The 114,413-nt window shown below is 37.4% G+C and overlaps 3 protein-coding genes across 4 annotated transcripts in view; 1 reads left to right on the forward strand and 2 right to left on the reverse strand.

Annotated features, from left to right (window-relative positions):
• The window catches only part of PRRG4 (proline rich and Gla domain 4), a 12,928-nt gene extending 8,730 nt beyond the window's left edge, over positions 1 to 4,198 (reverse strand). Inside the window, exons 1-2 of the mRNA XM_042035549.1 lie at positions 4,127 to 4,198; positions 1 to 154 (exon numbers count right to left, since the gene is read on the reverse strand). The exon at positions 1 to 154 is cut by the window's left edge and continues 128 nt beyond it. Coding sequence (XP_041891483.1) covers positions 1 to 154; positions 4,127 to 4,198 — 226 coding nt within the window. The remainder of the gene's footprint in view (positions 155 to 4,126) is intronic.
• Positions 4,199 to 15,056: 10,858 nt separating this feature from the next.
• Positions 15,057 to 73,519, forward strand: CCDC73 (coiled-coil domain containing 73). Of its 2 annotated transcripts, none has more exons than XM_042035476.1 (20): positions 15,057 to 15,400; positions 18,755 to 18,801; positions 25,677 to 25,823; positions 32,419 to 32,490; positions 35,813 to 35,884; positions 36,638 to 36,673; positions 38,416 to 38,490; positions 40,289 to 40,327; positions 45,641 to 45,776; positions 47,219 to 47,298; positions 52,928 to 53,056; positions 53,415 to 53,474; positions 56,004 to 56,108; positions 59,827 to 59,937; positions 61,465 to 61,596; positions 63,905 to 63,940; positions 65,459 to 65,627; positions 65,980 to 67,512; positions 70,134 to 70,267; positions 73,066 to 73,519. In XM_042035476.1, the coding sequence occupies exons 2-20, from the start codon at positions 18,778 to 18,780 to the stop codon at positions 73,246 to 73,248; spliced, it is 3,273 nt and encodes a 1,090-aa protein (XP_041891410.1). In that variant the 5' UTR covers positions 15,057 to 15,400; positions 18,755 to 18,777; the 3' UTR covers positions 73,249 to 73,519. The 2 variants fall into 2 exon arrangements, with proteins under 2 accessions (XP_041891410.1, XP_041891409.1); XM_042035475.1 differs by having other exon boundaries at positions 15,058 to 15,400; positions 73,039 to 73,519.
• Positions 73,520 to 74,037: 518 nt separating this feature from the next.
• Positions 74,038 to 89,245, reverse strand: EIF3M (eukaryotic translation initiation factor 3 subunit M). Its single transcript, XM_042035478.1, has 11 exons — positions 89,139 to 89,245; positions 87,629 to 87,761; positions 86,568 to 86,706; positions 86,074 to 86,197; positions 85,010 to 85,104; positions 80,444 to 80,527; positions 79,051 to 79,150; positions 78,590 to 78,671; positions 75,375 to 75,518; positions 74,760 to 74,820; positions 74,038 to 74,332 (listed from the first exon to the last, which is right to left on the reverse strand). Exons 1-11 carry the CDS (start codon positions 89,178 to 89,180, stop codon positions 74,212 to 74,214), a joined length of 1,125 nt encoding a protein of 374 aa, XP_041891412.1. The 5' UTR covers positions 89,181 to 89,245; the 3' UTR covers positions 74,038 to 74,211.
• Between the last annotated feature and the right edge of the window lie 25,168 nt (positions 89,246 to 114,413).

Below are 114,413 nucleotides of genomic sequence, written 5' to 3' on the forward strand. Positions count from 1 at the left end.
TGGGACAGCCTCCCCGAGCGGCGCAGGAGCGGCGGCGCTGCCGGAAGGGCGCGGCGTACTCACGGGGCTGCACCCGGGCCGGCCCCGCCCCGCCCGCGCTGCCCGAGCCCCGGCTGGGGCGGCCTTGGGGCGGGGGCAGAAACGCCCCTGGAGTCTGGGGAAAGAGGGGTTGTGGGCAGTGCTGGGGCTGCCGGAGAGGCAGCTGGGATGGCGGGGCTAGGGCTTTCGCTCGGGCACTCCCCCTGAGCTTTGGTTCCAGACACCTGCCTGGCCTCTCGGCCCTCGCCCGGTGCAGCGTAGGCAGCAGGTCCTTTCTCCTTCTACTGTTAAACCTGACTTTTTGTGCCTTGGTTTAATCGCGGTGCTGAGAACCTGCTTTGGGTTTTGCTCCCCCCGAGGAAAGCGCAGGGTGTGCTGATGGCAGGCTGCCGGCTGAGCAGGAGCCGGGGCAGGGTGTGCCTCCCTGGCCGGGTAACCAAGCGCTTACCTAACAGAGCTATCGCTCTCTTACCTAACAGAGCTATCTTTTCTAACTATGTAACGTAAAATAAATGTATTTTCCTTTCTCATAAGCCATCTCAGCTATTCCTTATCCTGGCCAAGAGAATTTGATTGTCATGAGAGCTGTTGGTCAAGTTTTGGTGTGACCCTTTCTGGGATGTGAGCAACAGTTTTTACTGGAGCTCTTCAGAACAAAGCAATAGTCACTTACCTAACTATTAGAGAGCCTTGCCTCCACCAAGCGTTCCGAGCCAGGCAGCTAATCACGGCGGGGAAAGGACCAGCAGTAGTTTTACACACGTGAAAACAATTTTTTGATTTTTTTTTTTTTTTTTTGGTTTTGTTTTGGGTTTTTGGTTTGTTTGTGGGTTTTACTGTTTGAGATTTTTTTGTTTGGTTGGTTTTGGTCAGAACGTTAACCTTACAGGCTAGAAAGTGGCAGAAATGGTTCCCTGAAATCCATGAGGCTGATCTGCACCAGCACACACCTATTTCAGGGGCTCCCATCACTCTCCTTCCCAGAGCAGAGGAGCAGCCCTGTATAGAGGCCAGACTGAGCACATGGATCTGGGGCTCTTTTGGCTTCTCCAAAGGACAAGATAGAAGCAATTAAGTACTTCACATTTGCTGTAAGGATTTGTTTAATACTGCGTGCTGGGAACATTAACTATGTGAAAAATTTTGGGATAGGCTGGGTTGGGTTAAAAGCTGCACACCAAAGAAATTCTCGAGACACGTGAGTGGAATGATTTTGCTACCAGGAAATCCAGGGACTGACAGTGATTTGTGTCTGTGTTTGCATGTCTCCAGTAGTGGCTCTGGATTGTATTCTTTATTTAAGTGCTGGAGTGACTTGTATATACAGAAGCAGGAAAGAATAGAATGAGGGGGTATTGGATAACACTAGTGGAAGTGATCAGAAATTCCCTGGAGAAAACCAGAAACTTCTGATGTGTGAAATAAGGACAATTGTTTGGAGGAATGATGACTGTAGTTAAATATTTACTTTATGACATCAACACACTGCAGTTAAGAAGTACTTGATGAATATGTAACTTACAAGCTGGGATGGCTCTAATGGTTTTTAGCTGGTGGCGATCTCAACAGAATATTCTGTCTTTTGATTGTATATGTGCTTATAACACAGTGGAGAACTAAGATAACAATACTTTAGAAAAAACATTATAGATTGTTTATTATCTAGTTAATACTAAGGAGACAAGAACACTTAGCTGTTACACGTTAGCATACAGGAGAAACTACCATTACTTTGTAGAGGACCTAACAGCTTTGTCCCATGCCCCTCTATTCAACCCTCACCCTGAGCTCCTACCTGACTGTCTCAGAGAGGGTGGTGTCAGCTGTGAAATAGCTGCTGACAGCTCCAGTGCAAGGGCATGAATGTACAAGGACTCTGTGGTGCATTTAAGTGTAAATAAAATACCTGCATGCCAATGTGAGAACTTCTTATGTGTCATAACAACAACTTTGTATGAGGAAACTCTGCTGTACAAGTAGCAGGTAATCTCCATTGTGTTATGCCAGCATTGTGTATCACTGTTAATAGAGAGGGAAAAAGAATTTTGGAATGGCTTATGTATGCCTTCTGGGGAGTGGATGTGAGTCTATCCCCTGGCCCTGCCCATATCAGAAGAGAAGGGTCCAGGTGTGGACTGAGACTAATGGATCAGCCCCTTCCAAACTCTCCATTGGAACTCATCCCTGCTCTAAAGATGGAGGAGCAATGCAATAGAATTCTGGTGGGAGAGGCCCTCAGAGCTTTAACACTCACCAATGGTTACCCAAATGTTTCTGACTGTGCAGCTTTTAGCAAAAAATTTGTAAGGGTCTTTTGTCTCCGTGTGCATGAGTGCTCATGCAGGTGTGGTGGAGGTTTTTCAAAACCTTGTGACACGAAACATAAACAGTATAGCTTATTTATTCCTGAGACGTAACAAGGAAGTATTCAGTTGTTATACATTAGGAAAACAGCACAGCATAGTCTTTTGCTTTGGAATAGGCTGCAACTTTCTCCTGTGTGTCCCTCTGAGCTCAGTCTGTGTTTCCAGCTCTGTGATCTTGACGACTGGCAGTGAAATCTCCACTCAGGGAGGCTCTACAGGTAAATGGATGAGTTCTGGTTTCTTATGCAGATCATAGAAAAGGTAAAGATAAGTAAAAAAGGGTGCAGCAAGTGCTTAGGATAAATAGAATATTTCCCATGTATATGCAGTTTTTATCATGGCAGAGCAGTAAGTACCTTTTGCATGTAACTTTCCTACTTGTGAAGTATTTTTTCACGTAAAATAGCTTTGATTAACAAGCTGTGTGATGAAGATGCTCAGAAGGATGGAACCATCAATTAAGATGTTACTTTCATCAACCTTTTCAGATAAATATCAGTATACAGTATTGTAGATACATAATTAAAAATATTCTGAGAGTTGGGAAATAGGAAATGAATTTATATCGCTTTTAACATTGGGTGAATATATAATTCATATTTATAAATGTATCTCTAAATTATTGACCATACTAGCTAGTACACTTATTTACCTGTATTTTAGAACTTCACTTGTTGCTGTCATGTTTGGTAAAATATCATTGGAGAAATTAAATATGGTGCTGTTGAATTGAACCAGAACTGTGTATCCCCTCACAAAAGGAAGATGATACCAATCTAAGATGTTCATGCACTGATTATTTGATTTTGAATATACTGATTATTTTGATGCAAATAAATAGTGGTGTATTCATTTTTACTATTCAGGTATTCATTTCAGTATAGTAAAGAATAATAATGCTTTACTGATTTTTGATTTGGAGGACTTTGGCTCAGGAATGCATCTAATTCCTTGTGAAATGTGTCCAAATCAGGTTGAGGATTTTCTTTTGACTGTTGGATACAGAGTTATGAAAAGTAACACCCTCTATCTCACCCCAATATGCAAATATGTCCTACCATAATTCAAGTAATAAATTTCTTACTGTTCAGTTTCTCATGAAGTATTTATTAGTTGATCTGATAATGAAATTACATAAATGTGTAATTGAGAATGACCCCTCTCATCAAGTTTATTTGGAGCTGTGTACATCTGGTCTGTTCTTTGCAATGGTTTATTTGATGTCCTGAATCATATGGTATAGATTTGTCCTTTATACAAAGCTATTTGAAGTGCTTATCTTTGTTAACTAAATTTCTGACCAGGTAGCTTGATTTAGGAGTAATGTTTTTTTTACTTGAAGTAATTGAATGTAACGGATTTTAATTACTGGTTTTGTACAGTTAACATCAAAGGGCTTTGACTATCATATTCAGCAATAAACATGTCAACAAGCAAGTGAACCATATCAATATCTTGGAGAAACCTGGTATCCCATTCCACACAGTACATACATAGGGAAGGGTTTTTCTAGACCGGGCCATATCTGAAAAAGACAGTTTCTTTTTTCGGTACTCCCTGGTGTCCCTTACACCTTCCTATAGAAATGCCTGGTTTTTCAGTTCCATGGATTGGTCTAATAAAATACATAATAAGTTATGTTGGTCGACAAACATATCATCAAGTAAATCTTTACTTGGAATCAACATTACTATTTTAATGATGTTATAGTAGTATTTTACATGTGCCTCAATTTCAGATACACACAACACTTCATTTTTAGCTAAGGCTGTTGCTTCATCCCCATAAGACATGGTGGACTCTTTAAAGTGTTTATCATGAGATTCTTTACAATTAAAAAATTGAATTTTGCTGGTTAACTTCTGCTGAAGTTGTTGCTTTTCTCCTTCAGAAGACTGTTAATGATTTTTCCAATTGAAAAAATATTCTGACACAAATATCCTATGGCAGTGTAGGGGGAAAAGCAAGAAACATGAAAAAAAATAGGGCTTTAGTAGCAAAATAACTAGGATTTTAGGGACGGGTTGAAGGATCCATGTCAGTTGTTAATTTTCCGAATGAGGCATGATTTTTCAAAAATATTTTAAGAAAGCCTACACAAAATCTAAATATTTGGTTATTAACCACTAGGCTGTGAGATAATTTGTACTGGTCAGAAATAATCATAGACACTTGTATTAATGCATAAATAAAAAAAGTAATTGCATGCAATTAATAAACTTTGCTGCTGTCATAATATTCTAACCTTTATGGCAAAGTTATTCAACTAAAAATGCTTACAGAGGGTCAGTAAAAACCTTGCAGGGCTTAGCTTCTCATACAGTTGCCTTTGTATTTATTTGAGAGGAAATAGAAATGTCACCAGTGCTGAAGGGGACACAAACACCCACTCTGATTTCAGTAATGGGCCCAGGGCTGTCAGCTCCCACTGCAGGCACTGAGAATGCTGCTCATCTAAGGGGATTACAATTCTTCACTGTCAGTTGCTCAAAATTTTTTTAGATGCAGCAAGTTTAGTAAGACCAAACCTTTTTGCCATGGGAAAGACTAGTAAGTTGTGAGACTTCTACATCCATGTCCTGATGTGAGCATCCCACAAAATGGTTTCTGGAAAACTGTCAGCATAAGTTGGTTCATTTGAAACTGTGTGCTCCCATATTTACATAGGGTAAAAAAAATCACGTGATGAAGCATGATGAAGACCTGCTTCTGGCTTTTCTTGATACAGTTTTGTTGTGCTTTGGTGAGCTGTTTTGATTAGTGAAAGGAGCCTGTTTGGGCTTGGTATTTAAGGCCACTGGGCAAGGACAAAAGCTCTTCGCCTCAAGGGGTGGGACAGTCTCGTCGATGAGGCGAGGATGTAAAGGAGCTGGAGCCAGGCTCTCTGCGGTGGTGCCCAGTGACAGGACCAGGGGCAACTGGAACAAACTGAAACACAGGAGGTTCCTTCTGAACGAAAGGAAACTTTTTTCTTTTGCTGAGGAGGTGAGTGGGCACTGGTACAGATTTCCCAGAGAGGCTGTGCAGTCTCTGTTCATGGAGATACGCAAAGCTGGCAGTAGCGTCGCTGCTTGGGGATGAGATGGTGGACTCAGTGGCTGACCTCCTCCCAGCCTCAGCCATCCTCTGATTCTGTGATACTGTCTCCTAGCAGAGCCCAAGCCCTGATGTTTCCACTTTATCTCAACTTTCTGAGGTCTGGGGTTTCTACTTCTTTGCTATTTCTGTTGCATTCCCTTATTTGCCTCAGTAACCCATTTCTTTGTAGAGCTGAGGTCTTGGGCTTAACCAAATGCCTTTCCTGGCTCGCACTAGAGGGAGCTCTGTGGTGGCCTCTCAGCTTTGTCCTGCGATTCTGTCATTTAGAATTCGTAATGTTCCTGCTGAGGATCTGTTATCAAAGCAGAGAAGACAAAGCTCTGTCTCGGAAAGGTTTCATTTTCTAATGAATTCGAGCTTGTGAGTTGTTTGTAGGTGAAGTTGTGTAGAAGCAGACCGACAGCTTTGGCTGTGTTTTAATCCTGCTCAGCTGCAGCAGCGATGCAGGATTCTGATGTGCACTAATGCAAAAGATATTGATGTTTCTATTATGCTTGGCACTTATTTTGGTAGCTGTGGAGATGTATCTGTAAACTTTGTGTCTGTTGCTGTGATACAGGCAGTTTCTATTTGGTATGTATTTGGTTGATCCACAAGGAACTTGTTTGTGATTGCGGGAACGTTGCTTGAAGACTTTAGGTGAGAAAGGGATTTTTAAGTTTTCTTTAGACACGTAATCTTAAAAATTCAACTTATTTGCAGTGGTGAGTAGAAGCCAACTTTAACTGAGAGAGGTGCTTTTATCTAAGCAGATGTAATGGTTATTAGGGTTGATAACAGATCACATTTTTACTGTTTTTCATGTTTTAACCTGTATTTTTTTCCCGCATATTGTGCTGTTCTTTTTATATTGATCATATAAATATATATAATCAATATAAATAGATAAATTATATATATAAATTATATAAGCATATACATATATACATATTTTATATATAAAAATATATAAAATATAAAAATTATATATATAAATAATATATATAAATAATATATATAAAAATTATATATATTGATAACAGTTTCTGCCAAGGACATTACACCCATATAAAGAGCAAAGTGAACATTACTGATTTTGAAGAAGTAATCAAATGAAAGTTTTGGGGGTTTTAGTCCAAATGAGAGAATGCCACACATGTGAGGCAAAGCCAACACTGCTCTTTTGAGGACGCAGTCATTCTTTGCTGTGGTATAAAAGCTGGTTCTAAAAACACTTGTAGACTAGAAAGAAATTTTTCTGAAAAATGTTGTTAAGATCAGTGATGACAAGCTGCCTAAATAGTCTCTCTGCTTAAGAAAATATGCAGAAAATTTAGTGAAGCAGTCTCTCTAAAAAGAGTGTTCCAGCAAGGAGTCATGGTACAAATTCTGTCTCTTTTTGCTTTATGGATCTCCTGTTGTTTCCAACAGAATAGTTTTAGTGACTGCATCTCAGGTGTGTATACAATTCCTGACATTTCTATCAAAGGCAAAATATTTCACAGTGGATGGCAAACTCTAATGCTTAGTGAGCATTCCTTCTTGGGAACATAATCTGTATTACTCTGGGCAGGTAAGCAAGTAAGTAATTGACTCGTGCTTTAGGAGAGTCCCATGTCACATTCATGCAAAGCTATTGGTCTGTATTGGAGAAGGTTACTGAGCCCTGGCTCAAGATGGCTTGAGGCTGCTTTCTATAAAGTTTTTATTTCCTTTTTTTTCTTTTTTATCTGGATATGAAAAGTCTTCTGGAGTTTTCTTGCTTCTGGATCTTGGGGAGCAGGGTTTTTTTTAAATTTAAAAAGATGTCTTGGGAGAAGGGACTTAATGTGGTGGGTTTTGCCAAGACTGTGACAGAAGGAGTTTGTGCAACATGGAGGATTGCAGGGCCTTCAACAGCCTCCTCCACAAATGCATGAAGCAATTAAAACAGCAATAAACAATTGGAAGAGGCTCCAATCTTTCACATTGGAAGGCGCTTCCATGACAGAAGAGGCTGTTTTAATTGTGGTGTGGACCATAGATTTTCTTCTCTAAGGAACAGGGATTTTAGTGATGCTTTCTTTCATTAGTTCACCATGGACTCATTTCCTCAGGTAGCTGAGATCTTGTCTGCTACTTAATTTTTATCCAGACTTCCTTTTGTTCTGCTTCTTTATTCTCCCCTAAAGAGGAGCTAGAGTTGAAACTTTTTTTGACATCTCTATGCATTAATATTAAATTGTTTTTCTGGACAAAGATGTATGTCTTTGTAAATTATGATTAATGTATTAATGAAGATGCTCTGTGGACTCACTCAAATTCTTTTCTTAACAAGCTAATGATCAAGCAGTAAATTATGTAAACAAGTGAATAACTTGTTCTGCCTCTTTTTCTCAGGTGCATTTTGCAACTTTATGATTGGCATTCCAGTGAAATGGATTAAACAAGTGGGTTGAATCACGGTGTGTGAAGGTTTTTAGGACAATCTTGCTTTTGTTCAATGTAAATCTTGTGTATTTAATCCGTATACTCTTTGTGTCCATAATTGAGATGTTGTTTGTTTTACTAAACAAACAAGAGGTTCCTATGAACTTCTAGTAAGGAGATCAGCTGAATTTCCCCCCATTGTTTAATGACTTACTGTATCCTACTTTTTCTTCTCTTACCATGAGTTTGGGTCTATAGTAACTGCAGGGCAATTTTTGAAATAAAGGTCTTCTGATTTATATCTTAGATTTTTCTCTAAGAAAAGAATAATACAGTAAGTCATGTGAAAGATGATAGAAATTGAAAAGTCGTCCATTTGAGTTAAAAAAAAAAAGGAAATTTAAATAACCTGTGTCTCTATTTATATGGTTTGGGAAATCTTTATTAATTTGTGTAGGGAGACAGAAGCCCCATGAAATAGGATGGACTTTTAACTGTCATTGAACAAGGGATGAGAAATTCTGTTCTCTGTTTAATGTATTTGAGGCACACAAGTAAAATTAAGTTGTAGGATTCTGTTATGGATCTGTTATGAATCTTCTTACTCTTTTGAGCTTCTAGGCCAAGAATACATAAAGGATGTGATGGTTTTAAAGGACTGGCAAATTTGACTTTATAAGCTGTTGGATTCTGCTGTGGTGGAATCACTATTGCTATCAGTAGGGTTTTTTTTCCAATGCTGAAGTGTCCAGGTTCTCTAGAAAAATGCTTATTGTTTACTTCTTTTGTGTAAGAAAGGCGTTACAAAAATGATTATACCAGTCATGCAAGGGAAGGTTAAATAAAAATACTACTGGCATAAGGTCACTTTGAGGTGGCTGACTTTGCATAAAAGAGTACTGAAGAATAGAAATAAAAGATGTAGATGCCATGGTGTAAGTACACCACATGGAATACATTTACAATACAAACAGATATAAACACTGTGAGGGCATAGGAAGTAAAGTAACCAAATTTTGGATGCTCTGTAAATTCTGCCAAGAGCCAATACACACAAGAAAATACATAGGCACCTCAAGGTACTTTGCCTCAACTTCAAGCTAGATGGGTGATGCTTTTAAAAACTGTGGTTTCTTGTAAGAGCAATCAAAAAAAATTTTTATCCATATATCTATATACATGAAAGCATAGACGCTGAAGTGCATGGTGAAACCTGCAAGAACATAGGTACAAAAATAATACAGAGTAGGAAGCAAGGAAGATTAAACAATATGCTATTTAATGCTACGAAAATAACTCTATAAAGACTCTTTTCAGATGCTTTTTTTCTATAAACATTTTTATTTCATTGGTTGATCTGTTTTTTCAGGGTTTTTTATAACATTACAAAATGAAACAAACAAAAAAATAACCACGTGCTACCAAACTGCTACGAAAATGTCTGTTTAGGATTAATTTAGAGAATTCTTTCAACCAAAAAGTATGTGTATATATTTATCACTTTAATAAAGATATATTCAATTAATTTTGAAAACCAGAGTAGAAAATTAATTTCCCTCCCACAGTCTTAATGAAGAAATAAAGAAACTAATTTCCCATTGCTGTTAGAGGGGTAATCCACTCCTTCACATATTAAGAAATTAATGTAACGCATCCAGTCAGCCAAAGAGTCTCTGATTCTTCCCCTCCCCCTAATCTCTTACACCAGTTTATTTTGTGCAACACAATTATGAAAAACAAAATTGGAAGAGACTTAAGTCTTTTTAAGTCTTTCAGATTTCATTAAGTGCTAATTTTAGTGCTGTTGCTATTTCTGTATAATGTGTTGAATTTGATGGTGTTTGCTAGTTTTGGTTTTCTTTTAAGAGAAAAAGAAGAAATTTTATGTCTGTAGTAACACCATCAATATTATTATTATTATCCCACACATATTTTTAAAAAATGCCAGGAAAATGTTAAGGAAGAATTGTGACAGACTTTACATGCCTTTGTAGCATTTGTGGGGTTTTATGTGACTAAAAACTCATCCTTTTTATTTGAGCTAAATACAGAAGAAATGCATTTTCTTATGATTATTTAATTTTTTAAAAACCTGAAACCATTTTGTAATTCTAGGAATACATGTGAGCAGAGTTTTATAATTGAAAAACAGGTCAACATGTTATTTTAAGGTATTGAATGTGGATAGTTGAGAAATGTTCAGAATTATGTTCTTAAGACAGACTTTTTTGACTCACATAAGCAGCTTTATTTCTTTATTTATTAAATGATACTTCCTGCACAGGTGAGGCACTAGCTGAGAGTGTGAGTGCAGTTTATGCCCTTAATGTAAGAAAACCATGAGATTATGTAAATGTTCCTTTAAGGAGGCAGTTTACATTTAAAAATAACTTGTTCTGAAACTTGTCACTTGTAGCAGACATTTTGGGGGTTAATCTTTTTTGATGGTGAGTAGTGTTCAGTGAAGCAACTCATTGTGTACTTAGCTTGTGAATAGAATCATTGATAGCAAAAACCTACAGGGTAAGTGTACATTTAATTGATTTCTTGATCAGGAATGCTTCTGCAACAAGCAGAACAATGGAGCTTTATTACCCATCACTGCTTGGTTGGTTGATGTGAATGTGGCATAATTCAGAAAATGGGAGATGTCCAGAGCAGGAAGCATCTCTAAGGAGATCTAACACATGAAGCTTTTTGGAAAAAGCTGAGACTACAGAAGCTGAAAGGATTTATAAATCAAAGATAGGAGTCCATAAACATTTTTTTTGCAGGGATGATGGAAAGAAATTCACTTCTGTCCTTTGTGTCCCTTTTCTGGCACCTTGGTTTGCGCGAAAGTAACAAAAACAGTGTAGGAAGTCCTACAGACCCAATTAACATGGGAGGAAGAGATAAATCTCTCCATGAAAGGAATATTTTCTTTTATTTTTCTTCCAGATCATGTGCAACACAATGTCTCAGTAGTTATCGTTTATTATCCATAAGCACTGTAAAATCCAACAGGAGAGGAGCAGTGTGTCTTTCAGGACTGTATTCCTGGTTTTCCTCTGTTACCATTTTGATATTTGTAGGCAGCTGTGTTAATTATTTTCAAAAATGAATCCCAGTGATTAGTTCTTTTAATACTTCTGGTAGATCTCATTCACAGTATTTCAATTAGAAAGTGTTTCAATATTTTCTTCTATAGATATATCTATTGTAAACTCATTTTATTTAGTCCAAAATGATCACAAAAAGACTGATGCTGAATTAAGAAGCAACAGTCTAAATACAATAGTTAATAACTTGGAAGAACATAGCAAATATGTTTGAGGACAAGTGTTCTCTTGAGGTTCTGAGAGCTTGACACAAAAAAAGGTGAAAGGCTGAAGAACAGTCCACTTCTTGTAGTCCATGTGTAATGGAATTTTCCTTCCAGATGCCTGGTTTGATCATATTAAAGAGATACAGAAAAATTGTAATGAATGGAACAATAAAATGGAGTCTTGTAAATGCAGCTAAATAGGAGGACTGTTCCCATTTTCTCACTTGGACATCTTCACCATCTCTGAATCACTTGTATAACACATTAAGTCAAGCTCAGCATTAAATACCATCTCAGTATGGCTTTTTTTAGTTATATGGGAAACTCTTATGAGACCATAACTTCTAGAATGTGGAAATATTAATATATAAAGTTTGGAAGTGTATCTGGTTGTTACCCATTTTTAATCCTAAGAGTTATTGACATTTTCCTTTCACATTGAATTTGTCAGATCAGTAAGGATGGCATCTTATCAGAAGAGCAGTTGAGACTGTGTTGAATATAATCCCTGAATCATTATAGCCATATAACCAAAACTGGTGATGGACCAACCCCATTCTGTGCAGCATTGACATTGTCACTGAAGTTTCAGACAGAAAGTTCCTCTTTAAACTGTTGTTAGTGCCAATATGACTTTAAAAATAAACAGATTTTTCGTCTTGCCACAGAACACAAATATTCAAGTTGTTGCATAGTGGTTTACTATTTACTAGTACTATCTTTGTGCAAATACTCTTGGTTAGTGATCATATTAATAGAACTAAAAAAACACCAATTTTATTTTCTGTAAGGATTTGTGGTTTCATTGTCTAATTGTAAAATAACTTAAAGTGAAAATACAAAGTTAGTGTTTTCTTTGGCGTACTATGTTCAAATTACAGCAGAGGTACAAGGATACAAGGATAAGTTTGCACATAAGAAACTTTAAAGCAAACAAACAGGCAAACTCTACCAATGCAACATATACTGATATAACTGCAAGTATTACTTCCTAAAAATAGGATTTGATGGATTCCAAAATAATAAATAAATGTCACATTACTGTTGTATGAAATATCTCAAGTTAACAATGATACTGTCAGTTTTAAGTATAAATTAATTGAATTTGGGTTAAATTTAGTAATAACATCTGCTGAGAAAGAAAAGGCATTTATTGAAACAGCATTTGGTTGGTATGTTTGACTATCAAGTATAGATTGTGGTTAAAAAATGGGCACATGATCTAAAGCACATATTTACAGTAAAGTTGGATGCAGATTGAGATGACATCTGAAGACTTTAAAGTTAACTTGTTTCATTCTCAAAAAGGAATTTCTTTTCTTTTTAAGTATACATTTGCACAATTAAAACTCAGAATTCCTGGTGAAAACCATTAGAGGGATGATGAAGGTTTGCTTAGTATGCTGATCTACTTAGACTGCCAAGTGTATTTTGAAGATTGGAGTGCTGTGCTGAGTCACAAACATCACGATTTCCAGCAGCTGCTGGAGCCAATATGTACTAATTTGTTTTCCTTTGTCTATAGACTTCAGCCCTCTGCTCTGGTCGTTTCTTAGCTTCCAGCTGTGTCCTTGGCAGGAATAAGTCTCCTGTTACCAGTGAAAGTCCAAATTATGTCCTGTCTAGGAGATCCAGATCATCTATTTAAATACTTCTGCAGAGGAATGCTTTCTGACTTGTACTTTGGAAAATATTACATTTCCAGGTATCATTGTTTCAAATTAATATTTTAGGTTTTGCCAAGTAAATCACAGGATTTCAGAGGGGATAAAGGCAATCCATTCCACAGTGACTGTATTATCTTTCCATAAAGTGTGATTTATGTGTAACATGAAATATGCATAAGTATTTGCTATGGATATTACTGGAAGACACTCTGGAAGTTCATGCTGTTGCATGTTCATCCAGGTGAAATACAGTCTTGAGTAAAAAATATACAACTTCTTTGTACATTTATATTTGAATTTTAGCACAGAGAGGAAAATAAGTAAAAAGGTTTCCTATACTGCCTTCAAATTTGTGTTTTGTTTTCTTTAGGATATGTATTTCTGCAGATCCGTTCTATTCTCTATTGTCCAGGAAATGAAATAATTGCTGGAAATTTCTTTATTTCTCATGTTCTTCATCCCATTTATTTTTGCCTCTTTCAAGTTTGATCAAGCAAAATTAATTATCCTAACAGCCAGTTGTTAGATGACTTCACCTCACATTCCATGTTAAATATAAGCCCTTGATAAATAAGTTCCTGCATACCTTTTCAATATAGCACTCATTTTCACATTATACTTCTTCTCTTATGCCTTGCCTGACTGGTATGACTTTGTATCCCCTTTCTTCCTCCTGTGTCTAGGCCTTCTTCCATGCAGCATTGATTTATTAATGATATGTTGATAATTATACTAATGAATGTTAAGTTTGGCAGAGAACTACTGAGCTGGTGAAGTCATAAGCTGACACTATGGTTACTACATAAGTAACAACAGCACACAATTTTGAAACCGTTCGGAATGAAACTTTAAAATGTTATGGTGTTTCATTATGTAGTGCTGTTTAAAAAATTGCTGGATATAATACTTTCAGTTTTAATTCTCTTAGTGTTTTCTGTGAATGTTGCAAAGCAGAGTTCGACAAACCATTCTGTAATATCTGATCTTTAAATAATCCAATTTTATTTAACATGCTCTGCTTGTGTCATCTGGCTCTTTTCATCTTGAAATCAGTGGGAGAGCAGGATTGAGTTCTCTACATAAGATGCATAAGGTTCCATGGTTGAAGGTTGTCTCAGTTTGGGACAAAGGTCCAACCAGGTATTTGTGTAAATAAAAGGTTAATTTAATTGAAATTCACTGCCAGATCTTCCTGAACAGATCATATATTGCAGTTGTGTATTTCCACTAGGCATTCAGGAATACTCAAAGCAGCCAAGACCTATGGGGAAGATAGATTCTCAAGCAACTCACTGCTCCCTAGATGAAGCCTTGTGTGTGTTACTTGGGGATTTTTCTTGTAATAAATCTGTAGAGATCCATTTGTGATACATAAACCCCAGGATTCTGATCCATGAGTGGGACCACTGTTGCCTGCTGAGGTTAATGATGACTAAATTGATCACGTATTGGAAAGGAGATCCACCAATACACAGGCACAGGGACCATCCCAGAGGGTCGGTGTCACTTCAGGTTTCTGGCATTACTGGAACAAGCCTTCCTGAGAATATTCCTTTGGGATTCTGTGCTGATGATGCTCCCTAGCCAAGAAAACAAAGGTTTTGATGATAAATTATTTGGACAGAGTAAGAGTACAGTTCTGAACATCATTATCATTCTGCTTATCCTTTTAATAATGTTCTTTCAGGTAACCCATTAAAAATCTGTCTTTTATAACTTGAGTGCTTTGGAAATGTTGATTTTGTTACGAAGCATTTTCTTTACCACATGTGTTCCAGCAAAGTTGGACTGTGTACAGCCCAAAACTCAAATCACCTTCTCCTTAGTGTTGTGTGCATTTTAACCGGCCATAAAATCGAACAGTATTGTCATGGTTTAAACAAAGTCAAGTAGAAAAATCTAATTTATGTAAAAAAACCCTGAAACCAAATCAAAACAAACCCAAACAACAAAACAACAAATATCTGCGGAAAAATAACACAAACTTGGGGCAAAATTCTCGTCCACTCACAACTAGGTAGTGGGACATGTGAGATGAGAAAAAAAACAGTGTCTGGTATGTCTCGAAAAACAAATTGTCTTCTGGGTTCCGTACACTTTAAAATGAATTTACGTGGTGTCACCAGAGGGCAGAGTGAAGGATTTGGGGTATATCGACTGCATTGCCGTACTCTGATACTCTGTGAGCGTGCCCGGCACAAAGCCCTCACGGGGCGCCAGGGCGTGAGGGCGGCCGTCCTCGGGCCTGGAAAGGGGGCGGGGGCGTGGAAATACGGCTCTTTCCAGGGAGATTTGCGCTTAGACGGGGCAGGGTGAGGCGTCCTGCTCTAATTGTCCTGGAACAAGGTGAAATTAGCTGGCAGACACGGGCTGCCTCTGCCCGTGCCCCGCCGGACCCTGAGGGGAGCGGGGCCCGCTGCCGGGAAGGTTCGCGCTGCAGCAGCGGCTGCTGCCCGGAGTGCGGGGCAAGAGCTCGGTGCTGGTCCTGCTGGAGAATACCCTGCCTCTGCACCGGGGGAACTGGGAAAAATGAGGTGTGTGGAGTTTTATTTGTCTTTTTTGAAAAAAGCCGTTTTCCAGCTGGGCCTAGGTGGCCGCAGCACTGTTAACATCTTGGGCCTGCCCCGAAGCGAGCGGTTTCTTTACTTGTTTTTAATATGTTTGGCTGATTGTCTTGCTTTTTGTATGGATTGTTTATGCAATGCCCCGTCCAGAGTATGGAAATAGTAATTTAATTTAGCCAGGCTGCTTGCCTCTGGGCATATGAACAGTTTTGTCGTGCCACAGATCCGTGAGGAAAATATGTGAACACCCAGGACATCTCTCCTCTGTCAGTGTGTGGCAATATATGTTTTATCTGAAAAAAATGACTAACTGTGTAGGCAACAGTAGAGTGTTTTGAGCTGCAAAATTGGGGAAGTTTTAATTTGTCATTCAGTTAGGAATTAAAGCAAATACAGAAGACATCCAGATTTACTGAGGATTTCTAGTAAGTTCTCATTCATATCGCTCATAGTCATGGTGAAGGCTAACATGAAAAAGATGTCTAAAAGGTCCGTGTTCAGCATATTTATGTTGTCTTAAAAGTGTTGTTGTTTTTTGATTTCTTACGTCTTTTGCATTCAAGTTTTTATCACAATATAGTGTAATTATGGTCTTCTAAGGCACCTTTACAGAAAGCTCATGCATCCTGCCTTCTGTTCTGCAAAAATCCTGTACCTGTTGATCGTGTGTTAGGCTGGGTACCCAAAGAGGGAGGAGAGCTCCTGCCTGCTCTCTTCAGTCTCCGCTGTTCTGAGATTTTGGGGATGCTGTGTCATGGAGAGGAGCTATATAACCTTGTGTTCTGGTGCAAGGCTGCTCCTTGTCTTCTCCTGCCGTTCTTGGCCGTCTGTGGGAGCTGTTCCAAACCTGGTGCTGCAGAGACATCCTTACTCCAACCTATAGTGAGATGCAGATATAAAGAAGTAGGAAATTTTCCCTATTATGAGAGTGGATTTTTGTCACTAATATTGACATTATCTATGATACCTCAGGCAGCAAAGAAATAATTTCCATATATTATGCCCCATTGAGATGAAAATATAATTCCTTTTGAAGCTTTACCGTAGGGATACCAAATATTTAATAGCCATGTTAGTATAGGTTGTGTTGAGGAGTGGTTTGTGGAGGAAAAAATAATGCTTGTCAGACACATTTAAAGGAAGACAGAGAATAAAAAAATGGAACCAAACCAGCCAGTTCTTTCTGAATACAAAATAGATACCTCCAAACTGCTGGAAGGAGGTTAAATATCAGTAGTGCCAGAACTTGTTGACACAGCATAAATTTGTTTAACGTTAATATTATATTATTTTAGACTGATCCCCTACTTGGTGGCACTGAGTGTAATTATTTCCTTGTTTACTCTTGGTATAGGGATTTCACAACTATAACTATGACAAGTAACAGCTACCACATGGGAATTCTTCCTGAACACATCCACTCTTCTTGCAGTGAGTGACATGTTCCAACTGAGAGCTGCAGTTGTGCTTGCTTTGTGCTGGCAGGCCACTGCTGCTGGACAGGGAATTTAGATGGAGCTCTAAGTCCTTCTGGTAACTTAGTCTTGCACTAAGCTTTTTTGGAAAGCAGTTTGATTTTTTATTCCGTGGCTGTAGCTGTAATTGCAGTGCAGCCAGGAGAGCACAGTTCGGTTGGTTGTCGACTAGGTGGCAGCATGGTGTTTGAAATGGACACAAACTGCTTTTGGGTTCTCTAAAACACCTCTAGTTTTATTCTGTGCCTGTAAAATTTGGGTAAACCTGACTTCTGTTAATCCCTTGAACACTTAGTATCTCTATACTAATAGCTGGAAGGATGCTGACTAAATACTGAAAAATATTAGGATTGAAAGGCTAGGGAGAAGAACTTAATCCCTCATACAAACATGTTGTAAGGAGAAAACAGTTTACAGTCTTAATCAGAGTGTTGCTGTCTATGGTTTCCTCTTTTAATTTGAGCTGAAATGAGTTAAGGTATCTTTTTCTAGTTTATTAGTAATATTTTACTTGTGGTTGAAAAGATCTTAGTTATTATTTACGGTCTTACCATAGTATTGTCCTATGAAAGACAAATACAGTATAATATGTAATTATTTTTGATTACAGAAAGTAAGGATCCTGATAATAGATCTGTGTTAGCCCTACTAACCAACTTATATGATATAAAAATTTTAAACACCTGTTTTTGGAACATGCTGGCTAGCTTGTGTAAAATTATATGTTTTCATCAAAAGAATTCAGATTACTGAAGGAAACCTCTTGCACTGGGGTGGGAAAATGCAGATCTCAAGCAATGCAGTAATGGGGCAAGCAGGTCCAGTCTTTTTAATTTCATCCAGAATTCAACAGGTAGCTAATACAGACTTTGGAGTAACTGAAAAAAATTCTTTAAAAAGTCACCCTTCAAGTTACATTTGCTATAGCTCTGTACTTGGTGGGATTAATCTTTACTGCATTATGATCTCAGAAGCTGATTCGGAGCAGTGCAGTAATTGCTTGGAACCCCTATTATCGCATCAACATGAAGTATTGCAGACTGAATAAAAAAAGGCTCTCAGAGGGACTTTCCCATATGCTTTCTGGGTCATCAGTTTGGTCTTCTCAGGAATGTGTTGTTCAGCTTTCCTTTTTTGTTGTTTTTTTTTCATTCACATGTCAAAACAGAACTGGAAATGTGAAGAAGAAAAAAAAGGAAAATAAAAGTAAAAAATCCACTTAAAAGCTTCTAGGAAATTGCGAAAAGCAAAACAAGCAACCAAGACCCACTGCTTCTTGACAAAGAAAACCTAAGGGTTCTATCAGCTGAGAGTTCTTTGTTTAATGCTTTTTCCACAATTCTGTTAAAATCTGAGACTTTGGAAAGCATTATGTCATCAAGCAGATTGTTTCAGATTACTGCTATCAAATGATGGTTTTGTCAGCAAAGACTCTAAAGTAGGTTTTTAAGGACAATTGTTCTGCTCTCTTATGGGGGTAGTGTTGGTCTCCCACCCCAAAAGGACACAATACTTTTCTAGGCTTTGACAAAGGTAACTTCAGAACAAGTGTACAGCTTCCACACTTAAAATCTTTACACTTATCTAAAAGTTAAACAAATGCCATTGATTTTCGGTCAGAAACTGCTAGTACCAGAGATAAGGAGAGTTTGATGTGACTAGGACTGCTTTATCTTTGGAAAACAAGAAGCACTAGCATGTTCACAAATCTTTTCCTTGAGTAAGCTGTGCTGAATTGTAGGATATCTATTATACAGAATAAATCTGTTATTTTAAGCCTTCAGCTGCTAGAGTGGCAAAAAACCATAATCTTTACTTTCTTTACTAACAGCCTTTGACTCTGTTTCAGAATTTCTGTCATGAGTCCTCTGGATGTTTCTGTCCTGTGATGCTAAGGTAAGCTAATAAAAATCTAAACTCAAAATATAGGAAAGAACATGGAAAAGGGTAGATTGAGCAACTTACTGAGAGTAGGTACAGAAAAATATTATTAATCCACCAGTAAAAGTTTGGAGAACGTTCTCCAGAAAAGCCCTGAACAGTCTGGTTCCAGCACTCTCTGAAGGTGTATTGTCCACACTTAAATTGCACACTGGTGGTAATGTTGTACTTGACTCTTACAGGATAAAAAGCAACCCACAATCCAAATTTGTGCTCTGGGCTAATTTAAAAGTCCTCTAGTTGCAAGGTCAAGGAAGAGAATTACTGTTCACTTTAATTCACTAGAAGAGAGTTTTAACTGGATTCTTGTTTGTTGTTGATGAGACATTGAGGTAGAAGGACCTTTTGCACGACCTGGGACAGGTGTTCTTACGTTGTGTGGGCTTATATAACATATGAATAAAAGAAGACTCTATGGAACTTTGGTATAAAACAGTATTTTTAATAAAATGAGTATAAGGCAGTCCTTTAAAATAAGAACTTTCAATTGACAATGTTACCTGATTTACTGTAAAATTTTAAAAAATCCTATAATCTTCTGCATTCAAAAACCACAAGTCTGCCTCATCCCTCCTTCAAATGATTTTTGATTTTATATGATCTGACTACAAAAATACAAATATTAGATTTTTATTTTCTTCTGGTTTTGTGTCTTTTTAAAGAGTCCACATCTTGATGTTCTAGTTTAGGAAGACCATAATTGTTTGTAAATGAACACCACAACACCGGTGTATTGATCTTGGCTGTTAGAACAAACTGTCTTATAAGATTGGCAATCCATTTTTGAAAACTTGAGAAGTTTGGGGATTTTTTGAAAAGTGATTAACTTCTAAAGTTTTTGAGAACTGTGAAGGAAGTATTTTTTTTTGTCTTGTATGATGTTATAATGATTTGTAGATCATCATAATTGCAGATAAGTAAATACAGTGATATTTTTAATAAAAACCATAGAGCAGCATCTTTAAAATACAAGTTGCATGGCAGATGCCCTTTTAGGAAGGAAGAATTTTTGTTAAATAGCCCCCTGTTGTATACAGAGATTAATTTCTGGAATTACTAGAGGTATCGCTGCCTTTCCCAGCACCTGCATTCTTGTGAAGGGTTTAGATTGTTTGCTTTGATTTGTACGTGTGAATGGAGCCACTCTCAACTAAAACCTGAAAGAACTGGCCAAAGACACGACCTCAAAGGAAACAAAGCAGAGAATTAACTCAGCACAGCTCACTGAAGAGGGTGTGTTCCTCATTACACCACTTTTAGCCCTCTGGACCCTGAAAGCAGCTCCTGGCGTGGTGGCTCTTCCACAGCTCAGAAGAGTTGCACTTCTGGAGCTGTACAGATGGACAAATTTGGGTGGGCAAATCCAGTGAGCTGGTTGGGTTTGAGTGTTGTCTGGTGTGCACAAATTGCTGTTTTTCTATCAAAGATGGTATAATTCTTGTAGGACGATGTGGGATGGAGGAGAAAATGAAAAATAACATTTGTCTATAAATCCCTAAATTGAAAAATCAAGTAAGGCAAGATCAAACATATCTGCATACAGTATTTTTCAGCCTGTAAAAGTTTAAAGATAAATAACTCTACGTACAGAAAATCTCTGGATCTAAAGTAGAAAAAAACTCACCAATTGTGATAGGGATAAAGCTGCCTTTAAAAATTATTATTTTAAATCAAATTGAGCCCAAAAAATGAAAGACCTAGTAAAATACATGTTAAGCCACCTAAACCTTTACATACAGGTTCTTAGCAATGGTTCTTCAAAAATGTTATTCTGGACATCTTTTCTGTAGCTGTCTTTACAGAGGCCATGCACCCAGTTGTCTTACTGTCCACATTTTATGGCACTGTGTGCCAGTAGGTTTTCTTATTATTCAGGAATCCCACCTGGCTCATGTGAGACAAACATGATGCGTGGAATCTGGAAAATGATGAACATCTGATTTGTTTTCCTAGTGCTTTCAGGTGAGCTCTTCCTAGCAGAATCATGGAGTCTGGGCTTTTATGCTCCTTTTGTACAGCTGGCTACTTGTTTTCTAGTTCCTAAACTTACATGTGAGCTATAACTTCAGAAAATTATAACAGAACTTAAGGATTTGTCTAGTTTTTATTTTTTTGATATAACAATGGATTCTAGACCAATCTGCTTTTAGTTCTCTCCAATACACGAAGATGTTTGAACTGTATCAAAAAGACATTTCCTTGAAAAATGAAAATGTATGTAAGACTTACTATTTTGTATTTTATCAAACAGGCAGAGCCACTAAATGTATTTCAGTCTTTCATGATCATAAAGGGAACCTTATCCTGTGTAGGGGGATTATTTATTTATTTATAATACTTAGGATGTCTTGTATAAAATTCAGTCATACTGTGCCATTTTTGTGTATAAATATTTTAAAAATAATTTTACTTAAAAGCAAACAGTATTTTATAGTCTTCAGTTTAACATGACAAAAATCCAGAGCATACGTGTTATGCTGTAATCTGACTTGATGGTTCCACAGCAGCACTAACATCTTGACCATAGAGTAACTCAGCATATTTAGATTTAAATTCTGGCTCTTGACAGGACACAACTGTGTATGTGGGTGTATTGTGTGCCCTGTGTACCTGGATGAATTCATTTCAGTTGCTAAACTTTTGTACTGTTTTTCACAAATAGTCCTAGAAATTTTTCTTACAGCTAAAATGTCGGCTTTAGTGGGCTGCATCCAAAATTCAGAGGTGATAGTGTTGATTCTTACAACTTGTGTATCTGCCTCTGGTGGGGACAGGCACATTTTTATGGCCATCCCTTTGATAAGAAGTTACTAGACTTAAGCAGGTAAAGTTTGTCCATTAATATTTTCATTCCTGTGTTTCACTAAGCACAGAATTTAATACTTATGCTTCAGTGTAATTTTTCTGGAGGCAGCATTTGCAAACATCTTAGGCTATGTTGGGGCAGATGTTTTGTCTCCTTGTGTGTAGGTAAGTACTGATAAACAAATAAAATCAATTATTATTTATTAAGGTAGATACAGCCTTAAAAAGTGATCCAGCCTCTACTGAAATGCCATAAATTACCTTGTTTCTAAAAAGAAACTGAGGGTGTTGCAAAAATGTACCTGAAGGGGGTTTTGTAGAGAAATACTGTCAAATTCTGCACACATGCAATATTGGAATGTGTTAAGTTAAATAGTAGGGGGAAGATTTCCAAGCAGTTTTTGTAAGATATTGCTCTTGGTCGCACTTCTGGCGTTTGAATGTTTTAGTTAATATCAAACCCTGCAGTTGTTATTGTGGTAAAGTGATAGTGTGAAATTGATGCTGTTATACTATAACAATAAGGACGTGACTCATGTATTTTATGTACACATGCATTCAACTGTAGTGACAAATGGCTTCATGCTGTGTGATTAAATGCATATTAGCATTTGCCCTAGGCATTTGATTATTACCATCTTTACTTCATTACATTACCACACTGTATGGCCATATAATTTATAAGATAATACAGACATCACTTTGTTGCTGATAGGAATTATTCTGTTTTATGGATGGTGTCCTTTAATTTTGCCTTTCATGGATTATAAAATTGGTTAATATCTGCTGAAGTGAATCACTGGAGAAGCAAATAAAGATGTTGGCCTCAGGTCACAGTGTCATTTGTGATACTGGCAAAATCTTACAGCCTCATTTATCTCTGTACATGATTGATAACACCATGGGTTAAATGGAGAAAGCTTTGCTTCCATTAAAGGATCATCATGAATGAAGACCTCCCACTTAAAAGTCAGGCATGATGAGAAGACAAGAGACTATCTACAGGTCAAATTAAATAACTTAAATAATTTAAGTGGAATGACAGTGTAATTTGTTCATTCTGTGTTATTACCCTGACCCCTATCAGGCTTATAGGCTAACTTACTTTCTAGTGCAGGGTATTTAAGATGTAATTTTTAATAAGTGCTTTTCAAAGATATAAAGCCCTTTATGGCACTTAAAATTGTGTTAAAATGGATTTTTTAATGTGCTTTTTAAAAATCAATTTTTGTCCTTATTTTGTTAAATGTAAAGCGAGTGCGAGTAATAGGAAAGGAAACATAGTAAATGCTTCAAAATAAGAACTTCAATCTTTCACTTTTAAAATGTTATCACATGTATGCTTTAGATTTTTTAAGACGTATTTTCTAGGTATTCTGAGAAATATCCGTTGCTAAAGTAAAAATTCATCTATTTGGAAATACCTTTAATTACACAAGAATTTTTTTTGTATTTTCTGTGGTGAAGGGCATTTATTATGTATCTTTGCAGTAGCTCTAGATTGTTGTATTAATGTGTGATACCAAAAGTAGGTATTTTATTAATATGTAGATAATTTAAATTATTTTTAAACTTCATGATTATATTTTGTATATTTTTGTTTCTAGTCAAGCCCAGTGTAAACTCGTTGGAAGGTACTGAGTTTTTTCATCTCTCAGAGGTGGAAGAGACCGCCGGGGTGTGTGGCACTGAATTCTGAGGAGGGCAGGAGGAATGTGTGTAACACCCCCGAACCTTGCAGGTTTCAGCAGCAGGCTGTGAAGCATTTTGTGGCAGTCTTGGCAAAGCAGTCTTGAGTACGAATTGCCCATGAGAAAACAGTACTGTCACAATGAAGGGATGGGTGAAGACTCAATGAGATTCACTCACCAAAGCGTTTGTCTGTACTCACCGAATTAGGGAGGTGAACTCTTGTTTGTCAAGTGCTCCTGCTGAGATCACTGAGCTGAGAGAAAGCTGTGGATGCCTGAGGCTCCTCTTCTTCTGTTCCTTGGAGTATAGCATTAGTTTGAAAATATCCCCTTGAGAAAATAATTCTCAGATTGCTTCTGTGATGGAAAAGAAAATCACAAGCCCCAGTGTGTAGCAGTTAATGTACATTCTTCTACTGGTTGACCTGAACAGAAGTCATTTCATAACTGAAATGCACTTCTTTAAGTGCACCTGTCTTGTAGGATGAATCCTTTTTCTGAGTCAAGTTTTTCACAAGCACTCTTATTTTTTCCCTTACTAACACAAGCTTCCAGACTTCTTCATTTGATAACTGTACAGTCTTGTAGAAATTCATCACTGTAGGATTCCTCCAACTCCAAACCTGGAACGCTAGCTGACAGCAATAGAATTAGACCACGTGTCATGTTTTAACATTATGTTTGTAAAAATCCTACCCTTAGCATGATGAAAAGTGAAATCAAGTGGCTCTGTGCCTAATTTATTGTGCATAATATTGGAATTTTAGATTTTTAGTTATGGTCATCTCCCAATACTTGATATCAGATGTTTGTGGTAGTTCTTCATGTAGTGGTACAACAAGTATCAGTAAGGAAACAATTTTGAAAACCTGAGTGAAAGAAACAAAATATTTTAATGTGCTTTTGTGAGAATCGGACTTCATTTATTCTAAGTTCTTTGGCTAAAATATAAGTAGTGGGCTTTTATCCTAATGTACTACTTAAAAAAAAACCCAAACAGCTTCAGTCTAAAATGTCTGTAGGTTGCCGCACAATGCCTGATTCATGTTGGCACATTGACACAACGGATTTGTTGCCTGAAGTGCTACATGTTTGTACATGGTTCTTATTCCGGCTTTATTTGCTGCCTCTTCAGAAGTCCTTCAAACATACACATTTTGACACTGTCAAAGAATTTATATCCTTCATATTGAACAGCTCAGTATTAGTCATATGTTTTAAAATGAAAGACAAAAATGAGCCTGATTTTTTTGGTTTTAGCAAAAGCATTGTTTTACTAACAGATTAACTTTTGTGGTGGGGCAGCTAAGCAAGGAGTCAATCTATTATCCGTGACCAAGCAGCTTAAATGTGATCTGTGTTAGGGTTTTATTTAGACAACAGAAGAAAAAGTGGTGAGCCCTGATTTGTAGTTGTTATGGCCCCATGATACAGACCAGGTCTCTGCTCTTTCTGCAGGAATTCCTTCCTAGAGGTTCTGTGGCAGCAGCCAGGTCAGTCATAACTCCTGTGCTCTACCCCTGCCTCCGTAATTCTTAGCGCAGAAACACACGAGGGGTGTCTCTGGCAGGGATAGCATCGGGTGTTCTAGTGCACTGCTGAAAATTCAGTCTCAAGGATTAAAAAGATATAATTTGGGAAAAACAGATGAAACACGTACAGTTGTTATGTTTTTGTGAATAAAATGCTGAGTGTTGAAGTCACCTCTGGTGTTGCTAACAAACCTGCTTTGTCCGTACAGAGACACCTGGGTCTCTTGTTAGCATAACTCCTTGCTTGACAACAGTTGATGTAGCTAGCTTAGAGTACAACATCTTGATACAGGATCTTGTCGGAAGAGAATCAGAGTTTTCTTGTTAAAATTCAGAAGCAGACACTGCAAGAATTACCTTAAGTCCCTAATTTCAGTCTAAAGATGTCTTTTAAAATTGAGCCTGTCTTGTGATCTTTGACATCTTAAATGTCGACAGCAACTTTTTCATGGCACAATGTACTCATTGCAGCACCTTCATGTGAGTACAGGGCAGTAACTCTGGGAAAAAAACTCTGCTTCTGTAGAGCTTCTGTCTGCTCATCGAGCTTTTGCTTAAAATTAAAACCAGGCCAACAATAAAGAGGAGAAGCAAAGGAATATTGTGAATTACTGATATCTGTTTGGTTTTTTCTACAGTATTGCACATTACTTTAAAATGAAAATATTGGTAATTGCATAGTATCTATAAGTAGTAATTTCACTCTTTGCAAAAAGAATCTGCCTCCATATTTGCAGGTTTTGCAGTTTGAGTGTTCTCTTACAGATAAACTGGAGAGGAAATGCCTGTTTTTATTTTGCAGAAAGAAGCTCAAAGAATGGATGAAGACTTTAAAGCACAGGCACTTGGCTCTACTCTTCCAAGTCCCTCAGAGACTTTACTTTCCATTCGATTGTTAGACTTTAAAACAAGTTTATTGGAGGCAATAGAAGAACTTCGTATAAGAAGGGTAAATTTTTTTATATTGGATTTAGTCTTTGTCTTGTTTCTGTCTCTCTGTTGGTAATCATAGAAAATGCTGCATAAGTGTCGCTAAACCTCATGTTGAATTTTAAGTGATTCGCCAACCAGGGTTTTATTTAAAAATATAATGGGTTTAGGTATTGTGTGTATTACAAATTTCCCTGTAGAGAGCACAAAGGCTACAGGGTTGTATGGGAATGAATTTGGTTTTTCTGTAACAATGTAAGAAGTTGTTAGAGTTGATAATCAGACTATTGAGAAAATGATCTACATTAAATTATTGTCTTTCATTATTCTTTAAGAGCAGCCTTTGATACAAAATGAAAAGGAACAATCCAAATATGCCAAGTCCCTAAGTCTTTCTCATTTCATAATTGATTTGCCATTTGCCAGAAAAGTGGTGATTTTGGCTGTTAACTTCTGCTTTCAGAATCACCTATGAGGGCAAAGAGCTACAGTGATAACCAAATACACTTTATTTCACCATTTTTACATTGTTAAACTATTAAGCTAGAGCCCTACAACAATAGTGTATTGAGGATTGGGGGTGGGGGGGTTGTTTTTGAAATGAGTTGAATCATCTTGTAGTAGTACCAAGGTAAAATGGGTTCTGTGCTGGGAAAGGCAGCTCTGTTTTCTTGTGGTTAATTTTTCACTTGTATTTTTCTGTGGTTACTTTTTCAATTGTGTGTGTGTAAACATTTTTTTCTATTTCTCCCCTTAGTGTTTCAGAACTGTTGTGTATATTGAAAGACCTAAAGTGTATTTTTCTTCATCTGATGATTTTGACCTGTTCAAAAGATGTGTATTATTACTTTTAAAATATTAGTATTGATGACATGCTTGATTTATGCTTATTTTGATCTAAGTGAAATGCCATAATCCTCTCTTTAAAAGCCATAAACAAAAGAATGACTGCCATTAAAAAAAAAAAAAGAAGAGAAAGGCTGCATGATGGTACTTTATTGGTGCAGTACTGTTAAAGCCCCAATGGCGTGATCCCCAGACCTGTGTTACATATTTGTTCTAGTCAAAGTATTTCAGTATTAAAAGTAAAGACTGAATAATTTAACTTTTATTATAATAATCAGAGTGTACTTTTCTTTATAAGACCGCTTAGCTGAATTTACATTGTTAACCTATTATTGCACTTTTAATGCACTTGGTCAGAGCCTAAAGTGTTCATAGACTGCTATGGAATTTCATCTTTTGGCATTTTTCTTTGGGTTTTTATGCCTGTTTTGTGTCTGCTGTACTACAAGAGTTTGTGACTGTGATTTTGTAAAAGTTGCCTCAGAAGGTTGAGTAATTTTTTGCCTTAAAGTTCGTCTTAGTTTCAAAATTGATGCAAATGCTGAGAGCCAATTTCACAGTTAAGACATGGTCCTAAGTTTCTAAAATAGCTGTGCTTTCCTACCCTAAAAAAAAAAAAAAAATATATATATATATATATATATTTACGTGTTTAGTTAGAAATTTAGGTAAAAATGTAAGCATTTTACAGACAGCCAATTTGAAATCTTAGGGTGTCCTGGAATGTGTTTTTGATTTGTTTGATTTAATAATCAGTTCCGGGCTGCTTGCTTAGTATGTTTGAAGTTTGGAATATAAAACATTAGTATTTTGTAGAAGCAAGGGTTATTGATTAATATGGTTTATACCTAGTGCCATTCATTTTTATCTTCTTAAGTAGAACTTTGTATGGATGTTTTTGCTTTAAAATCCCCCTTAAAAACCCTCTCCCCATTTTAGCTGTGAATTTCTAACAAATTCAATCAACATGAGGTTATTCTGTAAATTTTTAATCAGCCCTGAGAGAAAGGTAGTGCACAGATTGAAATACAGGGATAACTTAGAGAATTACAGTGCTTGTCTTGCACCATGCAAATTTTTCTGTGGACAAGAATGAAACACACAAACTGTGTCATCTGCTCCATAAGAAAGTGGAGTAAAAGTAGAAATTCTGCAGGTTTCTTATTACTTTTCACACTTCCTTTCCAGGTTGCCTGTGAGGTTCAGTAGACTGATGATGGCCTGAGGGAGGCACTAGAGCCAGTACAGTGGATTTTACTCTCAATTTTGTCTTTGACCTCTGGCTTGACCTCAAATGAGATTATTTTACTTCTGTTTGCTTCTGTTTTTCTTCCCATTCTTGGTCTTGCTTGTCACTTCAACAGGAGACTCTTTGGGACAGGACCTGTTGTGTATTTTGAGTTTAATAAACTGCATGGAATGGTTGGTTAAGCTGCAGTATAAATTCAGATTAATAAAAATAAATTTGTGGATGAAATTATCTGTGTGAAGCTAGACAGATAAAAACCAAATTCTTAAATATGAAAATGTTTTGAGAGACTTGATACAATCCTTACTTAATGTCATCATTTCATAATTAAACTCTCAAAAATAGTTTAGAGGAGTTGCTGCTAGTAAGTGACTGTTCATCTGTTTCATCTTCCAGATGAAATCCCAGTCCTTCATAGCTGTGCAAGTTTGTTCCAAAGAATACATTGCTTAAATGATTCTACTTGATACAGCTTCACTTTATTCCTTTGGCTATTCACAGGGTCTTTGTTCTCCATAGAAATTGACATAATATGAATATGTAAGTAATTAAAATCTACAAAAAATCATGTTTCTCTTTCCCCTGCCCCACAGGGATTACTTCACACTCCAATAGTTAGATTGTCTTCTATTTTTTCCCGTTTAGCTTCCCCACTCATCAAGCACTGACCAGGCCAGGGATTCTTTTGTGCCAGATATCACCTTCACTTAGTTCCATGTCTGCCAGTCTTGCTCTGCAGTCAGCTGAATGCATTTTCTTCCTAACAGTCTTTTAACTGGATTTTATACCTAAGCATAAATGAGGCTATTTTTTTAGCAAAATCACAGAAACAAGGACAGCTGAATATTAGGAAAAGAAGTAAGTATGTGGATACAAGGGAATAAGCAGCACTGAAGTTCACAGATCTCATGACTGTGACATCCTGTGATACTGTTTTTCAAGTCAGCAAGGCATGCATTAGATGATAATTTCTGTGTTAGTAAATAATGTTGCTTTTGATTAGGAAGTGATTGCTTGCAGTTGGAGAGGAGAGTGTTGTAAGTATCCATGCAGGCATTTCCAGGAATATATTCTGATGGAAGAGATTTAGTTAAATATAAAGGAATTGTAACTTGTGCAGTGGAGTCAAGGACAGACCAATGAAAAATTTCCAAAGGAAAAACGGTGGTTGGTATACATTTCTGTGTGTCTGCTTCTGAAAAAGGAAAGTTTTTGAGAATAGATTCCAACTATATGGTTGCTGTTGTTGTTTGTTAACTGTAGTAACTATTAAAATCCTACAATCTTTTATCAGGAGCAAAAGTTAGAATAATGCTATGATAAATATCTTCTTTCCCTTTAATACTTGTCCTGGAAACAAAGCTTAAGAACAATATCCATGAGGTCTACTAAAAGTTGTACTGGTCTGCTTAGTTCATGAAGGAATTTCTAATTATAGTTTGAAACAATCAGAAAGTGTAGTTTCTGTGAGTACTATTTGACCTGCATGAGAATTGGATGTGCAATTTTGTAGGAGGGAGATTGTAAGTTCAAAAAAGATAATAAAAGTACCTAGCAGCAGTTTTGGCTGCTTGGACGTGAGCCAGCCGTACTCTGTTCCTAAATCTGTTCAGGGTCAAGAATCGAGGGGGCTTGACCAATCCACAGCCCATCTTGTAAAACTACAGCCTGAAGCAAACACTTTAAAGAAGGCTTGACACTTTCTAAAGGTTATAACGAGTAAATAAACCATCAAATTACTCCTCTTTTATTGTTATGGTCGTCTTGTTTTATAAAAACACTTAAATCCATGTAGTCCTAAGGCATCTAATAAAAAATGAACACTTTTAAGGTTTTGTGGATTTTTGATCCCTCATCAGAGTTATATACAATCTGGTTCTCCTAAGTATAACAAAAATGTTTTTGTCTTATTAAACAGCTGATAGAACTTCTAAAAAAAAAGTGTTTCCCACAAGTTTTAAAAGCTTTCAATTCAAAATGGGTAAACTATAAATGTCCTTTGAAAGATGTAAAAATGATGGATTAGGCTTATAACTGTTAGCGATTTCACATGAGAACATTTTTATCATGTAATTGTCATTCTCAGTTTAAGTATTTATGATGTTTATTTTTTCAACAGTAGTTACATACATACACATTTTTGATAGCTTCTAGGTACACCTTTATAATTTGAGAGTAAGTTGGAGGAGTGTTGTTCACTTAGAACTTTGGTTCTTATCCTCTTAAGTATTCACAGCAAAGGGCTCGCTTAAAATGGAATTTAATGCCAATTTCTTACAATTTTGAGCAATGCTTTTGCTAATAATATATAATTTTCATGGCATTTGTTACTTAATGGCAGAAATGGTTGAGGATTACACCTTTTTAAAAAGCTCCAAGTCAATCTCATTTGGTTTTATCACTCCAGGGATATCAGGGGAATGTATTTTCCTTCAGTACTTATAGAATAGTATCAGAAAAAAAGTCATTGCAACTCTGCAGTACTACTTGTTAAAGCAGAACTGGGAAGCATTGTTAATCTTTTAAGTTCTCTTTTTTTTTTTGTTTTTTACCATAAGTCATATGAAATAGGTCTCTTCTCCATCTATATTCCACCAGTACATAAGAGAGAAGCAAAAGCTAAAGAAGTTTTCTCTAGTTCTCTGTGAGCCAAATCTTAATTTTAAATGTATATTCAGTATTTTGTATGTAAAATTCACATGATTGCTGAGGCATGTATTTAGAACCTGCAAGAATCTTTTGAAATGCCTATGGGTAGCCTCCTGTGGAAAGAAGTGTGCTTCTCTCCACACGTGTGCCTGTAAACTGTCTTCTAATCAAGGAAGTCAGTTTTTGACCTAAAACCCTATAAAAGATGTCAATGTCAAAAAACTATTTTAAATCACTTGGGACATATTTTTCTCTTTTATTTCTATTGATAAATGGTGGGACTATGAATCAAATATTGTACTAAGTGAGAAAGGGTTGCAAAATCTACAAAACTCTTTTGCATCAACTGATGAAGTGTTGTAGATATCCTTGAATCAAAAACTTGGAACTCTTATTCATACTGGGCTGCAGAAAGAATTGCATTTCTTAAAGATGCAGTATATTTTATAGCCAAAAAATTTGTGTTATCTTCTTCACTTGGGAAGGAGAAAGAGCCTTCATTTGTTCTTTCAGTGTGTCAGGAAAGGTATTGCTTCATCCAGAGGTGATATCTTTTTTGTCTCATGGCAAGTTGTAGTTGTTCATGGTATTGCAATTCAGTAGAATTTTACTTAAACCCCAGTATTAAGAGAATGATCCTTTTGAGGCCTTCTTTTATTTTTCATTAAAGAGATTCATGGCCTTTTTTTCCCAAGTTGTGACTGTTTCCTAAAGTTTCTAACCAACTTTTGAGGTGTGAGTCACTTAAAGAGTACTTGAATTTTGAATTAAGATTGCAGGATTTAAACTGTAGTGAAGTTGAACTTAAAAGGGCATAAATTTGCGCATAATTTATCAAAATGCACAGTTCAAGTATTGGGAGTATTCTTTTACCCTCATACAGTCAGTTTGGGCCTTGTTGGAGTGTGTCCAGCACAAGACCTCAGTAAATGTTATTAGTGCAGCGATTCATCAAAGAGAAGTCAGGCTTACTTAATGCAGTCACTTTTTCAAGCTGGCCATCAGTGTGCAGAGCCAAGGCAGGAAAGCAGCTTTTGAAGCTCAGTGACTCATTAGTGTAGCTTTCCAGGTCTTTGAAGGATATTCATTATTTTGACTATGTGCAATAACAGGACAGTGGTGAGTTGCTTATGACAGGCATCAAAAGCTTGAACACTGTTCTTGCAAGAAGTCATGATTGTTCATAGGGGAACCTTTCGTTCTTCCTTTTTTTTGAGTATTGGATTTGTGAAGGAAGGCCGGAGCTCATAGAAATTGGACTCCAAAGGGAAGCTGATTCCTGTTAGGAAAATTTACTTTAATACCAGAATGTTTCAGGAAAGTTGTCATAAATATTTATTTAGCAACTGTGATTATCAGAAGGTAACTCTCATTTATTATCAAAAGTAATAGTTTGATTCTTGACTAAGTGCTTCTGCAAGAACTGGATTGGTAACAAACCTTCTTGCTATTAGTACCTTCTGTGGATCATGGAGGAAACTTTGGACTTCAGTAATGGTCTTCTCAGATTTACCTGTAGCTCATCTTATCAAAAATATGTGTCGATTACCCATGATTCTGTTTCAATTTTTTTATTTGGTAGGTCAGAAGGCTTTGTGGCACAGAAGATAATGATAAATATTTCACTTTTTCCATAAGAACAGAAGTAATTGCTGACACAAAGTTTTCAGTTGTCCTAGGAGATGTCAAAAAGAATAAAGATTCAAATACTTTGAGCTGAATATTTAAGCTGTCCCAAAGATTCTGAGTCATTAACTATGATTATCTGTATCATTGACTACAATGGATTCTTGAGGCCCTTTTGCGTCTTACTGAATTTCTCTTCATCTACGTGTTTTGACGTTTGCTTTTTATGTTTGTTTTTAACTAGGAAACAGAAACTAATTATGAAGACCAAATAAATAAAATTGTTACAGAGAAACAGGAACTTGAATGGCAGAAGGTAACTTTCCTACATGATTTTAGTGTTTTACCTGCTGAGATTTAATTTTAATATGTTAATATAAATTTTGATTTGTTACAATTCCTCTTTTTAGAGCTATTTCTATTTCTAGTAGTTGAATGTGCTAGCTTATAATTTAGTTATGAACATCTGTAGCTTTTATTTTGATTTGGATTGTGCCTAGCTTAGAAATGTGTTTAACAAGAGAATATAATAATATTTAGCATGACTTGGCAATCTTCCGTCAAAAGAGGTGGAAATATTGAAGCAATAAGACATTTAGCTGAATATGAGGCATATTGACACATCAGTGTGGGGGAAGCTGTGTAGCAGCTTCTCTGTATTATGTTTGGCTTTGGCAAGTGCAAATATCAGTGCAGCAAACCACTTCACTTGCAATCTTCTGGAAGTGGCAATTTTTCCAAAAAGTTGCTTTAAACATTAACTTGTATGTTCTCCACACTCAGAAGTAGTGTGTCAGCTTTTAAATGTTGAGAATGAAGTATTCAGTAACATAAGTCTAACATTCTTCTCAGAGTTAGGGCTCCTGAGGTTATGCTTTCCTAGGAAATGCATTCCCTTCTTTAATACAATCAAACCTATGACCCCTGTCACTAGGTCACAAGATAAAAGGCTTCACTCTGTATATTTTACGATCACAGAAAAAACAATAATTTCAGCTCTATCCTTGATCTTGGGATATTTAACATCTTAGTTGTAAAGGAAGACTATTTCATCTTGGAGTTCATCCTAACCATCTTAAATTAATAATCCTAACTCTGTGCTTTTCTTTCTTGAAAGATATATATGTGCACAGAAACAGGAAATATTTTATATTTGTAAAAGCAAGAGTGCTTTCAAGTTGTAACCCTTCTTTGCTTTTCTTAACGTAGCATTGCAGCTCTTAATATTCTGGGTTCAAAAGGGAGGATTTCCACCCATTCTAAGACCTTAACAGCGATTTAATTTACCGCTCATAAAAGGGTGGGACTTACAGGTAGTGAGGTGAACTCTATTCCTGTATTTTGCACTTAACATTGACACATAGCAAAGCTGATGTAAACAATGAGTGGTAGATTTTGGGAACTTCATGTGAGAAAATATTCTGGAAATTCAAAGGAACAAGCTAATGCAAATTTCCAGTCCTGGAGACTCTAGTAAGATGAAAATTCTAAGTATGACATTTAAATTGAATTTGTTACCTGATTGTTTCTGAATTCAGAATCATATTGATCACAATAGTAGTTCAATAAGTAGACATCTTCCTCTGGCTTGTCAAAGGTTCTGTTTTTCCATTTCTTTCATAGATTTCCCTTTAAGTCAACATTTCTGTCATTCATTTCATTTTACCATAAATTTAACAATATTGAAATAAAGACATGACTTCAGCTAAGTCATGTTACAGTATTACAATTTGCCTATATTTTATAAATATACTGCTGCTGCTCTTGAAAAAATACACTCAAGCAGGGAAAACTGAATAACCGGAGAATATATTCCTTAAAATCTAGGGAGTATACTCATTATGCTTGCAGAACATCACAATATCAAAGCTGATTTTGTTCATATTTTAAAAAAAACCCTGCTTTTTTCTTCAGTCTCCCTGCACCACACATACATGGCATATATGGAAAATTACTTCCAAGCCTGAATTTCTGACAGGAATAATATAATTATTTTATTTGATAGTCTTGCATGTGAGGCTTGTTAGAAAATGAGTATTTGTAGACACTCCCCAGTCTTTTTCAAAATAAAATACCTCACTGGAATATACAGTACAAGAAAGTGGTATGTTATAAAGACTTCAGCACTGGCATTTTTTTCCATTACATCTGTGATAAAATTGTATAAAGGATGACTGTTTTATGAAACCAGACTGATAGCTACATAATTTATTATATGATACTGGCTTGAATTCGTGTATTTTAAAGTCGTGCCATCTTAATTTGGCAGTACTATGGATATAAAATTTCATTTCTGTAGTGAGCAGGAATACTGCACTGGGAGTAGTTGGTTTGCTGTCCCTGCAGTACTGCCTCTGCCTTTCTAGGGTACTTCACATGCCTGTCACCCCCTGGAGAACCTGTGCCTTGAACACAGGGCTAAGGAACAACCTTACAAAAACCTTTCTCAAGACTTTTATGTAGTTCTGAATATTCATTTATGTAGTGTATATTGTTCGTTACACACAAATAAAAACTTTCTCTACTTATCTTAGGATGAGTTAATAAGTAAATGAGTATAGAACACCTTACTTCCATGGATTCTTGTCTTCTATCAAAAGGCAAGAGCTCTCGCTTGTACAATGTGAAATCAACACCAACTTGCTGGAGAAAACAGCAATTTTGGAATGGACTTCATGTTTAAAAAACTCTCAATTCCTATTAAGGCAGGAGAAGCAATTAGACTCCTTGTGTGTGAAACAGATTTTCGGTTTATTTTCTCCCATTCATTCTTTCTAATAGTCTCAATTTATATTTATTTTTGTGCAGTCATTACTGAATTGTTTCCTGCTTCACACTAATATTTCTAAGCTAAACACTCATATTTTGAGATAGCTATCCAAGGACAGTTGAGCCTCTTAACTACCTTTACCTAATATATTTCAGTGTTCAGAACTTAAAAAACCTGGTCTTCCATGCATACATTCCATGGTAGAGGTGAAATATCTTACAGAGAAGCACGATGCTTAAAGATGTTGGAGATTTCCAGCTTGCAGAGTGTAGTATTAGCCTATGAGATTATGATATGAAATAATAACTCAAAAAAGTACCTCTTCACTCGTTTTCTTGTCTTTATGGATGAGAGTAAAGCCAGGCAGGATGATGATAAAATCTCATACTATTGTCTTACACTTAGTCTTTTCTGCCCTCCTTCACCTCTTTCAGGTAGCTTGTTAAATGACCAAAATTTAACTATAAACAGAATAACAGTTATTTTAAAATGGGATTATATTTTTAATGGACAATAAAATTTTGTTGTAACTACCTGGAACTGTGTCAAGGTGCTGTCTTAAGATGGCAGTGGATGTGGATTGCTGCTGCAGGCTGATGGGGTGGGTAAGAGTTGCTTACAGAAGTTCTAGCAAAAGGTCTGTATTCCAGGGGTGAGAATTGTTTCCTCTTAAGAATTAAAGAGAAGCTCCTACCGAAAAGACAATTACCAGTTTAAAAAGGCATCTTTTTAGTCTTCAGGGCTTTTTAGTCAGTTGTGTCTTTCTAAAAATATTTAACAAGAAATCAGCATTTTTCTTGAAATACTTTATATATGATTTGCTCTAAGATAATACTTAACTGACACTGTTGTTATTTCACTTGAGCAGGAGGCTCTGCAGCATCAGGCTGGCACATTGCAACAACAAAATAAAGAAGCTATGGCAGCTTTTAAAAAACAGGTAACGAAATAAAGCCTTTGTCTTTGTGGGATTTTAAAATATGATGCATCATAGCAAGTTATCAGTTGGTATGAAAATATTTTTCTATTGCATATGAAATGTTAGAATATACAGCTCAAAAAAATCATGTCCTTTCTTCTGACCACAGCACAATGCTTGTATTTTGACAGTTCTTTCCAGATGCCGCCACTCCTGGCATTTTTCCTTTTTATATTTCAAAAACCTCCTAGAGAAGATAACGCTTCTTCTAATACTTTCCTTATTTTGTTTTGCTTTGTTTGGTTTTTCCCCTCTAAGTTAGCATGACCTCTGCAAGGGTAGATTCATAAACCATGGCAAAAGATCTGCCACACAAATTACCCGGCTCAACATTTGAAAGTGTGTTTCACTCTTGCGTTTTATTCTCCATGTTATAATGAGCAAACACAAGTGCTGAGAGACCTTGCAGAGAACATTCACAGGAACTGAAACTGCTGCCCACGGTGATGAAGAATTCGTCACTAATGCTGCATCACAATCATGTCACACAAAAAAGAAATTGACAAGCAGTTAGGTTTCTTCCTTGAAAAAATCATTCGACATTCACAAACTTCTTCTTGTGACTATAGTTCCTATAGTTTAAAAAAAAGCAGGAACGTCACTATGCAGGTCAATATAACTCCATGTCTTGTTAAATTGCGTGAATAATATTAATGCCATGTGCTGTTCTGATTTTTTTGTTTGTTCTGTGTTTTTATGTGACTGACAACCAAGTTACAGGCAAGGATGTTTGCCATGGAAGAAGAAAAGGTACTCTATAATTATTTGTTATTTGTCATCCAAAGAAGAGCATAAGCAAATGATAATGGCATAAAACTTATCAAACATGTCCTAAGTATAAACTTAATATTCTAAATTAAATTCTATTTCTTGCTACGGCCTTTGCAAAAGAAGTATCTTCATAACTTTGTTACTTCTAGTTTTTTGTTCATAACCTATAGAACTTCCCCTGTGAAGTGTCACTGCTTATGCTAAAAATCAGTTGGGGAAAGAGTGTTCTTTGATAGTTCCATATTGCAGCTTTACAAAATTTACTTCATTCTAGGGGCTTGGGATAAATGGGATAATTGACCTTTCCAAGTTGTAGTGAGAAATAACGTTTCTAACTGCCTTAGTGAAATCAGATTTTAATAGGGATTTTATTGATTTAGCTGAGCTGGATTCCTAAGGTACTTGACCTAAACAGTAAAAAGATAAATTTTAGCCTGAATTTATGTGGATTTTGTTAGCTACATAAGTTTTTATGCCAGGATGAATGCCCACTTCCTCCTCTGAAGGATTTACATTTGGTGTACAATGAACCTGTTTCAAAAAGTGAAGTCAGTGAATGTTCGCATGTGGCCTCTATTGTTTCATTTAAATTTCCTGGTGGTTTAGAGCAAATGAATATACTGCATGTGGCATAAGAACTGGCATAGAATTTTTCAAACTGGTTAAATGGCTTGAAAGGATATCAAAGTAAATCTTACGTTTGCTGCATTTATATTTATTTATATTTATTTTATATTTTCTGGTTGAGTAATTTTCTCATTGTATTTGGAGTTTTTTCTTGTTAAGACATTCCATTTGTCCATACATACCCACTTAGTAGTCTCTGATTTGTATTTTGAATGAAAGCTTCAGAATTAAATTGTATGCTGATTAATTTTTCCTTCTAAATATTTCCATTGAATTGAATAGTACTTTAAGTACTTTATACCAAAGTAACTGAATGAATAAATTAAGCTAGAGTTAAAAGACCAGTTTTTGCTCCATTTTAGAATATATGTACTATTAGTCATGAGGTAGTTTTGGAAGATTGCACAGCCAGCACTATGTTGGAATGACTGGAACGTGCAGGGGTGTTTGAATGGATGGATTTGTGTTCACTGGCATATTCTCTGATATTTAGATTCTGGTCTGCATTGGATTGACTGCAGCCAGAGATTCTTACCAGATTTAATTCTACTGAAGTCCTTTGAGTTTCTCATGTGCAAGTTCTGTATGTGTGTGTATATATGCATACCCATACACATATTTATATTTATATAAATATAAAATGTGCTTGCATGTATTTAGCGATTCTAGTGATAACAGATTACAGTTCAGTCTTTGTGGAGCGGAAAAGCTGAGCAAGTGTTTCTACGAAGGTCCTGCTACTGCAGACAAGAAAATGGATTTACCTGATACCTTTGGTTTTAAAACCTAGTACCTTTGTTAAGGTATAAATAATGTTTTAGTTCTGCCTTTTTCAGGCTTGTCTCTCCCAGAACAGACAATTTTAAGACTTGATGAATAGAGTCATAAGTGGTAAAAAGATATTATTTTGTTTTCACTTTTCTTTTTATAGCAAGATGTATCTACATTTTAAAATTATTTAACTGAATTTTTCCCCAATGAATTTTTCTGTCACAGCAGAGTAACACTTTGTTTTTGTAACATTCTTTTTGATAAATTCTTGTTGTAAATGTATTTATTCTGCCCAAATCCTGAAGTACAGCTTTTGTTGAAAGGGAAAATACCAGCTTGCTGTCGAAACAAAAGAAAAAGAAATCGATGGATTGAAAGAAACTTTAAGAGCATTACAGGTAAACTATTGTTTTTGTAAAATAACTTTTCTTGGAATGCAAGTGTTTCAGTTTTAGGTGTTTTACTATTAAGAAAATAGTTGCTTTTAAGAGGATCTTTAAAGCCTTCTTATTTAATCTCTCTGGGATGTGTACACCTCACTTTCTAACACTGAGTTTCTGTTCCAGTCTTCAGTGTCAAGACTACTTCAAGTTAACCTTCCGGCTAATGTTCTTTTCCTCCAGAAGACTCAAAAGTCCAAACAGTGTGTGAAATGTGCTTTCTTTTCATTTCCACAGCCTTCCTTTTTCTTCCCATTCTTGTCTTACTTCTCACCTGTCTGGGATCCCTGCTTTTGGACTCCTAAATAGAAATAAATATTCACACTGTGCCTGCAACTCGCAGTGTTCCCTGTGGTTTTGGGCGCTTTCCTTTGTCTCACTGGGAGGTTTCTGTATTTACACATCATCCGTGGCTTAAGACCAATGCAGATATATTGAAAATGGATTACTAGCATTGCCAGATTTCAGATGTTACCAGGAATTAATTATTTTTCTATCCAAAACTGTGTGGGATAAAAATTCTATTGAAAACAAAAGGGTTACAATGGATTATTACCATGATTTTGCAGCTTCTCTTGGTTCTTACTAACATTCTCTTATAATGGAATGCATTTACTTGGTATCAGACTGTTTGTTTAATCACTTAGTTAACACTAAATGTATTTTTGGGGCAAAAGAAATTAATTTCCATGTCTGGCCCTCTGTGCAATAACTGTAAGGATGTTTGCCTTGCTCAAACCTTGGCATAGCACAGATGATGTAGGATATCCATCCCTCCATGGTCTGCTGAACATAATATGTGGACGGCAAGAGTAATGAAAGATTCCAGTGGTCCTTCTTTTGTAAGGTAAACCACAAATAAAAAAAAAAATCTTAAATGTTTAATGTTCACAGATCAAGCATTTATATCCCCGCATAGTTCAGATCTAGGAAATTCTGCTGTGGCTTGAGGAAGCAGGAGGTCACAGTGGACACGTGGTCCGAGGGAAATTGTTTGGAAGTGAGCCTGATATAAGAGTGAAGAATTTTTTTATTCAGTTCTCTGTTTTTCTCTGTAGGGTCATAACCCTACCTTAAAATTATTGTTCTCTACGTTTTTCCTAGGAATAATATTTTCTGTATAAGATGTGCATACTCTGGGTTCTTTGACATTACTCTTTTTTTTCCCCTCTTATACTTAAGCATTATGCAAATCAAAATACTCTGTCAATGGGGTATTAAAATAGTGTTAATATCTCCTAATGTCAGCCTTATATTATTAAAGCATGTGAGATTGGTACATCATATCTTTATATGCTACCACTTAGAATATCTAATGAGATGTTATTGGGTTTTTTCCAACAGGGAACACCCTTCTCTTCCTGCAGGAGTTGAGGGAATACTTTCATTTCTATCTTTGTCTTCTTCTCTGTTTATTTCTGAGAGTCTAGTTTACAGGCTGTCGTCCATTTGCACATTGTTTTTATGATACCTGCCAGAAAACACAAGGATTTATGCATTTTTTCAAAACTCCTCTGGTAAAAAATCAGTGTACAGTGGTTTTGCATAATTCAAATATTGAAGTGACATTATGAAGTAATGTGAATCTAGTCATAAATGAAATTGTGCCATCATTAATTCAAAACCAGTATTACTGTATTGGATGGATTAATAACAAATGCAACTAAATCCTAGATATAACAATACTTAATTATGCAGGTTGTTGTCAGAAAAAATGTAAGTACCATTTAATTAATAACTCTCTGTTGTTTTACAGATTTCGAAATACACTTTACAAAAGAAATTGAATGAAATGGTAAGAAAATAATAGAAGCAAATGAAAAACCAAGGAAGAGCTTTAATGAAAAGAGTTTTCTTAGGGTATAATGCAATACTAACCAACTTTAATACTTAAATGATATATGATAATTATTACAAATAGCAGAAAGAGGTATCCGCTTCAAACCTGAAAATCTTACAGTAGGTTTTTTAGGTTTTTATAGTGTGATAGCTACTGATGACAGTGTGGTATTTTTTTTCTCACTGAATTAAAGTAGAATTGGTACGTTTGTTCTCTTTATAGATTAAAGACTTTTTTATAGACTGTCATTTGAATAATGTAATTATTTATTCTAACAGGATCTAGCATAAAAATCTCAAAAAGTAATACAGAATTCCTAGCAGTTCTTAGTTTTGTTTTCAAAAAAAAGGATGGTTTTCCTCTCACTCTTTTTTGCTCCTCAGAATTAGTTCTTAACATCAGTTTCCCTGAACAGTTTAGATTTCATCCCATTCAGCTTACTCCCTTTGACACAGGGAATAAATTTACCCAGAGTGACAGCATAGTGGCTCTGAACCCTGTTGTCTGTTTTAGGAAGTGAAAGAGTGAGCCACAGAAACATTGCTAGGCTTGATTGAATAAATGCTGTGAAAATTCTGCTGCTGCTCAACTGGAAAGAATAAAGATAATATTGTCAGACCATTACAAACTGTGATTTTAATTAAGAAGCTCAAAAAACTAGAGTCCAGTTTAGCTTTAAGTACCATGACATTTGTACTGAAAGTCATCTTCAACGCTACAGTGGTTTTACACAAAATATGGTGAAATTGAATAATGTGCCCTCTGACCTGGGAGATAAGGCTACAAGTTAAAGATCAAAGGCAACATAAAATGTGTTTTGTCTTACTTCACTTTTAACTTGTATTTATTCGTAAAATGCAGCTGATCTAAAAATGTGTTGAAAATATACTAAATTATTGGACTTACATTTAGGTAATTTTGCATATTATCTTTCTTTCATAACTTTCAAGCTCAGTCTTCCACGTGAATGAGAATGTTTAAAGGACAACACCTTTTCTGTAAGGAAATGCATCTAAGCTGCTTAAACAGATATATTTCTTACGTTTATAAACTTTTCATTTAATTGATCGTTTGAATATTTTGAGAACATTTGCTTTGATACAGAGTATGGTAATTAAAAATGATATTGAGTGGAGGCAAGGTGCTAGAAATCCTCTTTTGCATGTAGCACTAAACAGAACATTTACAGTTGGGACTTATTTATGGAAAACGCTCTGATATGAAATGATAAAAAAAACCCCCACAAGGTAAACAGAAGTGAATTCTTTCCTATAACCTTTTGCAGTAGTGGGCTAATACAGTTTTAGACCAGGTCAAATTCTACCAACTTTACTCCCTGAATGGTTGCACTGAAATAAGCGGTACATTCTAAGGATCAAAGTAGTAGTAGCCCATGTAGACTCTTGGTCATCACCAATGGCAAAGTGTTTAAAAGTAAAATGGATGAAATTCTGAACCAATCATTTTTCTGAGACCCATTTCTATTTCAATTTTGTTAAAGAAAGATTAGATGGTTCTCTGGTGTGTGTTTTGAGAGTAAGCAGATGTGCTGTTCAGCTTATATCTGGCACCTTAGAAACCCTGCCAGTCAGTGAAGGAACTTCTGTATGTGCTGGGGACTGAGTGTGCCCTGCTGATTAGGATTTCATTCTGGTTTTGTTCCTTTAATTCTGTTCTTTTAGAATAGTATACGTAATATTAATACTTGACGTAAACACCATGTTTTAGCATGCCATCCAGTTAAGTTTATGCAAAAATTGTAGTGCTGATATAATTCTTAGCATATATGCTATAATTTTGAAATAGTGGAAGGTTTTGTTTCATATTGAAAGACAGTAGGCAAAGAAATAAAGGATTTATTTGTCTTCTATTATTTTTTGTCTTTATTATTGTCTTTTTTCCCCACAATAAAAGTGCTGATTATTGCGCACGGTGCAGTTGTTTTGCACCTCGCTGCATATGGACAGCAGCATTCCTGCAGTCAGGAGGCTACAGGGGGATTACGACAAAGCCAGTTCACTTGGTAGAATACACTTGAGTGTGGGCTCTGCATTGTATTTGTTTTCCTGCAGCTGAAATAAGGAAATAACTGGAGGAAAATGGTCAGGTGTTTGTGTCCTGACAGATGATACACTGGAGAATGCCAGAACTCTCTGTGTGTAGCATCTGTTCTTGTCTTCCCTTACTGTTTTTATTGGGAATTAAATGTATGTGAAACCATTTAGTGAAGCTGCAGTCAAATGTTCTAGGTTGATTAAACCCTACCACTCTTGAGAAAAGAGGGAATTTGGATCCAAGTAACTTACATTGCTCCCAGCAGTCAGTCACCTGAACTGTGCCCAGGAACTGCTTACATGAGTCCTACTTGGTACAGGCCAAAATGTGTCAGAGATACTTTAACAGCAGTATAGGCATTTTCTGAGAACTTCCGTACCACCATTTAGTTTTCTAATACAGGTGTAGTTGCCAAATGAATGAAAAAGTAATTACTGCAAAATGTTAAAAACCAGAAACTTTAAAAGTTGGTTTGTTCTTAATAATCTTAGATAGGAGTGTTGTTTTTATTTCCTTTCTGCATCTTTTAGGAGCTTGCCTGTAATCATACTATGTTGTTTAAAAACACAACAAGGAGGCAGTGATACAGTATAAATTAAACCAAATTATTTTAAAGTATAAAAATGGTGAGAACTGGAGAAACTGTTGTGAAAAAATTCCTATTTCGAAGATTTACTGTTGGTATCCCTTTGCATAATTTTCACGTGATTTTGCCTTAGGTCCCCATGCCATTACACCTCCTTTGTTTCTCTGACACTTTCACCTCCCAATTACCACCTTCTGCTTCACTGAGTACCTCTGACTAGTGACTCAATTTCCAGAGTATCTTTGAGATATGAGCAATTCCCTCTTTGTGTTCCTCCAGTCACCTACTTGACCCTGAGCTATTTCTCGGGTCTAGTTCCACCAAGAAATCATTGTGCCTCAACAAGCCATATGGCCACAATCAATTCCACTCCCCATCCCAGCTTATCTTTATTACTGGTGGAGGGCAGGGCAATAATTCCTGTTCTTGCAGTATCGGACGTAAGGAAGAAGAACCAAGATTCTGTGGGTCTTACTCCAACTCCAGGGTCAGACACTCCCTATCCTGCAGTGTCTCCTGGTGTTTCTTGATTGTCTTCTATGGAAGGATGTTTTACAACCTTTTCACTGTGAGGAGACGAATCACATACTCAGGCTTTTATTTTTCTGTGCATTAAGCCTGGAGAGCAGCTTGCCATCAAAAATCATATTTAGGCAAGTGTCGAGCTCTTAATAAAACTTCTGTAGGTAGAGCAAGCCAGTTCCTTTTCTCCCTGGAAAGAACCCTGTAAAGTAGCAAAGCATATTTCAACTTTCTGAAAGAGGAGGAGGGACTAACACTGTCTTGTTGACTAAAGAAAGGAATTGGGATAACACTAAGAAAAAGTCCATATTAAAAACTGCAAAACCCCTCAGATCTTGCCACAAGCTGTTCAGATCTCAAATTAGGGCTGTCTCCCTGTTCATCTATCTCTTAGAATATATATACCTGAGGGAACTACCAGGAAAAACAAAGAAAATCTTTCCTTTTAATGTTTTTGTTACAAAATTCCCCTCCTAGCATTAGTTAAGATAGGACTGCTAATTAGCTTAATTAGTTAAACTATTAACTGCTTCAACAGTTAATTTATGATTAGGAAAAGGAGAAAGTATAAGAACATTTTCAACCTACATTCCTTGCAGTGATTTCTCTAAGTGGTGGTGTTTCTTTACCAGTGCTTCCATTATGACTTTCCATTTGCTGTAGTGTGTTTAATTTCATACCTTATAAAACATGAGAAATTTGTATTGTATATCCTGTTTTGCTAGTCTTATGGTGGTCATTTCTTTTGATTACTATCAGCTTTTATTATCCTCTGATGCCTGGACATGTATTGCATTTGTTACTGTGTGGAAATGGAGCCTTGCCTAAGCCAAACAGACTGGGCCAGATGCATCCTTGTGTAACTTGAATTTACACACAGGAATGAATTTGGCCCAGTTCATTTTAATTGCTGTGTTGCTCTACTGTGGAGTAGAAAGAGATTAGATATCTAAATGAATGGTTATCCTTTCTGAGGAATTAATTTAATCCATTCTTTTCAGAGAAAATTAGTTTTAAAAATCACCAAATAGTACCTATGAAAGTGTTAATAAAAAATACAGTATAAAGAAGAACACAAAAATCTTAGTGTTACAAGGATAACAAATAGCTTTAAAAAATCAGTAGCATGTGTCACTGAACAGTTTCCACAAAACGAGAAAAATTGGTAAAATTAATTAAATGTGTTCTACTTAATTACCATGTGGGTTTCTTTGTGATATTACTTAGTCCAACATGTGAATAGAAGTAAAATAAAAGAGTTAGATGTTTACAAAAGTAGTTAGAAACTTCCTCTACAGATACACAAAGTGATTTCCTCGTATTTCAAGCTACTATAACTGCTAATTGATACTGAAGAATTAAGAATTACGCATTGGAAGGTTATTTATATTTTTCTGGGAAGCATGGAGTATTAATCTGCATTAGTCTCACTAATCTAAATCAAAGTCACCACTACTCTAGAAGTAGCTGATGCATTTCTGGTTTTAGCACATGTATTGAAATTCCTTTATTTAGGAGTGTGAAATACACCAACTGATTGCCCTTGGCTGTGTCGTTTTTTGCAATCCCAGGAGTGGAATGGACAAGGCTGTCAAGCAGGGCCAGTGGAGTCAGTGGCACAGTGCCATGTCAGCTGGTTTTTAGTATCTCTGTGAACAGATTCTGTAGCCTGCCTGTGCAACCTGTTCAGTGTTTGACCACCCTTATAATAAACTTATTTCCCCCCAAGTTTAAATGAAATTTCCTGTCTTTCCCTTTGTGTCAGTGAGCACCACTAAAAGGAGTCTTGCTGTGATTTCTTTATTCCTTTCACACACAAATCTCCCCATGTATACACAAATTTACCAGATCCCCTTGAGTAACCTCCTCTCCAGGCTGAACTGTCACAGGTCCCTCAGCCTCTCCTCAAATGTCAGGTGCTCAAACCCTTTGATTGTCATGCTGTCTCTATCTTCCTGCTGTCTGGAAATGGGAAAGATCTTTAAAAATGAAATAGACAACTGAAAGGTTCTGGGAATGATTTTGCATTTATGCTGCTATATTCAAAAGCACTTGGAGAGCTACTTACTGTCATTAAATGGGTGCTTCATTTATGTTCCTAACAGGATCAAAAATTGCAGATGCACTTAACTGCAAAAGAGGAGCATCATAAGAAACTGAATGAAGTTGAGAGGTGTTATGCTACTATTGCATCTCAGTTTGGAATTGTAAAAGGTGTTCATGGAAAACTACAGCACAGTGGTATGTATGTTGTAAAAGTCCTCCAGCATTTGGTTTTGCTGTGCTGTGACAACACTGAGTTGGCAACAGTTGAAACTCAGAAAAATAGCAGCTGTCCCATGCCAAGCATCCAAAACCTTGGTAGGTTCCTCACTGCTCTTTGCTGATCCACTGCTACAGTCGTGTGTGTGACCACACAGGAAATTATATCGAGGAACTGATAAAAAAATCAAAACCCAAAACACCAAAAAAACTTTTCAATTACTAAATCTTACTAAAGTTTTTGTTTCTGCCTGAAACCAAAAGTATTTTTTCAAATCTAGTTTGAATAAACTGGTAGCATAGTCTATGTATATTTGTGGTTATAAGTTACATAAGTTACTTGTTGTATTCAATTTTTAAAAATTTAAATCCAGAATGTTACTGGCTAACCAATGTCTTGCTGATTGTACTTCAAAGCTAGAGAGTGAGCGCATGACTTTTGCTGAACGATAGGAAAGAGAGTTACCAACTTCGACCTGCTTGTTTTTCTGGGGGGTTTTCCTAAGTTGTATCAGAAGATAGCTGTTAAATTCCTCGGTATTTTAATTTTTTAAGCACATCTTCTCATTCAAAACTGCAAAATTGCTTATTGTAATGTAAGGCTGTTGTCCATCATTCCCCATCATGGGCCATTTCTAGCAGAAAAGGAGAGGACTTTCTGGGTGTCTGCGTTCTTGTATTCAAGCGTGGCGCCTGAAGACTATTGGGGAAAATAAAGAAAAAAGATTACAGGTGAATGAAGAGGAATCAGAAAATAGAAAAGGATGAAGGGGAAGCTCAGAGGACCAAAACCAAGAGATTGAATAGAGCTGTCTGAAAAAGTTCAGGAACCAGTAAATATCTTCAGCTTTTCATTGTGGATTTTCAAGCAATTTCCCAGTGATATTTTCACCTGTATAATGTTTAAGAGAAAGTTCCCTTTCAGCAGGAATAGAAGTTGTTCTTAGAGTTTTCTGCTATGCTGTCCTCTGCTGTTTGCTGTCTTCCGTGGCCTATATGCACTTAACTCTGTACATCTGTTAATTATTTGTTTGTTCTGTGGCCCATTATGTTCTGTGTTAGTCCGAAAATAATTAAGCTCACCAGAAAATTACAAGCAAACTCTTGGTTAAAAAAACCCTCCAAGATTAAAAGTCCTAATAAAATGATGTAATGAGACACTGAAAATTAAATTACAGTTAAAAAAAGCAAGCCAACATATAGAAAAGTCTTAACTCATTGGTTGAGGTACAGACAACTGCTACCACCTGGGATAATCCTCCAGTCTGGTATCAAACTACACAGAAAAAGTAGTTGAATCGTATTTGCAGTTTTATGAAGACTTTAAAAAAATAAATTATATGCACATCTATTGCAGTTATAAACCAAATATTGTTCGAATGTGAAATTATTTGGTAACATGCTTTAACTTCTGTTTAAAGTGCAGGAAGCCATACAGCACAATAAGAAACTAGCATCAGTGAATAAAAGACAAGAGACTGAAATAAGTAATCTGAAGGAAGTAAGTACAGTGCACATTTCTGAATGGAGAATTATCCTTGTGGGTCCCTTCCAACCCAGAATATTCTGTGATTCTGTGATTCTTTGGGGCTTCCAACAGCTGTTGAGGTGTTAGTAGAAGTAGTGGACAAGCAACAGAGCTGTTTTTCATTCTGTGACTAATGGCTAAATTAATCTTGTGCTTCCACAGATACTTCAGTTAAAACTGGAGCAGCTCTGAGAATATTCTGTAACCTGTGAATTTTTATTTACCTCTACAGCATCCTCCTTGTTTCTTGCTAATTATTAGTAACCTCTCTTCTTCCTGTGCTGTGCTGTCATCGTTTCTCCATCTGATGTGGAAGGTAGCAGTGGTGTTCTCAGTTAAGTCAGAGATACAACGTGAAGAGCAGTTGCCATGGAAGTGAGCTGCTAGCTTGAACATAGGATAAAATGTGTAACTGAACACCTGTCAGGAGTGGGACAGTTTTGTGACAAGGCAGCTGAGTTTTCAGATGATAGTGATTCTGTTTACAAGGAAGTTGCCACTAAGCTCTTTTCTCCTGCCTCTATTCAGAAACTACTCTTTGCCAAGTAAATTTTTGAGTTGCACTCTTGAACACAGGTAACAGTGGGAAGAATAACATTCTTTTCCCTCTGAGCTGTTTCTTATGAGCTGACAAGAGAAAAACAAAAAAAAAAAAGGACGCTCATAAGTCAGAAGTATTCTTTAAACTCAGTATCTTTCCACTCCACATCTCTTTTTCATATCTCCTTATCTTTTTATTTCCCTCTTTTTAATTTTTTTTCTCCTTTAGATTCCGTAATGATTTTATGTAGCGATCAAATGCGTTATTATCTCAACTTCTTGGCCTAATGTTAATCCCCAGTTTCCAGATGAATGCTTTGAATTACTATGGAATCTTTGCAAAGTTTGTGAACATTTTTGGAAACAAAAAAGGGCAGGGAGGGAAGATAATTTGTACATGAGCAAAAGAGACTATAACCATTTAATATTTGGGTTATATTGATCAAAAAATGGATGTTTACCTGCCATAAGCTTTCTTTGCCTGAAAAATGGGATTTGAACGTACAAAAGTACTTGAAAATTCTCCCTGAATCTGTTGTTGTTTCTTTTCTTCTTAAGAGCATGTAGCCTCTTGTTGTTAAGGTTCTTTGGAGTATGATTTCACTAAAAGCCAGGCTTAAAATTTAATTTTATCTTGAAATATCGACAGTTTGAGATTTTTTTCATTTGTTTCATTCTTACCTTCTTTCGTTCTTTATTTAATTTTTGTATTTATTACATTGAAATATTCTAGCCACAGTAAAAATTAATCAGGAATTCAGTCTGGATTTTTTTAGTTACATACTAGAATATAACATGCCAAACCTCAGTGTCAAAAAGATCAAGTTTCAAAGTGATCAAAGATTTTGGAACTCTTACTATCATAAAAGCAGACTGAAACCCACAGTAACAGTAAAGCAGACACTGGAAAAATTCTCAGATTAATTTCTATATCACAATTAGGTCTTACAGTATTTAAAAATGTTTATTTAGCTACATAATTCAAATGATGGGTTATATAAAAAAGCTATATATATTTATCTGGAATATTTGATAGATGTAAGAGAAACAGAAAAATATTGGAAGGTGTCTGTGGTGATAACTGTCCTCTTTAGGAAAGCCATATTTGTTAGGATGCTGATACCATCATAATTTTGAAGGTATGAAGGCAACTTTGTGCATTGTGTACACTCCAACTGTGGATGCAATTCCTTTAAAAAAAGGTAAATCATTTACATGTGACAGAAACAGAAGCATTCATCTAAAATGCAGCATGTCTTTATTGTAGTATATTGTAAATAAAAAAGGGGTTTTAGAAATATTTAAGCATCACAGTAAATTGGATTTGTTGCTTTTTGTGAGAAATCAAGAATGATCAATTACTTAGTATTCTCTGAGGGTAAGTAATTTGAGAGCTACGAAAACAGAAATGTGTAAGAAAATTTAACATAATGAAATTTGTGAGTAACATAGGTGTGAGAGAGAAATTGAGACTTATGAACTCCAGCAATCAAACATATTGTTTGATCCACTCTTTTTCTCAGCTGTACTCTTGATTCTTAAGGTCAAGAAGGGTTATGAATTTTAAATAAAATACTGTTAGGTAAGCAGGAAAAGGCTGCCAACTGAAACTTAATCTGGCTTCCTCAGTTCAGCAGGAAATGCCTTTATTTTAGTTGTTTCTGAATTTATTGGTTTTTAGTATTTGACCATCCTGTTCTGAACAATCTGAACTTGGATATTTAGAAGAGTTTTGAAAAGGGATTACCAGGCTGTTTTCACTTGCTACATAGCTGAAAGAAGTCCTGATATCTACATCACTAGTTGGGACAACTTCTAAAGCTGGTTTTATCTGCCTTGGAGACTTGACTGACCTCTGACAGCTCTGACAACTTATGGGTTCAAAATTCTTTCCTCTGTAGCCTCAGTGCTGGAGTGGGAATGACTATCCATGGTACTAAAATCTTAATTTGGTTGTCAGCTCTTATCACAGCCATTACTTTGACTCAGACCTGGATGATCTCACACATTTGTTCTTAATGGGAATGTGAAGTTAGTGAATGCTGTTCAGCATTTATGGATAAAAATAAACTAATCTCCAATTTTAATGACATTGCAAGTATGTTATGAGGGTGTTAAATATGTACAACAGTAAACTCGAGTGAAATTGAGGTCTGTTCTGCACAGGTTTACTCTTCTGGGGTTTCAGGAAAGAGATATTATTTAGAGAGGTTGTAATTTTCTCTTGCCATTTCCTGTTTCAAGTCCAGTTCCTGAATTGTAATGTAATGGACTGTGGTGGAATTTCCTTTTCAGTAATATTTGTTTTAGGATTTGAACATTTTGGTATTCAGTGTGGTAGAATTTTTTTCAACCACTGTGAAAATGCTTGCATTGATATCTAGCCAAGAAAAAGGTTTCTTTCATTCTGCTGCTTAAAAAACAAGTCTACTGCTCAAGACCCAGAAGATTACAAGAGGGTTGCAGCAATCTAGGAAGAGAGAGCAAACAGATATAGGTGTAATTTTGAATACAGGTAAAGTTTTCATAGGGTATCAGTCTTGGGAAGTGGTTACATCTGCCTGTTCTGGCTGCTTTTCCAGTCCCACACCACTTCATCATGCTGGAACATGTATTGGTGTGCCCTCAAGGGAGGGTAGAATTAAAATTTTGTATTGACCAAAACTATATTTAAAACTAAAAAACCCCCAACCCCTAAAACCTCACAAACAACCCCAAAACAAACAAACAAAAAAAACCCAACCAAAAAGGTGGAAGTTTTAGCTTAGATCAACTCGGAGCAGGAAAGGAGGTTTAAGGAGCAGGACTGCGGTTTTGTGACACTCTTGACTTACACTGGCATGAAGTGGTTTTGAAGCCACGTCCCTAAGCATTGGCAGCTAGCAACAGATCAAGGGAATGGGTTTAAAGCCTTATCATTCTCTCTCAGCACGCCCCAGAACTGATAAAATTATTTTCCAAGTTCAATTTAATTTATACTACTACTAATTTAATTTGAATACTACTTGTGATTTTAATAATGAGAAAAAGCTAGAAAAAAAGCAGAAAGTCTAGGTGAACTTTTAATTAATTTCCAAGTACAAGAAAATGCATGTATATATGTATAAAATTTTTTTTATTATTATTTTTGCAGCTACAAACCTTGTGATTTCACTCACCGTGAAAAACTTTGCCATTATTTTTGGTGGTCTCATTTGTGGGTTTTTTTTTGGGGGGGGGTGTTTATGTTGGGTTCTGGTTGCTTTTTTGTTGTGGTTTTTTCCTGCCTACAGCTTTGTATTAGCAGATCAGGGGGTTGTTTCAGATGGATTGTACACATCCACCTGCCATTACAAAGAAGAAAATACAGTCATCTTTTCTACCTCAAGGACATGATTTACTTAGTCTGACTTGTGCTTTCCCAGTGACAAAATAAGTAAGGTTTTTCTGCACACTGTAAAATCTGAGTTTTGGAAAACACCTGGTATCAGATCCATGGCAGGCTTTTGCACCTGCTTGTGTGGCACCCAGCCTGTTAGCTGTGCTCTCTGTCCCATTAATCTGCTGCTCTGTGCAGGCTGGCCCAGTGCACCTTCTCACTTTGACAAAGTTAGAGCTGCTTGCACCTTCTGCCACTCAACAGCAGGAACTGCATCCCTCATTACAGTCCCTTCTAGTAAAAACAGATATATATTAGTATATATATCTATATATATATGTATATATGTACTATATATTTATATTTTTACCTGTGAAAATACTATCTATGTGTAACATATATTAGTAGAACGAATATATGTCTTTATTGCAAAAGATGGGAAAAACTTAACTAGCTTACAGAATATAATAATTGTAAAGCATTGCTGTCTTTCAGCTCTGTAATTGATTCTGCAGTTACACTTAGGACTTACTAGATCATTTTAGATTTATTTATGGCTAAAATACATGAGAAATAAAGCCTCTAGCAAAAAAATGATTTATTTAAAAGTACTACCTATGCTTGTATTTTCCATAAAACTTTGTGAATTTCAGCTGCAACGTAATCTTTCCTTCTTCTTTTGTACTGTTCTATGATTTTGTCCAGAACAGTTGAACCACTGGCCTGTGATAATTCTGTCTGTGATAACCGAAATTCCAGTTTTGTGAAGAAAAGTTAAACAGACCAAACTTAGTTGTTAGATAAAACTATTACCGTTCTGAATGCTTGGTTCACCACTATGGCATCACGGAGAATTCTTGATACTATCTGTGAGCAGCATTCATAACCTCTGCTATTTGTCTGAGTAAACGTCAGAGCACTCAAGGAGAGAGCGATATTAAACAGACTACCTTGCACCAGGATGGGAGGGGAGGGGGAGAACAGGGCACAATATTTATGACTCCAGGAACTATAAGTTGTAATTTAATGAGATCAAAGCGTTTGCTGTTTATTTGCTGCACTAGGAGCTCCTAGTGAATAAACTGGTTACAAAACAGATACCAAAAAAAAAAAAAAAAAAAAAAAAAGCCGCAGGGTATTTAAAAGAGGATAAAGACTATAAAATCAAAGGCATCGTGCTGTGGAACATTCTAATATAAAATTAATTTAGCATTCTCTTGAGATTAAGTACTTAACATTTCAGGAAAAGCAAAGATCCTCCAAATTTATAGCCAGTTCCTGTTTTTACCAGATAATGACTGTTCTGCCTTTTTCCCCTCCTCATTCCAAAGAATGTACACAGTAGTTACAATAGTAATTCCTATTGTATATCTGGGTGATGAAGGTTTTACCAATACCAACTCAGTGTCCACTTCTAATATAGCTCTTGGAAGAGGAAGTAACAAAATGATTAAGTAAATACTTCAAACAGAGTAAAATTGGCACAGTAACATTTTACCTGTGAAAATAAACTTTCAGTCACGTGTGACAAGTTTAAAGTTTAGTGAGTCAGTCTTACACATTTCAGTACCTCTAATTTATTCTGTTGTTTCCATACATTATTTCAAAGTGGGGCATGACCAGGATAGTCTAAAAGATTTGTCTCTGTTTTGAATTGCAATGCCTATACTGGATGAACTATTTATATGTGTTTCCTGTGTTAAGGAACTGAAGAAAGTAACTACAGACTTGATAAGGTCCAAGGTCACATCTCAGTACATGGTGGGAGAAGAAAACATCAATCTTGCAGTGAAGGAAAAACAGTTTCAAGAACTGCAACAGAAAATCAGAATGGTATTTTGGAATTTAAACAAATTAAAGTTTTGGTGAATATTTCCTGTCCTTCACTCAGCAAACCTCCTGGCAGTGATCTCTGATGCATACAGATTAGTGCTTCCTTTCTACTAACTGCATATAAAATATAAATAAACTGTTTCCTCTAGAACCTTTTCTAGGGAAATTAACATGCTATGAATATTAGTATAATTTCATGGTAAAAAAATGGGTAAGAAGACATTTAAAAATAATTAAATTTCTTTAAATAGCCTCATGATGATTCACTATATCACATCAATACAATATTATTAAAGAAAATAAACAGTCATTTAAAATGCCTTTTACTGTTTTCAGGCTCTTTTTTTTTTTTTTTAAGGAGACAGCACTCAGTAAAAAAGTTCAAGAAGAAAACAATCACATTAAAGAAGAAAAGCTGGTGAGTTGTTAATACAGCTTTGCTATTAAAAATCACTTAAGAAAATAGGTGCTGTATTTCATATTTAGGTTTCTTATTATACTAAGCTACAAAAACGAGTTAAATTCACTTGTTTACACTTCAGAAATATTTTAATACTAGCATAAGTGGTATCTTACTGCTCAGTTTTTAGAAGGAGTATTACCAGAACAAAGTCCATTGTTTGACACTTTATTCCAAGTCTTATATTTTCTCTTTGATTCAGATGGGAGAAATTTAGTATACTCATGAAACACTTGCCTGCATGTGGATCAGTATAAATAAGCAGTAAGGCTGGCATAACCTGCTGGCTGTTCTGCTTTCTGGTTGCCAACAGTTTATTCTAATATTGGTACTGAAACCAGGCAAAATGGGAATAATGTGTCAATAGTATACACAGGAAATGATGTTCCAATCATACAGAACATAAACATTTAGACTATTAAGCAACACCTTTACACTCCTGAACAGAGTTAGCACTGTCTTCTCTTGCTAACTCAGGTATGTTCCGGAAAAAATCCTGATGTTTAAACAAAGGCTATGGAGTCAAGTATCAAATACAGAAAAAAAAAAATTTGTTTCCTGCAACAACAACATAATACACTGTTTTGCAGAACATTAAGCCTGGAAAGGGTGGTTGGTTTTTTCCTTTTCTTGAACAGTTGCAGAGTTTTCACTCTGCAGTTCATGAAAGGGAGCAGGTCAGAGAAGTGTATCATTCTTGGTCTCTGGGAGGGACAAAAGCAGAATCTTGCTTGCATGCCCATAGAGCACTCATCCAGCAGCACTCTTCCAATTAATAAAAGCCTGTTTGCATTTTGAGCATGATTTTAAAAAATTGCCAATAAACACATGGAAAAAAATGAGAGACATATTCAGGCCTCATTACTTTCCCAGCCCTGAATGCACTGTAAGTATTTATATGGAGATGTGTGGAGCATAATTTGTATGCATATTTGATATGTGTTATCTAAGAGAAGGATTCTGGTTTGTGTCTCTCTTGTTCTGTGTGAATTGTTAGGGTTTATTTGCTAGGTTAGTTTTAACATTTGAAGGGCTTTGGTGTAGTCTGGGGAGGGCTCTAATGTAGAGATGAACTTCACGTTTCATCCAGCTGCCTGGGTTGGAAGACATGGATTTCTGTGTTACAGAGCACTAATAATTCACCATCTCGTTTAACTGAGATGTTGGCTTCAGTGGTTCTTGGACTTAGGCTAGAAAAACCATCTAAATTAACACCTGATTTGTACTAAACTGTATCAGACAAGAGGTCTGGTCTATTTGAGAGAAAACTGTACTAGATTTAAAAGATGTGGCCAGCTGTGCTACTGACCTGTCAGATGACACTGGCCAAGCCATTCCACAGCTCTGCAGTTTAGTTTTCTAGATGTAAAATTGAACTAAAAATAAATTAAGCTTCAGTGCAAAAATATATTATTTATACATGCTGGAAAAGGGATGAGAGACAGTACATTAAAATACTGATTTTATTTTTAGTAGACAGCTGTATCTGTGTACCCAGTAGAACCAAAACTAGAATCATTTGAAAACACTTTTCAAGTATGTCAAAGTACTTTGTTTTAATAATACGTTCCTCTCAGTGTATTTTGAAGCAACTGAGCACATTTCAGACTCCCTTCTGCCTGAAACTCAGGGGTTTTTTTCTATGCAGGTCTTCTTTCAGTAACTGCTGTAAGTGGTCTTGAGGGAGTGGTGATTGGCTTGTCTGGGTCATTCATTCTGTCTTTGAAACTTTGAAAATATGTTTTGTAGAGTTTAATAGAAAATGGCGCAGTTTCCAGCAGCACACTTCATGGCAGCACCCATGGGGTTTGTAAATCCATGGCACCTTCATTAACTCAAATCAGCTCAGTTTGGGTGGCTCTTTTTTTAAAAATTCCTCTTCATGAAGTAACAATACAGTCTTGAGGAAGGTACCACAAAAGTTCAGACCTTGACAGCAAAATCTGATATACCGCACCATATGATGCAAAGCTAATGGGAGGTAGTTCACATCTGTCAGGATTTAATTCAGGAGATACAGAATAATTCCATGTAAGGGTGATCTGTCAATGGAGTAATTTCTTTTGGATTTTCCATGTTTTTCAGAACTGTGATCTGATAACGTTACTCTGTTTATCCTGAACTGAACTCACAGTGGGGTTTGATTTGATATATTTTATCCAGATTTGCACTGAAGAATGTATAAAGATTGGGTGGATTTCATTTTAATTACAGGAAAGTTCATTGAAGAGGAGCAAGTTATAATAATTTGTAATAATTTTATCTTCTCCAAGGTAAAAGGCCAGAAAAGACGGGTGTTGTTCTGATTTCTCCCAACAAATTTTCCCCAATGTTGGGATTGGAGTACCTTTTTTACAGACAGGATTTTGTAAACACTGACAGAATAAAAAAATAAATATATTGTTATAAAAGACATAAATTATCTAATGTTTAAACTCCAGAAACAAAATCTTGCTCAATATATCCTGTTCTGTTTGTATTAATAAGGAAATTCTCAGCTCTCTACAGTGTGTGCAGGAGCTGCTTCAGCGAATAACCCAAACAAATGTTAGAATGGAAAGTGAATTAAATGCATTGAAAGAAGACTATCAGGTCAGATTTTTCTCGATTAGACAAGCTGTTACTATCTGTTATGTATTTTTAAAGTCCAGGGCTGTTAAAGACATCTGTGTGCCTTTCAGAACTTTTGACCTCACTTCCATTGCTCCCTCAGCTCCTTAAGTGTCAGCGTGAACCTTGAAGCGCAGGCTGTGCTTTCCCTCTATTACTTCTCTCCCTAAAGTAAATCATGGTTACCATTCTTAGCAGCCATTTCTAGAGGGCAAAACCAGAACAGGGCTACTTTCAATTATTGAAATAAAATTATTTTATGACTTTTGTTTCTTGTAATTTTCATATAGGTATAAATTTCTGGACAACATTTCAAATTTCAGATCTTCATTCATAGCTTGAGCTTGTCCTCAGTTTTATTAAAGCAGAGAGCCTAAGAAAGAGCTTTATCTTCAGCCCTTTCTTGCTGTGTTTTCTGGTGTCATATTTATGCTAGAGGTGGGAAGTAGTCACGCGGAGAGTGTGGAGTTGCAGCACTCCTTAGTTCCTCTTTCAGCATGTAAAAGCAGCTCAGAACAGTTTACATTCTGTATTTCAGTAGCAGTCAGCTTGGCCCACAGTGCACTGAAGTTTAAGGTCATATCCATTCCCATCAGATGTGCCATGCAGCATTCAGGTACAGCCACTGACTGGACTATTAGAAACTATCTACTATTTGTCCAGACATAAACAAAACTACTCCACTCTTCAAAGCCAAGGTTTTGAACTAGGAGTTCAGTTAATTTCAAATTGAACTTCCAGTGTAGATGTATACTTATGTTTCTAAATAAATTCTCTGATAATTTGAAATTATTCACTTCCCCTAAGACTTTACTCTTAACAGGTGTAAGTAGTTTGCCTTCTGCCACAATATAAATAAAGGACTTTTACATTTTGATGAAACAAGTAATGTTAAAGTTGAGCTATGTTCTCCATCAGAAACTGGCTAAAGTCCCCCTAGCAATTTAAGTATCTGCAACATTTTTACAAAGATTAACTGAACAACCCTTTGGCTGTAGAAGTGCCTAAAGTAGCATGATTTTCTGTATCTTCTGTATAAATCTGTTATTTACATGTTGGGTCCAGTGAAACAGCTGGATTACTTGCTATTCCTATAATCCTGTTCTTTGTTAAAGTAAGAAGGTAATGTGCTTTTTAGTTTTTAAGATAATTGAAATTGCTTTGTAGATTAAAACAGAAGCTCGAGATAATTTAATTCATATATAACCTTACTGATGATGACTTTCATAATACAGGAAACCTTTAGGATTTTTGTGTCAGGATTATTGAATAGCAAGTGTATTTTAAAGTGCTTTTTCCTGATAGTATTTCTGAGCTATTGTTTCCCATCTCAGATAAAGTTTATAGTATGCCTTAAAGCTCCAGCTAGAACAGTAAATGATATCTGTGAATCTTCTCTTTGAAGACTGCACATAAATGTCTACAAGTATGGCTTGTTTTCTTCTTGTTAAGGTATGAATGAACACAAGTCTCTGTTTTGCAGCCTGTGCAGGCCAAAAATTGATTTCTGGTTGCAATTACGCAAATTCTGATGAGAGCCTGCTCTGATTTGGGTCTGTTTATATTAGACAATGGGGTGGTATTACAGCTTTCTATTGTTCTATTGTACAAACCACTGCTGATCATCAAAGCTTCAGTGCAGTCCTCAGAGGTAACTTCTGGCAGGCATGAACACTTTAGAAATGGATGTTACAAGGCATGGATAACCAGTAAGGGGCTCTTGGTTCAACCTTCACTACTTAGACTGATGTAAATAGACCTTATTTTTCAGTGTGATACAAATACCAGGATATTCCAGGGAATGAGACAATGTTAGCTTCTTATTTTGCATTTTTGCATTTTTTTAAAACATCAAATGGAACTTAGGAAATAGGGAGCTGAATATGTAACTTGAAGGGTCTACCTACTTCCCTTCCAATTTGAGAGCTACTGCTTTCATCTTAATGGATTCTAGAACCTCAGTATAACAAATGGGATCTAAAGGTTATGTGTTATTCTTATGCCCTGTCCTACATCCCTGTTGAATTTCTGGGCCTTGCTTATGAAGCAAAAGAGTTTCTTCAGAATAACAGAAAAATGAAAGGAGTGATTGTATAGTCCCCTGGAAATATTTTTATTCATATACTCACAAAAAATTACTTATTCTTAGGCTTGATATGACAGAATACTTGCAAGGTAACATTCAAGAAGGATCCCTTCTCATTATTTGCATTCTCTTAGTGCTAGGATACCAGTGTTGTTATGACTTCAAAACAAAAATCTTAATTCTTTAACAGATGACAGAATACTTGAGAATGCAAGGAATTCAGGTATTCCTGAATTGTCTGTACAATTGGCTTTAACATATGATCCATTCCATACATCTGCTACTTCTGATATTTTGCCCTAAGAGCTATGCTGTGAATAACTATAATAATCCATCACTGAGAAGGTTGCATTTGAGGTGCAAGTAAAAGCATCCGTGGAGTTAAGAGCAGGTTCATCAAAGAGAGGAGGTCTTGCACTCCTGGTTTATACAACTAGATGAAAGATGCTACATCAGAGTGTGATCATTCAGACAATGCGTTGTTGAATTGTCTCATCGTTTTAAATACATAATCTGACAAAGAACATCCATTACACTATTATGCACAACTTTTCCCATGTGTACAAAAATGCAAAGTGGTTTGAGTTTTCTTAGTGTTAGTACCTGTAAAATAGAATTTTATTAACAGTGTAACGAAATTAACATAGGCATTTAAAAATTGATGGTAAGTGAATCAAAAAGTAGACTAATTTTTGGTTAAAAGATTTAGTAAAAAGGAATTGGTTTGGAATATTGCCTCCATAACATTTTTCAAGTGGACTTTCAAAGAAACTCATCAGAGTCATAATGATGTATCTGGTCATACCGCTACATGCACTAAAGTTATGCTTACATTATCAAATATATTTGTGTCATCTATAGAACAGGTAATGGAATGCAGTGAGTCTTTCATCTTCCATATTGTTTGCTATAAAAATGAGATAGGATAAAAATTCCAAGAGTACCTGATACATGTGTGAAGTTACTGTTGATTTACACAAGACTCCTTTAGTTTAGCACAGTAAAGCTGAAAGAGTTAACCCAAAAATGTTGCAAGTACAGTTATGGTGGTATAAAACTTAATATTACTGTTATTTCAATGCACTCCTATTACAGTGACCCAATAAAAATAAATTAACGCATAATCAGATATCTACTGCATGTTGCAGTAGGTATGTTTTAGAATGTAAAGATTATCTAGTTCATAAGAAAGGTTAATAAACAATATAGGACAGAAAAACTGATTAGAAAAATATTTTTTTTTCCAGTCAGTATACAGTAGTTTTTTCTTTAAGTGCAGTGGGTCTGGATTATGCTACATTTCATATCTCTCATCTCTGGACTTTATATTACTTTTTCAGCACATTAAAACTTATGCAGTGAAACTGAATAATGGCAAGTGTTTTTATACCCTTTTATAGCCATTTCTTTTTTCATAACCTCCCCCTGTTTCCTGTTAGCTAAACTATAAGCACCTTTCTGTTAATTTATGAAAATTATTGTTGAGATAGCACATTATCACTGATCTGTATGGCACTTGCAGCATGTTAGAAGCAAAGGTCCAAGCAACATAAAACACATCAAAATTCATTAACGTGGTATTGATTATTTTTTGGATAATTAATTTTATTGCAGGCCCTTGAAAGAGATAATGAGCTGCAAAGGGAGAAGGCAAAGGAAAATGAAGAAAAGTTCCTTAATCTTCAGAATGAGCATGAGAAGGCACTAAGAACTTGGAAAAATGATGTAGGTTTATTAAATTAAATGCTATAGTATTAAAAGTTTTTTCGAATAGTTGTCAAGCATTTCAAGTAATTCCTAAAAACCAAGAAAATATCACAGAAATAATACAAAAAACCCAACTCATTTCTTCTCCAGTAATACATACACTTTAGAAATGAATATTTTAAAAATCAGATTTAGGTTGACTTCCGTGCTCTAAAAGTGCTCTCCAGTGCTCTTCCTGCAGTTCTGATTTGAAAGGAGTTCTTCAGTGTGGACTGAGGGTGAAAGTGGGTAAGAAAAGGTGTATGTCTGGTATGTCCCCCTAGTGAATTCACCTCTGTGGACACCTAAACAATAGTTTATCTTCTATATTTGACATTCTTTCTATTACCTCATTACTTTGAAAGAATACTTCAGTAATTATTTAATCCAAAACAATTAGAAAAACATTGTAGCTGTAAAAATTGTCTGCAATAATAAATGCATGTTTAGACGTACGAAAGATTAATGCCACTTCAGTAAGACAAGATCTGCTTAATGTGTGGAAACCAGACTCTAAGCAGCATTTGTTTAAAAGTCTGTCTTTTTTATTTCTATGTACTTGGCACCTACTGCCAGAAAGGTTTTGATTTTGGTAGATAGATTTCTAGGGAAGCTGTGGGGAAATAATGCACGGTTGTCCTTGTAATCCTGTTGTCTGAGGCTCACTCCCTTGAGCGCAGCCACTATGGGGATGACTGCAACCATGAGGCCACAAAACAGCTAAACTGTTCTGATGCTCAGCTCCCTGAGAAGATTTGATCTCCCTGATTCCATGGAGAATTTTGTGCCATAATTTCCTCTATAGACATTGGAATTTGCCCTGCTTATTTCTCAGGAATGTTTGCATCTGTTCTTTAGAAGATGATTATTATTCCTTTTCATATTTCTGCTATGGCTAACTAGAAATTTTGTCTCCTGAAGTAAATCATCAAGGATAAAGTTAACACCGGTCTGGAAATCTTGTAAATTAAGTGAAGGTATTTCTGTAAAATTGCCCTTCTGTTCTTTTACAAGTTGTAGTTTGGACAATTCAGTTAGTTCTGAATACAAAAACTTAAATATTACATGTTTACTGAAGAAGCATTGGATACTTGAGGCTATTTACAGAAGCAAAGTGCCAAGCAGATTATTTGCTGTTGTGGTTTCTTGATAGTGTAGGTAGAGAATGAATGTTGACTATTAAATTTATCTTTGAGCCAAAAGGGAAGAAAGCTACAAACACAAACCTCACTTTCTTGAAGCATTGCTTCTTGCAGTAAATGGTGAAAAAAAAAAATCCTAAACCAGTTAATAAAAGCTGTCATCTGCAATGGAAATGTGATGAAAATTTTGGTTTGAATGAAAGAACTCAATTACTTTGTACAAAGAAATTCCTTCGCATCTGTACTTTCTTTTAAGGATTAACTTTCATTTACTAAGCTGTTGATACCTTTGTAAAATGCTGATTTACCTATATGAACACGCAGTAAATTGTTTGTGTGGTCGGTGTACTTGCAATTATTACAGGAGGAAAACATGAGAAGAGAAATACGCACTATTAAAAATGCGCTGAATTCCCTTAAAGGACTTCATAGACATCTTGAAGATTATCATCCTCCTCAGGGAAATCAGCATTCTGAGCAAGTGGGAAATCTGCAGGTAAGTGTCTTTACTAGCTGCAGTGTGTCTTGTAAAAATTCCAGAGAAAAAAAAGATATGATAGTTTTTCTAATCTTGTCTGTTATGTCCACTGATCTTCCTTTGACATTGCTCAACTTAAAAATTTATGTGACAATGACCCTAAATATCATTGAAACTTACTGTACCCAAAGAATATTTGCCTTTCATCCAGAGGGGTGCTTATATCATAGAAACCTGAGATGTTACTTCATTAATAAATTTGTACCTAATAGATAGCAACTTAAATAGCCCATCTTTACTAAATCCTATTTCAAAAACATCTTTTGCATGGGTATTTCTCAAATACTGGGGCAGACCCAACTGACTTCATATGTATGTAAGTTCCCTGGAGGTGTGGAAGTAATTCCACTGCTACTCAGAAGAATTAATTTCAGCTTCTGTATCATGGGACAGATCCGAAGACTGTTTTTATCAATACACAGGTTATCTTAAGTTTTTCAGTTTTAGTTTAGGAAACACCAACCTTTATGTCACATAGCATCTTTAAGAGTCATCAAAGGCCCAGTGAGCTCATCACGTGGTGAATGCAGGAGGTAAAATGCTTTTATGCAGTGCAGGTGGAACTAGAATTGAGCTTGGATTGTTGGGTGAACCAAGTCCATGTTCAGCTCTAGATGCAGGGCACACATGGGAAGTTAACGAGTGGCTGAGCACACAAAGATGGTCTTTTGGAATGAAAGGAAGAACATGTAGACCTGCAGCTCTGTGTTACCCCATGATCAAACTGGATTGCAAATTTGTATTCCAGTCTTTTATAAGATTGAAAAAAAAGGGCAGAGTCAGAAGCCATAAGAAGCATTCTCTGTGCATTGAGCGTATTCTGTTGTTCTGTTGAGTATTGGTTATATCCCTTTTCCATTAACTTTTACACCTAAAAAATGATCTATTCTTCAAAGAAGGGAAAACTCATTTTCATGCATATAATTTTGCTTTCTGTGTTAGGAAAATAGGAAGACACTAGGACTGTGAAGACAGGTAACTATTTTAGAACTAGTATATGAATTATCGGTAAAATGACAAACAGTAAAAATATTTTAGAATTTGGAAGAACTTAAAATTAATTTCTTCACAGTGCATGTACATATGTATGTTTATAGCTCACAAAGACATGTACATAGCTGCTGGTATGCACTTAATAATGCAAGGGAAATTAGACTTGAAATGATTACTCATTGTGCCAAAACTGTATGAACTCTACAAGGTATAATGCAAATTGTGTATCTTTTAAAAGCCACTGTTTCCTTGAATGAAAATGAAATATCGGTTATTGTTAGGATGCAGAATCGAAGTGATCAGGCATTCCTGATAAACAGTACTTGTGCTTGCTAAGATAACCCCATGGGTTTGAAAGCAGAAAAGCTTAAAGCATATACTCATAAATGCAAAAGAAGTCAGATGTCTTCCAAATATACATCTTACACTATCTTATGGCAAATTGCCATACCACTTTGTGTTGTACAATCATTAGATTTCCAAAGCTAGGCAGGTTGGACTGAGTGGAACACTGCCAAGAAACTGGAGCTGCAGCAGATCGTATTGGTTATTCTGATTTGTGGAATTTCACCTTGTATCACTAATGAGTCAGTGTCTAGTGGAACATAAAAGGGAAAGTTGTTGGCTTGGATTTAGGTCTTGACTGTGGTTCCAGGTGTTGTAAGGAAATATGTTTAGACTTATTTTTACACCTAGTGCAATCAGAAATCTCTGTGGTTATTTGTGGGGCATGAAATTCAGAATGTACTTCTTCACACTGATCACCTCTGGAATAGTAATTAAATAAAAGACATTTTTAAAAGAAAGGTACAATGTCAGACCTCATTCCAGACTTGGATTGCAATTTAGTTTAACCTTACCATGCTTCACATTTAGTTTGACATAATTTGTAATACAGCTGTGTACCATTAGGGAATAGGGTTACACCCTGCAATGGGCTGCTGTAATTCTTTTGTGTGTGTATGTACAGGGAGATCTGGTTTTGAGAAGGGTTTTAATTTCATACTATGAAATAGTCTGTTGAGGGAAAGGATATTTAGGGATATATGTGTTTCTTAGATTTTACTAAATCACACGCAAAAAAATTAAAATCCAAGTCTAAAAGTTTTGGGTTTTAGGTATTTTAGTTTGTCCATCTTGGACCTATTTTTTAAGAGCTGGACAGCCTTTTGAATTTATTGAAAAGTAGGTTTCTTCAACCCATCTGAAAATCTGGAAAGGAATCATGTAACCTTTCTGCCTTTCTATGAACGTTTCATCCTGTTTGTTTCAGATGCAGTCACCAGCTCAGTCCATCCCAACAGATGTGGTAAGTTCCACTGCAGTGGCTGTCTTTACAATTATGAAAGAATAATGTACACAGTTACAGTGTGGTGTTTGGTGTTTCTGTCTGAAGAAAGAGCTCCTAGAAACAAAAGATTATAAAATAGTTACAGCTTTCATGATAGTAAAAGGAAATTTCTACTATTTGTATACAAAATCTTGAAAATGTGATGCCAGGGCTACATAGAGCAAAGAAGCAAAATTAATTAAAAACCTAGAAAAGAAAAAGATGTAACATGTACAATTTCCAAATCAGAATGACAGGGAAAATAATGATAAAACATGAGGAAAAGAGAAAGAAATTTCAACTGAAACTTCAAATTGAGGATGGATTACTTGGCAAAGGAAAAGTATTTTAGGACCCTCCTCCATTTACCATGACTCCTCCCTCCCCCAAATCGGCAAAGCTGGGAGCATCAGGATGTTTCTGTGACCTGCAAGAAACTGTTTCTGGCAGATTTGTGTTCTACATCCCCTACTCTGCCAGCATTGCAACAGCCTCATTTTTTAGCAGTGCTGTCTACGTGCCTCCCTCCACTCTGCAATATTCTCTGTCCTCCTCACACATCCAATGCCCAAGCACAGCTCTTGTAACTCCCTCCCACATCCCAGCCTTCCTTCTGCAACACCTCCAGTCACCCGAGTATCTTCAGCTTTTTCCCACATCTTTTATGGCCTAAGCTCCCTCCCACATCTGCCTACTTTTATATCCTATCTTTAGGGCAAGAGCCAGCACGTGCTCCTGTCTTCAGCTGCCAAACAGTTGATGATGACAAAGGATGCATCTCCTTTTCCTTCTGTTTTGGTGGGATTTTATTATCTTCACTATTCAGGCCCTAGTTTTCACAGAACTGCAGCTTTCAAACCTAAACACAAATACAGATGTAATAGTAGACCAGTGATTTAGACTTCAAGTAGACACATCTTCAGGCTTCTACTCTTGTTGAATTTAACTCAAATTAATGTTAAAAAGCTATTTGGGAGGGAATGAGGAACCGAATGTCAGGAATTGCAAATTCATAAGCCTTATTTGCCTGTGAAATGAATTTAAAAGTCCTGGGCAGTTTGCTAGAAAAAAAAAAATGTTGTTTATATGTGTATGTGTTGTTTATATGTGTATGTGTTTGGGTGTAAACAGTAATCATGCAGGATTTTTCCACATGTAATTACTGAGCAGATCACTGATTGAGCCAGCACAGAGAGGGAGTGATCCAGTCACCACATGTACAACACAAATTCCTTCCACTGAGGAATTGTGTCATCTGTGTAACATTGCGGACTGTAATATAGCAGGACCTGATTTCTTTCCTACTCTTCTAGGGTATTAGTCTGCTTTTTTCTGTTCCTCTGTTTATGTTAACTTCTCATACTTCAGGTGAATGGTCTTTGTTTTTCATCAGAACTGTAAAATTAATTTTAAATCTCAGTCCTCAACTTTTTACCTAATCAGTGACTATAGTAAATTATTAAAGTACTTACAGTCTTTTGTTCCTTCTTATGCTAGAGTGGTCAAGAACACTCAAAAGACAGTGAAATACAGGCTATTAAGGAAGAAAATGAGTTTATGCAGTCTGTAATAAGAAAATATGGTAATTGTGGAAATGAAGAAGAAACTCAAGTAAAAACCACAACGGACCAGTCTTCAAGCATTGAGGAATTAAAGACAGAACAAAGTAATAACATTCCATGGATAATAGAGATAAGTAGTATTGTTGAAGAAAGGATAAATGTTTGCAGATATAGTATATGACAAGAGAGGGCTTAAATCCTGAATTAAATGGTCATATCTAAAATCTACAGAATGTTAATATATTTTCTGCTCTCTCAGTTTATAAATATTTTGCAAGTTACCATAGTGCAATATTTACCTTCAGTAACTTTTTGACAGGCTTGTGTGTGTAATATAAGATACCAGAATCGATACCAATCTTGAGTCCATCTCTTTGGAAATTATAAACTAAAAATAAAGCATTACGTAACCTCTGGTTTATCAGTCACTAATTAGAGAATACACTCACTCTACAGATTTACAAGTTCTTGAAAACAGTTTTAAGGATGAAATTAATGTTGCTAGCCCTTACGAAGTAAAGCAAAGGGAGGCTTCTCCCAGGAATACCCTCTGCACAGATACTGATTTAATTACCCAAGGACACACCTTGGAAATGCATGTCACTGGATGCAAAGAGGCGGAAGATCCAGGAGCAACACACACAGTGTTACTAGATGAAAACAATGCAAAATTAGATCAAAAATCACAGGACAGCACTGAGCCTTTGGCAGCATGCCACACACAGACAAGAAAGGCCTTTCTAGGCAGCACAGAGACTGTAGGTGCTGACAGGAAAAATGGAAGTCAGGAGACCAACACTAGCAAGGAAGAACTGAGCAATACTACAGATGAACCAACTTGTGCCAAGGCAGATGCAGACTCAGACACCAGACAACACGACAAAAGTGTCCTTACACCTGAAGCACCCAAACCTGAGTCTGAAGCTGTTCTTTGCACTGAGAAGAGTGCTCTGCATGAGAGAAGTACAGCCAGCCACCAAACTAAGGAGTTAAGGTTTGGCATCCTACCTTATACTAAAGAGAATTCTCAAGCAGAATACCAAAAATGTAGCTTGCTGAATAGTGACAATTATGTAGGCAGTGGATTACATCAAACAGAAAAACACTTAAATCTGAGTGGTTTACATAGAGATAAACTTCCTCTGGAACAGACACATGTAGATGCTGAAGGCAGAAATGATGACAATGCCAGAAACATGAACAGTACCGATGATCTGGTAACTGATGCTCAAAATCCACCAGCTGTTTGTTGTGATGAAGCAAGTGGTGATGATGCTACTGCAAAAGAACACAGAAAGAAAAAGTCTCTCTTAGGTACTTTTAGTTTATGCCTGCACAAAACTGAGAGAGGAGTAAATGTGGATGACATGCACAGCAAGCAACCTGAACAAGACAGTGCTAAACAAACAGGGAATGCTTCAAATACATGGACTTCAAGTGCTGAAGCCAAATCTCCAGTAAAGGGTGATGGTCTTGAAAGTGCTCATAAAAAACCCCCAACAGACAGAGCAAGTATAGATAAACTAATTCTATGTAAAAATGTTAACGATGATACTCAGATACACTCCATCAAACGTGGACATTCCCTGGAGATTAATACTCCAACAAAGAACACATTGTTAGAAGAGAAGAAAGACTCACTGAGTACTGCAGTTCCAGGAAGGAAGTTTGCTGAGGGTCACCTGAAAGAATCATGCTCTTTACCCATGAGAACATCTGGAAATTTAGTAAACATAAGTGTAAGTTCATCCTTTGATCTTTCAACCTCAGATAAAAAAGCTGAGAAAACTCCACTGTACTTGAATTTTTTAGCTCTCAGTTCTTGTTCAAGAGTAAAGCAAATGAGAGGTCAAGCTACATGGGCTTCAGCTTCCAAGGAACCTTCCCTTTCAAAAGAGAAAATACCGTGCTTAGTGGAAAACACAAACATTTCAAACACACAGAGTCAAAACCTCAGTGAAAATGTGGACAGTGGAGAAACAGAACAAGGTAAGAAAATATGAGCATTAATGTTCTGAACCGTGTAGTGCTTAGAAAAATTATCAAAATGTGAAATTTCTTAGTGTAGAAAACTGTAAACCTGACATTTTAGTTACATTGCAAAAAGGTGAGATTGCTCTGTTTATATTATAAATGCAAATGAACACCTTTTGTTAGCAATTAGTTGATCAAATATTTTTCTCATATTTTCCTTTGTGAACTAACAGCAGTGCAATGACAAACTGAATTTTGATAGGCATTTCTAACCCTAATGTAGAGGACATTCTCTCAGGGCTCTGCATGGATCTGAAAAGCACTGAGCAGCTTTTGGAAATTATTTATTCAGTGTTCTCATTTTGCATCCAAATTAGGGTAGCTTTTGAATCAGCAGATGCTTCTTTGAACAGGGCTTACAGAAATTTGCTTTTTATTTTATTGTACATCTGTAATTTAGATGTACACTTAAAACCATCTGAATGTGTTGAATGTGTGAAAGGACTTTATATTCTTTCAACTTCTGGAAAACACACGGAGCTTTAAGTGCTCAAGGAGCTTTTTAATCTCCTACTATTGACATTTGGTTATTTGTTGAGCAATATTTTGCATATGCAAGATAGTAAATATGAACTTTATTCCATGGGCTTCTAAATCATTACTGACATGTGGAAAAGTTGTATTTTAGATTTGTTTTGCAATAAAATTAGCTGGTAGATTACCCCAAAACTGGAGCCCTGGGTGCTTAGATGTTTTCCAAAGAGCAGGACCCACAGGACAGGGCGTTGGTGTCTATTTTTTGTTGGTGCAGTGTTTTCACCTTTGCCCCTTGAACATACCAAGAGCAGAGTCTCCCATCTTTAGTTTTGCAGCCAGTGGCAGACAGCAAAACCCAACAGTCTGGTTTCTTTACGTTGTTCTGTTATTATGAATTTAGCTCTATAGGTAATTTGGTTTCTGTACTTGGTCTCCTGCTTATGGATATTTGTGTTAGATGCACTGGTTTTTGAAGTTCAGTTTCAGAAATGTCACTGTCCCTAAAACAGTAGCAGTGGTAGCAAGGTAGCAGAATCCTGATCTCAGATGGCACATTATTTCTTTCAATAATGTGAATTTTGGTATCTGTTTCAATAAAATGAATGCATAGCTACATGATGGTTTTGCATGTTCTCTTTTCGTAAGAACAGACAGTGCTATCTGAATTTCTTCCCTGTGTGTTCCTCCACCTTCTCTTGTCAGAAACCTTTCTGTATGCAAAGTATTGGAACTCCAAGTGACTCGGAGAGGTTCATCCAAAGGAGTTGGTAGGGAACTAACTCTAGTCCCTCAAATGAGTTGCCTAGTGACCAGACCTCTTGAATTCCAGCTAAACATCATGGTGAGGGTCTTGGTCTGTGTCCCAGATGTGCCGCATTCTGCCTAATTTAGAGAGGTCCCTCCTGGCACCTGCTGCCCTCTCTGAGTCCTGCACCTCTTTGGGAGTGTAGAGAACCTCACAGTCAGAGCACCTCCAAGTCATTGTGGTACACAGCACTGCAGCTTCCAGTGTTTATTGTGCTTGGGGTTCGTGTTTTGTTTGCAGATCTTTTCCCAAATGGCAAACCTGCAGTGGAATCCATGTGGACACTGTACCTACATTTTAAATTTTTTTTGACTGACTGGAGCACAAACCATTTGGCCATATGGGAGATCTAGAGGGGAAGAGAAGTGGTGAAAGAGTTTGGAAGAGAAGTGGTGAAAGAGTTTAGTAAACCTACCTGAGGGAATTCCTTCTACTGCCTAACCACAATGCAATTTACTATTTATACTCTGGTTCCCAGAGAGCAGACATCACTAAATGAAGAAATGAATTGGGAATGGGAAAGATCTTCCTGGCAGATGCTTAAAAAAGAAAACAAACACAAAACCATTTTCCTCTTCCTCCCAAGAGAAAATGTCAGTATTCTGAAATAACTGTTACATAATCATGAGGTAAAATGTATTTTCATAGCAAAACAAGATTTTACCATTGATGCAGTGATCCATAAGCATCTGTGTAGTGACAAAACAGCTCCTGTTTGCACGGTGAGTAATTGTGAAAGCGTGCTTGTATTTTCATCTTGCAAGGAATGCCTTTCCTACCTTTAGTAGATGGCTACTGCCTGACCACCTGAAACATGAGATACAGCCATTAACAAAAAGACTCTATATTTAAAATGTTTTTTGATTGTCTGAAAAGCTTTGCCTTAATGTCTTCTTTTATTACAAGTCATCCTGGAATAACATGTTATAATGGCATTGATTATTTATTATCGTTATCAGAAGGTGAGTTTAAAGTAATAGTGTTTGAAAAAATATATTCATTTAGAATATTTGGAATACATACACTTCCTATAAGTCACTTTTCTGTCATTAACTTAATATGTGAAAATGAGAGAAAACATTTTTAATCAAGTAGAAACATTCCTCATCTTTAGAGAAAAAACAGATGAAACATGAAAGAAAAAAATGAAGGGCAAAAGCCTATAACAACGATCCAGTGATTTAAAACAAAAATATTTCATTTTTTAAGATCAGAGGTAAACCAGTTTAGTTATTTCACAATTAGTGCCTGGAGACTAAATTGCAGTTGTTACCATTTCCTTTTTGTCAATCAGGTTCTAGCAGTCTGAACAGAGCTGCCAACACTTTGAATACTTCTAGTATCCACCGAGACCCCCAGGGAGACCCTAGTGAAGAATGGAATGCTATAGCAAAGGCTTTTTATGATTCTTCTTTTCCCACAGAACATGTAAGTCAATTAAAAATATTGCAGACCAGACCTCAGTGAGCTAATTCCACAGATATTTGTACAACTGTACCCATCTGGATACTTTAAGGCTGAGTCAATCTCCGAAATAATATCAAAAGGGCAACAAGACACCATTTTTCACAATTAAGGTTGATAGAAAGCAGCAGGAAAAAGTCACAGCATATGAATCAAACAGATGCTAACCAGTCTGCTTGGGAGGGGAGGAAGAGGGTAGTCCATTGTGTACCCTAATAAAAATCATCACCTACAGTAAGAGTTAAAAAAAAAAAGGAAGATAGTAGTATGTGAAAGTATAAAAACATTGTTTCCTTTATTACTTTATAGCACCATGCCATTTAAAAGAATCAAAAGAATCCATGAAAGAATAAAATTTAGCACATCTATGATTTAGAGCCTATCCATTTATCTTACACTGTAGTTGTGATGCCCTATTTACAGTAATCTTATTATTTTGTAGGGTAACCTTACACAAATACACAAAAACAGAGAATAGAAATGTGTTGTTGCCCTGTAAGACAACTTGATTCAGCATGGCACTAAGCAATGGCTCTGCTGCATTTTCACATTTATGTTAGACTCGGGAGCTTGAACAGCTCTAACTGCTCTATTAGAATTTGACCCAATGCTAAATGTATCATTCAAAAGTGATGCAGTAATTTACAGCTGCAGCTGACCTTTCCTTTTTAGAAGAGGTTCTAGAGGTATTTCTCAGGTAGTCAGGGCTGTCTCTGGGTGAGCTGTACAGTGGTTTCAAGTGACAAAGTTGAGCTGATAATTAGCTCTTGATGCCACCAGCATCCCCATTCCCTGAACTTCACAGGACTGATACTTTAAATTACTCGACTTTCCTAACCTGACTCTACTTGGGAATGACACTGAGGTGGATTTGTCACCAAACACAGTGGTGGTATTTACTGTGTGTCTCTTGCTTTTTCTCAGAGGTGGAGCCAGGAGCTGAGTGAACTACACTATGTAACCTAGAGCTAAAGCAAAGCTGTATTTCACTATCTGGTTGTGATTATGTCTGCTTTGTCACCTCCAAGCTAAAGCTCCTGATGTGCTAGCTAAGAAAAAGCAGAGATGGACAAGAACAGTGCCTTGCTGGTTTCACCTTACTTAGATTTTTCAAATACTTAATCTATGAAATCTCAGCCTGCAATAATGCAGAGCACTCCCTCCTTTCTGTGTTGGTGTCATTCTAATACCTTCTGTTCTCAAGTTTGGCATTTTTATGACCAATATAAACAAGCTGTTGGGAGATTAAAAATGGGCTCGACAGTCTTTTTTGCTGCTTGGTTTGCTTTGACTAACATGTATGATTGTAACTAGAGCAGACTTAAGCCTTCAGCAATTTGGGTAATCTCATTCAACCACAGTACAGTACTCTAAAAAGGGATAAAAATTATAAACAAATGCTACAGGTACACTTGTAATTCTAGTAAAAATATTAACAACTGTTTTAAACATTAGTGTGTCCATGCCTGAGTACCAAAGGATGAATAAGCACCCTCAACTCAGTTTAAACATGCAATTTTTAGTACAGGACAGGTTCAGCCCCACATGCTATTCCATAGAGATTTTGACTGGCTCGCTGTGAAGCATGATCTGTTTCTTACTGAGGCCTTGGGAAAAAGCATGAAAGAAGTAACAGGTTGATACTTCTACTGCTCAAATGGAGAAGTTACGCCCTCACTGAAAGTGAGCTGCCAGTCATTACTGCTCCTAAGTATCAGTACCTTCAGCTGCATGGCAGTAACTGTTACAAATGCAATAATGGAACAATTTGCACACATTTTATTGTTCATATTTCAAACTTTAAGAAATGCTTGTGCACTAGGGAAGGTAAGTTTTAGCACAAAATTAATGTGCTAAAATAAAGGTAGGCCTGATAAAGACAGAGTGGCTTACAGTTGGGTGGGGCACAGTTGCCTAATATTAAAAAAATGATTGAGCAGAGGGGGAAGGCCTCATCTTGTGATCTTTGCAAGACAAGTCCCCTAGCACAGAAGCAGTCTGAGAGGTCACCTTGCAGATCCCCTGCAGCACTGGCTCTGTGCTGCACCTTGCTCAGGCAGGTGGCTGGTGCTGTGTGCTAGCCCCACAGGAGCCACACAACCGCAGATTACAAGTGGAGAACTCATCATTCAAATGCGAGGTTTTTGCTCATCAGGCAAAAAATCTGTTTCCCTACTGTGCTGCCATCTGTCTTTGATTTGGATAGATAGGAAGTACCTAACAGTAATGTATCAAAGAGTAATTAAAACTATTAAAGGAACAAAAAGATCTTTTAACATAAAAAAGCCAACCTATTACAGACCTTGCATTAACAATGTTTGCTTTCTAATCTATACAGTGAAGTGGAGAGGGAGTTAACACTATAAACCTCATGATTTTGGGTTTTGTTAATCAAATGCTTGCATAGCAATAGAAATGTCAATTGCAACGTTAAACTCTTTAATTAAGCTATTTATTTTGCTAATCTGCATTCTAATAAAAGCTTGTCTTTTTAAAATCACACTCTTGTACCAAGTCTTACGTTAAGGTTTGGTTTATAAAAGTGTAATTGTCATTATCAAGTTTTCTAAACTAAATATGAAGCAAGCACTTAAAATTAAACATACTTTTCCCAACTGATTTATTTTCCTGTTAATATTTCCTTGCTTGCTTAATGTTCAGCAAAATCCAACAATTTGAACCTTGGTACGTGAATTTCACTGGGTTATCAACTGCTAAGATTTGTATTCTGGCAGGTTAAAGAAGGATTTGCTGCTTTACAGAACAAGCAGAAGTCTTCTCACATGACTATCACTCCAGCAAGAAGTGAAAAAGCACTCAAAGATGAGGACAGCTGCTCTCTTCGTAACTCCATTATACAAAACCAAATAGGAGAAATTGAAAAATTACTGAATTTGGACAGACTTCATTCAGCAAGAAAAAGAAAATATGAAGAGGGCCAGTGAAGATGAGTGCCAGGAGATAAGCATTCTTTTAGGCATAGACCACTTACCCAAACCAGATTGGTAGAGGTGTTCCTACAGAATATGGTATATTATATGTGTAGTTTCACATTTAATACATGTTAACATTTCTTGTGTGCAAAAATGTATACAGTTCCTACTCCTAATGTTAGTTCTGGTTCTGCAATCAAATTCAAACTTTGCCAAAGTTAAAAAGTTCATAAGTTAATGTTTTTATATATGTTCAGTAAAATTAAATGATTACTTGACTCTACCCTTCTCCTGCTCCTCTGAAGTTTTGGCTGAAAACAGTTCAATTAATTTTCTTTGACAGACTGCTCAGTCACTTTTCAGGCAAAATCACCTCCAACTGTTTCAGAATACAATGGTTTCTGCGAACATTTACACCTACTTCCAGCAGTTCTAAGTGGCAGAAGAACAGAAAAATCTCCTGCTTACCTTTACTGCCAAATTATTTAAATATATCTGTTATAGTTTCTGTATCAGTAAGGTCTCTTTCAACACTGAAGTATCAGGTATGATTACAGAGATAAGGCAGCAGATCTGGCTTCATGAAGCTTCACTTCCATTGGGTCACATTTCTCCTCCCTTGGGTCTAAGGGAAGTTTTCTCTTACTTTACAAATACTCACACTATCATTTTTCTGACCTCCCTCCCTTCCTCCCCACACATCTTGCAAAGAAAGGTCCTCATACTGTAAAACGAACAAAAGCAGCATAACCAATGTTGCCAGTTTTTCTTGTTGCTGATTATGTAAGAAAATCAACAGAAGACATTTTCCCATGTTAGTTTTATTGCCTCTTTTTTTTTTTTTTTTTTTGGGCTATTTAGAATATTTAGCTTCTTTAAACCAATTGCATACATTTTTTGGAAACGTTCACAAACTGTCAAAGTTTTGAATAAAATTCACCTACAGCAATATTACTAGGTCAAAAAAAAAAATTCTTAGGTGTCTGAAAGACTGAGGAGACTGTTTTTCACTTGATTCAAATTTTGTTTCCAGGTGTTTAGAGTGTCATACAATTGCTGCCACTGCTGCTTTCCAAAAGTCCGATGTGTGCTGTGACTGGAGAAGTAAAACAAAATTGGAAGAAGATTACTAGAGATGTCGCACTCACCTAATTATTCTTCTATAGCATTGCTTTCCTCTCATGCACAAACAGGGAAATTCTGATTTTCTCTCTAGAAATGGCTGCACTTTACCAGTTAAGAGAGTTCTGCAGCCTTCCCAAATATTTAAAGCAACAACAGTGATTAGTATTCTTGTCACTAGTAGGTCATTAAATGAAATGTCCTGGAAAGTAGGACTCTTTCATTAAATAAGCTAATCACATTCAGTGTGAGCTTTAATAAAATTATGATAAATAGCAACTATTTAACTACCAGCAACTGATAGGAACAATACCTTGCTTCTAGTTAAAATATTCTACAAATATAAGGGAAATAATTAGAACACACTAAGTTCTGCAAAAGGCTATGAAGAATTGTCTTACCTGACAACGACTTTCCTCTGTGTCTGATCTATTTTGCAGTACACCATCTTTGTCTTTACAGCTGCAAAAAACCAATGCTGTTTTGAGCAACATTTTCATGATCGTGCAAAGGTATTAAACGGCATAAAAACGGTTCAAAATTAGATCAATACAAACATAAGAACACATAAGCAGTTCACTTAATCGCTTTTGCTGTTGGTTTTAATGGCCTAATAGGCAGAAAAGCAAAATGATGTAACAAGATGAAGGTCATGCACGAATCCTATTGTTTGGTGCCAACCTATTAAAGTAATATCCTGTACAATTTTTATGAACTTCTCTCCCCTACAAACACATCCTGTTTTAATGACAGCAAACAAAACCAGATAACAAATTAAACCTGCAAACAATTTATTAGTTCTGTAAAGAATTACTTGAGATACAGTTCCTGTCACTGAGAAGAAAAACACTGGTTAAAACACAACAGTTGGGCCTGTCTTTAAGCATGAAGTTGTGCAGCTTTATCTTGTAAAAAGCACAGAAGTTAAAATTAATACTGTTCTAATACTCAGCATTAGAAGACTGTAAAGTTCTTGTTCATGAGCACTGTGTGCAGAGTGGTACCACAGTTCTTACCGTCAATGACAAACGCTTCTACATCATCAGCCCCGATCTGGAGCTCCTGCTGCATCGTGTCAAATGAGATTTCTTTATTCTCTACAGCCATTCCCATGAAAGTAAGGAGCCTCATCTTTGCCATGTTGTGTTCATGCAACAAGCCTGAGTAAAAGTGTTGATAGTTTAATTAATGATTTAATTATAATCATACAAATTATTTGCTTTTCATGTTATTTTTACTAGATATGCTTCCAATAATTTCGAATTTATTTCACATTAAAATATATTCTCCTTATCAACAGCAGTTTTTCTGAGGTAAAATATCAAATCCTGCATCTGCCTTGTCTTTTGTTAAAATAGCAAGTTTCATTGTGAATTCATCAAGACTCAGTTGTTTTTAGTAAAAATGTATTATCTAGAAAAGTTTTATTTTTTGAGCAGTAAAAACATCACCCGAACAGAATTTTAGGTGGTGAGCGTACAAGTGAATTTTTCAGTTGCATCACCTGGAAGAACAGCAATGCAACAAAACGGAAAATCCCCAGCTGGTTATGCCAAAAAACCTTCTTCCAGCCTCCCCACTCATTCTCCTGTAGCTTCTGGAAAACAAACCTCTCACAGTTTGGTTCCAGAACATAACACTGTGGTGCCAGAAGAAAGCATTTTGGTACTGAATTTGTTTGTCCACAGCAAAAAAGGCATCGTAAGTCCCATGTAAGCATCCAGTGTGGCCAAGAAAAGTGTTGTTCGAAACCAGCAGAACCAATGCCAAGGTCAGGTTACATCTTTTACATGACTGCATGAATGGCAACACAAGGAACTGTGCCAAGACCTTGCATGTCTAAATCAGAGACCATTTTTCTGGAAAAACATCTAGGTCAACCAAGTTAAGCCACTGAGATGAAACAAGGCATTTTTTAATCCCAAGGTCCATGAGGTACCAACTAAGATCCAGTGGAAGTTCCTTAAAAATGAGTGTCAATCATTTTGTTCTACAATGACATTATAAACATTCCCATTGCTTCAGTAAATATGTAAGTTTGGAATTTATAACACCCATACACTAGCAGGGAAGCACATTAGTGCAGGACATCATGTTGTGTTAATTAGCTGTAATTATGATGCAGGTTTCCTATTTGGCACCGATTCAACAAAAATGTGATCACCATAATTCATACGAATGAGGAGCACCAGCAACTATACCTAACTGAGTTTAATGGAACTCTATAAGCATCAAAAAATCAATTAGCACACATTAACCCTAATTAACAAATGCAAATGAGGTGCTGATTAACTTTGCAAAAAAGACTGCTGATAATACCAGATTAACTGTGGCCATGTTAGGGCGATGCAGTTGACACAGATAATGCTACTGCTGGCCTAAATTGTCAGCATTAATAAAACAACAAATTGTAACAAACTGATGCCACCTGTAGGAGCCTTCACTGCACAGCTTTCCTGGGCCAGTTCTAACTGGTCCTGGTCCAGGAAAGGCTACACCTACATCCCATGCTCTACTGCCACTGAAATCCTATTATTAATAGCCTTTAAAACAAAAGTATCTTAGCAAGTTATTTTAAAAAAAATCTCTAAAGCATGGTTAAAAATCTCATTGCTTTTGGGAACAGATCATTTTTGAATGCCTCATCTAATAATTGCATTGTTGTCCAGACCAAACTGCCCTTGTTCTTCAAAGCCAAGGCTGAACCATTCAGCTCCCAGCATTTCCATCTGTGCTGCCTCCAAATCTGTTTGTCCACTGCTCAAAGACACACCAAGTTTCTGAGCACACCATAAGGCAGGTGAGAAATCAGCGTAAGTGGAAGTTAAGACTGTCTTTCAAAACAGTTACACTGGTATTTAAGGATTTTACTAAGATTATATGAATCTTAGATATATTGAAAGCTGACACACTGAATTAATTCATGGAGGGAAGCACAGATACTGGGAGACAAGGCAAAAAAAAATCACAACAATTGAGTATAATACAGTTACTGCTACATATATGTATAATTAATTTTCTATAAATTTATTCAAATGTTGGTGTAACAGCAATTTCAGCAAATACTTCTGTGGACAAAGACCTAAAAGATAAACCCAAAACCCACTTTCCCCTGAGAAAGAAAAGTGTAAGATGTCTGCATAACTAATGTTCAGATACATGTGACTAAAGATACACTTATCCTATATACACATTTACAAGCTACCAAAAACTTGCTGCTAATTTTATCCACCAAAAAATCCCATTGGTATTTCCATCATTTCAATACCCAAAGTACCACAATTTTAAAGCTCTGAGGGCAATTATTCTAAGAATTATATCACACTCCATTAAACAAAATAATGCATGTGTTAAAAGGCTGCACTCAACTCTGTTTTAGCAAAACTGTGGCTTTCCCCAAATGCATCCAATGCAGTGTTTAAGTGTCATTTCAAAATCAAAGTTATTAAAAGAACCCCCATATTTTTATGGAAACATTTATTCATTACCAATATGTCAAAACCTTAATGCAGTAATAAAAAAATCTGCATCATTGAGCAATTTCTGCATTGTCACTGACCCCTGTCCTAAAAAGCTGGAATATAAAAAACGTAATTTTAATGCATGCAATAGCTTATGAACCAGTGCTCCTTTGAAACAGTCAATTACACATCAACGGGGGAGTGTCAGAGTGTTAATTACTACTCCTTTTTTCCACAGTGTGTAAATAAAGAGGGTGCTGACATTAACATTCCATCACATTGCTTCATGTGATGAAACAAATTAACTGGGACAGACTGTGGCTTGCTGGGTCTAATGCATCAGCACATGCAGACACACACACACACAATCACATGCCTTATCTTACTGCTCAGAAGTATTTGCTGTTACAAAGTTATTCATCATAAAAAAACATGAGATTTATACAAGCCAGTGGTTTACTCAATGCAGTTATGATCTCTGGCCTAGCCTAGAGTACGACTGTGTTAAACCTTTCAGGGGGGGAGTTCTAAGAGAAAAAAACCAGCAGGTAAAACCATAGTTCTCTTCCAAAGCCATAAACCAGCTTGTTTTCAAAGAAGAAACCATAGTCAGATGGCCCACTCAGCATCTAGCAGAGGTTATCGTCTACAAACTCTCATCTGTTACGAAATTTCCTTGCTTCAACACATGGACTCAAACTCAAGAACTCTGTGGCTTCCATACCTTAAACTACGCAAATAGTCAGAAATGCAATGATCTGAAAACTTACCCAGGGAGTCAATGAAGTCTTTGTTGTTCTGATAAAACTTGACATAGGATGCTAGTTTAGCACTTACAAAAATTGTCAAAAGCTAAAAGATGGAAAACAAGTATGAGAACAGTTAAAATATTATCTTGCAGGCTGGACAGATATATGGGTATTGAACAGAATGTTAAGAGCTGAAATTCTGTCAATAGCTGTGGGCTATCTGTGTTGAGCTTACTTCCTTTTCCCAGACTTAAGATTTGCTACAGAACTCATGTGAGGACAGGACTTGTAACTGAGTTGCTGGAACTTTGAAAGGGAAACATTTCACATGCAATTTTAATTTTAAAGACTACAAAAAGGAATAGCCCATTGCAGCTCAGGATTACTGACACAGATAACTATTCTAATGGATTTCAAAAGACACATTAAAACAAAGCAGTCTACTGCTATCAAACCATCTCACTAAAAACAAAGTTACTTACATCATGAATAAGTTCTCCTTCCAAAAATTTGACTGGTTTTAAGGCAAGAAGATGATCAAAGAGAAAGGTATTTGGATCCTTCAATGCTCGTACAATACATCTAACAAGAAAAGGAAAATGCTTACTTTCAAAGCAATACACATCTTTATGACTAAGGGCAACTCAATTTGCTGTTCCTAGAAATACACAAAGGTTTTCAATTATTTTTAAAGGTAACACATGTCACATTCCAATTTTAATCTTCATTTTACAGATGGAAAAACCAAGGAACAGAAAGCATTAAGTAATTTGTCCCGTATCCCAAAATAAATGTGCCATGTGGTAAAACCACAGATCACCCTACAGTTTCCATCTATGCATTTCTTTCCAGCACAGCCTTCATTCCTAGAGGCATTTTTACTGTCCTCCTAAAATGTCATAGAATTGTTTTGGAAGATTTAATTATACTTGAATATATGACACAAAACAGAGAAAACCCCAACACCAAACAGTGCAAGGCCCAGGATTTATCAGTTGCAGCTCCAGACTAGAAACAGGAACTCCAGATGAAAGCTTTTCTCAGCAGCACATCAGATGCCTTGGCTTGCTCTGCCACACAAGGACACCAGGAGAATGGGAGTTCTGCACAGACTCAGCCCTGGGCACACGAGTTCTCTCAGAGGAACAGGCTGCAGGTTGCTGTAGGGTAGCCAGTGAAGTTTCCACTTCCGCACTGACACTAATTTTCCAAAGGAGTCATCCTGATTTTCCTCTGTGGTTAAGTATAAACAACTCCCTTGAGAACTACTGATAGTGCACATCTGGCAGAACTTAAATAACTAATTCCTAAGAAAAATCATGATAGTTAGAACATCAAAATACAGGCATTTACTCATTTTGGCCAGTGGGGAAAATGCACTGTTACAAATCAATTTAGTCCCAGCTTGTCTAACAGGTAAGCTTAATTCTGTGCAGTTCTCATTCTTTGTACTTGCTCATAGACAAGACAGCAACAATGTCTTTTCAAGAGAAAGTGCTATTTGAAAAGAATGCTGAAGGTTAGATAATAAAACAGGCAAAAAGTAAAAAAATCTGAAATAAAGGATTCCAGTACAGATTTTGAGTGCACCGCTGCTGTACAGGAAGTCCTTACCCAAGGCTGATCTCTCTCAGCAGTGACCAGGAACACTCCTGTGCACTTGCACACTGGAATAAACCTGGCTGTGCCTACAAACAACCAGACCTACTGCAGACTGCAGAGACAAACTCTCGATTGAGTCAGCAATGCTACAGAAGAGGCCATGGCAGGGCCCCTGACCTGTCAGGCCACTCAATACTCTTAATAATAAGATGATCAAAATATTTGACAATTGAGGAAAAGTTACTTTTAAGGAAACTGGGAAGCCAGTATTACCTGTGAGCATCAACTCGAGCCTGGGAAGCATTGTCCTCTGTGTAACTTCCCAGTAGCTCCACCATTACTTTTGCTGCAGTGTCACTATAGAAAAAAAAATGAAATTACCTCAGGACTGCTGAAAAAATAGTTCAAACAAGACACTCAAATATTTAAATAATTCCATTATGATGTTATAGGTCAAATTAAATTACACTTGAAAAAGATGTAGATGATCCATTTTAATTCTAGTGGAGAGAACAAATGAACTGGATGTATTCTTTCAATTCTTGTTCTACAAAATGTTTATCTTCACCCTTCATTTCATTCTCTTAAACTGATAAATTACCTGCTGGTTATGGAAAAAGCTTTCTGAGCTAGGAACAGCTTTATATGGTTCACTAGAATGCTCCTCTTATGCACATCTGGATTTAATCATTGTGCAATAAGTAGCGCTGCAAAGTTTATTTCAAATGTAAAATGGCATCTCTTAAAGAATATTTATGGTCAGGAAAATGACTGTATAAAAGCTGCTCTCTTCTTTCACAGATTCTTTCTTCAAGTATTCAGAGTGAGAGCTGCTCATTTTATTGATGAAATTATGCAGCCAGCAATGAGACTGGTTGAGGCTGCTGTGAAGCAAACAGCTTCCAGCACTGCTCCGACAGACAGCTTTTAGAAAAACAACTCCTCCTCAGCAACTGAGCAAACCTACAGCCTTGTCTACCCAGATAATTTTGTAAACACCACCAATACCACTGCAAACCAGCTCAGAGATCGTTACTGTGTCATTTTAACAGATTTTATTTATTTTCATCAAACAGTTTTACCACCAAGGCCAGCGACCACTGATGCTTTTTGCAAAATTTGCAACAAATTATCCCATGTGGTCTAAAAGCACACACAACTTTCCTTAAAACAAAACACTGCAAGAATGAAGTTTCAATTTGCATTAATGACTTAGGCCAATGGCATAAACTGCACAGGGAAAAACAAACCAACACAACATACCCAGTATGTTCTGTGCTGTGACAGAGGTTTAACCCATACAGCAGCACAGGTCTGAATGGGTTTTGTAGTACATTAACATTGTCTTTATATGGGCACTTATTTGAAATTTCACCATACCACTGTTTGACAGCCACTCTATAGGGGGAAGTTTATTCTCAGAGAATTCACCAGATCAGAGAGATGTGCAGCACAAAAGTTAGGATATCATGGGCAACAGCCAGTATCATATATAATCTGGATGTACATTGAACAAAGACAGTTTGTCCCCAGGCAGGGGCATTTTCTGTAGATCCCAAAACATTCCAGAAGCATATTCAGGGATATAAGCTTTAATGGAATATTTGTTTTAAAACTCCAGCATTAAAGAGCTCAGGTTATGCTTTGCACTGGTAACCAATATTGACATAAATGAACTGGCAGTTCTGTATCAGTGAAAAAAAATTAATTTAGGCAGCTTTATATATGAGAGAAGCATTTGCATGTAAATCAGTCTATGACTGACTCTGATTGTGGCACTGGTGAAATCTTACCAACACTAGATGTTCTAGGAGACAAAGGATCAGTTTAATACAGGACTGGCACTATATATATATTCAATCAAATAGGCTCAGCTCACGTGCTATTCAACCTAAGAATACACAACTCCTTATTTAATAAAAGCTTTTCAGCAGTTGTTCTCGTACACTTCAGAGCTGTGTTACAGTTTTCTGGCACTTTTCCTGTCCTAATCTTTCCCTTAGGAGCAAAAATTGAAAACCATCACTTAACTAATTTCAAATAGTATTTTCAATTCCCCACTTTTTTGTTTTGTTTTTTTTTTAAGTGGGGAAGGAGTGGAATTTGTCACTTGTCTTTCTAGGAAACAACAGAATGCTACAATTACTCCCAAACTTTCTGTGCTGAATTCTTGTGAACCTCAGCAAATATGGCAGGCCTTTAGTCTTACATTCTATTTCGTGTCAGATTACTACTGTAAATTAGGATGTTTGAAGCACTCATACAGATCACTATTTTCCCACAGTTCTTTGTTAAATGTGTCTCACCTAAGGTGCAAATGTGAACATATTTTCTAGCAAAACAGCCTGAACAAGTGCTCTTGGCTCCACCTGCCAGTCCAGATGCATAACTTGACAAAAAGCCAGTGAGAGCTTAAGAGTGATGGTAGATAAAAGGAAGGAAAAAACCACAACAGAGCATTCAGAGACTTAAGTGACATGTTGGAATCGAGTCCCTCTACATTACATGATATTAAATGGAACTAAAATTAAATGAAACAATTACTCCACAGGTGCCTGACATGCTGAGCTTTTTGCTACAAGTATTAATAACCAGACCTGCCAGACCTGTTTGAATTTAACTTGGGCAGGGCTAAAGCTGCTGGATCCTGCCAGCAGAGACCAGCTTTAAACTGCATCAAGGTGGCTAGAAAAGGTCTGATAAAACAAACTTTTACTTATCACCGTAGGAAAAGGGACACCACACAACCTCTGCATCATCTGCTTTTTAGGAGCTACCAATCTATTAACTACCAATTTACCCACTGTGAGAAAGTCTGTTAGCTATGGAAAACCATCTCCTATGCCACACTGAGCAAAGTTAAAACATAAATCAAGCAAATGAAAGAATTAAGTTGTCTTCAACAAGGTAGTTCTTTTCCCTTGATTATAAATCAACAATGGTAACTGAGGTATGATTTTTATCACTTATTCTTCAGTTCCCACTTATCTTCCCATACTGCTAGATAGAGCAACATTCCTGAGTGCTACAGCTGGAATGCTGCTGTGAGTTTCCCATACTATTCCAAACACTGCCCACTGATCCAGGAGAGTGAACCAGGTCAAAGGTGCCAGGGTCACTTCTTGTTTTCTTTTCTGGAGGGAAGTGCAAGTGCTCTGAAACGCTGCTCCGCTCAGTGCACAGCTTGCTGCAACCCATGGTAAGGACACTGAGTGCAGGAGTCCTTTCTAACAGGGTCTGTGGAAGGTTTTATTGGCTATCTTAAAAATATCACCTATGGTTAGTAAGCAAAAAACATTTAATAGCAAGGTTACTGGTAGCAGTGGAAACAAAAAGTAGAAGTTTAATCCACTGATTTGACAGCAAGGCTAGCTAAAAATAGCTGGCTATTAAGTTAGGGAATGAAACTAGTTAAAACCTCGCAATAAATCAACAGGATGGGAAGTGTTTAAAAGAGCAGGAATGTTATCAGTGTAATATTTCTGAAACAAGGTAAGCAATAAGCCATGGAAAAGATCTGTGATTAACATTCCTGAATTTATTTTGACCATTTGGAATCTGCCATACAGAACTATCGATGCAAAAGCATTTGAGTGTTACAAACAGGAATTCCCAGTACTGTAGTTCACAGAGTAACTATTCCATGAGGATTAATCATCCCTAAATGGAGGTTAGTCAAAAACGATCCTGCTGTGCTGATGCAGCATTTCCAGGCTATAATTCCAGCAGGGCAGAATAAGCCAACTGTCCTGACAGAAGGAACTCTTCTCCACTTGTGACAGCTTCACACTTGCCTTTTTAAACCCCCAGCAAGGTCATGTCCCCAGTCCAACCCCCTGTGCAGTCACGCAGATGCCCACACGAGCACAAACACACTCAGGGACTGGCAGGAACAGAGGATACAGGACAGAACATTCCTTCTGCAGCAGTACAAGGTTACACAAACGCGGAAAACACAAGCGCAGTTCTGGTACCACTGTGAGTCACCAGTGGAGGGGTCCTGATGCTGCCTCACCACAAAAATCAAAAAAATCTTGGAAAAGTAACTCAGAAAACAAAGTGGAAAGGCAGGAGCAAGCAACACACACCCCCAACATCCCCCTTCCAAACTACAGGGGCAGTTTAGGTAGGTTTGAGCTGTTGTGGAACTACACTCTGAACCACTGGATAGCAGCCCACCTCTCTAGTCCTGGCCAGGGCACTCAATCCACTGTATCACATCTGCAAGATAAACTGATGACAGCTCTCAGTTAAGACCTGCATTAATTTACAGGCACCATACACAGAGGATTACTCTACATGCCAGAAGACAGTGGTCTGCCAAGTTTGTTAGATCAAAGATGCTTCTTATGATCCAGGATAATAATTCAAAATGGCCAAGCAGGTATTCTGTGGACATTAATTTCCATGACTAGTGGAAAGCTCTGTCCTGAAGGTAATGTTTACATAAAAAGACTGATTCTGTTAACTGTGATTGATAAGCTTTCCCACATCATTAAGTAAGAGATAGCACTACCATGCACTAAAATGTCCAAAGTGCAATAATAAACTTGGCATAATGCTACAATGCTCTAAGATGAGTATTTATAGAAAGAAATAGTGTGTTATTTTGGGAGTCTGTGGTTTGCAGCTAATTCACCACTAACTTTAATATTCTTGGGAACACTGGTTTAATACAGGAATGCTTAAAAATATTAACCCCCCCCCCCCAAATATATTTGGATTGAATTATCGGTACAGATTGATTTTACAAGTCTTGTGAGAAATACCTTCCCTACAGATCACCTATAGTACATCAAAATACAGAGTTATCTAGTATGTATGACTTGTCTTTTATACCTTTTCTTGCAGTCTACTAGGACATCATAGAGCAGTCTCAGGAGAGTGTGCTTTTTCTCTGTGGCCAGATTCCAGTCGGAAATCCATTTTCGGACCTAAGTAGAATACAAGTGAAAAAGAAGCATTCAGGAAAAGACTAAATAACACTACAAATACTCCTCATTTTCTCCCAGGCAGAAAAGGATTAAAAATATCTTGCACAGAGATTTCTCTTTTAGGTCCTTTGACTTGCAGGCTCTCCAATGCTGTACCTGAAGTTTTTCCATGAGAAGCCAAAAGTCTGTGCTCTCCACATTACTTCCTAACTAAGGATGAGTGATTCTCATATATTCTGATTCCAGAGCAAGAGACAAGAACTTGACTCCTCACTCTTGATCAAAGCTTCTCACTTTGGTTTCCACCACAGGAATCAAACACTCATCTATATATGATCACCATCAGAAATGAAAAATAGACAGCAACTTCACTTAGATTCTGCAGACGGGCCTTTAAAAGACAAAACCTGTATTCTGCATTTCTTATTTAGAATCATAGAATGGTTTGGGTTGCAAAGAACCTTAAAAGGCCATCTAGTTTCAAGCCCCCTGCCATGGGCAGGGATGCCACCCACTAGATTAAATTGCTCAGAGCCCCATCCTACTGGGCCTTGAACACTGGCAGGGATGGGGCATCCACAGCTTTTCTGGGCAACCTGCTCAGTGCTTCACCACTCTCACAGTCAAGAACTTAACATCTAAAATCAAGATCTCTCCTCTTTTAGCTTAAAACCATTACCCCTCATCCTATCACTATTTGCCCATGTCAAAAGTTGTTCTCCCTCTTTAATGAGCCCCCTCTAAAGTACTGCAATAAGGGCACCCTGGGGCCTTCTCTTCTCCAGGCAGAACAACCCCAATGCTCTCAGCCTTTTCTCATAGGAGAAGTGTTGCATCTCTCTAATCATCTTCACAGCAATTTCTTTAGGCTCTGGCAATTTGTAAGAGATGGTCTGTATCAGCTCTGAGTAACATTAAGGTACAACATGTTTCATACAAAGGCCACAGCTTGATGGGCCACTTGATTACCTGATCTAGTTCAGTTGGAATGTACTGGATGGCACCACACGACGAGGCCACTTTCAGAAGGCTGCAGTACACTGTGTACCTCACAGGAGTGTTCTTGTCCATGCCATGGAAGAGATTGCTCAGGCTAAACCGCAAACAACCAACGACAGAGTCAGAGGTTTCAAAAAACACTACTGGAGTGCACGTAAATGTTTTATTAAGACACTTGCTAGTACAGACAATGCACCTGGCAGCACCTTACATCCATGATGAGCTGTAACAGCTTCTGGTTTTGTGCTCATTTTCAGCAAACAAGCTGAAAACTATGCATTTTAACTTCTTAATACCCAAGGAAAAAATACTGGTACTTCTATTTTATGACAGTGAAAAGGTAGAAGAGGGCTTCCTGCAACACCCCACATCATTTAAAGACTTTTAAGATAATCCTTCCTCTTCAGAGGCACGATTACTTTGCAAAGTCCACCATTTCTCACTTTGCTCTGTACAATACTTACAGCTGCAGTCTAAGAGATGGGCGCTCTCCTTCCCGAAATTTTACTAACTTCTCACACAGGTTTTCAATCAGTGCTTCTTGTTTTTCAGGTTCCAGGATAAGAAGCAGAGAGACAACGCTGTTCATCACGCTCTCAACATCTGCATAAACAAAACCATACAGCTGTTTGAAACTGCAAGCAGCAATCAGCAGCTCTCTCGTGCGGAAAAGTTACTTTTGATATGAATCACCACTTTGCACGAGCAAGAACTTTTAAAGAAAGAAAATGCCAAGATATTAACCTGGATATTCATCAGAATGTACCAGAGGCTTGGCTCAGGTGGGCTTACACCAACACATTTCCATGTAAGGCAAGAATTACCACTCTAAGGTCAACACAGAATGTGGTATTTGATACACTCTTGCTCTGAACTCAAAGCAACTCTGAAATCAGAGGAACTCTGGGTTCCACACCGTGGCTTCTTCCTACACATCCAGGAAACTGCCCACTGTAAAACTGTAGCTGTAGTGAGAATAGTAACACCTAGTGCCCAAGTACAGTAAAACATTTTACCAGGAGCATAAGGGATACCCAGACCACAGGCAAAACGCCCTCAAGAACAATGAGGTGGATTACAAACCCTCCCCAGTTGCTGTTTTAAGTGTGGTGTTCCATCCTTTCCAAACTGAACCACACCGGTTTTGTGCCTTCTTTCCAGTCTGCCCAAATACCAGTCAAGCAAAGGCCAAGAACAAAACTCATTACATATGGAAAATATTATTTATTCCCCAAAATGACACCTGAGCATAAAAACCCCTATTTCACATACGCCCTCATTACAAGCACAGTCTAGCTTGGCTTCTGACTTCTTCAAAGGGTGCTGGATCTTTGGAGAAAGGAGGGGCAGAGTACATGCAAATATCCCATGGAAATGATGGAAATAAGCCCTTCCATTTTTATGACGGTGCACGGCTTGTGTTTTAACACATGCTACACATTTCTAAGTTCTGCCAGCTCTTACTGTTTGAAAGCACTCATGGCGATGAGTTTAGCAAAACCAACAAGACTTAAGAGATGCAAACCTTTGTCATCCTCTTTCAGGCACACATCACACACTTCAATAATCTGTGCCAAGTCCACATGAAGTCCGCCTTCCGCGTTCTCTTCAGAGATTTCTGCTCCTTTGGATTTCAGGTAAGCTCGTAGTTCTGCAGCCTTAAAAAAGAGAAAGACAATACATAGAAAATAAAACAGTTGTTTTGTGAACAAAAAGGTCAAAGTAATTAAATTTCTTACAGATTTTTGTTCTGCCAGATGCTGCACCTGCTTCTGGTCTGCCAGTGACTGAATAGGTCACAGAGCTGTTGGGCTTCCTCACAGCATGAATGTGTCGCTTACAACTGGGTACTGCACTGCAGGCGTAGTAAGTTTTTGTGACTTCCTTACAAATTTTTACTATCTTTTACTCCCTCTGCAAACTTCAGAAAAACATTAAAACCGTTTAGTTGCCTCTTCCCCAGAAAAGAAAAAAGGTATAAACAAAGCCACTTTAGGGAGGGCAGAACTTTGTCTTCACACAACCTAAAAACAGTTTCTAATCTAATTACAGAATGGCTTAGGTTGGAAGGAACCTTAAAGATCATCTTGTTCCACACCTCTGCCATGAGCAGGGAATGTTCCACTAAACCAGGTTGCCCGAAGCCTAATTCAACCCGGCCTTATAATGCCATGAGCTGCCTTACACTGTTAGGACTTAAACCGACACCAAGGAAATACCTTTCTCTCAGCAACAGGCCTATTCATTACCTTTAGAATTCAGGGCTTCAGCAGCAGAACCATAACCCTTCAGAAACAATCTGAGGCCATGAGACTTTTGGCAGAGAGCATTTCTGACGGGGAGGCTGCTGTGACACGAACTGCCATTTACATCACATTCAGTGTCAAATCATTTTGGAATCATAGAGGAGAGAGCTAAATGCCCTGGGACAAACCGCTGTACTGAGTATGTTTCAGACCAGCTACTTGATGGGGCTTTACTAGGCATTATGGCAAGTGAAAACTGGGCTAAAGTAGCGGCGTGCGCAGTTCTTGCAGATTTCCAATGTGTATATATACACACCCTATATTCATTGTGTATACGTACAGAAGTATGTAGCTATACATACTTCAATGACACTGGGAACAAGCAGCCTCCAAATTCAAAGGCACGAGAAAGCAGCAGCTCAAAGACAGAAATCCCAGTTCCCATGCCTGTAGTACCGAGAATCCTGCAAACCCGAGTTGCCTAAGTAATGCCCATATGTGAACCCGTTTTCTTCTGCTAAATAAAAAGTAGGGCTGAGGAGCGATGAAAACGAATGCCGGGGAGGTGGAACACTGAAGAGGGAACTGCAAACACAGGGTTATCTTTCAGCCATTATGTTCAGTTTTCTCTCTATCGCCTGCTCGGTCTCTGTAGGGAACAGCCCAGACGAGCTCACGGAGCGCTCGCGGCGCGCACGGCGGGGCAGGTCCGGCTCCGGCTGCCGGCCCCCGACACGGTCCGGCCCAGACCCCCCGGCCCGGGGGCGATCGCTCCCCGGGGACACTGACCTGATCCTCCTCGGTGATGTCGATGAAGGCCGGGACGCTCATGGCTCCGAGCACGCCGCGCTCCGGAAAGGCGGAGCGGCTTCCGCCACCGCGCCAGGCCGCGCCGCTTCCGCTTCCCGCCGCCGGGCGGGCGGGCCCCGCGCTCCGACCGCCCTGCCCGGGCCGCCGTGCCCGACTCGGCCCTGCCCGGACCGCTCTGCCCGGACCGCCCTGCCCGCGCCGCCGTGCCCCACTCGGTCCTGCCCGGACCGCCCTGCCCGGGCCGCCGTGCCCGACTCGGCCCTGCCAGGGCCGCCGTGCCCGGACCGCCGTGCCCGGACCGCCGTGCCCGGGCCGCCGGCCTTTGTCGCTGCCGGGCGCGAACGTGGGGCTGCCCGGGCGCGGTCGCGGCACCTACACCCGCCCCACCAACTCCCCCCGCTCTCACACTCACACCTTCCTTTCTCCTCTCTTAAAAGCTGAAGTGCTTCTTGCCTGGTCGTTTTTCTAGGACCAGGTTAAATAACGGACTTCACGTCGGTGTGTCGGGAGTGGAACGTGGTGGGAGTAAGGACAGCAGTTCCCAAACGGAGGCTGGTCACCTTTTCTTTAGTTTGTCTCAACACCTGCGCTCCCGCTCCAGTGAGACCTGTGGAGCCCTCACTCGGTGTTGCCGGTGTGTTGAGCGTGTTTTCTGCTCAGGTTTCCTGTTCAGCTGTGGCAGACCACCAGGAACATTGCGTGACTTTCCCCGTGTTCAGAGGCTAAAATGAAAACCAAGAAAATAATAGAATTGCTAAGGTTGAAAAGACCTCTAAAATCACTAAGTCTAACCAGTAGCCCAGCTAGTAAAGACTGCTGCACACAAACCTCCTTGTTTTATAAACCTGGCCAAATCCTGACTAAACTTAGTTGTCGAGTCTAATAACCACAGCAGGTTCTGAGTTTCCACAGTGCTGAGCGCAGTGAACCTGATAAAGGCCCACACTGCCTTTATTAAATGTCATGACTCTGCTCAGTTTTGATCATCTGCATGCTTGTGTAACTTTTAAATAACGCTTCAACTTCTAATTTTTCCATCATACAAATCCTGCCTAAATAGTTTATCCTACTTTAGGCAGTATTTTTAAAATATTACCCCTACCGTAGCTGATTAATTATCTTTCAACCAGAATATTTTAATACTCTCTGATTGATAGTCTTATCTGTATTTTGTATTTCAGATATCAGCATCCTGGCAGTTACAGGTAGATATAGAGATAGGTCTCTCCTTTGTGTGTCTGATCTAGAAGGGGATCTGATTTTCAGAGAATGAGTGTTTGAGCATTTTTAAAGTGTAGGTGAATTTCCTCTAGTACTGCTCAACACAGTCCTGTGAAAGTAAAGGTAATTGGAATCCAACATACCGGGGGATAGGGATACATCATACATTTGATTTTCACACATCTTTAGGGGAAATTCCAGGTGCTGAAGCACATGCCTGTTGCCGGTTTACATTCTGGAATACTGTGCATGCCTGCAAGCTGCGGTGAGTGTCCTGTAGATCCCATGCTGTGTCTGAAATTCCTCTGCAGATGCCCAAGCTACCCCAGGGCATATAAATCGCCCAAGTCACACAGGGAACTCCCAGCCCCAGTGTCTATTTTTATTTAGGCAGTGCACCCAAATGGAGGTTTTTCATGTATTATTCTGAGTATACGAAAATAGAATAACCATGGATCACACTGGGTAGACAGGACATGACTCTAAAGAGCTCTGCTGAAATATCCACATATGGTCTGTTGCATGATACTTTATTTGTCCCAGAAGAATTAAGATGATAGATGATAGCTGGGGTTTGAACTTGTGCATCAGGAAGGCCACTTTGAATATAAAGGGGGCAGTATGTGTTTTGTGAAACTACCGATGCAAAGAGGATGTAGTGGAGGAATGGCTTTCAGTGTTATTGGAATTATGACATTTCTGTGGAAACAAGGTGGTTGTTTATAGTCCTGTCTGCAGTTCGTGAAGCCAGTTCAGAAACGGGGTGTGGATGGGGTTAAAGCAAGGGAGCCAGAGGTCCCTGCAGAGGCTGCCAGGACTGGTGCTCCCAGCGCTCCCAGTCTGGAGAGCCTCAGCCACCCAGTGCCCTGGGGCAGCAGGTCTGCAGGGAGGGCTGCGAGCAGCACCTCGGGCACACCCCGGGGCAGGAACCAAAGGAGGTCACTACAGCTGGCTGACGTGTGTGAGTCTGTGTATGTCTCTATAACATGGGGAAAGTCTTACTACCTGAGTAAGACTTTCTGCTGAAGGAAAAAGGAATTTTGGCTGGTACCCACTGCAAATTGTTTTGTTTTGTTTTGCTTCTATAGGCAAACCAGAGAGAGAGGTGGAGTCGAAAGAAGTGACATTCTGTCCTGTGTGCTTTGAACGTGGTGACTGAAGAGAACAAATCCTTTAGTTGCCATGTCTTAAAAAGCATTTTTTTATGGAGGCTCTTTGAAATCAGCAGACAGCTTTTGAGATCTTCTCCAATACAGAGGGGAAGTACAGACTCTATGGCGGTATAATTATTCCTCTTCAGAAACCCTCTTATTTATTTATTTATTTATTTATTTAATGGTTTTCTCTGTAGGAAAGATGAGAGCTGAGCTGTGTCTCCGGAAAGCTGTGTAAGGGCCGCTGGGAGCTGCACCCCTTTTCCCTGTCGGTGCGATCCGTTTTGTGCTGAGTGCCCTCTGGAGGTCTTGGACACGCAGTGACCCGGGAGAGTCCCGGCTACCGCGACTGTGCCTGAGCTCTTCAGGACTCCTTTGCTTTAAAGGTTCTCCCTCTTTTTCTTTTTTCCTTTGGGAGAGGTATTCTAGCCAGCCTAGACGAGCGGGACACAGTTAAATCAGCTTTTAGTTTAGGTCAGAATTACGGCATATGAATTACTCAAAAAAAGGTAAAAAATAATTCAGATCCAAATAATTCATCTAAATTCTCAGTCAGCAAAATGAATCTGTTTCATATTTAGGAGCTTTGATTAGCTTTATCAATGTATTGAAGTGTGCTTCCTACTTATGTTTCTAGTTTTTCCCTAGTTCTCGTTGGGGCTAAGGGGAAACTGCTAAAATACCCTTTAAGCTTCTTCTTGCAAGATATATCAGAGATCTCAGGGGAAGCCTGTTATCCTTATTTTTCCAGCCAAGTTCTGTAGCCAGAAGAGCTCTGGATAACTTCAGTAAGTAGAGCAACTTTTGGTGCTCATCTGATTTTCTTGTAATCTGTAAATTCTCTGCTTTTGTGCACTTATTCCCCTAACTGTATCAGTTAAAATAAATACCTGCAGTTGCCCTGACCAGCATGCTATCTTCAGTCAAAATATGTATTAAAAATTCTATGTTGAAGAAGCAAAATTCAATATTGCATTATTATTAATAATATTGGGCTTTGACATGGAGTTTTGCCTCTGAAAAGCATTTAGAAATGTATTTTTGTGGACTCTCGCTACACTTATTTTGCTGCTAATGTAGCAGGTGTTTTTCTTAACCATTTTTAAGGAGAAATCCTAAGTTTAGAGGAAATGAGCACTCAATTATTTAAATTTCCTGAGATTAGAGGAAGAACACTTTGCCAAACAATGCCTCTTCACTTCAAAACCTCTCCCCATAAATTATGTTAGGAGATCTTATTAAAAGTCTTTAAAAATTTCCTATTAAAAATGGTTGATTGCAGTCCAGACCATCACAGCTTTTGTGCTTTCAGTGAAATACCACAGCTGTCGCAAAGAAATATATTGTGAGACAAAAGGTTTTGTTTCCCTAGTCGTAAATTATTTTTGTGATATCTGAAGTAAGATAAAACTTTCACTTATGTTTGAGTGAAGGAAGATTCCAGTGATAACTTGTTCAAAAATCTATAAAAAGAATATAAGAATGTAGATCTAGATAGCAAATTAGAATCAGACTTCCTTTTTGTTTAAGGAAAGCAATTATTTCTGAAGCCAGTGAAGATTATAACCAGGGATAATAGCATAACTTTGCAAAGCACTGTGCCTTTATCTCAGTAGAACCTGAAGTTTAAGCTTTCAAGTCTGACCTTTGGGAACTCTACAACAGAAACCTTGAGTGCTGGGCAGTTTTTAAACCAACGTTAAACAATAGAAAGTAGTCTGTTTACTAATTGTACTATATTATATTAAGCTATAACTATAATACATTAGATTACAGTAAAACAAAAAAATAGATCTCTTTTATAATTAAAGAAGTATCAAACAAATTGGTTTTGACTATATTTGTTTTTCTATTCGTGACCGAGTTTTTTGCTGCGGGATTCTGCAGCCCTTCAGAGGAGGGAGGGCTGTACATGCACTGAACAGGCTGTGAAGTATTTGCTGTCAGGACAGAATTCTGTGTTTACCCAGTCAAGGAGTAGAAGCATATTCAAGGTATGACTTGTGTATGTAATGAAAATATGAAATTACAGCATATATGCTAAAAATTATTTGTCAAAATCTTCTGCTAAATAATTTTGAATGAAAGATAAATTAGGACATTCACAATTTACTCATCCATCACTGTTTTACAGCTAAAGGTCAAATTTCTCAGCCTCCTCCCCTGCTCGTTATAGAGATTACTGAATAAAGAAATACAGTACGGGTGCTAGAACTCAGAATTTGAGACATTTTAGGTTACATATGGAAAAAATCAGTATGATTTTTCTAATTATCAATAACATTAATAACGAAGCCAGTTCTCTTTAGCCGGTGCCACCTCAAGAGTTTACTGGAATTTGTTTACGTGTATATTAAATATATCAGGAGTATACAAACCAAAAATGGCCTTTTCTTCTGCTGTGCAATTTAGAGAATTGGAGTATGCAGCCTTGATCCTTTGCTAAGATTCTTTACTGTAGCCCCCTACTTTTTTCCTTCTGAATGATTTTTCTTATAAATCAAAATTCATCTTCATAGTGCTTTTTTATGGCAACTTGTGCTATGCACTCTTTGGGTCAAACTTACTCAGACTGAAAGAACTATGAAAATAAATATAAATCAAAATAATCAGCACTTGGGAATTATGTCCTTTGTGAGGATGAAAATATATATTCCACATCCCATATAGCTGGGGTGGGGACAAGGTGGGTCAGGTATTTGTGAGATCAGGAGTTGATGCACACCAGTGTGGATGAGATGCCTGGAGCACACAGTTCCATACTGCTCCAGCCATTGCCAAAGGATGTGTGGGGCACATGGGGGTCAGGGGTGAGTACCTAAAACCTCTATACCCTTGTAGGGTCTAGCTCTGTGTTCTCACTCATGCTGAATGGCCTTTTACAAGTAATCCCACTGATGTCAGTGAGACTTTTCTGTAATAAAATGCTGTCTGACAAGAATATGAATATCAGAATCTGGCCCTGCTTGTACTAATTCCATTTTAATGAATACTTAAATGGAATTGTTATTAAAAAAGTCTATTTCCTAATATTCAATAAATCAAAACTATAAAACCAGTTTGCCAGTTGTTGCCAGTCTAGTCAAAGCCATTTTCTCTCATATTGAAAATAATAGTACATACTGTCTCCATTCAGGAGGGATTAATTGTAATACTTTTATCTGCTTCATAAGATTTATTTCTAATAATGAAGAGCAGAGAAAAGCAGGGGAGCTTTAAACATTCATTGTTTTTATTAAAGCACCATATATTCATGAGATGTTTCACAAACACGGAATTTGCTTAGCAGAAGCTTGTTTCTTGAATGAGCAACTTCAAACCAGAGTTTTAAAAAAGTGTTGTTAATTTCTCTGATCATATCCATTTAATTTTATAAGATGGAGCCTTGGGCACTCTGTGATAATGCAGAGATACACATTAAACCTTGCTAAGATTTTGTAGGCTTGTCAGCTGATGAGGATTATTGGAGCAGTGTTGTGGTGTGCTGCTGGGGGAGCTACCTGATATCAGTCCCCACTGTAGCAAAACAAAGTTGGATCTCTTAGGGCAAATGTTTTGGATTTGAGGTGGTTTCTCCCTATACATGGAAGAGGACTGATCTTCTTAACTTCCATGGTGACATCCACACCGAGGAGTGGGAAGTATGCTTATGATGCTGTTTGACTTCATTGCACATTAACCAAAAAAAACCAAAAAGCAGTAAAGAAGGGTAAAAAAGAAACTGAATTCACATAAATCACTGATAAATATGCTGTTGTATTGAAAAAGCCTGGCAGAAAAATTCTAGCACAATATTATTTCCTTGGAATTTGCTAAATCTTTGATATCCAAATGTTTCACAAGGGTGGGGAGTGTTCAGTTCCCTCAGGATGTTCTTCTAGACAGCAGGCCAGTTTTCTGATTTTATCCCTTTCCACGTGCCAGGTTTCCAGAGTCTCTAGCATTGATGCAGTCCTGTAGACACCCTGATGTGGGGCTAAGGATGCCAACTCCTCCATTGCTCTGCAGCAGCCTACCAAGTTGTTTTTATAAATTACGCATTTTCTCCAACCATAAATATTGTTCCTAAAAGGGATACTGAAATGAAGATAATATGGCTTTTCAGTAATAGGTCTTCTAATGTCAGCCATTCTGTTTAAACTGTTCCATTTTCAACAGAATTAAAGATCTACGCAGTATATTCTACCTCCTGCAGACTGCAGTTGTTAAAAGAAAATAAATCACTTAAACAGGGTCATGAGCAACAAAGGCCAATGTGGGTTCAAAGTTTACAGGTCTCTGCATTCATCAGGTAGAAATATGCTACATTTCACTATTTCATAAAATATCCTTTTATGAAAAAGCCATCAATCTTTGCATGGCCTACTAAAACTGATTTTTCAAATGAAAGAAATGAATGATGACACCAAATCAAAAAATCGTTTATGAGTTTATATTTTTGCAAGACCACCATGACTTTCACATACGTTTTCAATTTTGGTAAGGATGTGATTATCATGTGGATATGTTTTACTCCCACCATTTGTACTAAGGGATCTGTCAGAGCTGTGTACCCTTCCTTGAGCAGTTCAGGATTTGTTCAGATTTTTTCATTAATCTATAGTGGGTTTTATGCAGTGATCGTTATCATTCCTGTACATTATCTACAGGTTTTCTGAGTTATATATAGATATGTATAAAATCACATCTATCATATGCAAGTTCACATTTAAACTAAAACAGCGTTTAAATGACTTCGTTATTTCTCAAAGGTTTTTAACATTTCTGTGGGATGATTTTTGCATGATTTCTGTTGCGCACTCTACAAAACATCATCTTAATTACAGATTTTTAGTTATACTGGTCTTTCCTTTGCCATGCTTCCTCCAGGAGTCTCCAAGCTCTTTAACCAAATGGACAATTTAGATACTTGAAAACAGTATTGTACATTTGTGTTTCAGAGGTTGTAGGACTACAATATGGTGGTTTGAGGCAGGAACAATATATGAAATTACATTATTTCTCATCCAGTAATGACAATCAATACAGCTACCAACGTGCTGCACTGGAATAAGGAAAAGTGATTTCTGTTCTGGTAAATGGTGTGGTCTCCCTTTGGGTCTACACAGAGCAAATGAGGTTTGGCCTTTCCAGGTCTCCAGTGAAAACAAATGAAGAAAATTTATTAAGTATCAGTCTCATAAGAAGAAGAATGCATGGGGAAGTTAGTCCAAACTTCTGAGAAAGAACTTAATGCTTGGATTTTTAAGAGGAGCATTTTTCTCCCTTTGCTGTGGAGTTAATTTTGGAAAAAAATTGTCATTCTTGCACTGTTTTTTAGGCATTTCACTTTTTCCAGTTTATTTAGGAATTATCTTTTTTTAACTATCTGTGATTCAGTGATGAAAATGCTAAGTTAAAGAATGTTCTGTGCTTCCTTTGTAACTGAGAAATCAGACTTTTCACCAAATAGTACATGCTATCTAAACATGTGTTAATTCCTATCAACTTTCTCTAGTCCCTCCTAGGAAAATAAAAAAGGAAAAAAATACAAACCCATGAAAAGAATGGAGTTTAGTTCTAATTCTTGGGAACACCTTTTTGCCAAGTCACACACGGAGTGTTTGGTGTGGAGTTGCACTGTGGCTGTCATTGCTTTCCTGCAGCCTGTGTTGTGGTGACAGGGCTCACACAGTCCTTTAACAGCCTGCTCCTGGGTGAGCAGGCTGTGAAACACAGCTGATGCCACCACCAAAGGCTCTGGAAAACCTTGCATACAGAGAAAACTTAATCATCTTTCAATGTGCACTTTACATTACAAACCAAATGTCTTCCCAAAACAAGATCTATCTTGTCTGATTAGGCTGAAAGGTAAACAAAACATTCTATTCATCTGGTGATGACCTTACAGAAAATGTTGCTGTTAGAGCAGGCAAGATAGGAAGTTCTGGATTTTAATTTTTTTTTTAAAATGAATTTCAGAAGAATGGTACTTACAAGAAATTTGAGGGCTTCTGTCAATGTGCTCCTCAAAGTATCCTGAAAAAAATTCACAAAATTCTGTAACAGCTCCCTCAGGTGCCAGAATAATGCCCCAAAATCCACAAACTGGCTCAGGAGAACTCAGTGCTCTTTGCCTTCACATCTCAGTACAGAATTCTGTGGTTCTTGCAGTCAAGGGCCTGTGGCTGATTCATGCGCTACAAATGCTCAAAGTAGCTGCAAGGATCTGAGGCCGTGTGCATAAAGTGTAAAGAGCTCATAACCCTGCTTGAGAAGTTGTTCATCACTTAATGGATTCTCTACCTGAGGAAAAGCAGATCAAGAACTCGGCAGCTTTAGGTGTCAAAAAGGCAGTTTCCATTCTAAGTGGAATGGAAGTGTTATCTTTAAAGTATCTTAGAAGCACTTTCCCTCCCTTTGACCCATATAAAATCTGTGGAAACCTTATTAAAAGTCCAAGATATAGCAATATTTCTTCAAATGGCTAAGATAGTCAAATTCCATTCTGGTGACCGTCTACACTGTAAACACTGTGTGTAATCTTAAATTTGAAGAGGAAGTCTCCAAAGAAAACTTTATTAATGTGTTCTGTAAGTGCCTGCAGTTTTGCAAGTGCATTAGGATGGTCACACAGGAGTGTGTCATAATGTGTCATGTAGTTTGGTATGCTGCATCTGATCCTGGCTGTTGGGGGATCCCTTGGAGGATGATGGATGGAGCTCCAAAACAGCCTGTCAGAACAACTTTTCCAGGGAAGGCAGGGTAAGAGGAGTGGAAAGATTCTTCATTGTCTCTTCTCAGCCACTGTTTGACATGCCATGAAATGTAAGCATTATTTCCTTCTCTAATAGAACACTGAATGTTTTTATAATCTGTCATTGATTACCAAAGTGTAATCGTAAGAAGTCTGTAGCTGACCCATTGAATCACACTGTTTTTATAGTGTTTTCAATTACAATTTTATTAAAGAGTGAAAGATGTTCTGTGAGGAGTATTGAGAGACATCCATTCCAAAATGAGTGGGAAACTTGTCTTTGCAATGTTTTAAATTCCTCTTCCAACCCTAGTAAAGCCAGGGATTCCACTAGTTAATTATGTGCTGTTACACGTCAGTTTCATTAGAAGTCAGGTATAATACGAACTAAATACTGAGTGCCTGTTTTCTCTGTATCTTTCATTGTTTAATATGCCTTTGCTGAATACCCCTTGGTCAACAATGGTCCTCTTCATAACTGTCTCTGCTCATGAAGAGATCTTTTCAGACTTCTAATCATTTGGCCCAGACTCTGCCCCTTTTTCTGCTACAGGGCCCATAAGTTGTCTCAAAGCTAAGGTTTTGAGGGATATATCCCTCTCTAAGGTACCAGAAGTGCAGCATGCTACCATTGTGTGAAACTCTCACAAGGGAGCAGAGGTATCCCTAAACCAGGGCAGCTTTCTGTTGCTGAAGAATCCATCTCCCACTAGGAGCTACACTACCATTGTTGTTCTCCCTTGCTCTTTAATTCTAAAAGCACAGTGATACGTGATATGTATTTCTCCTGCTCTGTCCTCAAGGACATACTAATGTGCTGCTGGGTTAGAAATACTTTCTTTAAAAGTACTCAAATGCTGGAAAGCTGTTTTTTCAGGATAGCTGCAACCTGAGAACATCTTTTCTTAGGGAAAAGAACAGTTCACAAACTTCTTAACCATTTAAATGCACTGCCAGGTTTTGTAATTAAACTTTTTTTTGAAGTTACAAGAAATATAATTATATGAGCTATGTATTTCAAATAAATAATGTATAATTATATTTTTTCTTTATTTTCTGTAGAGTAAATTTTTATGATAAATCTCATTTTTTGAAAGAGCTGTATCTTGCTTCCATGACTTGGGCATAGGCACTACTCTTGATATTGTTATTTTTTTTAAATTTACTGTATCCTGTTGTCCTTCTTACCTGAGAAATATCTTCAGGAAACCATGAGGATCATGGAATCAGACAATCACAAAATTATCTTCAAGGAAGCTTTGCTTACTCGTTGCTGCTGCTGAACTCGATATTGTTCATAGCAAGGCTAGATGTTGAGGAGTGCTACTGGACATTTTCAGAAGTTTATTTCCAATTGACATTTTCCCTTCAAATCTCATATTCCTGATATTAACTTAGCATTCTGGAAAGTGAGTGCTTTTCACTGAATAACCATGGTCAGAGGTCATTTGCACTGGTGAGTAGCTTTAAATGTAAACAACATGAAAAGGGATGTTCTTGCAAACTCAGAACTCTGCATTCAAAGAGAACTTTAATAGAAAGAGCTTTTTAATTTTTTTTTTTACTCCTGTTAGCATTTGGCTGGATTTTCTGTTGGTTGTCTAGTGTATTGGTGGAGTTTTACATTTGGTCTCCCACTTTCCAAATCATCAAGAAAACTCTCTGCTTAAAGAGCAATTACAGGGCTGTGCATGTTCAGTCACCCGGTGGGTTTGAACAAAAGTCATCAGTTATGTCGCAGCGTGTGTTAGTTTTGTAAGTGTCGTGTGAAGGCTGACAGAGATCACATTTCTGTGTTTTGCTGCTTGGTCCAGCCCATAACCTCCAGAGGTAATGGATCTCTGCAGAACCTCTCTGGAGCAGGTCACCAAACAGTGCAGGATTTCGAGAGCTGATGCACTTTTATTGCTACAATATCCTTGTCATGGAGGTGATGGGGTTTGGATTGTGGTTTCAGGTATCAGTGTGGTTTTGCATCTAAGGTTGAGCCCTTTTGGTAAGCTGGATACATTTTTTTTTTTAAGAGCTTTTTCTTTTGTTCTTAGAGATGAATTGTTTCTAAGTAATAGGCTTCTGAGTGCACAGATTCATAAATGCTGTAGTGGAAGACTAAATGCCTGTATATGCAGAACAGCTGGATTCCAGCACTGGCAGTGCTGTTACAGAGGTCTCCAGGTCTGAGAAACCCCTGTGAGAAGCATGAGGAATTTATCAGAGCATGGCTCAATCACAAATTACCTGAGTTTGTCGAAGAGAGTGACACCTACAGCCAGCCACAACCCTGGGCCAACCACAGATTGATCATGCTGTTGGCAAAGTTGCATTTTCTCTGAAGGTATCTTGTGAGAGCTGTGGTTGCTGTGTTTTACTCTTGGAACTTACAAGTGCTTGCTAAATGGACTGGGTCTCTGACCACTAAAGCCCCAATATAGCATTATAAAAAACAGAATAATTCAGCCAACTGGATGAAATCCCCTAAAATGTCTGCTTATTAGTAAAAAAAATCACGTAGTTATTTTCCTCCCTTTTTAAAAAAGGAACATGATAGAAGCCTGGGATTTACAGGAAAGTTTTGAGTCCTGGAATGTGTGTTTTATTACATGTATGTGCTACAGGTTTTTATGCATGCATTTCTCTTATTCATTTCTAGTGCAGCAGAGGGCAAGTCTTGCCCCACTCTTACAGTTAAAGCAATTCAATTCCAATCTCACCAGTGATATTCAGGTTTCCTCAGAGCTGTCCTCTGACAGCTGTGGGATTTACATTTGCATGGATGTTCTGGCATGATTTGGGAGTGATACCAGGGTTTTCAGCAAGGCACTGTGCTGAGTAATCACAGTCTTCCGTGGTTCCTTGGTCCCACTGAAGTCCAAGCTTAGCTGCCATTGCCAGAAGCCCTGGCCTTCCCACCACGAGATTAACCCCTGAATTACATCCAGCATTTCACCAATGACTTCTGATTTTGAAGGCTTCCTCTTTGCTGTCTTTTGCATGGATTTCCAGATGCAGTAGCCACGTTATCCTGACAGAATTTTATTGTCGTATCTGTGCTTTGTTTGTTGCAAAGTGAAGGAGCTGAGCCTCAAGGGCTGTGTGCTGGGTGTGCAAGTCTCCAGGCTATTCAGCAGGAAGAAAACCATGAAGGATGCATAGTTCTTTCATTGAGAATAAACATTAAAGGTAGCCCTGAAACACCTATGTTAACAGTTTTAACTGGAATATGACAAAATTTGAAGGGTCGGGATCTGGACCCAAATACTTGGAGGTTTTGGGGTTTTAAAAATTTTTTTTAAAAATATTTTTGTTGAATTTTTTTTTCTGGGGAATATAGTGAGGTGAGGCCTATAAAACTGGCTTCCCTACTTTCTTGTTAAATGTGCATGTTAAGGGTTTTTAGTGGCACTGAGTCTATTTTATGTGTTCTTTAGAAAATAAGACATGAGGACTTTTAAAAGCTGTTGTTTTTCTTGACTTCACCTTCATTAATCTTATTTAGGTTCTGTAAGAGGCTATTTTGTGAGCTCCACCGATGGGTAATGTTTTCTTTTCCAAAGTTCATGATTCTTCTATTCAAATCACTAATTTTCACTGTTACACTCCAGTGGTTTAGTGCTTCCCAGGCCTCCAGGAATGAGTTTAATTAGCAATGCTGAATAAATTCTGAGACATGATTCATCTTTCTTGTCACTCAGATCTAAGTAACAAAATTGCAATTTAAAGATGTACTTAAAAGCCCTGTGAGAATGGCTTCTTCTGTACAGCTGGGAAAAGACTCAGATGTAAATTTGGAAAAGAGGATTTTACCTGTTTTCAATTTAGCTAAAAGATACAGGATTCAGTCATATGTCCTTGAAGTCACTGGTATATCGTTTTAAAAATACTGAGCTATGAGCAGTACTTGGCACATACATTCCAAATTAAAGCTCTGCATTAGGGCTTTTTTTAGATGAAGTAATTGACTTGACAAATTTCAAAACTGTCCTAGATTTAATGTGATTTAATTTGTCTCTGTATTTTTATATTTTGTACCAAAAATACATGAGGGGAAATTTCATTCTCCAGTGATCCTAACTGTTGCAGTGCAGAGATCCAAATTTTTCCATATCCTTTTCTCTGGAGCAAGAGAAGGTGTACTTCTGAGACATAGTGTCACGAGGGGAAAACAGGGAATGCAGGAAGGGAAAGGAGTGAACTCAGGAAAGTGGTGTTTATATTTAAACCCTTGTTCTGGCATGTCCCAGTAGGCTGTGCCTGCAGCACAGGGAGCAATAGGATTTTGCCATGCTCTATCTCCTTCTATGCATGAGGATCAGAGCATTTTACATCATCAGTGGATGACAACTCTTCCTCAAAACACCTTTGGGGAGATTTAAATGCAGTTTTCCAGAATTTACAAAAATGGATCAAAAGAGTAACTTGCCCTAGGAGAGCCGTAAGCCAAATGAGGCTGAACTGCCTAGATCCCAGGTTTAATTCTGAGACTACTTTCTCTACTCCAGCACATGGAGCACTGTGAATAAAAAATATGGATTGTTTAGCACCTTTCCTATGTAGGCACAAAGAACTTAAGGACAAACTGTGGCCGTAGCCAGTTCCCTGGATTTTGTCAGATTCAGACAGATCCCGAATGTTATTTTAATGTAACCTTAAAAGAACCCCCATGCTATTAATTTTGTATTTATTGCAGTTACACTGACCCTAATGAATTTTTAAAAATTAATTTGACAGATGTCACAAATATTTTCAATGCAGTTTGACATCATTAAATATAACCTTTCCTAGAAAAGAAGTTCTATGAAGTGAGTGTATGGTGAGTGCCACTGCTGGATTCTGGAAAGTCATGGCTGTCACATATGACTTAGAACACAAAGTGTTAGGGAATGATGTTTATGGGGCAACATCACAAGGTTCTCCCTCCCATGTCTCATCAGTACATCTCACCTAGAAGGACAAACTCCTCTATAAGGGAATCTGTATATTACTTTAGCATTTAGATATTGTGTATAGTTGATTATGCCTTCAGAACCAAATTGAGTGACCTTAGGAACTTTTTTCCAGATTTTTAATTTTTTCTTTTTGTTTGCTCTCATGTAAGAGCCAAGAGGGCTAAACAAAGCCTCTGGAAAGGAAGGGTTATTCCACTTCCTTGGAGACATTATGTTGTTTTATGTGAAGCTTGCACATTTTGTTTGCACCTGGTGGACCTAGTTCTGCTTGGAAGAACGACAAAGAATAAATCATAATAATCATAAAGAATCATAATTCTTTACCTTGTATGTGAACTTGTGGAGCAGTACAAGTACATAATTGTAAGCCAGGCCATCAGAAATATAAAATGAATGATTTGAGGACTGGATTCTACTGGATTTCAATACTTTATAAACTTTAGAGCATTGGTAGGGTCCCCAACTGGAATATAAATAAAGCAAACCCTTCCAGAGGTTTATAGGACTGTACTTGGTCCTCTCTTACTGCCCTAATTTATGATTGTTGGAAATTCACAAGCTGTGAAATGTGTTGGTCACAGAGCTGATGGCAATAACTTCAGAATATGAATGAGATCATCTGGGTTGCTATTTACCTTTGTTTCACAAAGTCAGCTTTTTATCTTTGCATCATTTAACCCCAGAAATATGGCTGGGTTAGACAGGCATATGGAGCCTTCTATGGAACAGAAGATTTGCTTTCTGTAACTTCACTAGTTTCTTCTGTGAAAAAAAATTTACCTTTTGCTTTACCACCACCATGCTGTTCCTCTATGAAAATACCAAACAAATAAATGTAAATAAAAAGAAGCAGTAGCTTTCCTCTGTAAAAGAAAAAAGGTGCTCAGACTCAGAAATCCTTTATTTTATGTTCACTTTATAGTGGCTTGGATAAGGTGAAGGCCCAGGCAAGCAAGCCTGCATGGCACTCAAATCTCGTTAAAACCCCACTTTTCACACTTTCATTAGTGCATATAAATTTTGTTTGGCTGTAGTTACAGATTAATTTCCCTGTGCCTAACTTTGATGCCTTGGAGTTCCAGTTTCCATATTTGTCAAAGGGTGGAGAGACTGTAAAGCTTTCTCAAGTATCTGTTAATTGTCATGAGGTTTTCTTGGGCAGAAAATTATAGTATTGAGTCTTACTATTGTTCACCAAAAATGAGAATCTACTGGAGATGGTTACTGTGTGCTAACACTTCTTTTGTGTTTGATGTCTAGAATTTTGAGACTAAATCAGGGATACCTCGGTGTAATTTAATGGTCTGTGCTATGTGGGAGTTCAGATGAGGTAATGACTCTGGCTACTTCGAATCTATGCCCCAGTAAGTGGTTTTTTTACCAGAGAAAGAGGAAACCTTAACTTCTATGGCAATTGGTGTATCTGAATCAAGGCACTAATACTTTGTGATATCCAAATCAGGATCATTCTTTTATTGTGTTATGACTGGATATTATTTGTGTTGAATCCCCTTGCTTGACTTGACGTGTATTTATGGATACCATTTTGACTGCTTGAGTACTACTTTTACTGCTCACAGCCTCCAGGCCTCTTGGTACAACACATGTTAAGGACTGGACAGCTCTAAAGAAATGTACTGGGGACAAAAAATGTAGAAATAAGATTTTCTTGAAAGAGTGAAGGAGTTTTGCTTTCAGTGAGACATGAAACTCTTTCCTTTCACTTCCAGATGGGTCCAGTCTCATGGCCAGCAAAGGAAACAGCTTTCTTCTTCCTTTCTAAGCAGCAAGAGTTTTATAGCCAAGAAGCTGTGGTGAGCCAGGGCCTGAAAGCCTTAGATCAAAGGAGGTAATAGTGAGCTTGGTTCACCTCTGGTCCCTTAAACTAGGTTTGATCAAGCTGGAGAGAGGTCTTGGACTAGATCATGCAAAGGATTTGGTGAGTGCAAATGGTGTCAGCAGATTGGCAGGTCCTGGTGGGGTAATCAAGAGATAGGACAACACAATTTGTCCTTTAATGTTTGAGAGGTTAAAGATAAGGCTAAACATTGTCTCCTGCCTTGAAGAACTTCCTCTAAGCATGAATGCAGAGGTAACCCACCAGCTGTATTGTGCTGCAAGCTGCCCTTCTACTGGGAATGGCCGGCACTGTCTGTGGGGGTGGCTTTTCACAGGTGACCACTCCAGGTCTCTGCTTTGTGGATAAAATGACGAGGAAGGAGCGAGCTGGTGCAGCCTGTAACTCCTCATTCTTTCACTTCAAGCAAGTCAGTAGTTCTGTGTTGACTTCAGACCAAACATAAAAGAGTTCCAAAAAGAGAGCTCATTACTTGTTTAGTGTCTCTAACACATTTTGAAAGCTTACTTACAGAGGTGTCAGCTTGATATTGATAATTCATCATGCTAAAATGGCAATGAGTTCCCTTGGAAAACTAGTCTTCCCCTCATGCATACCTTCTCTCTCTCTCTGGTCAAGGTTTCTTTATTTTGCAGTCTTGTTTTGAGGTTTTGGGTCAAGCCACGGGCAGGCACTACCCTTCTGGAGTTCAGATGTTGAAAAGCTCTTAGATAAATGATGTGAGAGGAACTCTACAAATAAGTTCAAGTGTCCTGAGTGGCAGATGGTTTTGAAGAAGGTATAACATTAAAGATCATAGGTATGCTGAGTCCAGCGTTTGTTCTCTCCAAGCAGAGTGTAGATATCATGTGATGTCATTGTTTTATCATGCTTGACATGATGTGGAGATAGTTGAAATACCTTTGAAATGTGCTGATAAGGATGTTTGTAGTATATATATGTATATGTATGTATATATATGTATATATATACTTATGTCTTAACCTTTTTGAAAAGATCAATTGACAGTATTCTGTAGTTGTTTTCCCCACCCTGTTAGTGGTTACAATTCTACCTTGTTTTCTTGGTTGACAAATTTTTTGTGTGTTTTTCTGAGCTGTCACAGGACATCATGCTCCAGAGCCCTATAATAAACACCTTATTATTAATATATTTCATTAAATTTGCTGAATTCCTCTTCTTCTACATGTTGAGACTTTAATTCTAGATAGGCATCACAGCTTATGTTCATGATCACAGCATACCTTTTCCAACCAGGGTACACTTCTTTTTTAGGGCTTCTGTTTTCAAGAACTTTAAAAATGAGCATTTTACTCAGCTGGTGGTTGGGTGATTCTAACTTAGTGTTTCATTACTCTGTTACATCTTTATTTCCTCTGCTGAATGCTAGAACTGGAGTTGCAGAGAAATTCATCCAAGATTCTCTGTCATTTACTGTACGATTAATCTTCTAATAAACTTAGGCAATGTATTTCCAGTCTGGATCCCTGTTCATTTATTTTATCACTGAAAGGAAGAATCCACAAGAGAGGTTCAGGTTTATGTCAGTGTTTTCTTCTTGTAAGGTTTCCACAGCCCACTTGGTGGTCCCTGACCATCACTAATGGTTCAAGAGTCGTTCCAAACCCAGTGACCTTAGGTAGTTCCAAAATAATCCATTCTAGAGCCTGAAGTCCTATTGTGCCTCCACTGGTGGAACAGCGGTGGATACCATGCTGAGTCCCAGCCTTTTTCCTTAGCGCAATATCTGTAAAAATAAATGCAATTTAAGCAAAAATTAGAATAATTTGGATCCCATTGCCAACTTAATTTCTCCTGATTTGGCTGGTCTTCTTGCAACCGTGAAGAAGCTTGGCTAATACTCTTGCAAATACTGTATTCTGGAAACTTTCTCTTTCTTTCTGGAAACTTTTTCTGGTTATATGATACCAAATGGGCAAGCAAAAGTGATTAATTGTACATAACTACAGTGCCAGCTTTTCCTCCAAGCCTATTTTAAAAAATCCTCATGTTGCCAGTCATGGAGTCAGTTTCAATTCTAAGAAGATACAGTTTTTATTCATTAAATTCATGGTGACATTTACTGGGCAATGGGAAATTTGTGATCAGAACTTTCAAGTTTTAAATTCTTTCCCAGTCAGATCCAAAATGCAGCTGTGGGTTTCTCACAGTGAGGACCGAGCAAACAGTAAGGTCCCAGTGAAAACAATAACCATGGTGTGATGCAGTATATCTTGATATTTTGCATAGTAGCTTTCGTAAATATTGAAGGATTTTGTCTGCAGTTTATAAATAACTTTTGTTCAACAACAGCTGCAGCAGAGAGGATCAGATTATGCAACTGCTTTAGAAGAGCCTGGACTAAACTAACCCAGTTGTAATCAGGTTGAAAATTTGTTACCTGGGAGTTGAGAAATGAGCCTGAAAGAGGCAGGAAATTGCTTCAGAGCGGTAACTGAGATCCAAATAATCGAGTTGCAGTGGACAGGAGCTGAGCCTGAGAGAGGACTGGGGTATTGAACATTGCATTGGCAGGGATGGGAGCCCAGGGCCTGTGGTTCATCAGGGCTGACAGCCAGGAGGTGCCACTGCAGCCAGCTGGGATTACCAGCCACAGCAGGCAAGGGTGATTTGTCAGGGTGCAGGGTGGGAGACAGGGAAACCCAAGTCCAACTGCATGATTTCAAAGCTGTAAATCTGCGAGCACTTTCGGAAAAGAATGTCTCTACTTACAATTAGATTTCTGCAAATAAGAAAATTGTGATGTCTCATCACCAACCTCATGCTTTTGGAGACATCCGTGTTTAGTTTACTGCAGATTAAAAAAAAAAAAAAAAAAAAAAAGTAAAAAAGAAGTAAAATTTTCAAGTCCTCCCTGTGAATTTGTTTAGATTAAAAATGAGCAGGCTTTGTATGTAAAGGAAAGGTACAGTCTACCTAAGTTAGAGCTGTGATGAATTATTATCAGAAAGGTTATTTTTATCTCTAGTGGTTGATCTACAAATGGCAAATCCTGTCTTGGAGAAAGTAGTTTATCATGGGCCATAAAGCTGGAATAGCAGTGCTACATTCAGAGTCATGGTTTTATCTTAAAGGGACTTTTTCTTATGATTTGGCTTTATACAGAAGCCAGTAGGAATACTCACAGATGTAAGAATAGTTCACAGAAATTAGAGCACCAAGTGTAAGCTGTATTTTCATATATGGTGCTGGTGACATAGACATAAAACAATATTTAAAGATAAGTATTTGAGACTTCAGGTTGTGGAGTTACACATTACACAAACTTTGTTTTGGATGCTGAATGTTTTTCTCTTGTCACAGCTGCTGAGTTCACACTATGGTGAACTGAATGTGTTTCTGAATTAACCACAGTAGCATTTATTAGATTAAGATAAGGATTTGTCCTGTTCTTTCAGAAAGTTCCTCAAATACCTTGAGAAGTTGTGTTTTACTTTAAAAACAGGAAGGAACTGATACATATGACTACAACATCTTTTAAAATCCAAGCTGTTCATAGATAGATGATCTTTATCCATTCAGGACTTACCTGGGTTAGTTTCAAAGGATCAGCTTCTGTCTGTGTTATTCAAAGGACTGTATGACTAAGGTTCAAATTAGATGTTTGGGAATGCAGTGTGTTGTGCACACCCCCAACCCACTCCCAGTGTATTTGGGCTAAGAATAAAGGGTGTAGATCCTCTTAAAACACATTTTGGAGTGTTTTCCTCAAAACTTGCACAGCTCCAGACTGTAAACTGTTTAGACGGCCTTTCAGACTTTATTTGCAAATCATAGAGAGTACAGCAGAAGCAGCTATACATGATCACTGAGTTACTCATGTGCATATTTACTAAACAATACTACCTAAAGCAGAGAGATTAGGAGTTTAATTTGGAAAGATATTTGTCCTGCAGCACACTACGTCCAGAACGCCCAGCAGAGGCACAGAAACAGGGCATGGCAGATAACAGCTGCCTTTGGTGTCCCCAGAAAACACTGGGACTACAAAAGGAGTTAGTGCGACTTCTCTGGAAACAAAAGATGTACCCTGGAAGAAAATGCCTGTGAAATAAAAATAACAAAAATAGCTTAAAATATTCTTAGGAAATGTTGGGCCAGTTCCACAAAGATGTAAGTAAACGGAACTTTAAAAACACGCAGAGCTGTTTATCAGTGGAGAGATTTTCAAAATGGCATAACTGCAGTCAGCCCTTGCTGTGATGGTACAAAATCCTCTCTCTGCAGTATCACACTCCTCAAATGAGTTTGGAACATGGTCAGACTGATTTGAAAATACGTCTTAAATACTCGCTACAATATGTTATAGTTGGCATGTCACCTGGTTGCTTTCAGTCTATTAATAACAAACTTTCCATCAAAACAACTTTTATTTTAGAGGAAACTAACAGAGCAAGAGCCCATATTGTTTCCACAGGAGGTGTAGCTATGATCTTCTCTGAATCCCAGGAGACCAGAATATTCCTCCTACCAAAGTGAAATTTTCAAGTCCTCCCTGTGAATTTGCACACAGCATGAAAAGGAAAAGCAGCCACCCAGGTCACTGATACCTATTAATTGTAGAGCGAATTTTTTTAACTGCTCCGCTTTCTTCAGAGAAAGAGGCACTAAAGAAGTTTTGCTAAAAGGTTGCATGTGAACAGTTATGCTAATCTTGAAGGGTGAAACCATTTAACAGGCAAAATAAACAGGTAAGTATAGAACAAGTAAAACAGCAAACAATTGTAATACCAGGAGAACATGCTATAAAAGAATTATACACATATACAAAGGATTTATCACTCACAGCTTGCTTTGACTTGGATCCAAGTGAATATACCATTCCCATCTGAATCTTTCTGTTTAGTTTTGTTTCAAATTCCCTTTTCCAAGCCCTGAATAGTGTATTTGAGATGGCTGGTTTGTTAATATTTTATCATGGGAGCTAAAATAAATTCTGATCCCTTCCTGTGATGTGAAGATTGTACATATTTTTAAAAAATCAACTTTTTGCACATAGCTTTTCTATATTTTCTCTTCAATGGATGGTGTGATTAAATGCTCAAAAGAATGTCTTCACTGAACCAACACTTTGGTTTCTTATTGGTTGGGCTGGAAATCTTTCATATGGTGCTTACTGAGATCAGCTTTATCTCTGTGTTGATCAGTAGGCCATCTCTTAAAACTGCAATCCTGCTTTTTAACTTTGATAACTCTTTTAAACTCCAGAGCTGAAGAAGCTGGAGAATCTCTTGCACACTGCAAAGATTATTTGCAAGATTAAGTTGACCATATATACCTTGTCTTAAAAAGTTTTATATTCTCCTGCTGAAATATTGAGGAGGTAGTGAGGACTTGTTCTAACATATGTTTGTTGAATAATTGTTAGGAGACAAAATTACAGTCAATGAGAAACATACTGATTTTTTAATATTTTTTTTTATTTAAGCCTTTAACCAATGATGATGTTGCCCTGAATTTCAGAGATTTTTTAAGTAACAGGTTCTTAAAATATACAACTTTGAAAACAAAATCAATTTCAAAATCTCTTCAGCTCTGTCTACATCCATTTTTTCTCACTTCTCTTTCTATGCTACCAATATGAAAGAGTATTTGGTGGCAAAAAAGGAATCCAAACTCTGATATAATCCAGAAGGAAATTCTAGCAGAGATCACTGATAGAAATTAAAGCTCTGATGATATGGCTGGCTGCCCAGTACTTCCAAAGAGCTGTACAAAGCAGATACAAAGAAATCAGCATAAAGACCATCTTTCTGTAATTCCCATGTTTCTAAGAGTACTGAGGTTAATAATTAAAAAAACCCAACAGTAAAAAATTCCACGAAAAATTTTCATTGTTGTTTCCTCCTGAATTTAGGAAAATGGTCAGCCGTAGCTAAGCAGTTCTAGACAAACCTGCTTGAGCAGAAGGCTGGACCAGATCACCTCCATGATGTCCCTTCCAAGATCAACCATCCTGACATTCTATGAAAACCAGAATATTACTGGGATGTGAGTTGAAATGTTCTGTATATAAAAACAGTCACTCAATAAAATTTGTTCATTTTTTACTATTGTTGTAATTCACTTGCCCAATAAACCTGTACTATCATTTTGTATTTGAACACGTAGTGGAAACTTACTCAAAACAAAGCTGTTAGTTCAGCCTTCCAAAATAAAGAGGTGGGTTTGTTTGTTTTTAAAAATCCGTTTATAAATGGCTATAAAGTATAAAAAAGTCATTGGCCCAGGGTGTTCTGATGCTGTGTCTGTGCCTCTCCAGTGCTGAACTGTAGACCAAACACTTGAGTCCTGAGCACTTTGAGTTTTTAGTAAATACTGATCAAAAAAGCAAGGGGGAAAACAGCAGAAAAAGACTAATACATTTATTTTCAGGAAATTGTCTGACCTTGGTTGTGCTAATTCCTAGTTCCAGGAGAAAAACATTTTATTCTTTGATTCTAGTCCTTCACTTTGAAGATTACTGTTATTTGCACACATCAGTCTTTGTTCACTTATTGATACACACATTAGGTAAAGTTCTTTTTCCTTCAGTATTTCTAAAACCCAATTGTCTAACCTTCCACATTCTCATTAAAAGGCTTTGCATGATTTTTTTCCATGGAAGTTCCAGCTTAGGCTGGATGGCTCATCTAAGGCAGGGGTTTATTTTGATTTTGGCATGTAAAATTTAACAAACACATCATAATTTAGTTAAGTGTTTTTAAAGAGATTCAAGATTTTGAATAGATGTGCTTAAATTCCTGAGCTGCTGATATCATTGCTGATACCAGGTGAAATTACTTAAGCTGTGAGGAAGGCCTTTGAATTCAGAGGCTGAGTAAGAGACCAGAATTTAGCTTTTTGGCAGGGGAAAGGAGCGTTTCAAACATGCCTACACTGGGATGGCAGCACGAGCAGTGTAATAACCACAGCTTCTTACAGCAGCATGTGCAGAGCTGTAAATCTGATGGTGGAAGGCTCAGCAAGGGCTGTGAATTCGAACACTTCTCTGAATTAACTGGAGCAGGGGAGGGATGCAGGCGGTCATGAACCTGTCTCTGTTTCTCCTTGCCGCCTCAGAGTCTCCCAGAGTAAGTACTCTGGGACAAGCTCTCCCTTTGTCTCAGCTTTCATTTGTTGGGGGAATAAAGGTAAAACTTTATTGAACTCTCAGTCTCAGGTGGGTAATACTTTCCTTTCCTTTTCCTTGTTTGAGAGGGATTTTTTTTTATTTAAGGAAGGTATTTGTTCCTCTCCTAAAATGCCAAATGGTTTTCAGGGATGAAGGTGGGAAAAAAAAAAGTTGTCCCTACTGCACTGAAGGGTTTTTTCCCCTGAGCATCCCAAAGGCGGGAGACAAAATACAGCAATTCTTTCTTCAAAAAAGCAAATGCTGACTCTCAGCAGAGCACGATCATGGCTTCATCAGTCAGGAGACTACAAGGAAGAGCACGAGACTCACAAACAATCACACACACTTCCACACATGCTCTGTGCTCACCTCCCCACACCTAAAATTTGCTGCAAAACTTTGTTCAGTTCCCTGCTTGTTTTTTAACATTTCTGAGGACGTTTCTGTTCAGCTTGTAGGACTTCTGTAAAGGTGATTCAGTTTTGTGAACAGTGAGTGCTTAAATTAATGCAAAATTAAACAAAAAAAGGTTTTTTACAGTGACGTATTTTCACTCTGCTATTGCTCGACAAAGTGAAATGAGGACTCAGCCTGTGTAGTGATATGTAGTATTTACTTAGTGTCAGATGTAGGTGTGGCTATTAGGGAAAATCATTGCAACATATTTTTTCTTTTACAAAGTACAATTAAGAGTGATATTATTTGTAATTAATTTAGACTGAGATTTCTTCAAAGCTGCTCACTGTTAGCTTATATTTACCCTGCAGTGGCTTTTTTCCCCTCGAGAGGTACAGCTGAGTCTCAGTGCATTGCTATGGCAGGATAAAGTGATTGGAAAATCCCTGCAGCTGGTAGAGAGGGAAGTTGACACTCCCTAAAATCTCCCTTCTGAGGTTTTATTAATGGTCGTGCTCAATAAATGACCTCATCACATAGTGTGTATTGTGAGGGTTTTTACTGGGAAGAAGAGGTGCTCTTAGTGGCCTATAGCTGATTTTGGGAGGACAGAAGTGGGTTAAGCCTTTAGGATTCCTAGAACTGTGTCATGCACCAGTCTGTGACAAAACAGCCCACAGCCTTGTAGTGAAAAAGTAGATTAGATCTGTTACTTGTGAGGGCGAGGGAGTACTGAGTTTTCAAGACATATTGCAGTGGCAGAATTATAGCAGTACTAAATCCTGAGCATTCTTGCCCTAGTGTAGGAGCCAGGCCTTTTCCACACCATTGTTGGCTTCTCCCAGATCAGCTCGTGGTGTCTGGGATACCCGAGTGGGAACTGCAAGGTAAGATCCAGTTGTAGATAAAACAATATTATTATTTGTGTTGTTAATGAGCTGCCTTATGGTATCTCATGGTAAAAATTATTAAGAAACCATGACACAGAGTGTCTATAGCCTGTTCCCTGTCGTTTTGGGTTTCAAAACACTTGTTTTGTTTCTTTGGCAAAAAATGTGGGAGTGGCAGTGGCATTGAATAAGAGGACGAACTTAGTCTGAAGTATAGTTTCCTTTTGCCAAGAGCTAAGAAATTATAAAAACAAATTCTTGGCTGAAAACTTAAAAGGATAGGTTTGGAATGTTATCTTAAAGGATGTTACAATCCTGGAGCTTCCAGTCATACCCCAGATAAAGCACTTTGTTTATACATTACCCCATTGCACATACAATGCTTCTATGGGAGATGAGCTATAAGGATTCATCCTGGGTTTGGATGACAAAGAGTTTAATTAGAGGGTTTTTTCTTTCTATAATTGGCTGGTTTTATACATCACACATATAATCTACATTTTTGCACCAAGTGCTGGTTAAACTGTTCAGACAGATTTCGTACTGTTGTTCCAGGATTTACTCCCTTTCAGGCGTAAATGCTGAGGAAGCCAAGAGAAACTTTAGAAATATACAGTATTTACATCAGTGTGACCTGGAAAAGAATCCAGGTGAGAGTTTTTAGTAACATCTTTACCATCCACTTTAGACTTTAATTTTAGATTTTATCTTTGTGTTTTGTTTTAAAGAAAATGAGACTTTTGGAATTGTCAGGATTAAATCAGTATTGCCATTTCTGTATTGATGAATTACCTGCAGTTTGACATTTCCAGCAATATGCATACCTTCATGACTGAGAGAGATCACAGTTAGAATAATGGTTGGCATAACCAGTAGCTAGTTAAAAAACCCACTGCCTTACAGCAAGTGTTAACACCC

Source organism: Corvus kubaryi, unplaced genomic scaffold (assembly GCF_017639235.1).
Source record: "Corvus kubaryi isolate FWS band 111438036 unplaced genomic scaffold, C.kubaryi_AGA036_p1.0 37384, whole genome shotgun sequence".
Classification (NCBI taxonomy): domain Eukaryota; kingdom Metazoa; phylum Chordata; class Aves; order Passeriformes; family Corvidae; genus Corvus; species Corvus kubaryi.

Coding starts and splice junctions, on each gene's coding strand:
- CCDC73 (XM_042035475.1), top strand. CDS start 18,778: ATGTTTCTGTCCTGTGATGCTAAG. Junction 36,674..38,415: donor TTGCCATGGAAGAAGAAAAG/GTACTCTATAAT, acceptor TTTTGTTGAAAG/GGAAAATACCAGCTTGCTGT. Junction 45,777..47,218: donor TGGAAAACTACAGCACAGTG/GTATGTATGTTG, acceptor TTCTGTTTAAAG/TGCAGGAAGCCATACAGCAC.
- EIF3M (XM_042035478.1), bottom strand. CDS start 89,180: ATGAGCGTCCCGGCCTTCATCGACATCACCGAGGAGGATCAG. Junction 80,528..85,009: donor CTAGTAGACTGCAAGAAAAG/GTATAAAAGACA, acceptor TTTTTTCTATAG/TGACACTGCAGCAAAAGTAA. Junction 74,333..74,759: donor CAGAGGAAAGTCGTTGTCAG/GTAAGACAATTC, acceptor TTACTTCTCCAG/TCACAGCACACATCGGACTT.